This window comes from Poecilia reticulata, linkage group LG8, assembly GCF_000633615.1.
Source record: "Poecilia reticulata strain Guanapo linkage group LG8, Guppy_female_1.0+MT, whole genome shotgun sequence".
NCBI classification, from domain to species: Eukaryota; Metazoa; Chordata; class Actinopteri; order Cyprinodontiformes; family Poeciliidae; genus Poecilia; species Poecilia reticulata.
Window position 1 is genome coordinate 3,478,372 of NC_024338.1, and position 105,300 is coordinate 3,583,671.

Consider the following 105,300-nt stretch of genomic DNA (forward strand, 5'->3'; position numbering starts at 1 on the left):
CACTCACTCACTCACTCACTCACTCACTCACTCACTCACTCACTCACTCACTCACTCACTCACTCACTCACTCACTCACTCACTCACTCACTCACATTATGTATGCTTTTAATCTTATTCAGGGGTGTTAGGGGGTCGAGGACTTAAGTTCCCATTCCAGAATTCAATTGTACACAATGGACATTATGCCAATTCATTGCACGGTCAATCAGAAACTTTAAATAGGTCCATTCAAATCTGTGAGAGAAGGTACTTATGTTGCTTTATCCTGAATTTATATATGGGCTTCAAATGGGTCTCAAACTTAGATTGGGCCTCAAATTGGATTGTACAACAGGGCAAAACGTTAACTGMTGTTACGGTTTTGATGCAGGAAAACTCGGTGTAAAAGTTGAACCCATATGTATCCAATATGTGTTRTTCAATTTCCTTAATATTCATTTCTGATCAAGTCACAAAATGTCGTACGCTGGTTTTATTGGGGAACACTGAAATTAGTTAACTTCAGTGAGTCCCACACAAGACCCAGTAGTCAACCTGCACAAAATCCATAARTGGTCCATACGGATAGAAAATGGACTGAGAATTGTGCCTGGGATTGGATTGTGTGTGTGGGTCATAACATGGCTCCATGTTAATTAATGTTTAGATTCGGCCATTAGGAACCTTTGGTAAAAAGTGAAGCCCATATATAAACAATTTAAACAGATTTTCTTTTGTTGCAACACTAAAACGTGACCCAGCTCAGATCTACAAGGTGCCCAAGGTGGTTTTGTCATGTRCATTAATCAATTCAGATGGGTCCCATACAAGAGGCAGCGACCTGGGCGAATTTCAAATGGGTCTTCGCATRCAGATACTGGCTGGGCTTGTTTTAAAGAGAAAACAATGACTTCCAAAATCGTTTCTTTGCTACATATTGCTTCTTTATTACATGTATTTATCTGTAACCATATTTTAAAAAATCTGGAGACATATTTGCTCATGAAAAGCATTGAAAGTGTTGAAGCTCTCCAGGAATTGGCCAGCTAATGGTTTTCGGTGTCCAAACATAATAGAGTAAAATTACTTACTCTATTATGTAAGTAAGACTCGGGTCCTGAGTCTACAATCATAGAGTTCACTATGATTGTAGATTAAATCGTAATTTTTCTAAAATAATGGCCCAAGTTATTTTTTGCCAGAAGTGATTTTCGCAAAAAAAACCAATCACCACCAAAGGAGGATTTAGACCAAAAAAATTMACTTTTGGCAAAAAATGTCTTAGGCCATTATTTTAGAAAGGTGACTTCTAGTACTTAAAACAATCTAAATTTCTCTTGTACTTATTTATTTTTTGTCACATGAAAGTAACTATATTATATGACGCAATTTCGTTTTACTATCTTTATTAAGTATTAATTTGTATTTGTTTTTAAATAAGTTCAAGCCCATACAATGTTATACGTTTTCAATGTATTGAATCTTCACATAGTTCATCAACACAATCATTTGATAACGATTTTATTGCCCCATTTAAACTTTAAGTTCCAGTGTCAAGCATGTTGGATGTAAGAATAGCGAGCTTTAAGCTCAGGCTACGAATATTCTTTTATTTTGTTTCTGTGTGTTTGGAAGACTTTGTTAAAATGCCACATACAGATTTGGAATAATTACTATAATGTATCTGTAAAGACAAAGTTATTTTTATGAAACTTTGGAAAAAGGGCAAATAAAAGATCACTCCAGAAAAACTCTTTTTGTGCTCCTAACAATCAATTTATGCAAATTTAAGAGAAACCTGTGTGAGTGGTGCATCAAAACTGACTGCTTACAACATTCAACTATTTTCCATAAAAATGCACATCATAAACAATTATTTTAATACCTGAAATACATGACCTATAGTTTATATTAACCATGGTTTGAAATACTTATAGCATAGGTAAAAGACTAACTTCGTGCACTTTAAATTGAAAGTTCCAATGGATTAGCAGCTTGTCTCCAAATAGTTTTTTGTACTTAGCAGCCTTTAAATCAACAGAAATTTATTTATTTATAAATTTTAGACATGTTCCTAATTGTTTTAGCTCACTTTTTAACAAAAATGTCAAACACATGCTGGTTCAGGTTACCCTGATGTCTTAAATCATACTTTTCTTCTACATTCAATGAAACAAATATCTTTCTGGAACGGACTCTTGGTAAAGTGAGTCAAATGAATCATCTCAACACAATACATCACCACGGGTTGTTAGGAATCATGATATGATTAATTGAGATCTTTGGTTACAGAGCTGGATAACTTAGAGCAGAGGGGTTAACAAGCCAAGACAGTCACATGCAGACAAATAGAGTATGAGTGGCTTTCTGTAAAGAGCAAAAGGAAAAGTCTGGTTTTCACCACAGGGCCAATAACAATTCTGCCAGTGCTTCCCAAATATTTATACTACTGCACTTCCCCTAAATCAAAACCTAGGTGACTCTGTCTGCATTTCACTGCCAGCAGAGATGACTCCTTTGCTAGGGTACAGGTTCATGTAAACAAATAGGTCTTTCAGCCTTGTGTCCTAAACATCGCCGCTTGAACTGTGCCTGAAGAAACCTCCACATGGCTCCGATGTTGCTGTCAAAAAGCAGTGACTAACACTCTAACTGGCTCTCTGACAGATGCCTACCTCAACACATTCCCCAAGTCTCTTTCCAATTAGTAAATGGTCTTTTATTAGTCCAGAAATTAGCCCTGGAGAGAATTCCCAGACTATAAAGGGGAGTTTGTTTTTCATAGTAGCAATGGTAAAGTGTTAATGTGCCTGGAACCAGCCTGCTGTGCAAACCACGAGGCAGAAATGTTACCTCACTGCAATGTCTCTTGTGATGTGGGTCTCTGTGTAGTAGCGTTGTTTTGATTTTCAAAATGGTAATTAAAATAACCTCTTTGCGAAGGCTATGCTTCTGGTTATTATATTAAAAAGAGAAAACATGATACAAAGGACAACGCAAATGAATATTAAACGATGATCATAATTCATGGTTTTATCTCTGGTCCAATAATCTAACAATCATATTATTGTTCAGCTGCCACCTGCTCTGCATTCCCCTCCAATGGGTTCACCCGATCCTTTCTGCCTCTGCTCACCTGCATCTACTTGAGTAATTATTCCCTGCTTTGCTGTCTTCCCACTCAGCGTTTAACAGGCTGTTCTTTGTGCTTTCCTGGAAACTTCAAAGAAACTTTAAATCTGAGTGATTTGCATCCTGAGCAGTAACATGATATACACAACATATCAAATAATCAGAATGGTATTTAAGATGTAAACTGTGGTGATGTTGTTGACCAAGGCTCAGAACAATAATTACAATAAATAATTGTACAGGGAATGCAAACTGGAAACGCAATTTTCCCTGGCTCTGTCTCTTGGGTAGTAACTAGCTCCATTTATTCAGTTACATTTACTTGAGTAATGTTTTGAAAAAAAAAAAAAATAAATAAATAAAACCTTTTAGAAGCATTTTAATTATGCTGTACGTTTTGCTTTTACTTTAGTAATTTCCAATTGAAGTATCGCTACTCTTATTTGTAAAATGTCTGGATAATCCACTCACTGATTGAAGAACAAGCTCCAAACATTCACAAGACACATGCACACAAATGCAGTTTTTGTTAGTTTTTTTATTGAAATAAACTTGTTTTTCTTTTGCCTGATTTTTCTATTTTCTAATTATGCAATTTATATGAATTACTCTCATTTTGGTCCTTAAAATACCAAAATTTCCACAGAATTTTATATTTTGGTCTGTCTGATGATGCACTTTTTAAATATTAAACGATTGATGTTTGATCAGTTACTCAGTACTTGAGTAGACTTTTTAGATTTTTACTCCTACTTGAGTAATTTCTTGGACAGTTACTTTTTACTTTTATTTGGATAAAAATATGTTGAAGTTATTGCTACACTTATTAGATTACAATTTTTGAGTACTTTACCCACCTCTGCTCATGCCTCACTCTAAAGGGTCAGCTTATCCCAAGCTACCTTTGTAGTTATGCTGCTCTAGAATTAGGCTGCTACTTTTTTCTCCTACTACTCTCCAGTTTACACTATCTGCTGTTATTTCAAGAGTTAACAACATGTTTTCTCTCAGTCTCTCCATCGCAGTTACGTCTGGTCTGATGTTCTATTTAACTGTGATAACTTCTTAGAGGGGAGCTGAGATATTGCTGCCATTAACTAAATGTTCTCCCTCTCCATACTTTTAACTGGTCCTCTCATCTCCCTTGTGTTTACTTCTGTTTTATCAATTTTCACTCAGCTCCCTCAGTTTATGTTCCCTCAAAGCTGTTCCACATTCAGTTAATCAGTCTCACCCGTTGTCACTCTAGAAATTACTTCTCCCCTGACACGGTATATGTTCTCTGTTTATTTACTACCGCAGGTCCATTGTGCTAAAGGTTTCACCTTGTGTGTTATTTTTCCTTGCGTGTGTTCCAAAGTGTTGTAAGTTTTGACTTGTTTTTGCATTTTTGTTAAACTACACCATTTCATGTGATTCTGCCTGACTCCTGTGTTTGTGTGGGTCCACTGCCAACACACATCATGACAGTATCTTTATAGGCTCATAGAGTACAAAATGCTAGGTTGGTAGTATGCAAGAAATGCAAGGAGAAAAACTGTTACTAGACAGATGAAAAGTTTCAGATATGCACAGGTGTTGCATATAAACTGAAAGGACAGTAAATTAATTTTACAGCATTTGTCAAGATGTTTTAGATAATTATGGAAAAACATGCTTTTAGAAATCGTTTTATAATCTAAGGTCATGTGCTTGATGCTTTAAGACCAGAGTCGGAGACAGTGTAGAGATCTAAGCAGAATTTGATGTGTAGGCCTCCTAGAATACATCAAACACCACACTCAACTAATATCACATTTTATAGCTATGTTGAAATATGTGAGCATCATTAACACAGAGAGAGATTCTCTTGAGAGAGATTTGGGGGAAAACTGCTGTTTGGTTTGCTGATGTACCAAGAACTGCTAAAAGTTACTTAAATCTGAATGATCACTTATCACTACTGTTATCAGAAACATCTAAATCATAAATCAGGACAATTTCTACCTGATGAAAACTTTTTTGTAAATTTTTTTTCGGTATGAGAAGCTTGATTTACCGGTGGCTTGAGGTGGAAGTAGGCAATCAGATGAAGTTATTTGGGTTAGAAAGGATAAGGTGCAATCAAAGATGATAGCCAAACTCTTAACCTGAGTGATGGAGAGACAGATGAGTTGCTGATGTTTGGGGTGAAATTGGATGCATGGATTTGATCCAAATGAGGACATTTTCTGTTTATTACTGTTGGGTTTGAGAAAGCTACAGGAAAACCAGGCTTTGACTTCTTGTAAACAGTTTCAGAGGCCCGGAGGTTTCAGTGAAAAAGTAGGGTATCATTAGCATAGAAGTGGAAATTAATTATTTGAATAGCTGTTATCAGAAACAATAACCACAGTGGAACTTAAATAGTTTTCTAATCTTAAAAATGACATCATTGTGTCTTTCCGGTCTCTACACTGCACAAAACATTTACATAACAACGAGATTGAACATTTACTAACAAATTGAGTTCAAGTACCTCTATTTATCACTTGTATGTCTGTCCTACTTAATATGTCAGTATAGTGGCTACAACCTTAATTGCTTTTTTGTGTTTTTGCAGTCTATACCAGGACTGATTGACATTTTTGGATCATAATTAAAGGGAAATTAAAGCATTTAGGCACAAACCTGGACCTTGAGCTCCAAGGTCCAGGAGCTCAGCTGTAGCTTTATGTTGACACAGGACGACATATTTCCCCAGCTGTTAATGCAGCTTCTGCAATTACTAGTGATAGTGAGGCGTTCACTGTCACTAGTGACCTCCAAGGATGGAGAAGAAAATACGTCAAATTCCTGATGAGGGAACAAGAAAGAAATATTATAAAAAGGTGATGTAAAAAGGGCAGCATGTTTGCATAGTAACTGAAGAGAGTAGAGTCTTAAGCCACAATGATGATGGTAATCAGGATAATAGGGACTGAGAACGTTAGAGATCCGCGTGGCGGTGGTGGGAGTGTCCGCGAGCTGGGTAGAGCCGCTCCACTCCCTGCTCGCGCTCAGATGCTCGCATTCTTAACTCACATGAGAACACACACTGGCACGAGAGGGAGACGACCGTCGTTTCATCATTTATATATACATTTGTTTTGGTTGTATTTTCTCACGCTGTGATGTCAGTTCCTCGAGCCGTGCTGGTGTTGCTCTGCGTGGTGCTGACTGTGGCACGTGCCCGCAGGAGTTCTCCGGAGCCGGATGATGTTCAGGAGAAAGTCAACAGGGCCAGATGTACGTCCAGGTGTCTGAGTCTGCACATGACGCAGCTAACGGCAGCCTTCAGACATATTCAGGTAAATACTTCCGTTGTGTCTAATGCCCTTTGAGCCAATCGCCTGGAGTAAATTGCTGAGAATTGTTCTAAAATGAGAACAAGCTGTTATGTTTATGGGAAGTTTATTATTACATACTAAAATTATGGGACCAAAGTGCGCAAACAGGCTATTCTTTTATGGTTTATGTCAAATTACATGCAGTGCTTTGCAAAAAAAAGTTCTTACTGTTTACATTTTGCCACGTTTGAATGAGAAGCATCAATATATGTTTCTTTTTTGTGCTCTACTTTTTCACAAAGTAGAGCATAGCTATGAAGTGGAACAATAAGTACACATTATTGTATTTAATTCACATTAATCTGAAAAGGCTTAAGTGTGTATTCAACCCCCTAAAATCTAGTGCTCCCAAATAAATTGGTTGTGTGAAATCTAGAGAGATGTGTTTGAAAACATTACCAAACAAACAGCATTATGATAAGAAAGCAACATACCACTAAAGTTAAAGATAAACTTGTGGAGATATATAATCCAGATTCCATTACAGATATAATAAAGGTACAGTATTATATTGTATCTGGAGCTTTGGGCATCAATAAATCCAATATTATAACATTATAGCATGGTAGCTCTGGAGGTGCTGCGGACATCAACAACCCAGCTGGGAGATTCTGTTTGCTGGGTTTTGTTTGTCGGGTGCTTCAAAATCTTTTTTTTTTGATAGCCATTGTTGAAACAGAGCCATGGGAAATTCCACTTGCAGCTTCACATAAACCATGTTGGGAACAAAGGGAAAAGTGGAGGAAAATTACCTCTGCGTATCACCCTGAACACTACAAGTGAAGCATGGCGGTAGTAGCGTCATACTATTAGTCAGTAGGTGCCTGGAACTTTTTGGGAAGATGGGAGTAGGAGAAATAACAGGCTACCCAGGAAGAAACCCTTTGTAGGTTGTAAAAAGCTAGCTGGAAAGCAATTTAGCAACTTATTTCAAAGTATATTCATGTGTTAGAATGGTCTAGTCCAAGACCAGATTTAAATGCAGTTGAGAATCTGTGTGAAGACTCAAAAACTGATGCTTTCCATCCAACTTGACTGAACTTAATCTTTTTGGCAGAGATAAATACGATTTTTTGTGAATATCCGGAACAGACTACTGAGTCAGGGGGCAAGTTTACATAATTCAAACTGCACATTTTAGATTAATTTGTTAAAAAATGTAATACAACTTCTGAAAACTATGTAACATTGTCCTTCCTCTTCACAATTGTGCACAATTTTATGTTGAGCTGTAGAATCTAGTCTCCATAAAATACAATGTTTGCTCTCAGATTTTGCAATTCCAAAAGAGATAAATAATTTTGTTATATCCTTAACTAACAGCATATAGATGCTGGATTTCTTGCCTAAATTAATGTAATACACTGAAAATAGCAAGAGTCTTGTTCTTGATGTATTAAAGTCGTTTAATATCAGCTTTGTTTACCTGAATAGTGTTGTAATATATATATATATATTTTTTTAAATGCATTTTATTTTTGTTTTACTTGCATTAGACCGGAGAGAATATATTTCAATAGCCTCCTTCACCTGTATTCTGGACATGCTGTGAAGTACAGGTGCCTTTGTCTTTTCAAAGGCCAAATTCAACAGCAGAGAACTGGTTTGTAAAAGTGGAGACAGAAAAACCCAAACTGGTTCAAGAGTGTATTTAACTAAATGTATACTATAACTAAATATATAACTTAATATAAAAAAAACAGCAGAGATGTGCCAGTCAACTGGCCAGCGAATGCAATCTGCCAATTATTTTAATTGATTAGTTTTAATCAATGAGTAGCTGGTCAGAGAAATCAGATTTATTTTTTTCAGTCTGTTGATTACATGTGGTGTTTTCATTTAATAAACACACCAATCGACACAGATGATGCACTTTAATTTTATTTTAAATAAAAATTTTAAGGTTTGAGCAATATGCTTCAAAGAGGGAGATATTATGCAAATGCGACTTTTTTTAGCTTTATATCAAGTTATAATTTCATTCCCTCATCAAAAATATAACCATGGTTATGTGAGTGTTGCTTTTACTCATTCATGTGTAAAAACGCACATGAATGTTTGATAAATTCATGAATTTCCAGTGGCTTAACACCTGTTCCATTTAGCCATACCCATTTTTTAATTTTATTGAACAAAACATATCCATAGGGGCTGAATTTTGAGTTTTTGAGTAAGTTTAGGCATCTAAAACGCCAATTTATTTAATGAAATAATTTATCAAGAAGAAATTCTACAAAAACAACAGACCTTCACATGTCTTTTCCTGTTTAGGCCTAAAAATGTGAATAATTTAGAATCAATTATGACTGGTCAAGTCTGAAAGATAACTGGAAATTGGTGTTGCTGAACAAAAGTGTAATTGGTGCATCTCAAAAACACAGTGATCATAAAGTGATAGAGTAGAATATTTGTCAAATATCGTATTTCCTTGTTTAACTAAATTATTAGCATTGTTTATGTGCCTCAGTGAGCCACAATCCTCAGCAAGTTTCATCTTCTTTTGTAGGATTTTTACTGGGTTAGTGTACACACATTATGTTGTTCAATGTTTTTTTTGATACAGCATCAGTAAATTAGGATTTTTTTAAATGGTAAGTCCAGCACTTGACCTAAATAATTCATCAGACAAACATTGCAGTGTTGTTTTAAACACTGTTTACACCTGGAAATGTGGGCCAAACCTTTCAGTGTTGCACAGATCAATGGCTGGACTTAGTGGGGCAAAGAAACACCTGAAATATGTTTGCTTGTTACTTGTTAATTGTTCACAAAATTGCTCATCTGTCAGAAAATTGTTGGCCCGTGTTCTGTGGCCCTTTGAAGTGAGGAATGTTAGATTAACAGGGACATTAGGACGTTACCAAGTTTGAAAAGCCACTTATCGTTAACGGCTTCAACATGTGCATAGTGTGTAGTGGGTGGGAAAGTCATTAACCACAGAGTTCAGTCCCAGTGGCTCTGAGGTGTATAGAAGAGACTGTGTGCATGCGTGTGTGAGTGTGTGTGTGTTGGTTTGCATATGTTCATGTGTAAAAACCGAGGTTGGGTCTGGTCCTCATCCTCCCAGAGTAGACTCCAACACCTGCGTACTGGGTAGTGGGGGTGGCCCCTGGATGCCTTTGTACCATTGAGATCAGTGTGTGTGTGTGTGTGTGTGTGTGTGCATTGCTGTATATGTGTGGTTGGGTTTCTGGGACAGAGGTGTGAGAAAGGGAGTATTTGGTCTGAAGATTATGGAGTGCAGTTGTCAAATAGGCAACATTACACTCCAGCGATGAGAACAAAACATGCAGAGGTTGTGGCAAACAGATAAATCACCCTCTGGGGTTTTGTTGTACAATATTTTTTTTGTGCAAAGTTTTGGACTTTGGTCTGAACTTATGAGGTCCTTTCTTCTTAGTCATTTTCTAACTTTGTAAAAATGCATGCTCTTTGGACAGAAAAAGTATTTTTGTACAGAGAAAAATATTGCACATATAAGGGTTTCTTTTTACTCATCACTTTGCGTTCATATAAGGCTTTAAAAACAGCTGTTTTAATGGCAAATAAAGATTAGGATAAAATGATAAAATAGTTTTAGTCATTTAACTGATCAACATGCCTACATAATGTTTCACTTATCGTTGTTATAAACAAGATGCATGCCAATTTTTAATAAATTTGACAAGTTTGTTCTAAAATAAAATTCAAAAAGCTAAACTCAGTTGCACCAAAAGGTATTGAACTTGACCTACAAATGAACAAATAGTTGAACCCAAAAATAACAATATGTTAAAATTAAACCCAAATACTTCTTGTAATAACGACTACAGTCACAAAATGAAAACCCTTTAACTGTACATCTTTGATATAGTAAAGAACCTTATCTAAAGTTTTGAGGATCTTAGAATCAACTTTTCTATGTTTTTGGATCAGTAGTGAAAAATGTGTTTGAGCTGAGGCCGAGAGCCCTTCAGCCTTTAGTACATAAATTCCTGTGGAAAATGAAATACCAGAGACTGCTTTCATCAGCTCTTGCTACAGGTGTTTTGCACCTGTCAATTTGATCACCTCCCTCTGGCTACATATAACTGAAATCCGAAAATACTTGAGACTCCCTCTAAAACTGTGCATAAGTGCCTATTTTAATCTTTTAAACAGCTAATATACCTTTATATGCACAGTGTCTTCTTGGCACTACCACAGAAGTCAACATCCACTGTCTTCCATATCTTTGCTCTTGGCCTGTGCAGCCAATAAATGACAGGGAAATTGAATGGTGCTCTTCGATTGGCTGCGTTGTAAATGGTAGCCCGTATTGTCATGTCTTGGGATTTCATCGTTCCACACTGCATTTTCTTTTTAATATTTTAATATTTACATGCTCAATGAAAAATCGTTCATTTTTCACTGAATTTTCCATTGACTTTTAAATTGTATTTTGCATGTATTCATGTAATTTTTTGCTTTTGTCTGTGTCAGTCTTTTTCTTGATTAATTTAATTAATTTATTATGCTGCCATTGAGAAGTGCCAAACTGTTTCTTTCATTGTTTATTTAGACAGGGACAAAAAAGGCGATTCAGTATCATTTTCCGGGCTGCACAGTGGCACAGTTGGTAGAGCTGTTGCCTTGCAGCAAGAATGTTCTGGGTTTGATTCCCGGCCCCGGTCTTTCTGCATGGAGTTTGCATGTTCTCCCTGTGCATGCGTGGGTTTTCTCCGGGTACTCCGGTTTTCTCCCACAGTTCAAAAACATGACTATCAGGTTAATTGGCCTCTCCAAATTGTCCCTAGGTGTGACTGTGTGTGTGCATGGTTGTTTGTGTGTCTCTGTGTTGCCCTGCGACAGACTGGTGACCTGTCCAGGGTGAACCCCGTCTCTCGCCCGGAACGTCAGCTCGGCACCAGCAACCCTCCCGACCCCACTAAGGGACAAGGGTGTAAAGAAAATGGATGGATGGAAGATGAAACCCCAGAGCCAACAATACAGAAAAGGGTACAAGCTTGGGTTGCCATAAAATAAAAAGTACAGCCAACCACCAGTTACAATCCATTAAGAAAACAGAAAATAAAATTATTTTATCAAAAGACAGACCACCTAAAGGGAATCGGAGTGGCTGTCTCTGAGTCATCTTGGGGTGGGGAGAGGCAATCAAATACTTGTGTAGATCTGTAACCAGACGAAAATCTCCTCAGCCACATCACGAAGAACATCATCATTCTTTGCTGCATTTATAGGGCAATTTGGATTGCACACACTGTGATGGATGTGTAAGAGTGATTCTGTGTTAAAAGAGGAAAAAAACAACTTCTCTTTTGATTACAACTCCAGCAGTTGTACCATCAGTAAGGGCAACCATCTGTACTCCTCCTCTGTCATCACACTGTGATACAAACACATACACACATCGCTTCCTCTAGCTTCATGTGGGTGAACTGTGTTTTTGGCTCATTCTCCCCGTCAGTTTGTGTGTGGCAAGCGTGGAGCCACTAGAATGTGAATCACCAGTTTTCTATTTACACCTCTTTCTGCTGCGTCTTTGGGTTTTCCACTAGTTTCCCTCGTATGGAGTAATAGCGTAATTATAGCTCTTTCGTGTGCGACAGAGTGCACATGCGTGCATGTTAGGATGCTGTCATATTCCCAAATTCTTCCTTGATGTAAACTACTAAGAATAAGAAAAAAAACATCCTGCTTTAGTTGTACAGCTGGGATTTTTTGTGCACACATGGGGTCAGATTTATGGTTTTGGAAAAAGTCTGGATGGAGTTTGATTTAAGTGTTTTCTTAGTCTCAAACATCTATCTGCCTGTCTGTCCATCCACTCATCCATCGTTTCTGCTGGCTCTGTAAATGAATTCATTGTAAACTTTTTTGTCTCTGCTTTAAAAATGACTGAAAAACTTGGGGTACAAACTGAAAATAAATCTGACATAAACAAAATGTTTAAACCCTGGTCTTTAAGAGTCATGGGTAAATATACACAAGTACAGCATGATTTCTCATTGGTGAAAAAAGTGTTAAAACTGACAGTGTACAGTGGACCCCTGCCTACTTGCTGTTCAGTATTTGTGAATTTACCTTCTCATGTTTTTTTTGTGGTATGTAACTCAAAAGTATTCACAGAAAATTTGCTTGTTTGTGGAGTTTTTGACCGAGCATATTTAAAACATTCGAAAGAAAATGCAGCTTTGGAAGCTGCGATACCCAGATCCAATTCTACCTTACACCCTACTGGTCGGAGTTTGCAAGTAGCCAATCCAGATGCACACTTAACTTTTCTTGCTACTGATTGGCTCTACCCTCAAGACGGGAAATAAGGAAGACCCTGGATGCTGGTTTCTGCCGTAGTGTTTCCACTGTGTGTTTATATGCATATAAAGGTATATTTGAACTATAACAATAGGCATTTCTTTAAGGTTTTACTGGCTCTAGTGGCCTTTATTTGATAGTTAATTGGCAGGAAAGTGGGTAATGAGAGAGGGGGAAGACATGCGGCAAAGGTTGCCAGGCCGGGAATCGAACCTGTGATGGCCACGTCGAGGACTAAAGCCTCCAAATGTGAGTTGTGCTTAACCCTTGCGCCACCACGGCACACCCCAACAATATGCATTTCTAAGAGTTTTCAAAGCGAGTCTCAAGTATTTGCAGATTTTAGCTGTTTGCTGTTGATCTCTAATTTCCTGTGAATACCAGGGTCCACTGCAGTTGAGATTTTGTTATAATTGCAATAAATGCCACAAAATATTGAGTTCAGTTATAAGCCCATAATATCACTCATCCCTATTCATGTGGCTGTGGTGTTGATGGCCCAATGGTTTGAGGTTCAAGTCATCGAAGTAGTTCATGTTTTTGTGCATTCATGTGGGTGCATTCATATCCTTAGTACTCTGCGGTAGGTAACACTAATCAGTCCAGAAGCTAGGCATGCTGGGAAAACGGCTAAAGACAACCTCTAGGTCAGGTTGCAAGGGGGCAGATAAGGAGACAGAAGCAGGTAGACAAACTTGGTCAAGCGTGAAGATGTCCAAAAGAAAGTAAAGACGGTGGGGCAGGCAGGTGTTTCAGACATACTTGAGGACAGACATCCTGACAAATAGACTCACAGACCAGAGAGGTTGACTGATATGTGTGCAGGCAGCAAGCACAGAGACAGGCATAGGGGTGAGTGATAGCAGACAGCAAAGGTCTGTGTGATTCATTTTAAAGATAAAGTCCATGCAGCTTTGTGATTGCCCTGTCATTTGATCAGTAGAGCAGGACCAGGAATAGATTAGTAGATTTTGCTCTTATTAGAAACCAAGGCAAGAAACTGCAAGGCAGGGATGGGAAAACACACAGCTTAGTTTGTGACTGGCAGACAATAACACTCATTTGTTTAGATTAATGTGTCCTCCAGTTTTTTGACTAATCCAAAATATCTTCCAGAAAAAAAACTGTTTTGACATTTCATTTTATAAAGCTCGACCAATGTAGAATAATTTACCATAAATTCATCATGAAGTTTTTTGTTCACACCTGGCTTGTTTGATAGTAATCCATTGCTGCATCTGCCATTGTTTTGAAATGGCTGCAAACAGTCATCACAAAGGCTAGAGCTAAACTCACTGACTCAAAGGCACACACGCACACACACGTACCTCCCTTCCCCCCCACACACAGACTGCAGTGAGGGCACCCTCTGTACACACAGCACAAATTGCTATAAGTTTTGCTTAAAATTTAAGAAAAAATAAAGGATGAAACCATCAAAAATTGTGTTTCTGCAGGCCTAATGAAAAGACGTTCTTATTTTCTCAAAACAGGGATGCCTCCTTATATGGGAGACTACGTTTGTCATTGATTTTTTGTGACTGCTTCCTGGTACAAAATTAAGTTTAGGTTACCACTAAAACATTGTAGTGTCATGTTAGCAAGTAGCATTGTCAATTACATTTTTTGCTTTGTGGAAGTGTCCAAATTTGAAGATTTATGTTGAACATTTACTAGAAAGGGCTTTGCTTATACTATACATTCAAGATTTCAAATCAACTTTAACCTTTGGTATTAAATCAACAAGTACACTGGAACACAGCCTATTGTAGTTCAGTCAAGGATTTTTCTGCAATATATAACTAAAAATTTTAACTTAGCAAACCTAAGTTAAGCTATTTTGGTGGATTGCTGTTTGATATCTTTTGCGACTGTACTTAGTTTTATACCTTAATATATTCTCATATACCAGAAGAATTGTTTCTGGTTTATTTGTTTTGATTTTCGTTTCATGATCAGCCTTAAAATACTACCTTTTATGACCTTCTGACATGGGAACACTGACCAAATAAACTACATGTGGTGCCTCAAGACAACAATAAAAACTGCTGAATTAACTTTTGTCTCTGCGTCACAGAAGATTTAAAGTTGCTGTTGTTGTCTCTTCTATTTAGTAATTTTCTTTGGTAACCGTGTTTGTGGTAATGGAATTTCAGGATGCAGAGTGAAGCTGTGTTTTGGACAATTGGTCCCTTTTACTGTGATTCTTTCCTGCAAATGTTTCCACAATGTTACACAACCTCATTATACTGGTGCTAATTGTAACCCACAGACAGAGTAAAAAATGGAAAGATGAACAAACCACTTTGCAGTAATATGTGCTACTCATGGGATGTGGAGCACCACAGCGCTATCTTTGACACATAGCACTAAAACACTTGCATAAACTAATTAACTGGTCTCCTAACCGGAATGCTGACTTATAAATGTGATATTTTTGGGAACAACAATGTATATTTTGCTGGGTGGAAGTTAGTCATAAACCGTCACACAAACAAATAAGACACACCGTAGCTGTGTGCTTCTGGTCATCTGGGTGTGATTAGCAGGAGTAATGCACCATGTTAAATAGGCTTTCTACTGCACCTCACCACAATCACACACACAAATAGACACACACACTTTCTTTTTGTCGCTGCATCTGGAAGAAGTGTAATTTATGTTTGACTCCGTCTTTCAAACAGCGATGGGGGTTTGCAGCTGTGCGCGTGTACGGTTCTCTCTGTGTGGTGTTTGTGTCATTGGATAAAATCAAGTTGTTTTTCCTCTAGAATGATTGCTGTGGACTGGGCAGCCTGAGATCCATGTGGAAGTCCTTTAGTGTAAATGCTTCTGACTCAGTTGGCCATCTTGGATTCTGATGACTCTCTTGTGACAGATTTCTCTAGTGGATCTCAGACCTAAAAGTGTGTTTTTAAGAATAAACTCCAAACCATCATCAAAATGAAAAGGCTGTTTTGCCAGGTTTTGTTCTGTCACACCCTTTATTCTTAGATAAATGACTTAGAAAAGTGAAAGCTATTACATATATGGAAATTGTTTTCCCTCGGTACCAACCTCTGTATCGGCTAATGTTACAATTTTTTTTTTACATATTGGTATGAAAAGTAACATTTTATATATTAAAAATGTGTAGGGCTAAAACATCACATTGTCATGGTCAATACAGTGAGGTATCAGTCAAATTAATAAGTTAAAAACAAAGATTTTCTTAAAATTGTTCCTAAAATGCACAAACAGTCAGCGATCTCAAAAAGCAACCCAATAATTAAGTGTGAGAACATGGACGCTCTTTTGTGCAGAAGAAATATACTAATCAGTCATGCCCATGTAACTTGGATTTAGTCCCACTGCTGGACCTCAGTATTATTACAGTTGGTGGAAGATGTCATTAAAAACAGTTAACAAAAACAGGAGTCGAGCCTTGAGTTGTTATTGCTAGGTTACATAATGAGGGAGATGCAGCTGTGCCTGGCAGTATGTGAGGAAAGTGATCATTCCAGACATCTATGTAACCATAACAAGTGCTACTGCTTCATTTTTATTCTTTATTACACATCTTTCTATTCTGTTCCTGCTTTTTGTAGTCCTTTCTTCTTGGCTAATGATAGCTTAAAGGAACCTGCTGTAATAGTCAAATTGTTTGTGTTCATGCTTCAATTAGCCTGGTAAAAATCAGCCCCTTGTCCTACCCTTTGCTTTGGACAGATGGTCTGGACTTTCAGCTATTAAGAAACAATTCCGTCCTGGAGACGTGGGACTCTGCCAAGGTTTTAAATTTTACCCTATCGCTAGTGTTTGCTATTGCCTGTGCTGTAAACAACCGTGCTCCACTGCGGAGAGAAAAGTGTCAAATCGAATTAATGTTAACTCATTATTTGGAAGGTGACCTATAATTCCAAAACATTGCAGAAAATCAATGTCATTAAAATGTCTTCTTCTACTTACTAATTGGCCTGGTTGAAATTCTACGAGAGGGATCCAAGTCAATGGGAGAAAGCCCAGACTGAGCTGTGAAGTGAGATTTGAATCCAGGAGGATAACATAAGAAGGCAATGGCCAGGTTAGCTTACTATGGACTGCAGGTGGCTAGCATATGTTCTCCTGACCGAGTTCTGTTTGGTTTATCCAAGCAAAAGCAGAATAATGCATTCTTTTTTTGTATTTATCAAAAGATATACTCCTGCCTCCATATATACAATGCTTTCTGTCCTTGTGTAGCTTCTTTTTCAGCTTTACTTGACACGGACTCTTGTAAGTTGTATTTTCAATAAGTATTTGTGGCATAATAATAACAACTGAAAAAGTGAGTGGAGATGTATATGGTGCTCAAGTGTCAATATAATTATTAAGCTAAAGCAGGTAGCTTTCAAAGTCCTATCATCAAACTTTATTAGAAAATAAACAAATCATGTGCATAGCACTGAAATGCAATGGTTTTTAACAGATAAACTCAAATGAATCATATTTCGCAACAAAAAGAACAGGTCCAAGAATGGGATACCTCCAGAGAAGGAAGCTCACATATAGCTTAACCATTGACTTATTATTGTAATATAACAGAATAACAAAAATATTTATTGTATTCTTTTTCACTACCATTAGCCTTTATTTATTGCTGCCATAACTAATATTTATTGTCTTTTTTTTCTTAGCCACCCTCTTCCCAATCTTCCTTTTCTTTTGCTCCCAGACTTCTTCCAACATGTGCAGCTGTTTTGCCACAGACAGATGAGATGGCTGAAAATGTTGCTTTGACCACTGTCTAATAGCAAAAAGGCAGACAGATCTATCTAAACTACTCTAATTGTTTCTGACAGCAAATATGTACCATGAAATTGACTTGTGATGAATGCATATAACTGCACATCCATTTGTTCAGGCTGAGGCTTGGTTATTGATACTGAATTTGTGAATGGCAAGAAAACAAGGAAATGAAAGAGAGCGTGAAAAGAATAGGAAAGATGGAGATTTCAGTCCAGCAGCTTTAGGCCTGTTCTGTGAAAATCTGGAGATGTTTAGTAACCTTTTACAATGTCCTTAGTTTTTTTTAACTGCACCCCTCCCAGCTGATCATTGCAATCACCATCAAGTCCTTCCCTGTCATTTTTGATAGATTTGACAGAAATGTGGGAAGTTAGACAGTCCAAATAAAAGACAGGAGTGACAGAGTGACCAAAAGAGAATATTCTGGATGAGAAGCAATAGGAGAAAGTTTAGGGAATGTGTTCCCTGCGTTTGTGTAACTCAGATTTTGTTACTGCTATTTCTCCATCCATCTCCTAGTTGATGAATGTTCATCCCACCCTGATCAGGGACCTCAGACCGAGACGGAACAGAACGATACAGCAAAGATAACAGTAGTTTTGGAGAAATATTAGACTCTCTTTTCATGATAGGAAATAGCTTTATGACAAACATGTTTTACAGTCCGTCAGAGAAGTCCACCCTCCATCCACTTAAGAAATTAGGATTGAAATGAAATAGGATTATAGTTCTCTGCCATTAAATCGCTTTCCAGAGATAATCAAGAGTTATTGGAGGACTGTTAGTTTACACACACCAGAGTTCAAGTGATATCTTAATTTTGGTTTACATTAGATTATTTTCTCTACCAGTTAACTTTGAAGATTAAATATGCTGATTGCAAATTTCATCGGTTGTGCCTCTGTACTTATTTTAGCACCTGTCAATAACGTGTGCCTAGTCTATTTGCCAGGTAGAAGGATAATGGGAAAAAATAGTTTCTGAAATATTTCTTAGACAGATGAGTCAACGGCCAGGTTTTTTCAGAATGTAGATATTTACAGCAAAATTAATGTATGAATCTGGACTGACTGTACATAATTTAACTAAGCATAAAAATACCTCAAGATCAGGACCAGCATGTAAGAGTAATTGGAGTCAGAGAGTCTCTTGTGGAAATGGCAACAAAGTTTTTCCTGTATTTTTAATGCACAAGGATTAATAGCGATTAAGATGAATATATCTTCCGAGGCATGTCAGCATGGAGTTATGCAAAAGTTTAGGACTGTATTTAAAGAAATGAAACCCGGCACTACAAAGCCATAGCAGGCAGAGACAGAGGTTAGTTTCAAGGCATCGGATGTAAAATCAAATTTCTTTTAAGTTATTTTTAATATGTACACAGCATTTTTATAACAACTGAGCATAGTTACTTTATGGCACCATAAAATGAGACTATGTGCATGGAAAATAATATTCCTCTGCATGCTCAAAAAAGTTAGTGACATCATTTAGCCCTATGCAGCTCTGCATAATATTTCACTGGACAGTTGGGTTTGAATTGGTGCTCTGCAGCATGAAGAGCTGATGATGTTTGTAAATGGTTTAATAATCCTTTGTTGTTACACTACCACTTTGAAGTCAGAGAGAAACTGTTGTTTTTGCCACTTTTAAATTAAAGCCAAAGGTTGGCTTAGCATGGGTAACATCCCCTGTAATTTTCTCTATAGCATAGCAAATACTTATAAAACCCATTAATCATCCATGCCTATTTATCCTGGTGCTTATGTCCAGCGGTCATTGAGCGAGAGGTGGAGTACACCCTGGACAGGTTTCCAGTCCATCTGAGGGCTAAATAGAACAAATAACTTTGCACGCACATACTCATATATCTAAGGACAATTTTTAGAGATACCTGTAAACCTGACAGTCATGTTTTTGGACTGACGGAGGAAGCCAGCGTACACTTCATGGAAGAGCATGCAACTCCTTCCAGAAAGGCCTCAGGACCTTCTAGCAAAGCAAAAGTGCTACCAACTGCATCACTGTGTCACCATAATTATAATTATAAAGCCAGTAATCTTAATTTTAAATACATCTTGGAAACCTTTTGAGTCATTCTGTAATTCTCTAAATATCTGAAAACCTTGACCAAGTCAGTCACTTTAACTGTATTAAGTATTTTTAAAAACTATGTATGTGTTGAATACTGATGGTTAAAGTCTTAATTCACCATGTTATGAAAACCCTTAACCCCTAGTGGGTTTCTTCTCACCTTAGTGCTGATCCCCTGGCAATTACCCCCTAATCACACTAATCATATAGTGAGCACAAAGGCCAATTAAAGAGGAAAACACTGAGTCGGATCTAGGTGGGTGTATCTCTGTGTGCGGTAAAAGATTGGTTTAGTCTAAATACAGCTCACTCGGGAGAGGGTTTAAGAGTTGTTAAAGCAGCTTATCCTACACACACGCATAGACACAATTACTGGGGACTCACAAATCTCAAGGTGCACAGACGTGACAACAGGCAGGCAGGCACACACACACACACACACACACACACACACACACACACACACACACCTATTCTAATAGCTGTTTTGTTGTTACATAGCAGCAAAGTAATTTCGTTGAGAAAGACAGAGCAATTCAAAGATAACATTAGCGCTTTCAACACCGATGAGTGTTTCAACTAAGGAAGTTTTCTTAAAACTTTGTTAGAAAGACCTAACGCTAAAGAATACGGTTTACTGACGTCTAATTAAATCAAAGATTATGGGTACTTTAAATTAAAATTGCGATTAATACAGTCTGTTTTGTGGGATAAACCGTGATAGTCAACTATTGGGCTCTTTAGTGCATTCAAGTATCTTTAGCGCATTCATTCTTTATGTCACTCAGTTATCAGAAATATTGAATTTTTTGACAATTGCTTGTCTAGAGTTATCAAAGTAAGGAAAATTCAGGAATTTACATTGGTCTGATGTGATGTGTGATCTTTATTTCTTTCCATGTGGCTTTTATTTTACGTCTCAGTCACAGTGGTTAAAGTGTTCATGTTTACTGGTGCTTTTGAGTCACTTCCCACTTGACTTTCTGCACATGTACCTCATGTCTCACCATGTGACGTGGTCCAGCCACCTCAGCAGCCACAACCATAATGTGTTAGATCTTTTTCTTCCACATAGAGGATAATTAGATAAATAACTGAAAGGTGACTATGTTGCAGGTTTTTGTCTGCTTGTGTAATTCTTTTCAACAATCTTTCAACAATTTTGCTTTTGGTCTACTTGCATATGAAATGGAAGTCTCTTATGAATAGGTTACATGTAGGGAGTGTAAATCAAAGGATTTGTCTGTCTAAATGTTTTCTTTTAAGCCTTTTTTCCCCTCTCTGTCTCTTCCAGAATATCCAAGTTCTGGATTGGTGTGAAAACCACAGACGCTGCGCTCAGGTAAATAAACTTAAGTTGCTATTTACTTTACTTACTTAGACACCTTAAAAAAATACATAGGGTGTCCAAAACGCTGGAGAAAAGCACCTGGAAAAGCTGCAGTGAAACATAATAAAGCCCCTTAAAAATACACAATAATATATTTCAAACATTAAGCATTTTAGACTTCTAAAAACACATAAAACTAACTTTCCATATCACTAAAAGATGATCTCTTAAAATCTCAGAATTATTACATTCTTACAAATTCACAAATAAATCTTATAAATCACAGTTTTTTTTTCTTTTGCCAAACTCAGAAAAATTTTGTTGAATATTTGCAAATCATCGTTTGGATTTCAAATCTTTAAGTGTGCAGCTAAAGTCTGTAAAGTCTTAAAGTCTTAATCTCACTGAATATTGATTCTACTTTAAAATCTATGTCTTGGTATTTTACAAATGTAGTTCACACAATTAATCTTCATAAATCAAGAGTTCAAGTCAAATATGGTAATTAAAAACAGTCCAACATGTTAAGAAAATAACATTTTTAATAACTGAAATTTGGGATTGCGTTTTAGCTGAAACTGACTGCTCAAAACCCTTTGCATACAAATATGTTATGAATTACATTTTTATGTAGAACATCTAGCTTTCTACAAAGTGGCCTTTTGAACTTCCTGCTGAGGTTCAGACATAATCTAAAACCTTTACCCCACATGGAAACACCTGAATTGTATTTTACTTCTGAAAATATTTTGACGCTTTGGTACAAATTCAGATGACAGGTCAGTGAAGAAAAATGTACAGGCATGCACAGTGAAACCTGCTCTGCATGTATTTCAGTAGTCCGTGTACGTATTTATATTTGGGTCAGCGTGGGTTAATGTCAACATCAGCCAACCTCCACCAACAAACCGTCAGGGGATACTGCACTGAGCAAAACATCAGACTTCTACTTTTAACTACACCTACCCCCTGCTGCCTCAAACAAAAAGACAAATCAGTCAGCTCCTTTGAGCTTAAACATCTGGTTGCTCCCTAGTTTTCTTATTCTTTAAGACTCAAATCTAGCTGTTTGGACTTAAGCACAAATAAAGGCACTGTCCAACAACACTTTCTCAAACCTTTTCTGTCAGAGATCATGACACCGCTCGGACATGTGCACTTTCTTACGTCTCAATTGCAAGATTGTTAATTTTTACTGTCTAACAGTCTGTTGAAAGTGGATACAGCCCAATTTGTAAAAGTCATCCTGGTAGGCCAACCAAAATAAATTATAACAGGAAAGCACACATCCAAGTCCTCAACCATAATTGCTTAGATTAATCAAAAGAATGAAATGTACAACAGAGGGTGTCCAACTGTGTTAAATGCTCTCAGAGTGTATTTGCTTAACTGGGAATGTTGAAGAAGTCTGGAGAATGCTGTTTATTTTTATTAATTATGTTCCTGGAGATGATTGTTTGAAAGGAAAAAAAAAAGCTTTATTGTGTTTACCACTTGTTCAGCTAAATGTGCAAAAGAAAAAGGACAGTCATGTTGAAAAGAAAGCACACCCACTGTCAGTTCTAGAATTTTAACCAATGCGTTAAAATTCTAGAATTTTAACAAAACAAGTTTATACCTCATAACTTGTTTAGGAACTTGTTAAACTTGTTTAGATTTTGCATTATAACAACCAAATAATACAGTGTCCTTATTACTTGTTTTCTTAGATGGAAGAACACAAAATCATGCATAACTGTCCAATGGGAAGAAAAGAATACTGGCAGGACAACTGTTAGTTGTCCAGTCCACAAATGTAACTTTTATGAAAGAGTGTCAAGAAGAGCAACAATGCTCAAAGAATACTTGAAGAAGCTTGCCACACAATCTAGGGTAACAATTGCAGGTGCAAGTCTCTACCTGTTTGCACATCTAGAGATTGAAATGTTTTAGCAATTTGTGCACAAAACTTAAAGTTCAGCCAGACTGGATAGTGAAAAATTAGACCTGGGCTTTGATTGAACAACTCTAACACTTGAATAGCCTTTTACCCAAACCATTTGATTCTAGCTCTAGCTGTATGTTTAAGGTTTTCATCCTGCTGGACAGTGACCCTCTGCCTCAGTCTCAAGCTTTGTTTTTGGATCCTCCAAGATGTTTTCTTCCACAATTTTCTGAATTTAGCTCCATCTCAAATTCTTCACATGCTTTTCTCAGCATGATCCATTGATTACATGCATTCAAAGAGAGACTTTCTAATGTCTTATGTGCGTTTATCATGAGTTTCTGTATTTTGTTTTTGATTTAAGGTTTCTAACTTAAAGTAAATAACATTCAGTTTTATGTGTGCTCCTGAACTGCATCAGTCCAACCCAATGAAAGAGATAACAGTGTAAAATGTTATTGTGTCTTTATAAAGCAACTTTGTAGCTATAAGCAATCCAGACTGACAAAAGGCAACTTTATTTGAAACCGAGTCCTCTTGCATCGTCTCATAAACTCCTTTGGCCATATACGGTGCTTAAAAGAGTTTGACATTCGAAACTTTTAACAGAACAATGCTGGGAGTCGTAAAGATAGTTTTCCCTCAGCTCCTTTTGGGTCTGTATGAAAACTTGGGGCAGTTTTTTCTCACAAAGTTTGAGAACATGTAAAATATGCTGAGTTTACTCTGAAGTATTTTTAGACTTAATTTAATCTGAATTAGATTTTGTAAGTTCTATCTATTTTTGTGGGAAGCCTAAATCCTGCAGTCTTATGCTGCTGTACAGCGAAATAAAAAACATGTTGAAAAGTATTAAACACCTTTTTGTATATGTTTTAACTGTTACAGTAATCTCAATCTCTACTGGCATGTTGGATAGAGTTACAAATCGATTAACTGTATCTATTTTCTTCTTTTATAGTTAAAAACTTTACCTAAGTTTTGTTTATTTTCTGAAAATCACCATCTCAGTGCAGGGTAAACAGCAAACAGATAGAAAAAGAAGAAGAAGGAGGAATGAAGTAAATGACATGACAGATAAACATGAGTGTGAAGCTTTATATTCATGTGTTCCTTTGTTTCATCGGTTTCTCTGTATTGTAGACGCGCAAACTGAGCAGATGTTGCGCTAACACATCTGGTTTGTGTCACATCATCAGTGTACTGCTTCTCTCACTCTCTCTCTCTCTGCTTCTCTCCTGGGAAAACACATGTGAGCTCACAAAAATGAAACTGCAGCTCTGTTTCAATTCTCCATCCATCCATCTCCTCTGTCTTTTATCTCTTTCTCCTTTTCACTTTACAGATCACACGCACGCCCAGAGTGGATTTAGTAATCTTTACCAGGTGTGTAAGACAGCAGGATGTACAACAGCAAACAGAGCAGAAGTATTAAGTCACTGAGCATCTCTCTCATGTCGTCCTCTCTTTAGCATTTCATCCTCAAAGCCTATCTAGAAATTTGCTTCAGTTTTAATCAGCATAGGTACTTCTTTGTTTTTAGTTTGTACAACTAAAACTGACTAAAGCTAATGTGCATCATATGGCAGCAAAACTTTGATAGAGGATCGTTTTAATATCCAACTTTATTTTGTTTTTTCCCATTGTTCTATCCAATCATTACGAAAATCCTTTCCAATTGCACATTATCTTCCTCAGTACATAGTCATTTGCATATTTATTTACAACTATGCAAAAAAATTTAACATAGATTTTTGAAGGATTTTTTTTACATGTTTCTAATGCCTGAACCGTACGTTACTGTGTGCATTATGTGAGTAAATATCATTTTAGTTTTAGAACTCAAAACTTTTAGACAAGAAGCTCCCAGTGTTGGAGTTTAAACCCTCTATTGAGGTTGTGAATATTAAGATGCTGTTCAGAAAATTAAACCACACAACAAAAATGATATGCCATCCGTATATGTATTTTTAAAATGTTTTTTTTTAAATCTGAGAGGCAGTTCATTGCATAATTATGCTGCTAACTGAACATAGCATTTTTCTTACATGTCAGTAATTTTTCTCCATACAGTGTGAAAAGTCCCAATATGGACTTTTCAAACTTAAGTCCATATTTGGGACATGGTATGTGTATTGGACTATACAAAATCTTTATGTCAGCATCTTTTAACAGCAGTACATTTTGTAGTTGGTTTTACATTTAATGTGTGGTGATCTGTGTTTTCTGTGTATTTATTTTGAGGTTTTTCTGTGTTTATTAGTCTGTTCCCCTGAGTCTCTGTCTTCCCTGTTGATTGTTCCCAGCTGTGTCTCATTTCTTTGATCCCAGTGTATTTAGTCCCACCTGTTGTCTTTGTCTCTTGTCAAATCCTCATTGTGTGTTCGTCATATGTCGTCTGCCAGTTCCTTGTGTTCCCTGTGCTGCCATTGTCGGATTTATCATTAAAACCACCATTCATCACTTCAACCTGGGTCTGCCTGCGTCTTCCCTCACCTCACCAAACACACCATAAATCATGACATAATGTAATTACTCATCTGGATGGCCATTAAGCCAAGGGTAAAAATCAATTTTATGGCAACAAATCATATGATAACACCTGTAGGCTCTCGGAGGAGTCTCTCTGACAAGAGGGGGTATTATGATGTACAATGGATTATCTATTTCTAAACAACTCCAAAGTAATTTAAAATTTGTTCATGTTGACATTAGCCTATTGAAAAAAATAATAGAACAACAAAACATTGAGCATTTTCAAATGGTTATGTTGTTCTACCCTTTAATAATTGAAACAAATCTAACCAAATCTCCAGTCAGTTAATACTCGTTGCATCTTTTGATAGGTATTTTATTTCTGCAGTTGTTTTTGGGATAGTGCTGCCACATGCTAGGCTTTCATGGAGCTTTAACTTTCTCAAAATATGGTTGTGCTTAAACACATAAATAAACAGAACAACCTTTGAGGTAAAGTTCAAGAAATTTTCACCAGATGAAGAAAATATAAACTCTATTTGAAGATAACCTAAAAACACAGACAGAAGCTTTTTCAGGTTGTATTCACTACATAAGTGAATACAACCTGATAAGTTGTATTCGGGTTGTATTCACTAAATAAGTGAATACAACCTTTTAGGGATTGAACACATCTGGCGGCTGTCTTTCTTTTACCCTCTCTCCCTCCTCCCATTTTCCATGGACCTGTTTCACTGTTTGTCTTTCATCTCCCTCTCCTTTTCAACTGACACTCACTTTTCCATCCACTCCAAACCCACCATCTTGCTCCCCCTACTCCCGTTTCCTTTCCTCCCTGTTTCAGATTGTGGCTGTCATCCCTCTATTGTGGCAGGTGAAGCCATAAAATAGCAGGAGACATGAGAGGAGGGCCCAGTGCCATGGTGTGATTAATTATAACAGAGATATGCAAGGAGCTCCTGTGCAAATTGTACACACATAGTGGCTCAGATAGTCATTAATCTAGGTCCTGTTGTTTTATGTCTTGCTGTGTTAAATAGTAACATTGTCAACCTTTGACCTTAACCGTGTCTACTGAACTCGCTTTCACACACATAACTCATCGTGTCGCATTCAGGTTCAACACTGACTGCTTGTCTCTCAGCGCCTCTTCCACAATTGCAGTGTGTTTGATTTTTATTGATTTATTACATACAAGTGATATTTGAGTGTATAAGGTTTGCACCTCCTTGAAACCACAAATATTTTCAGGTCACATCACCTTCAACTTCTCACCTCTTCTGTTTTACAAGTTTTCTTTAGTTTCATCACTGTTTTTTATTTTATTTTAAAAGAAAAATCAAACCAGATATTTTTTCTGGGATATTTTAGAATCGGAAACTGTGGCATAACTCTTACGCTGCATTCAAACCAAACATGATTTGGATGTCTGGGGTGTCTGGTTTACATAAAATTTTTATGTGGACGCGCGTCTAGAGTGCGTAATAAAAACACGAGGCATATTTTGTGTGTCTAGAGCTGCACGTTGGAAGTGTTTTGAGTGTTCGACTCTCATCAAGTGCATTCAACACTGCCAACACATCTGAATTTTTCCAGTTGGATGCAGAGCGTCAATCAATCAGAGAGACTCCGCTACATGACATAGATGGCTGTAGTTGGTGTCCTGCCAAGAAATGTAGGAACCAATGCGGGTTAACGGGTCCTCAAATTTGGCTCTGGCTGAAAACGACCCTCGTGAGCACGCAGCTAGGTTGTGAACGTCAGTAAATAACTGAAAGCAAGTTATATTCTCGCAATATTTCATCTGGCATTGTACGAAGAGAACAGGAAAGGCAAAATAAATCAAAAGTCAAGAAGCTCCTCCCACCGGGCGTCATTTCATGTGTCTGTAGAGAAAAATGTCAAGCGTCTGACTTGAGGCCTTGGACGCGGTTTTGATGCAGAGAATGCGTTTGGTCTGATTGCAGCATTAGCATCATAAACTCATTTGGTCTGTACATGCATATTCTACAACCACGGAAGCAGGTGTCCATTTCTAGAGGTGTTGAGCTTTGGTTTTCTTTTGGATATACTCTTTAGGCCTGTCAAATTCTTTTCAGTTCTCTGTAAATGGACTGAACTTATATAGCACTTTTTTCCCCAATCATTTTGACCACTCAAAGTGCTTTACTCTAGACACTTTACAAATGCTCACACATTCATACACTGATATGCAGGATTAAATGCTTTGCCTAAGGGCACATTGACATGAGGCAGGAGGAAGCTGGAGTTGAGCCTACAACCTTCCAATCACGAGACGACTACACTTCCCACAGAGCCCAGGTCACCCCCCAGAGTGTGGGTGTTAATTAGTGCCAACAAGGGGTTTGTTCATGTAGTTTCTTAGTTTATTCTTTGTACACTTTGATTTATTTTCTTAGATTCCTGTCAGGCTTTCTCAGTTACTTTGAAGATCCTTTGAGATTTTGTTCAGCTTCTCTTGTGCAAATTAGTCTCCTTCTCTCAGCTTCCCTGCCTGCATTCGGCCTTGGCTGTTACTCATCTGCCTCTAATTAGTTCACCTGCATCTTTGTCTTTCTCCACCCTGCTTCTGGATTTAAGCACCTGGAATTTATTATTGTTACTGGATCCTTCTGTTACTTTGCTGCTTTGCCTGATATCCTATCAGTTTGCTTCCACATTCCATTCCCAGCCGTACCTGCATTTGCTCCTGCAAATGATTTATTTTTATTACATTTCTCAGTTTTTTTGTTTTTTTTTCACCAAATTTTTGCCCTGCATTTGAATCGTTTAACTCACGCAACATAACAGGTGCCGGTTTATGATCCTCTGGTAATATTTGTTTTGGGTTAATTACCAAAAAAGACATTGATTATTGACATAAGAGAAACATGCAAGTTGATCTTAAATGCACCAACAAAATAAATTTTTTAAATTATTGTCCATCTATCATAAAATTGGAAGGAAAATGTTAACATACGAGTTCTGAAAAATGCATCTCTCACCTTAAGGTTAATTTTGTACAACTTTTGACCCAACATTTCTTAAACTGTCCTTGACTTTTGGGATCTGCCAGATCCCATCTCTGCAGAATTGTGCTTCGTGTTGCAGGGTCACATGCCAACAACTAAATCCAAAAAATATTTTACTTTATTAAATCTGTGAAAAGATTTGTTTAGGGATACATTATAATCTACCTTAAACGTTACATTTAAATTGATGTGACTGAACTTGGAAAAGACAAAACATGACTGAACTGTCTCTTTGCATTGTCTTAAAAATTAAGCAAATGTCTTTTTAACCTGAATTGTTTGTGCTGTATCTCTGACTGCAGCAAGGGTCGAAAAATAGCATCGATGCCTTTTCTCTTTCTGGGAATATGAGAATTGTGCAATGTATGATACTGGTGGATTATGTTTCTGTTGTGAAATACTGTTTTGATCTTCTGTGAAGTCAACCAAGTCTAAAGCGTCTTTTCCCCAGGGAGTCATGAAATGTATCATATTGCTTGGCTTAGACAGCTGAGGGAGAAAAAAGAGCACATGATGGATACTGAGTCAGTTTATTGTTACTGCACTATTGATTATTTCCTGATCAGATCTTTTTGTTCTGTATTGTGTTGAGTTTTTTTGTGCTTGGCTCTGACAGAAAAGCATCTCCATGACCAAAGCTGAGGTCAGACGGGAGAAGAAAAGGATAAAAAAGCAAAAGAAATAAATGGATAGAAATTCATACCACACACATTCATGTATAAAAATACAACAAGTCAGTTGTGCTAAATACAAATGCTGGTGTGTAGATTCTAAATAAAAGTTGCAATTTAAATTAAAAAAGTCATAAAAACACAATGAGTTAATGTTCTGCCTGCTACTCAAATTTCTTATGTAATTTGCTTAATGATTGATAGCAGTAAGCTTTGACATCCATTACACTCCAAAAATCAATTTCTTGTTCCTGTATATATTTTTTGCCTTCATTAGTTTGGATCAATAATTCTCAAGACTCTCTACATGTCTTTTTAACGTGTCATAAACTGAAGAGACAAACCAGTGTTTTAACATTTAACATATAACTTTACAAAGAGCAACCTTTTAAAACTGTTAACATTATAGAATTAGAACGTTTTGTTTCCAATTTGCTTTTAACAAATATGTAGAAAAAAATTGTTTGAGCAGCAGAAAAAATATTGTAGCACTACCAAAGTATTATCTTTCTTTTTAGCTATAGAGTGATCCATCTATCAGGACTTTGCTGGATTGTTAACTATGTATGTGCTTTAGATAGTTTTTTTCTTAATTAAATTTTTAGCTGCTATCCAGGACTGCCTCCTATCGGGTGACTTCACCTGTGGCACAGAGGTGAATTGTGGAGTAAAATTGATTGATTTCCTCCACTGCCCAGGGTGACAGTCTCTGTAGAGTGTCATAGAGGTTATGAGATAGTCAGCAACCCAGGAGTCAGCAGACCTGCTGACAAAACTCCTGAATAACGTCTCATACAGCAGGCAAGGTTGGGTGGTGTAGAAAAATGAAAGGACATGGTCCTCACGTTACCACATCTGTTATCCAGGTGAGACTGGAAACAATGCAGCAGAATCCATGTGAGAAACATCTACCCCCACAGGGGGATGGCAACCAAACTTTAGAGGTCAGGAGCAGCCATCACCTGCAATCTTAGGTAGGCCAGAACCAGTCAGCACAAAACTGACTTATATTATACAGTAATATGAGTTGAATGCAAAGTTTGTGAGCCTTGATTGATTTATTCAAAGTATCCTAAGTTTATTTAATTTAGTGAAGTTAGACTTAAGATCTTAATAGAATCAGAATGTAATTTCTGTATATCCAGACTCCATATTTTCTAATAGCTTTAGAGAAAGATTAATTGAGTTAGATATGTAATAATATATTTTACTCTTCATCTTTTGTGTAAAATGTCTTCCAACATGTTTATGCCCCCTGAACTTCTTCAAATATGTTACAGCCAAATCATAGAACATATTTTACTATCAAAAGTTTTTTGGGGAACATTTCTACGACAGTGGCCATTGTAAACAGAAAATAAGTAAATAAATCACCCTAAGTAAATTTCTGCCAAAAAAACTACTCTGAAATTTCCCAGAAAAAAATATTGGAAATTTCTTTCTGAGATTAATCTAAAAAATGTCTGAGTTTTTTGACAGAAAAATTGAAAGAGTCTACAGCTGCATAAATACCAAGACAACAGAAAGGTAATCGTGAGATCAATGCATATAGGTGAAACATAACTATAAACTAGGAAGTACTTATTTCTGCGGCATTCATGCTGAACCTCTTGTTGGTATTTCCTACAAATACAGTAGATGCTGCATTTGTTAAACCCCCTGACCATCAGACTCTATGGTGAGGTGTTGAAGGGGTACCCTAATTTTTCAAAATGGTAAAAACCCAGCACATATGTCTTCAATGACTTTGCTTAGAAGATCATGTGAGAACCTTTGATCCTCATGATTTCATTCTGAATATCTACCACCGCAAGAGTCTGGATGAGACCTTTTTAAGCAGCCCTGCCTCGATGAGTTTGTTAAACACTTCTATTAAAGAGTTTACCCACATAGATGGACAAAGAGGAAGTTTTTCTATCATTTGTTAAATCATGTTTCTTCTTCTGGAGTCGGTGGGAGGGAATGGACTGGAAAGATGATTGAAGCCAGGCGCAGCAGGAAGCTGAGGGAGACAGACAGGCATGGAGAGAAAGGAGGCGGGGGAGAAAAGGTTCAGGGTGAAACCGCAGTTTTTATATGCTGTCTGGTTTTAATTTGGTGAGAGACATCACTCACCAGTTCACTGAGGTGGCAAACCAGATGAGTATGCTTTGGGAGTAGTGTTCTGCTGGCTTATACTATAAGATCTGCTGCTGGAAATCTTCTAACTGCATGACATTTTATTCATCCTCATCATTAGACCCTTTCTTCTCTTTATTTCTTGATTCTTTTGCTGTTTTGGATAAATTGTTCTGGGAAATGCTTGAGTTCGTTTTCCGGAACAGAACTGAACAGTTGTTAATTTATACATTTTGTTATTTTTGCCAATTTGATCAGTCAGCTGGAATCAATCTTGATTGTGCTTTGCAAAAGTGTTCATAGTCTTTGAACATTTTCAGATTTTCTTTCATAACAACCACATACTTAAACGGTTTTTCTGGGATTTTAGACAATTAAAATATCTGGAATGCTTGGAACGGATGCTTGTTCCGCCTCCTTTAATCCATACCTAAACAGAATCAAGTGCAACCAATAGGCTCCTAAAGCCACATAATTACTGAATAGACTTCACTTGTTTTTGCCACAAGGATAAAACACTTAACTTTCTGCATTTGGACATTTTCTCTACATAAACATAGTGCAAATTAAACAATGGAGCCAATAATTTAAAATCAAAGGGAAAAACTTTGATTCATCGACCTTTTGCCTAAATTTTTAAACTATATGTATTACCTCTTTAGATTTTTTTTCAATATATAATTGTAAAGTGATTATATGTAATAAATACACATATTTTGAGGTTCATAAAGTAAAGACAATAGAATATTTAAAACATTTGTTTTGTAGTAATGCGTTTAAACATTTATAGATTAATGAGTAGAAAAAGAAATATGCATGTCATTAATTTGGATTCACTTATCTGCTTATATTACTTTATTCTGTAAGATAATCCAACAAAATCTCCATTGGATCTATAACTTTCCACTTTTATAAGTTTCAGAACATAATACAATCTAATTAATTTCAGAAATAAAAAATAGTCTTCCAATTTTCTCCTTTAAAGTGTGCTAAAAACAAAAGATAAGTCATGTTATTAGGATTTCACTACCTATTAAGATATCAATGGTTTATTTAACATGATATAGTATAAGAAATCAGTTTATACTACATTAAAATGGTTTACTCTTTAATCCTAATGAATCCAATATGACTGCAGCTGATTTAAAATGCATCGCCCCAAGGTCGCAGTGGAGCTGCCTTCATCACTCGTCTCATGACCAATATGCTTGCTCTGACTGAGTGGATCATAGTTTAATCAAACTCACAGACCAGTGTGTGAGACTCAATATGTGTTTGTTCAATTTACTCGTGTACAGGAGAACCAGCGCTACAATACTTTTATTTTGACGAAAGCTTTGGTGCTGCATTCTCCACTTCTCCCAACACACTTCAGGCATAACAAACATGTGAAAGAAGATGCTCTGATTAGATCTGACTAAAATCTTACTTTTTGGACCAAAGCAGTAAGCTAGGCAGAAACCTAACACTGTAAACACACAATGATGGCTATGGATAAGGTGGTGGCAGCATCATGCTGTACGGATGATTTTTTTCTAAAGGATAGCTGGTCAGAGTTGATGAGAGGATGGAGCTAAATTCAGAACAATTTTGAAAGACTGTCTATTAAAGGTGGTAAGCAGCTTCAAGACAACAAACCTAAATATACAGCCAGACCTTTAATGGATTTGTTTACATTGAAACATATGCTTAGATTTAAAAAAATCGACACGTGCCACACTTTACAGATTTTCAGTTATAAAAATCTGAAAGTTCTGTTTCTCATTCTTCCACTTCACAATTATACACTTCTTTTGTTAGTTTGTTACAAAAGTATCAAAGTAAGTAAAATATTAATGTATGGGGTTACTATTTGACAAAATGTGAAAAGTTCAAGTTGTGTAAAACTTTATTATCCCATACTGTTTTTTGTTTTTATTTACAGTGCCTTCAGCCATGCAAAGAATTATGGGAATCCAGGAAGGTGACCTCTCCAAAGTCATGTGAGGTAAGTCTCTGCAACTTCAGTGGCATTGTCTCTCTTGCAAAAAAAAAAAGAAAGAAAAAGAAACATGCATCTCTTGGCAAACTGAGGATGGTTTTATAGTGGGAACCTGGACGTATAAACTTCCTTGTGTGTTTGTGTCGCAAATCTAAAGAGCTTCTCCAAACATACAGAAGAGTGTGTAACTGCTTCCCCAGTATTTTGCATGTGTGTGTGTGGCCCTAAATGATTATTTGTAGAGCCAGTTGCTGCGGTTTTCTGATAGATTAGTTTTTCATCACAATAGCTGAAGCGTGTTACTGACTGGCTGGCTGGTTAGGACCACAGGGTAATTCAGAGCCATTAGGTAAAGCTTGTGTTTACATCTGGCTAAACTGCAGCCATGTGAGCAGACACGGAGATACACACACAAATATACATACACTCACACTTTTGCTTTTAAAGGGGAAATGTGAGCGATAAATTTCGGAATCATAGCATGAAAAACATTTACCTTGCCTGTGTAATATTTTGTGTATGTATTCTGAGATACTGCATATTCTAACCACAGTGTGTGTGAACTTTGGTCATAATAATAACCATAATACCTCCTGGGCTGCATCTTTCTTTCAGAAACAGACGGAGTGTGTGACAAGCAGAGAGTTTCTGGCATCTTTGAGGTCGTCCCGGCAGGGAGACTGCCCCCCGCCTCAGCGAGCCACAGGATTCGCTGCAGCTTGTGTCGAGAGCTGCTCATTAGACCACGACTGTCCGTCCTCCAGAAAGTGCTGCTTTAATGGCTGCGGACACACTTGTCAAGCTCCAGCCAATTTATACAAAGGTAAATACAAATCCTCCCAGTTCCCTGAAGAACTTTGGGGTGTTTATTTTAGGATTTACAGCTACTTCTCCATCTTTTTAAATTTATTCTTATCTCTGTTATTTTTCTTATTTTTCTCTTTTTTTATTTAATCAATCTTTATCTGACTGGGAAGAAAAAGCCTGTTCAAAGTACGGCTGATTTCCATCCAAATACCCAAATATTTTTAGGATGAGACTAAGATGATCCCACAGAGGCAGAGCTGCCTGAGGTGTGGTTAGAGTTTGACTGTTGCAACAATAGAAAAAAACCCTACTTGAATAACATCTCTATTTCTAAATTTACAGCTATAAAAAAGTGTTGGTTGTGGAGTGTTTCTGAAATAATGTTTATGTAGTTGAATTGCATAATACATTATAATTGCATATTACGTGTCTCAACAATTGTCCACATTCAACAGAACATTACAAAATCCTTTTGTTTTTGTCATATTTAAAGACATAGCTTCACAAAAACCAAAACTACTTTTTTCCCCCCATGGTGTTTTAATTGTTTTGACCAAAATAAAATAAGGATTGGCAAACTCTTTAAATATTTTCTTTATCTTATCTTTTTGTTGCAGGTGTTCCCTTGAAACCTCGCAGGGAGATGAGCTTTGTGGAAGATCCGGAGGGTCATGTGAAGGTGACGTGGGTCTCAAAGTTCAATGTGAGCATGGAGCCTGTTATTTACATGCTTCAGTCCCGCTGGAACATCGGCATTCACCCCAGTGAGGACCACGCCTCTCCATGGGCGACTGTAGTCATGGTGAGTAACGAACAAAGCAGCTTAGTACTACATCTCTATTAAAGCCGTGATTTGTTGAAATGATGCTACAGAGAGAAGAAGAAATAGGGAAGTGATGAATGGTGCATAATTTGTGCTTTAGAGACATAAATATTTGTAATGTAACAAAACTGTCTCTAATAAATGAGTGTCATTGGTGGGGAGTTTAATAATATAAGTGAGCTGACTGCCGCAAAAATGTGTCTACCAGCACTCATTCTCAACATAAAAAATGGTTCCTGTGCCTTTAACTATGAAGCAACACACCACAGCATTTCTAACATATCTTTACCTCATAACTCTCAATTTGCCTTAAATGATGAAACATCCCAGCTATGGAGATGGATGCTAGACTCTGTTTCCACCTCATCAGTCTGCTGCCTTGCTGTCTAAACCTCTTTGCCCCAGCCAGTCTCTCCCACTCTGCCAGGGTAAACCCGTGTGTGTGTGTGTGTGTGTGTGTGTGTGCGTGTGTGTGTGTGTGTGTGTGTGTGTGTGTGCGTGCGTGCGTGTGTGTGTGTATATTTGTGTCAATGGCTGTGTGTGTGTGAACTGCACATTCGTGTGAGGTTAGGTAAATAAGCAGAACTTAAAAGGGAACCACAGGCAGCCACAGTCTTTCCACCGGCTGATTCTGAATGACTGAATGCTCATTATGGACTTAAATAGATGACAGCGCGTGTCAGTGTGTGTGTGCGATGGAGTGTGGATGAGCAGCTTTTAACTGTCATTACATTCAAACTGTCAGAAAGACAGAACATGTGAGTTTTTACCATACTTTGACCAGATGGTTTAATTTATATTTTAAGACATTCTGGCTGCGTTTATCTGAATTTTTGCCCTAGTTTATTATATTTCTGCCAGTGCAGGACAACTTAATTCAATCTGTACACGAGCCATAGAGTAAAACTTGCAGTAATGAATTTTATGTTTCATTGCAAGGAAACTGTATTTAGAGATGTGTTGACCTGGGCAGCACAATTACTGAATTTTACTTAAGGTCTTTTTTTTTATCTGAAATAAAATTATTAGGGGAAAATAGCTTTCCTTTGGTTTGAAGTAATTTTAATGGGTTGGTAGTGAAAGTGCTGGAGTGGTTCACTTCAAAGGTTTACAGTTTTGTTGGTGCCCTGCCCTCAGTTATTGCTACACACTGTTGGTCAGCTGGCTGAAAAAAAAWTGCTCATGTACCTATATGCTTACAAGATTGACCAACTCGGGTCAGAAGACCATTTTAAGTAAACCTGTCTACATTAAAAATAAATATGATCAGTTTTCCAAATAATGTGTTATTAATATTTAACTATCTAAGTTAATATGTATTGGCTATTCATTTGTGCTCTATTACCTGGCTGTCATAAAAAGGTCCAACCGGCAGAGGGACAGTAATGCATGCTTTTTACTTTATAATGATTCTGTGAGGTCAAAATTGCTCTCCTAATCAGTTCTAGGCATGCATAGTCCTAACTTCCATATTTTATGTTACAGATGCAAAATAATTAAAGAGGAAATAATGAAAAATATTCAGAGTCAAATTGTCTCCTGTTAAAACCTTAGCACACCTTTATACAGCAACTAGCCCATGCCTACTACTATGTAATAACAATAACAGATGTGATAAATAATCTGAAAAGTTAAATTGTTGCTCTAAACTGCATTTTCTGAGCAGTTTTCTTCATGTGATGTGATTTCAGACCCTGTCTGAGGATGTAATTTTATCCGATCTGAGGCCTCAGCGTTGGTATCAGTTCAGGGTTGCAGCCATCAACAGCCACGGCAGCAGAGGCTTCACCACACCCAGCAAGCACTACATCTCCAGTAAAGGTAATAAAACAAACTCAAAACATAGTTGTTCCCTTTTGAGAGCTATTGTATGTGTCCCACTCACAGTGATGAATCCTGAAGGTTTTCCTTCTCCTGCCAGTAAATTTTGATATCCTGTCACGAGATGCAGAATGCGGACACTTGTGTTCAATTTGTGTCACTTTATGAGAGAGATTAAATCTCCCTTTGGAGCTGTAGGAAACTCAGTAACACTTCCACTCCCCTCCTTTTCTGCTCTTTTCTCATTTTCACTCACAGTTAATGCGTAAGGTATTCGCTGTAGAATACCATCAAACAGTCCATAAAACACGGGCAGAAAGCTGAACATGCATACATCTTCATGTGTGGCTTTTTGCACATGTTAAAAAAGTCACACACTGATGTCCTCCTTCAGTTGGTTCATTTCCAGAGAGAAATCTCTGGTTTGGGTCAGAGAGATGAGCTGAACACACACACATTGTAGGAGGTCATTCATCTAATGCTCAGCTGTCTTAAATCATACTGGTGTCAGGCCAGGATTGGCTCATGGTTTGAATCCCCTGCCAGCACTAAATAGAGCATATTTAAAACAAAACACTGGATATCATGTTGGAAATAGCTCAGCAAACCGGTTCCTTATCAGTTAAGCTATAATCAGAAATTATGCAGAGGTGTTTGCGAGCACTGAGGAGAAATTTTCCATGCTCCATTCAACTTGAGGCTAATCTTTGTTCCTCAAAAAAAGAGAAACTTCCCAATAGCATACCAGTCAGCTTGCTTTACTTAAAGGGCTGTAATGCGCATTGCTTAGATGTGTGAGGTCATCTCCTCTGTGAGTCGTAACACTTTTACATAGGTGTTCTCAATGTATAATATCATTTAACGCCAATGGCAAACTCACTGGAGTTCGCATTTGTTTTTAATAGAATTTTATGCATGAGACCTTTGGTATGGAAAATTTTCAGAGGCTGACTTACCTTTGCAGGAGATGAGTCTTTCAACCTGAACAGAGGAGCATTTCAGCCTCATGTATTATAAAGGCACTATGCAGTAGTATGCTTTTTCAGTAGTAAATATACATTAACCACAAAAAGACCGTAATGAGGTATGGATTTCACTGCAGGACTTTCCAAAATAGAAAGTTAAGAAAAACAGCCCAGTCAGAATAAAAGCTGATTGTCATTTGTGTGTAGTTGGTTGATGACATCACAACAGGCAAAAGATTTGAACTGATGAATTTAATTCAGTTAAGTTTATTTATATAGTTCTGATTCACACAAAATTATTCAAGACAGTTAATTAAATCCAATTATATCGACAGTTCCGTTTATTGTATTATAATGTAAAATGTTTACTATCTAAGAAAATCCAGCCGATTACATTGAGTTACTGATTTTTGCAGCAATCACTCCTTCTAAACGAGTGTTTAACGACACTGGACGGTTAATAGGTGCTGGTTTGCAGCAATCCCTCAAAGTGAAAATGAAAACTCCCTTTGCACTTCATTTCAGCCAGCCTGCACACTTATATATTTAGTTTTTTTGTTTCACTGGTGTTTCTTACATTGTTGACTTATAGCATAATACCTGGGAACATGCTCTGTACTTATAATTATTGGCCCAAGTACTCGGAAAAGGAAAATAAATTTCTGCAGCTTTCCAAAGTGATAAAGATCTACCAATAAATTAGCCAGAGATCAGAAATTGGCAAGGTTCTCTTTATTGATGATCAATGATCAGCAGATCAGGTGCTGAAAAGTCGAGATTTATTTTTTCCTTTTCATTAAATGCATCACAGCTAATAATTTCCACAGTGTCTAAAAACTCTGACAATGGTTTGAGACATATGCTTGATATTACTGGACTCGATGAGGTTATAATGTAATTTATCCAATTTTTGTTCTGTTTGTAGTTTCCAAACTAATGAAGCCATAAGCTTGACACTCTCCATATTTCCCCTTGCTATGCACTTGATGACAAAAAAAATCAAGACTGCATCCTCTTGATAAGGTTCAACTTTTTACTTCAAAAATAGAAACCATGCAGACATAAATTATCCACAAAAACAATACAGAGTAAAAGAATAATGAGAATGAGGTCAAAATACTGTGTGGCTCCTCTCCAACTGCACGACTCACTCCTGTATCACCACACCCCAAACCTCAATAGCTGTCTAATAAGCAATTGCATAATTACCAGAGAGTATAATTACTTAGTATAATGTCTTATATTACAAATCATCATTCATAAGTTTTTAACTTAATTGCAATTCTGTATATATTCTAACCTGTACATTTTTATCCTAATAAACTTAAACCGCCATAGGAAGCATAAACTTAATTTTCCTGATGGCCTAAGAAACTTTAAATTCAGGCTTCTACAATCTCTATGCATGTTTTTACATGCATGCACACACAGAGCACATGAATCTTAGCAACAAAAACATACTAGCAAAAAAAGCTAACAAGAACCCCGGGTTGGGTTAAGTTACTAAATCATAATGCACATACCCGGATCCGATTTATGCACTTTGTGAATTTATTTTAATGAGCATGTGGAATTTGAGCATCTAATTATACAAATACAAGATAGCTTGTAGACACTTTTTTTTCGGTCACCAACTGTATGTAAGATCTAATATTTAATTTCACAAGAAGAATTTGTACCAGGGTCTGATTTGCTACAAAGTCTGACCTTCATTTCTTGGCTCGTTTATATAAAGTAAACTAATTATTGCAGTTTTGAATACAATATGCTTTCTTAAAATCTCTAGCTAGTACTTTATTGTGATCAAATATTTTCAGTAGAGTAACTTTAATTCATGATTTACATAGTCAGATGTTTCCTTTAACCTTTGAACTTGCTAGAAAAATTTATTTGAGTTTATCCTTTTATGATGCCCCACATGTAAGAAGAATTTTTGAGGTGCTGCTTTGGTCTGCACAGGTCTGCCTCAGTTTATCAAAAATGACCTCAAACAACGTACCCAGAATCTTACAAAGCCATGACATCATCATGTGGGCTTTCACTAATTGTGGTAAATAACCCCTCGCCCCCAATTACTTGTTTTGAATTAATTTGTTTAATTTTGTCAAATGTAACAAATAAAAATAAATTTGACAGGAAAGGTTTAGTCTGGTTTATTGTCAGACAGCGATATAAAATAATTTATTTTCAAATAATGTGCAGAAATGTGGTTTCAACTGTACTAATCTTTGCATTTGTGTTTTTTTTTTGTTTTTTTTTCAAATGTTTCTTTTTCCATTCAATTAATAAAAAACTCAACCTGCTAAAATCTTTGCAAATTACATTAAAAGTAAAAGGTGTTACTATAATCTGCATCAATTCACAAACATAATGTCAGTTATTTTGTAGGACTACTGGGCAGACATAATTTTGTAAAGTAAGATTTTGTGGTACCATTACTTCATTTACAGTAATCAAACAGGAAAGGAGGCAGAGAGAGAAGAAAGTGGTATAAGAACAGCTCTGATGTTTGTGTTGGACTGTAGTTGGTAGCGTCCAGGACGGATAACCTCTGGACACAAGGTGTCCACTTCACTGCATTGACATAATCTGCTCCAGGCTATCACATTTTAATAGCTCCATTCCACTCCATTGTCTGATCTATTTTTACAAAACTTCTGATAAAACTTGTGCATTTGGTTTCCATTTAAATGACTTGGTTTTAAACAAACCTTCAGGCTAAAATATTAAGTTTCATAACTTTCTCTAAAATTACTGGTACATATTTCTGAGTCATGAATGCCACGTAAGAGAGAAGCATGTACTAAGCTTGTTTTTTTTTTTTTTAGGGTTAGGCACTCATCAGACTTTTGCCATCCAAATTCTGTCGTCCAGTTTTTGTAGTCTATACCCCCTTGTCAGATTTTAGCTGATTCTCATGTCTATTTCAGAAATATAGTATAAAAGCAACATATTTTTTCAATTCTTCTTGCTGCATGTGATCATTGATTAGTTGTATCACATGCAGAAACATTTATTTCATAAGTGGCACAAATAAAGGAGTTGACATTTTCTTTTTTGCAGCATCTTTCTTTAAAGCTTAATGTAGTTAGTGGAGCCTGAATTACTGAAATAGCAGCCTGTGTCTGTATTCGCCAGGGAGTCTGAGGAAATCTTATTTAGAATGTAGATTTCCACATCCAGCAAGTTTTATGACTATGAGGTCATAAAAGATCTTAAAATTTTCGTCCTCTGTCTCTCTTGCCCTTTCAACTTGAATAAGCGACAGACGTGTCCATGACAACTCTTACAAATCTCAGCTTTCTCTGAGTTTATTTTAAACACCTTACTTTGACTTCTTTTCACTCAGTAACAGTGTCCAGCTAGAAGAGTGTTATAAGCAAAACCTGATGACCCGTATAGCTGCTTATGTTCAGTGATTGGAAAATAATCCTCAGGTTTGTTCACAAGTCACTCTAATCAAGCTGAAAATTGACTAGATTTCTTTTTGCATCTGTATAAGAAATTGCTTGCCTACTATTCAACCTTTAATAAAAACATAAACAAATATTGTAGAGCAGAATGTGTTCAGATGTACAACAAATAAACAGCTGCAGTTATACTTACTCAAAAAAATTTATCAGTATTTCTAATGACATACGAGCTCAAATGTAGCTGCATTTTCTTATTCAAGGATACTTTGAGGGGTAGGGTTAAAGGTTAAAAACATACAAAGTATAATCTGATCGCTGTCAGACTCTTGTGTTTCTTGCTGATTTGTGTTGTTAGCCAGGGGCTGGAGATCAAGGGTCATATGTCAGGAAGCTGGCAGAAATCGGGACAATCGCAGTCCCTCCACTGCGTCCTGATGCTAACCAAGTGGGAGAGTCTGAGTTTAAAAACCTTCTCAGAGTTCATGTTGGTATATTAGATTAGCAGAATCTGTCAACTTTGATTATTACAGAATGTCTGGAACAGAAAATGTTTTCTAATATCTTCATTTCTTAAAACAACAGTAAATTATCTTCAATGAGAAATGAGGAACTCAGGCCTGTTTTTCTGTATAGTTTTGAAAGTTCTGGCACTAAGACACACACACACACACACACACACACACGCACACACACACACACACACACGCACACGCACACGCGCACACACACACAAACACAAAATATACACATACATGCACAATCAGTCCAGATCTGTCAGCTCCCACTATGTTGCTCTAACTTTGATCTGTGCATTTGGGTCAGCCGAGCCCGGCCCCAGGCCTGTGGGAGGCCTGCTGTGGGGATGTAGTCCTAATCAGATACATTTTGTAGTTTTAATCAAATACAGCATCTTGGGCTCTGGGGCCTAATGAGATACAGAGTCAGCATTGAAAGACTGTTGACCCCAGGATTTCATATTTGAGGCAAACATTGTGCAGTGGCAGTTGTTTCTGGTTTTTAAAGCTACCACAAATAGTATTAGGCTTCTCCAGGATCTCTCACCTTTGATGATATAAATTAAATTGACTTTGTTGAATCAGATAAGACTTAACCTTTTACCCTTTGAGAACATTTTAAGGAAATCTCTTGCTCACTGTGCTGCACTGATAAAACTGAGATATGAGACAAGTTGGTCAAAAGCCTGCTGTGTTTGGTTATAAAGATAAAGTATTTTAAAATTCAACGTTTGTACTCTAATACCTAACAAATTACAGGCCTTGAAATTTAGCAATAGATCACCTGAAAAAACGCTAATTTGCTTGCCTTCATGTTAGTTTACCAGCAAATACTTTGCTCCATTTTACATCTTCTGGTAAATTGGTCAATAAATGTCAATAAATGGTAGCCTTAGATTGAAATCTAAAAAAACAATTTTGATTTGAGTATATTTATTCAGAGTAGAAAAATGTACACAGATGAGCCCAAGTGTAATTATAAGATTATTAGATATAAACTTAAATCATATCAGAAATTTGTTTCTGATAGAAAATTACAGCCAGGGTGCTGTGGTGGCGCAGGAGCAAAGCACAACCCACGTAAGGAGGCCTCCGTTGTCGTGACAGTAGTCACAGGTTCAATTCCTGGCCTGGTGACATTTGCCGCATGTCTTCCCCCTCCCCCAACAAAACCTTTTTTTAAAAAGAAAATGACAGCCATCTTACAAAAGACAAGTATACACATGTCTTTTTTTTTTTGAAAGAAACAAAATTATTCCAAGAAAAAAAATGTTTTTCTTGAATCTTTCTATATCCTTCTCCATAATGAGTGGTGTTACAATGGTGATGTTGGTCTGTTTAAAAAATCATGGTCTTGGAAACGGCTCCAAAATTTGACACACATGCTGACATGAATTCAATCATGTTAATTTGACTGAGATTAAAATCTGGTTGGGTCTGCTTCCTTCTCACACCCTCACACAAACAGATTATTGTATCCTGCTGACTTTTCCCTCATAAGGGGTAAAATCAGGTATAAAATACTGTAGTGTCACTTCAGCTTCAACATCTTCATCTCTAGACAAGGTAGAAAGATAAACTCACAGCTGTTTTAACTTTTTAATTATTGCTCAGTTGGTAGTTAGTTATTTCAATACAGATCAATACATCTGTTTTATTTGAATGGTATTTTGTCTTGTCTTCCCCCTTTGAAGCAGTTTCATCTCACACATTTACATAAACCTACATTTAAAAACTACTTCATTCACATTTATTTTAGATCAAATATTACATGTCAGTAATTGTGGATTATTGATAATTTTGCTAAGTATTTCTTAAATTATGTTTTTTTAGGATGACCAATAAAAAATCTTGTTCACTGATGCCAATGAGGATGCTGACATGTTTCTCAAGTTTTCTGTCTTTCTCTTTCTCTCTTTATTTGTAGACCCATCCCCTCCTGAGCCTCCAACAAACATCAGAGTTAGCAATCAGACTCTAGAGTGGGCAGATTCACAGCCAACACCTGAGTTCACAGAAAGGTATGTGAAAATATCAAAAGATCCTAGATTACTGGATAGATTGAAATAGCGCTTTTTAAGTAGTGCAGATTGGTCAATTGCTCATAAACTGTGGTCAGGAGGATTAATAGTGCTTGTGCCTGCAAGTAAATTATAGTTCATCTTCGTTCAATTACACACTCTGGTGTCATTTTCATTTTAATGTTATGAAATAAAGGTCACATCGAGTTTAGGCCACATCTTGAATCAGCATTTAATAACAGAGGTGATGACTTAAATTGTAGCTTTTACTCAACATGATGTAATGTGTGGTGCCTTTAGCATACATGCTGAAAGTAAATTGGGTTGGTAAACACAACCCTGAAACTGTGTTACTCCCACTTCTACATCCGACTCCCAGGAAATTCCTGCTGCTTTATTTATAATGAGTTGGTTTCTCTCATGATGTTGCCTGACTTGCAGCTTTCCTTCTGCAGGTTAACAGGAAGTAGGCCCTCAGTGGCGGTGCTATTACGCTGGGAGCCCCCCAGAGAGGGAGACCTGCCTGTTCACAACTACAGAATTACCTGGATGTCCCGACACGCAGGCGCAGCTCATAAACACACAGTACAAGCACAACCGCACCCAGAGCACATCAGCAAGCACATGCAATCGATGCACTTACAAGAACAGAGTAAAAAGGAGAGCAGCAGCACCCTGACCCGTGGGGTAAGAACATTTACTTAATTACATTATGCTAAAAAAATATATATATTGATTTTTCTACTGATATTCCCGTTAGTATGTTTGGAATATTATGATACACTGAAATAAGAGAATGGAGCTGCAGCTTAAAGCAATTTTATTTTGTTACATGTGGTCAAATTAAGTTTGTTCAAATTTACTATGTTTACATTTGTTTAACACAGTGGTTCTTAACCTTTTTTGAGGTACCGAACCCCCAAGTTTCATATGCGCATTCACCGAACCCTTCTTATCCCTCCCCCACGCCTCCTGCCGACACACAAAATACTTTGCGGTATTCTGATTTAGTAATGTAATTATATTAGCTGTGTTACCACCCCCACGCCACTGGAGGCAGTAGCAACCCTGAAAAGATGCGAATAAGGAGCAGATTTAGACTATAGAATTTGGTAAAAACGGTGAGTTTTGCTGAAGACACAAGCTCAAGTCCATGCTGAGAGTGGAGCTCCTTCAATCAGCACTGATTAGCTAAGCAATGTAACGTGATCCGACTCATCGATCCCCTAGTTTAACCACTGGTTTAACATGACAACTTAATAAACATAATATATTTACTTGGATACTCTTAATTTGATTACTCGTAACAAGCTAACGCAATATATTTAAGTTGCATCACCTGTTTTCTTTTTTCAGTGTATGTTGTTATTTTAACACAGGTAGTTTCTTCCAAATTAACCCACATAAGAAAGCCAGTCTTTATGCAGGAAATACTCCTGTTTTGCTATGTAGGAAAGTGTCGATTATTTTCTTTTTTTCCGATTGGGTGCTGAATTGCCGAATACTTTTCCCTGATTAATAAAATTAATATAATAAAAACATTGTTGCTCTTAAAATTAATCAATTATTTTATCCCTTTTACTGTCTACAGTGCAAAACACACATACTCTACATCCACAGGATCTATAGCTGCGCATGAGGAGTTTTACTGGCTCTTTAAATCCATGCACAGAAATACCTCCTTATGCTTCAGTAGGCAGCTGCTATGCAGAGCAGTTTCTCTAAACTCTTCACATGCACCACAGTTCTGTGCAGGTACATCTTTCAAAGTAACAATATTCTGACAGCAATGTCAGGATTATAACGGCGTCAATGTCCTCATTGAGCAGCTGCCCTGTGGGTGTTGGATAGATGGATGATCTTCACACAGGATCTAGATTTAAATAAAAAGTAGTGATGAGGCATCTGGGACAAAACCTGCTCCTGTAATACATATAGTTAATGTTGATTTAAAATTATATTTATTGATATTTTAGCCTTTGCATGTTTTGCTTGTTTTTTTTTTTTTTGTGAGAAGTCCAAAATGCATAAATTAATTATATATTTTTACCCTAAAAGTTGTTTTATATATACTGAAGCTTTGATGGACTTTATGTTTCAGTTATTTGTTGATTCCATGAAGGTCATAATGAACTTCAGGGACTCTGTTAAAGTTGCTCTGATAACGTGCACATCTGTCAGGACTGGCCTTTAATCAGGCCTGACTGCTTTTGGCTACAGAGACAAATGAACTTCTTGCACTTGGATTACAAATTTAATTCAGAGCATCTAGAAATGCACTGGCTGTGTGCCATTCAGTCAGGATGAGGCCATTAGTGTTGGCTGTATAATTTACTGCGGTCTTTCATTACTATTACAGTTTTAAATTTTAAGATTTGATCTGTGGAAGTGAGAGATGTTTTGACGTTGATTGACATACTCTTGCTTTTATAGCATTTCCTGTTATGACAGGGATGAGACCAAGACGCTGATGTAGTTGTTTTGTTGTTTTGCAATAAACAAAGCAAAATAAATAAATTCAGTATTTCCAAGAGTAAATACAAAGCAGCTCTATTTCAGATACACTTATCACACCCTGACTGTACTGTAGGTGTGATTGTGATGCAATATGTTTGCAATGCAGTTAAGCCCAGCACCAAAATGCCTTTAATCATCATCAACACACAGCTTTGAGGCAGCTTTAGTATTGCCTGCATGCCACTGCAGTTAAAACCCCACGCCCACAAATAATGCTCTTGATGCATATAAAAACGTAAATATAAAATAACTAATCCATCATTGAATGATAGAATAATAAAACAATTAATCATATTTTTCAAGAAATTGATGTTTATTGCTATTCTCATGGAAACAACAGTGGGGAATCATTAAAAGTAACAAAAAAATGGAAGAGAGTCCACTGCATCATGAGTCCGAATAGCTGAATGAGAGGGTGAATATAACATTTCCTCTAAATTTACCCCTAAAATATAGAGGTTGCCTGCAGACATGTTCATATGGACCCAGCTACTCTAAGTAGAAATGGGGATCCCAGACTCTGCCTGGCGGAGCCATTTATCTGCAGTCTGGTCTTCTGTTCTGCATGGCTGGGAAGTCTGGAATTTAAATGGGACCCCCTAACTAGTGTTTCCTTCCATGTAGACACACACAAACAGCATCACAACAGGTAGGAAACTAAAAAACCACCACTTCCTTGTATAAGATGTGTTGCAATCTTGAAAACATATTTGATAGATATTTTTTTTTGCTTTAATTTTTTTAATTTTTGCAGAATTTGAGGGAAATTTGGTTTTAAATGTAATGTTTAAACGGGGGACTTCACATGCAATGATTACATGTGGCAACGAAAAAAACCCCGTCTGTCTAAGCTTTTAACATATTTCTTGTATAATGTCCATTGAGATTATGGGCTGAAACAGAAATCTTGGCTTTTGCTGCTTAATTTTACAATTCATGCGCATTCACATTTGCAGCTGGACAAGCCATATGTTTTGTCTATCTTGAGTGTAGTGAAATGTTTCTGCGTTTGACTTATTTTCATGCTTCTCTCTCCCATGTTAACACACATGTAAAAACTCCCAAACTTGTCCTCAAGCATGTCTTTGTTGTGACTCGATCAGATACGCACAGAAAAATTACGATTAATGACTAAAAGCCTGTTAATTAGCTGTCAGTCAAACAGCAAGCTAATACAGAACAGATTTGGCCTGTTGCTCACAAATAAGACAGACAATTCTCAGAATGATAATAACAGTGTTGTTATTGGCAAGGAGGTGCTTGAGGTCTGGTCTGGACAACAGATCCAAAAAAAAAAAGAACCTGCTTCTTTAAGCTGTGTTTCCTTGTTTCAATATGTTACAGGCGCAAACCGAGCTGTGGCTGCAGGGACTACTGCCTGCCTCTCCCTATGTCCTGTCTGTCCAGACGGTGGCCTACTGGGGACAAAAGAGGCTGAAGAGTCACAGAGCTCAGCTTTTTTTCACAACTATCATTCATGAAGGTAAAGGAAAGTTATTAACTTTCCCTCAAACTGGGGCTTAGCAGTCAAGTAGATCATTTTTATTCAGATTTCTTGAACTTTTCCACAATATGTCCTATGACCTGCAAACATCACTGCATCTTATTGGGGCTTTACTGATGGAACAACACAAATTTGTACATTGTTGTGAGATATAAGAAAAAAAAGGTACAAATTTCACAGTTTTTTGAACAAATCGAAACCTAAATGGTTTGACTTGCATTTGTAATGGACATCCATTACTTTAATACTTTTAAATAAAAGGCAGTTCAGACAATTGTCTTCAGCAGCTGTATAATTGGAGTCCACCTGTGTGTAATTTAATTGTTTGTATCCAACTGTCTTTTGAAGGCCTGGTGTGTTTATGTCAGAACAAATAGCATCCTAAAGGAACACAGACGAGACAGAAAATGTTAGCGATATTTAAAGGGTTAGGTTCTAAAAAAATAATTCAAGTTTTTAACGCCTCACAAAACAATCATCTGAAATGACAGGAATATGGCTCAACTGAAAACTGAGAAAGTTACGGCTACTTAAATTAACAGCTCAGACAAGGAGAGCTCTACAAAGAGACGCAACCAAGAGTTCCATGGCTACTCTAGAGGGGCTGCAGAGGTGTGCAGCTCAGGTGGGAGAATCTGTTGACAGGACAGCTATTGGTCATGCATTCTATAAATAATTGGGCCTTTATTGAAAGGTGCTAATAAAATAAGTATTAGCATACCTTCAGCTTAACATAGCATTATCTCTGGTCAGATGATAGAACATTTTCTATAAAGGTTTTATATATATATATATATATATATTTTTTTTTTCATTTAAAAAATAGTAACAATAGCTTTTAAGTTGTAGGAGTATTTTATTATTTTTTTTACAAGTTTACAAATTTGTTTATTGATCCAAAGGCTGGGTAACACTTGGAACTCTAAATAGGTTTATCTTAGCTCAATGTTGGCTTAGATCAAACCATGCGCATGTATTGAGAATACTTTTGTAAAACACAATATATACATTTCCTCCTTAAATGTAAGTGTGAACGGTAACTAATGAAAAGGTTTTGTTTTGTTTTTTTCTCACATACCTTCACCTATAAGCATCACCATCATGTAACCCAAATTATAATTATCACATACTTAATTTGAACACATGTTTAACCTGTCATGACATCAGCATACTCGTGATTTAAGGCAGTCCCCTGAACTCACTAGTTTGCCAAGGTATACATTATTGAATTAATGATTTTCCTGTTGGTTCAGAGCTGCTGCGTTTTGCTGACTGTCAGCATGTTCTTTGTTCAGGCAGCTGCAGTGTTGAAATGCACAGAAACACGGAGTGCAGGGAAAATAAGCCAAACTTTATGATGGTCCAAGCAACAGCAGTGTTTATTGTTGACCTGTTGGGCAGCCCAGCTGAGAGTTAAAGCCAGCTGCAACTTAAGTATCAAACCACGTACCAGCATTTTTACATGGAACCTACTGCTATTTATAATCCAGTTGTGTTTGCAACAGATACACTCCATGTACCTGCCTAGTACGCCGTGCTAATGAGGGTCGCTTAAAGCCAATCAGTATCGCTAGATTAACAGAAGGTGTAATGAAACCGCTCTCCTTTTACAGTTTTGTTCTGTTTCTCGAATAAATCTCTTATGAATTCCATGTGCTGTTTAGCAGGTTTCATACTTTGAAAGCCAACATTTTATTTCTTTATGGTGTTCTGTATTTTTCTCATACATACTTTCTCCAATTGTTTTTGAAGAAAGTAATAAACATTTTTTCTCTCTCTCATTATTCTGACATTTTGCTAATAAAAATAATTTAGTAACCATAACTGACCTCCAAACCGGAAAACTTTGGACTGATTTAATTTGAAACAACAATAAAATAAAGGTTATGCGTCTGTTATAAAGTAAATGTGTCTCTGTTCAGTTCAGCAAACTGAAACTTTAAAAACTATTTCTACTATTTCAAAGGTGAAGATTTCTCCAACGAGCTCCCCTTGTCCTCGTCATCCTTGTCCCTGCCCTCCTCTCCCTCTCAAGCATCCTCCTCACCTTCCTCTCATAAACCTCCTGAGTCTTCCCGTCTGGCTCACGTGGATATGCTTCCAAACCCCTCTGAAAATTTGCGACTGGAGGTCGCTGCCCCTCATTTTCACCACAGTCAGCTGCAGGTGAAGGTGTTCTGGAAGTGGTCTCATCATGGTGAGTCGGCGTGAAGCAGTGAACTGAAAAAATTTACCTTGGTTTGAACTGAGAACCCATTTCTTTATGTACTTTTTTCTATGTTGCAGCAAGGCAGAGACACAGAGGTCCTTACATTCTCAGGTGGCATCCACATACCTGCACTACAAATGTCACAAGCCCAGACAGAACAACAACAGTGGAGGTATACATTGTTTCTGCATAAAGTGGTGTATAGATTTTTCTTATTTTTGCTTTAAAATCCTGTCTGTACCATATGCTTTGACTTCTTGTTGCAGGGGTAAAGCAACGTGATTTTAAAGTAGCAAACAAAAAGCTTTGTGCTGAAATAAAACAGAAAAATGTGTGCAGAATTATTGAAGTTGCTGGCATTACATTGAGGTTTGTTACACCAACAAACCCCAATGAATTTTATTACAATTCCAGATTATAGACAAACACTAAGTATCACATAATGATGAAGTAGAAGGAGAATAATAGAAGGCTTTTGATAACCATCAGTGTTTATGTGTGCCACAGATTCTCAATTGAATTTATACATTTTAACACATGTAATTGAATTATAGCTCTAACTGTATGTCTAGTACCCTGCTGCATGCCACCACTGCCACTGTGGGAATCATGTGTTTAGAGGGATGTGTTATGTTAGTTTTCCACCACACAGTGTTTTGCATGTTGGCCAAAAAATCTAGTTTTGGTCCAATCAGACCAGACCACCTTCTTTCATATGTTTGCCATGACACTTACTATGGCTTTCCTTCAACAATGGCTTTCTTCTTTTCACTCTTTCAAAAGAATAAAGTTTGTGATGAATAGCTGTCCAGAGTTATAATATGCCATGTTATGCTGTACTTTCAGAAAGTTAATTGAAAAGTTCTCTGTGAGATATTCAAAGCTATTGTTACTTCATGAAGATTTTTATTCACTTATGTTCTCTAACGTTTCATTCCACCTTACAATGTTGTGCTACCTTATGTTGCTTTACTATGCAGAATTCCAATAAAATACAATGGGGTTTCGTGTAACAGTTCAGTATGTATGCCTTTGCAAGGCAGTCTAAGGGTTAAACTTCACAAGTCTTATAAGCTGTTATAAAGTATGTTGGTTGTTCATTTTTGCTCAAAACTAGACTCCCTCCATTGAGCCAACGTTGAGCCAGAGGCGTAACATTTCATCCAAGACATGTCATATAAAACTGCTGTGTGCAATTTGCTGAGTTTACAGAACAAAATTCCAGGATTTCTTAAACAGTTACAACATTTGTTGCCATGTGAATTTGCCAGAGTGTGTCGAAAGTGTTTATTTTATATTGGAGTGAACATGTGCTTTGCAGTAGACAGGTGCTGAGACAGTAAGTAGCGAAGATATGAAGGATTTCAAGCATCTTTGGGAAATGAGTTTTAATAAAAGTTGTTGATGCATGCTAAACAATGATGATTTTTTTAATGACATTCGTCCCCACTTTTTTTGCAGGGTACTCATCACACTATCAAAGGTCTGCAATTTTCATGCAAGTACAGGCTCTCAGTGGCAATGGTGGCAGATCCAGGAGCAGAGGCTGTTGCTTGGGTTACAACCCCAACTTGCCCATCCGTTAGGGTCAGAGGAGACAAAGCCTTGCCTTGCAACAAACAGGGTAAGAAAAGCTGAGTACAGATGCACAGATGTACCACTGACCTTTTATTTTATGGTTAAACTAAGTAATCAAGAGTTGAATGTAGAGATGATATTAAATATTTGTGATAATAATTCTTCAATTGCTGAGAACTAATTTAAACCAGTGTAATGAAGACAAACTGAAGAAATGTTACCTTCTTTTTTTGTATCAGAGCGCCCTCTGGCAGGGAGAAAGGTGGTACTGCGTCCAGAACGGCTGACTGCAGACTTTCAACAAGTTAATGGCAGCTTGCTCACAACGTTTCAGTGGAGGATGTCACATCATGCAATGGACTCAGCAGCTGTTGAGGGCTTCCAGTTTACATGGAGTCTACAATCTGAGCTCAGTCCCACAACAGGAAGGCATGAAGATGCTCCTATCTCCCAGACACAAACAATTGCATCGGTAAGGCAAGGAAAGACAAGCTTATTTATGTGAAACAATTCATAATGTAAGGTGTTTTACAAGACAGCAAAGGGAAAACATAAGCACAAAATTATAAGCACAAAATCATTACATAAAAAGATTAAAGAACATGCTAAAGTGGAAATATTAAAGTGTCGAGAAACAAATGTTTCAAATAGTTCATTTGTCAGAAGCTGAAGTGAACAAATAATGTTTCCAGCCCTGATTTAAAATAACCAACCAGTGGTTCTATTCCAAAGAAACAATAAATACAAGTTGGGACATTTACATTAACACAAGGTTAAGTAAGGTCTTAGCATTAATCATTTCTCTATATCCAAGATTTACCTTTAACATTTTATGTTGTTTTTTTATGCATTAAACTTCAGCATCTATTGAGTATTTTTTTGTTTTACTCCATACAGTCTGAACGTTTCATCACCATTGATAGACTCCAGGCTGACAGCATGTACCGGGTGCAGCTCCAGGTGCTAACTGCAGGTGGCAGGACTGGAGCTGCTGTCTCAAAGACTATACACACTCCAACAATTAACGCCACACTTTGATAGGTAGTAGCATTTCTTCTTTGAGCAACATGTATCTCTGCATGTATTTTAGATTCATGTGTATTTTTTTATTATTATGCACACTGTGGGTGACATTGGGTCTGCTGCAGATGCAATTTTTGTCTGTTTTCCAATTTTATTTTGATAGTGTTGCTTTCGGTAGTGAAAGTGCTTTAGAAATTGATGATACCTAATGTTTATGTCAAGGATGTGTTGCTTTTTTTAACATGTTATCTATTTTCTCTAGGTGACAACCACAAATCGGCTACTGTCTGCTACACCATAGTCATCTTTTCCAACATCCACTTTTCTACTTTCTTACTCATACCACGGGATCTTGATTGCAGAAAGCATGTCCAAAACATGTTTCATTAGTAAAATAAATAATTCACATAAAACGTACTTCCTGCTTTCAACTGCCTTTCACTATAAACTAATGCCAAACATAATAAAGATTAAGAGTTTGAACTAAATTGAAACACGGAAATTACCTTAATCTTTTGGTGGGTTTTTCAGTTTTTGGGAAGAAAAATAAACTCACTGTACCTGTATGTGGAGCCAATTTTTACAGTACGGGTTCTCTTTTCCAGCTTAAAATGTTTTTTGTGTGTGTTTTTTTTAATTGATACAGCTTTTTAAAATGCTTCCTCGCAATGTAACAAATATCTGCTTTTGTCTGGTGTTTATATTAGACTGATAACTATGACAACCTTACATCATTCAAGCCACAAGAACTTGTAAATAAACTTTGTTTCCTGATAGTTTTTTTTATCCTGTTAGTAGAGAAAAATATAGCACTGACTTTATGTAAAAATAGCAATGTATAGCAACAGCATCATCTTTTTTTTGGAAATATCTCAATGCAAGCTCAAATATATTATTTTATTTTTTACTTTATTACTTTTATACATTTTGCCGCAAAAGTTATATTTTTTGAAAAGGCAGGGAACAGCCAGCGTCATTCAACCTGTAATTACCATGTCAATATTTTTCCCTTGTTAACGTTCAAATATTCAGAATTTGCTTGTTATTCCTTTACTTTTTGACTGAGTCTTATTTATTGTTTTCTTGTCCAGTTTGTTTTGTAATTAAAATTTATCAACACTCAATATCTGTTGTGGTGACTACTTGTTGATATATTTCGTATAGACAAGGCAAAATATAGACCACTGTAGGTCACAATATATTATTAATATATTTATATATTTTTAATACAATTTAAGTATTAGGTGTTTTTAATGGTAAAATTAAAATATGACTCAATTTTTATTGCGTTATTGAAATGTAATAGTTAAAGCTAAAACATTTGTTTATATAATGCATCACATTCAAACAACAATCAGTGTTTCCTATGTGGCTCAAAGCCGCTGCCATCTACTGGGCAGTCAGTAAAGCGTTAACCTTCGTTAGAGCCCAACGTCTGAACAGCGCCCCCTGGAGTCAAAATATTCCTGGAATATTTTGGCATTACTTTTTCTACAGTATGAGATTCTTAGAGAGTTAGTTTTGAATACATTCATTGAATAGTATAATTATTAAAATGTTAATTATTAATTTGATGAACAAAACATCAATCAATTAACAAAACAGCGGACAGAATACTGAGGTAAATTGTGAAATTATCAATAAAGTACCTTAAAACTGCTGCCAAAACTTGAAAAGTTTTGTAACATACAGAGAAGATGCCGAGTTAAAAACATTTTCATAGGTAAAAAAGAAAGAAAAAGAAATAGGGTGTTGTGCCAAAAAATGAATCCTTTCTGTTAGAGCCACCCAGTCACAACTAACATTTAAAGACAGTTTTCCTTTTTTTCATTAAGCTGTTATTTACATAATTAAAACAAGATTTGAATCTACATTTTACTGCGAATATATACAACTCCACAGCTCCACCAGATTTCCTAAAAGCTGGTTGTTATTCAGTTAGGAGGGGGGCGTTTTTCGACACAACACCGGACGTCGGTAAAGTTGAGGAGACGAGGCCGACGTCATGACGCAATGAAGGGGCGACGAAAGCTCGGATTGTTTCTCCAAATCGTGGCCAGACGGAACCCAGGTTGATATTTTTACAGGCAAGGTGGTGTTTAACGACGTCTATTTTGAATTTATGCTTTGGTTTTGACTTGTGCAAACGTTTACTTCCCTGAATCTGGAGGCGTAGCTTCTTCACGTTCATACGCATTCGCACTTCCCTCTGAAAATGGAGGAAATTGCCGCTTTGTGTTTTGTCTGCAGCTAGCCGAGTCAGCTAGCTTCAGGGAAATGGGAAAACTTATGCAAAACTTTGTGAAACGTTACACTTCAGTTCAATAATTAACTTGTTGATAGTTGGTGCAGTTTAATAAACGTGAATTTGCTCCATTAGTCTGGTGCAACATGTTGGATAATCTTAATTAAGGCGGTAGTGTTAATTATCTTCTTTATAGGAATTGTTAGTTTCTGCCGTCATTCATAGAGATGCTAAAGACTAGTGAGCTCAAGAATCAAACATGCCAAATACTGAAACTGTTGCTATTTTGCTCATATTTTTTTCTAACTGCAGCTGTCATTTCAAACATTATTCGTATGTTATAATTTTGTTTTTGTACATCAAAACGTGAAGTTTAGCATTGAAATAACCATAGCACCAGGATGTTATTGAATGTGCATTTATTGAAATGGCATAAAGTGATGTATTTTTTAATTCTGCCATTATGACTCACTTCTAATAGAAAATTATTTTACACATGACCAATGAAAATAAAATTCAAAATGATTTATTCCAGAAAAAAAAAAAATGTTGCTGTTGCTATTTTAATCCAACTATCCAAAGTGTGGTGGATAGTGATGCTGTGGACAGGAAGGATCTGCAGTAGCAGGCACTCTTACAACAAATCTAAAGAACCCTCTGACTGAAAACTGTTGCTGTTTGTCTGTCATGATATGTTAACAGCTCAAATTTCAGGCAGCATAGATGATATTTCACAACATGTCCTGAATTGCATCATCAGCTGTTGGCAAGCACTGCTTATCCACCTTATTTGCTTTTGATGTGCATTTTGCTGCGCTTCCTTAAATCTCTGTCCAGTTCTATGGTTGGGAAGATGAGCAGAGAGACATCAGATTTGTGAATATGATTATTTCCCATTGTTATTGATGGAAGAGATGGTTTGAACATGGCTCCTCCTCGCCACACTTCGGTTTTGCTCTTCAGCCTTGAAGCCTCTTTTTCAACTCCTCTGGGATTTAGGGGTCATAGTTCAGGTGTTATTTGAGCTCCTGAGATGCTAACTGATCAACTCCATGTTGTCGTGATTAACAGCTGCCCAAAAGTAAAAAAAAAGATCAACAACTTTTCTTTCTGCCCATCCAAAACCAGAATGAATAATCACCCCAAAAAAGCAACTCCTTAACCAAAAAAGTTATTTTCAGAAACCTACAAAAGAACAAATTAGAACTAACATAACAGAGCTGCCACATGCAATTCTAGAGGGAAAAACCCCCAAAATTAACACAGAAAGTCGACGTTGTGTTCTTTCTGGGGAATACACTATGTAGAAAAAGAATAAAGGGTTTTCTAACATTCAAAATAAAGAATGTGTTGCTATGAGGCTTTGCAACAAAAGTAACGGTTAGTAATTCACAGAGGAGCTAAATTATCCAAGTTGGAGATCAATAGCATGTCATATGCCTTTACCTAACAGGTAAAATGTACTTTACAAGTGGAAGTAATATCTTGTATATTTTGACATCACTAAAATATCAGGAATAAATTAGTGTTTATAAAAATCTGTGAACTGATCTGAGCACAATGGTGTCATTTTGTACAAGTGCTGTTTATGTTTGTGTATCTGTCATAAAAACTGAGTTTAACTGCTAACTGGGTAATTTTTTTTGTCTAATTATTTTCTTATTTCATTTCACTCCTTTTAGGAGGCAGTGCTGCTGTGACCCCGGAGAGCCGTCTCATCTTGATTCCTGTTGTCGAAATTATTTTGTCCACTAATGTATGGAGGAAAGTGTGAGATGTAAACGTTGGAGCTATCCACTTTATTTGTAAGCAAGCAAGCTGAAAGGGAGGAGACGGTAGCAGTGCATAGAGAGAGCATTGGGGATGGGGTTAAAGAGCCAAAGGCGGACGTCATGGTTCACAGCAGCTCTACTTCCCCAATGACAACACCATCTGCCTCGCTTCACCTGACTGTTTGTTCTAAAGCACCTCTTTCGGTGTCGTGTCCCAGAGGTGCTACAGAACAGGACCTAAGCCAAACCTCCACAGACCCAACTTCCCATTCAGAACTACCACAGCCTCTTACTCAGACTCCTGCTGAGCCTCATCACCATGTTGCTACCGCAACAAGAGCGTTGAGCACCAAGTCAAGTTCGGCATCCAGCAGCCCCAACACACCCGCAGCAATCTCTGCTCAGGACCAACTCAATGGCCGTAGATCAGGCAGGAAAAGGACTCCTAAGGCCTGTGATTGTTGTGGCCCCAACAGTAGGGGACACAATGTGGAAACTCCAGGCAGAGGCAGGGGACATGGAAGGGGAAGAGGTAGAGGTAGAGGGAGGGGAGCAAGCAGAGACTTTGGTGACACCCCTGCAAGAAAGCCACTGCAGTTGACAGGAGTGAGGAACATTAATTTAAGTGGAGAAAATATACAGGAATCAGAAGATGAAGACGATAGACTGGGGAATTTTCAGAGCTTTGATACACAGTCACAAAGCCCTGCCACCAAGGCGGTTCCACCAATAACACAAGATGGACCAAAAAATAACTGTGCTGCTCAAACAAATGGAGCTGCGCTGAAAATGGAAGACATCTTGATGGCACCGTCAGGTTTTGCTGTTGCAGTACACGAGGAAAGTGTTGATAAAAAGGATGTGGACCCAACGGTTTTAGGACCAGTACATGAGGAACCGGTAGTGGCCAGAGGTCGAGGTAGGGGAGCAGGAATGGGAAGAGGTCGAGGTAGGGGAGCAGTGACGGCGAGAGGTCGAGGCAGAGGAAGAGGCGTTGACAAAGGTCAAGACAGTGAACAAGAGAAAATGGAAGGTATTCAAATAAGCAGCAAAGTTAAAGATTATGTCACATGTTTGAGAACAGGTGCCTTAGCTGAGTCAGTGCTGGTGGAAGAACCAGAGAAGATGCATGATGTACAGACAGACCACGAACACCAAAAAAACTCTACTTCAGGTAAATTCCCTATTGAAAACGGAGAATTGGTACACTTGTCTGACTCGGAGGACGAGATGGAGGAGGATGCCATTATTGTGGCAGAACTTGGCGATGGGGTGCTGACCATCCCACGGAAATCTGCTACAAGGTCTGAGATTTCTGGAGACCTGGACTCTGAGATGCAGGTGGACCAAACGCATGATGGGATAGAGCAGGTTTCTGTACCAGTACCTTTGCCTAATGGAAACGTTGCCTCACAAAGAAACCATGACCTAACGTCCTCACCAGTGGAGGTGAAAATGTCTAGCTCCACTGGGCTTGCCTCGTTATACCCGATAAGTGTTAGTCTGGAGCACTCCTGGGCATTAAGAGACCACAGACTGTACTGTCATCCTTGTTCATGGGTGAAAGACGAAATGGATGACATGTTGCCGAACGACCAGGCAGAAGATAAAATGATGGACACAGATATTCAGAATCAAGAGAGCCTGGAGCAGCTTAAAGACGCTATTCACGGTAAAACACACTTTGTAGTACTCAGTTGGTTATATAAGCTTAATCTTAAGTCGTCAGAATTGGAAGGAACTTCCACCTTGAACTTCAAGTTCAACGAGCGGCACCTTCAGTTTTTGTAAAATCAACAGCTCCTTGCATTTTTTGCAGTAGTCCGCAATTTAATTGATTGCGGACTACTGCAATCAATGCAATACTGCAGGTGGTACTTCGCACCTGCAGTATTGCAGGTGGGACTCAGACTTACTTGTTCATTTAATCAGCTTTTTTTTCCATCATCTTTTTTCTTATATCAATAGATTTTGAAAGGGGTTAAATAAGGAAGAAAATGATTCTACTAAATTCCTTACAAATATTTCTAAAGTAGAGCCACGAAATCCTGGATCCTGGAGGGACTGTCTGATATCGTAAATTGTTTTGATTCCAACAAAAACTGAAGATTGTCCAGATTGTTGTGCCAAAGCATATTTCTACCAACCGTTTAACCTTTACTAACAAACAAAAAAGTCCATTAAATTATGTGCGTTTGGTTTATGCAATTTTAAAGTGAAAGTAGTTCAAAGTCTATTTTTCAGGATTTGACCAAAGTTTGTGGAAAAGACTAATATTATACTCTGGTCTTCAGCCAATGGATTGGCCCATCTCTAGCAATAACACAGTGGAAGGGAAATTCAAACAAGGGAATGTTTATGAACTAAATATAGGGATGTTAGTGGAGTCAGTCTCTCCCTCTTAGAGGACGTCATGGCCTCTATACACACACCAATATTCCATTTTAAACAAAAGTAAAACCTATTTTGGAGAAAATACTATTAATCTTCTTTAAATAAGTTGTACGACTTTGCCCAACTACTTGATGAACACAATCTGAAGGCGGCAATAATTCCAAAATTCAGGTTCACTCTTTTATAACATACTATGTTTTTTATCTGGCTCCAGCTCTCATAACTCCTGCATTTTTGCACTCTTATCTATATCACCTGTTGTGCTGCATCTATTTTGTTTATTTCTGTATTAGTGTCAGAGAATATTTGTGTAACCTGGAAATGTAAAATGTCTGTCGAAGCAAAACGTAGACAGTTTGCTGCAGATTAGCAACTTCGGAAGTAAAAATCGCAACACTTTCATATCAATGGATCCTCACAGACTGCTCCACCAGAAGCAGGCGCTCAGATCCTTTTACAGAAGTGCTGTAACAGATCTTTCTCATTTTTACAATATGTCTGCAAAGACAAGCCGCTTTTGAAGCTTAAGAGTTCCTGTTTCTTATGTTCTGCTTCTTTAGCCTAAGTGCTAAATTGGGCCATTTTAATACATTATGTGTGTCCACAGTCCTGAGCTGAAATCCAGTCTTTGCTCTTCGTGTGGCCTTATCTAGCTCCATCATGTAATGCAAAGTATTCTGTTTCATGACATTCCTAAAATATTTATGACCTGACTTGTGTAGCTCTTATAAATACAGGCTTGATATAAACAGCAGATTATATGTAGTTAAGAAATCTGTTTCCATATTCCCTTAATTTCTGATACACAGCTGTTTGTTTTACATAGCTGGAGTGATGAAATTTTGTGAAGTTTTGTAGCCTAACCTGTTACATTTTTATTGCTGCTTTATGGTGGAAACATGCAGCTATTGCAAGAGAAATACACCAGGCTTGTGTTGGATTTCCAGCAACAAAGTTGTTACATATAAAAATCCTAATTAGACTCATTATTCCGACACCTATTTTAAATCTCATCTGTATTTTACTGTTATTAGTAATTATTAGTTTGCTTTCATCTGAATTTTATTTGGCTTTCATCTTTAATTTTTCTTCCTTTCCTATTTTATGTTCAGAAATATGTATTATCTCATGTCTGGTGCTACCAGAATAAACTTACCTCATCTTGCTTGTTAAATCTCAGCATTTATTTTGTTTACTTGTACTGTGGACAGATATGAACAAGCTTCTTATGACTCCTTTTTTTCTAGAGTTTCTGGAGAGCTTCTACATAAAATATGGCAGCTTCATTCCTCTTTCTGAATCTGATGTCCTAGAACACCTGAAAAAGACAAGCAACTCTGATCTCAGCAGCAGGTTAGTAAAAACCACTTAGAGGCATATACACTAGAGGCTAATTTAATCGTTATTGAAAAGAAATTTTGAATTTATCACTGATTTTTATTCCTCTTGATCACATTTTTCTGTAGTTTAGAAAACTCAGGAGTTTATATGTTTAGGAATATGCACACAGTTAAATCCATCTAAAAGTAAGTTGGCCTTTGATAAGTTAGTAACAGGTCTTAAAATCTATCTTGGCAGTACTATTAAATCTCATATATTGTTTGAATTTTTTGTTTCTTGCTGGACTTTTCTGTCAGGCAAAAGTTTGAGTCACACTCAGACATCTTCATCCATGTGACTCCAGGCAGATCAGGCTATGGGTAACTTGCTGCTAATATGCCCTTTCCAGCTCGCTATGTAGCTAGCTAGCTGTCTTTTTTGTGTCTGTCATGGGTAAGGGCAAATTTAACACCAGTTGCCTGGGTGTAGTTTGTAAATTTCTGTTGGGAAACGGGTCTTAAATTCTGTTCATAATGGTCTTAAAAGATCTCTTAAAGTCCTAAATTTGAGTTGGTGAAACCTGCAGAAACTCTTGAGGCCTCAGAGTTTCAAAATAAATTCGATATAATCCATAAGAAAAATCAGCTGGAAATCTTCCATTCAAAATCCAATGGGGCTGCCACACATGTAAGGTTGTTTTTTTCCAAATAGAGAACATGTTGGTGGTCTTAATTATTTTTATGGACTTTTGTCAGAAAAAATAATGCCAGGGGAAAAATATCCAAACCTGCCCTTTTTTACACCCCTGTATGGAAAACATAATTGCMCCTWAACCTACTCACTGCTTGGGCCACCCTCAGCCACATAACTGCAGTCTGTCTGCCATTTGTCATGATTGGCTTGAGTCTTTTGTTGGCCTCTAACACTTCAAAGTCTTCCATTTTCATTTTCAAGGCAGGCAGTCACTTTTTCACACAGCACCATGTAGGTCTGGATTTCCCCCTTTGTAATTTGCACCTTCTTTTAAACACTGTATATTGTTTACTTGTGTCATCTTTGGCTAATATGAACAGAAACACTTCTTCTCACCACACTATAAAAGTTATATATAAAACTATAACCCAATAAATTTTGTTTTGGAGAAAAAAACATGGTGTTCCTTCACAAAAAGGTTATGTTTGTTTGTGCTGCAGCACAGTTAATGTCCTACAGTATAATTGACGTTCAGGCAGCTTCTGTATTATTTGTTTTATTTATATTGCGTGGTTTGGCCTTTATCACGACTGTAAAACTCTTAAATAAATATGTGCAGAGGACTAAGAGTGCTATCATTTTGCCTCTGGATGTAGACGAATCATTTTTGTTGTAAAATATTTTTTTTTCTGTTTAATTTCCAAGGTTGTTTCTTGTATATCAGGAACTGATGTAATGCTTTAAGTGCCATTAACAGAAAAAAATACAAAATAAAAATCTCTTTCTTTGCGTGTCTGCTTCTCATTTGTTTTAGTGAAGTGGACATTAAAGCAGAGATGAGCCGATACAGGGCTGGCCTGGCGTCTGCTCCCGTTGCAGGCTTCATGGTCACGTATAATAAACACAATCTGAGGCTGGAGGACCTCGGCACCCTGGAGGATCAGAACTGGCTCAATGATCAGGTAAAGAAAGACTGGACACTCGTGTCTTATATTCTCTGCAGTATTGTACATGATTATTTATAAATCTTCTGGATTTAAAAATGCTTGATGGAGTATTTTAAAGATATCTTTATCCTGTTCTTTTATTTCTCAAATTCAGATTATTAACATGTATGGAGAACTCATTATGGATGTAGCAGAGCAGAAGGTATGTGTGTATAAAGACCTGCCAGCACATTTCCAAATAAAATATGCTGGTTAATGTGCAGTTACTGTCAGAAATGTACATGATTGTTTTGGGGGATTTAAATGGCGTATTAAGACATAACTGTTGAAGATGCAACATCTAGTTTGTCAGATTCTTTTTTTGGGGGGGGGGGGGGTGCAGGTGAAGTTGTGGGCACATCAGAACATTTCCAAAAAAATCTAAATTTTGAATCCACTTCTTGTTGGAGTTGTATCATCACTAGGATCATTAGAAGTCCAGCAGTTACTTCAAACCTGAACTGAGCCAAGAATTTTCAAATGTTCATTACCCATTTCTTTTTCCTTTTTGACCTTTTAGGTTCACTTTTTCAACAGCTTTTTCTACAAGCAGCTGGTTGCCAAAGGTTATGAGGGTGTGAAGAGATGGACCAAAAAAGTAAGGAAGAAATTACATTCCCAATGGTTGGAGCTTGATGTGTGTCTCCCAGTAAGAGTTTCATCTCTTGTTGCTCCAGGAAAAAAGGTTTTGATTGATGTCGACTTTTTTTTCATTCTGGTTGCACAAGGTCCATAGTCTAAAGTGTGCAAAAAAATTAATATAGCAATAAATCTTCAAACTTTAATTTCTAAATTACATATTAACCATAATCTCTGCAAACTTTCTCTACAGTCAAACTAAAGAGCATTACCCCATGTTTTCTGTTTTCCCTTTTACTTTTACTTTAGTAATGCATCTGTAATAACCTCAACTGTTTTGTTTTTGTTTTTTGTTCTTCAGGTTGACTTGTTCTCCAAATGGTTGTTGTTGATTCCCATCCATTTAGAAATCCACTGGTCTCTCATCGCAATCACAATGGCAACCAAAACCATCAACTACTACGACAGCCAAGGCATTGTCTTCAGACACACCACAAATGTGAGGATATTCTGATTGCAGAATATAATCTGAAATGTTTGCTCTCTGGGAAGAAAAAATAACTTTATCTTTGCTTTTAAGTTTCATACATTATCTTCAATGAGACATTGAAAGTTTATTGAAAATTATCTTTTAAAAATGCATGTAGTGTGAAGCCTATTGACAAAGAATTACTTGATTAAAAAAAAAAACAATCCTCACACTATTATGCCCATATACTTCATGAAAACAGTTAGGAAAAAAAACTCTAAGACTAGCCTTTTTAAATGACCTTTTTCAATTTTTTAGCAATTTTGTCCAAAGTCCCAAGTTTCTCCTGCTGTGCCGTATAAATGTATTTTCCAGACCCAATTTCTAACCTGGTAATTAGATTTGACCCCTGTTCCTGCAGAGGAAACAACAAGGGTAGCAAAAGCCCTTCACCTATCTCTTGAAAAAAGGTTCCTGCAGTGGATAATTTGGTAAAACCCTGCATATTAGCTGCTCTTCACATGATGCCTTGGTGTTTCTGTAAAGATATGAATTCACTCACTTACCTTAACTTGTAGTATTGAAAGTCTGTCTCTGAGCTGTGGAAGAATCTCATTGTCCTATAACTACGTGTGTTTGTGCTGTCCTCAGAACATTATGAAGTATCTTCAGTCTGAAGCCAGAGAGAAAAAGCAGGCAGCTTTCCAGAAGGGCTGGAAGATCGCCATCATCAAGGTAACTTTGACCTCTGACTAAATTTATTGTTCCATCTGTTCAATCTGCTAAAATATTTACATTGCACATGGTAAATGTAAGCAGATTTCTTGTATTTACTCAAAACTTAGTGTCTGCTTAGCACACCAAAGATGGAACATGCATGTAAATAGTTATTTATAGAGACAAACAAAGGCTAGTTCAGGAAAAATTAACAGTCTTTGCATCGCTGACTTGTCCTAACAGGGTATCCCACAGCAAAAAAATGACAGCGACTGTGGCGTTTTTGTCCTTGAGGTAAGATTTTACTCTTGTTTCTGTTTCGCCACCTTTACTTTGTTGAGTAGACGAATCATCTGAGTTCCCTCTTTAATATTTACGGGTCATTTTCCCCCGCACTATTTGTCTTTTCTTTCTGCCAGTACTGCCGCCGTCTCTCTGTGAAGCAGCCGCTGCTGTTCAGCCAGAACAACATGCCTCAAATCCGAAAGAGAATCTACAAGGAGCTCTGCGACCGTCGTCTCAACGACTGAACGGCTGCCTTCACCCGCTGTGTGCTTGGCTGGTCGCACGAGGCTGCCTGTCCTGTTCTTTCACGTGACGTTTTGACTGACTGTCGGGCTACATAAGCTAACACAGCTTGGCCATCTGTATTTTCAGGGAGTCCTTACTGCCATCTGCTTCTGTAATTGACAAGCAGAGCGGTTTTTGCTGACTTCTGGTGACTTTTGGGAGGTGAAAAGTCGGTCTGTATTTAAGCTGATTATTTTCTTCCTTTTTTTTTTTTTTTTTTTTGCAAACTTGCAAAGAGCTACTGAAGTGGCCCCCTACTGACCCTTGGAAAAAGCCTGAAGTGTCAATATGAGGTGCTGTTTCAGGAATTTACACAGTAAGTTCATTCTGCTTCTTACACTTACCACTCTGAGAGGATTTTATGGCCTAAAAGATCAGAACAAAGTACTGACTTTGACTGAAGTAACTGTTACGCCGACCTGTACCATGTGGATGGACATTTCATCCTAAAACGGAGTGGCCTTGCCTCCCAGAAGTCCATTTTAAACGGAGTTTAACAGTTCATTTTGTGCTGGACTTCACAGCTCTAGTATGTGTTCAGTTAATATGCATATTTTATAACATATTTTAAAATCTAGCATTAGCGATACAGTGGAACAGCTGTTCGCCTAAAACTTGAAGGGTTTAGAGTCGATGTTGTTATTGTGGACTTTAAATTGCACAGATTAATTGAAGTCTGGAATATAAACTGAATGTTCCAATCATATTCTCTTTTTTTCCATCTTACAGGATGATAATGGCTTCAAAACTGGGATCACATTTTTGTTTGGTTTTACTGCAATATATTTCCAAATAAAATTCCAGTTTTTTGAGCACATTACTTTTTTTTTCCTTTTGCTGTTGCCACGTATTTATATAATGTTTTAAATATTTTCCAGCATTTAAGTTAAGCACATTTTACAAGTTCAAGATTCTTTTAGGCAGGTTTGCAAATCATTTTAAGATGTACATCTAACGTTTTTACTGAGCTCCTTAAGGGCTCCTGGTCACACACAGATATGGAAAGCATTTACTCCACCAATAAAGTTCACCTCAGCGACATTGATTAATTTCTACTAACAAAGCTGAATTTTGCAGTTATGTTTACCAGCAGTTCTGCTCAGAAAGATCCATCCATTTCTCATGGGCATGAGTGGATGGAAATGATTAAGTTTTGGTTTTTAATTATATTTTTGAACCATTCTTTGCCTTTTGTGGAATGACCAAAACAATTCCCAATGATTCTTATTAAAAAAAGGAGATTTTGGTGTGCAAGTTTGAATTTTTTCACATATTTGTATGAATGAATTTGGGGCAAAATCATACATACATACCCTGACATAAACACTTAAATGTGGTTAAATGTTTGCACCCATCACCAGGCTTCTGGAATAATTCTGTCTGGATATTTGTACATTTCTTATTCCGTTATTTTTATGGGAGCGACCCGGGTTTAAAGCATAGTCCATGCATTTCCAAAGAGCTGAGATCTGGGCTGTGGCAACGACGTCTGCTTTATCCTGCATTTTTGGCTCCACCTGTTGGGCATTACCTGTTTGTGTTTTTTACCGCCATTGGTTTAATCTTAGGTTTAACTCCTCAACTTGACTGTTTCAAACATTAGTAACTTTGTTGTCTGTCAAAATAAAGTGTTGCTCGTCACTGTTTGCAAACTCTTTTTCTTGGTCAACAATTTCTCAGTCTGGTCAAATAAAAGTCAGTGGAGATTGGGCTGAGGTGGTTCTGATCCAGGAGCTTCCAGTTAATGACTGGCTTGATAGTTGGGTTGGTCATGAACATCCTAATCAATTCCCTCTCATCTGTGTGGGAAAGTTTGTGTCATATAGTTGAAACCTGGTGTTCCTACAGGTCAATGACTTCCAGCTTCCATCAAGATGCACCAAAACTAGTTGTGGTATGAGTTAAGCTTTCTAACACCAAGACTCTGAAAAGCTCAGCTTTACTAACAATTTGTGGCTTATGGCTGGCTGCCAGGTCTGTGCAAAGAAACAAATCCCTTTAAATAAACTCTTCCAATCCATTCAGATTTATCCCAGAAGCTACGAAAAGCCTGTGGCTAAGGTGCAAGGTGCTATGGCTGTTTCAGCCAAATAGTTTCTGTGTATACTTGAGCCCGTTTGTCTCATTTTCACATGTAAGTTAGAGAAGATTTGTGATAAATGTAAACTTGTCCAGCCAAATCTACTTTTAAAAAGTTATTGAAGTTGCTTTCCGGTTGTTAAAGCATGAATGAACAATGGTTTAAATTTATCTTTCAAAGACCAAAATTGGTTTGAAATTCATGCCGAGAATGAGCGCATTTTAAGCTTCTCTCCAGAACTGTGTGTATATTTACGAGCTGTACCTTGATTGACCTCCTGCAATGTTTGCTTGCTTTGGCTAAAACCCCCAATGTTGTATTTTTTCCCAGTTGTTTTTATAGTTGTCATTAAAAGTCCAATTATGCTGGACCATTTGTTGCATCTTTTCTTGTCGTTATGTACAGGTGTTGGTCAAGTGGAAGTCCTCAAATTAAAAGGCATTAGCAGTGGTATAAAATAAGAAGGTGGAAGAATGGACTACTTTTTTTTTTTCAAGAATTCATGCGATTTGTGGGCTTATTTTTAATTTTCCAATGACGCCGCACAAGGAAGTAGTTTTTCACTTTCAGTGTTTGTAATTATTTGTATATAAAAGAAGTACATCTTATCGTTGCTGCATTTAGAAAACATATTTTGTGATTCCTAAACAGGCAAGGTTCAGTCAGAATAAATGTGTCCTGTTTCATCTTTAGCGGGAATAACTACAGGGAGATTCATCTACCCGTCTCTGACATCAGTTAGGATGAGTTGTCTCTTTTCTCAGTTTCAGCTTTGAGCTGTTTGAGGATTTTCTTGCATCCGTAGGATTGAAATGAGATCAACATCTGGGCATCGACTCAGCACAGGACTTTCAATTTAGTCATTTTCAGCCATTACTTGGTGGATTTACTTGCTGCTGTTTGCTGGAAGTTTTCCCCATTCACCCTGACAGAGCTGAGCCAGAGCATTTTATACAGGATTGAGGCCAAAACACTGAGTTTTATGTCCTTTAGTCACTTTTTTTTAACACATTTCGAGCTTCAACACCCCTTGAAGCTCGAAGAAATCAGCAATATCTGATTTCTTCAGCTGTTGCTCTCCACGTTCTTTTCTCATCATAGCATCTATTTTGAGACATTTCTAAAATTGGAGCAGTACAAATGCAATGCATATTTTCTCAGTGTATGTAAATACCTGTGCAGACAGAAATCTCTTTACACTAACAGTAAGTTTTTAAATGGAAAAAGTACAACTGCAATACCTAAAAACTAACAGAAGAGGGAGAACTAAACCAATAATTATTTATTTTCCAGCTTTGCTCTGAATGTTATAAAGACATGGCTGTGGTTAAGGAGCTGGATGAAGATGAAGTGATTTACTGTAGGACACTTCACGGAGGTCTCCTACTAATGTATTAGTGCTTGATTTGTGCCCAGAAGGCTTTCATTTGTCATTGTCAAGAGAAATATTACTTCAGTGCTGCATCCTTCTGTGTCATTGTCAAAATCACCCAGACTACTGAATGTGCTTTGCTGTTAAGAAGAAATATCTCCTCCAATATATGACTCTAGTTTAATGTTTCTCCATTAAAACTTTCTTAGGATTCTTTTCAAAAAAGTGTTACAGCAATGTAAATTCAGGTTCATTTTGCAACTTGAACTAAAAACAATAGTTACCGTTAGGATGTTGCTATTGTCTTTCTAATGATAATCTTATAAAGCATAACTTTATAAAATCTTGCAATGTTATTAATGGGCTCAGTAAAAACTGTTGTTTTTAAAAGAAAAACTCAAAGAATTGACTGGGCTTTTAGCGTTTGGCATGAAGTGAACTTAAACTGTGAAGTGCATTTTGTTATTTTATGTTTAGAAGTTACAGCTTCTACAGAGGATGTTGTGTTACCTTTACCAATGTGAAAAATATGACTCTTCATTTATCTCAATGAGTTCTGTTTACCAGCAGCTTTTAAATCCAACAGATGCTTTTTATAGTGGTACCTTTAGTTAGAGAATTTATCTAAATTAAAGGCGAACACCGAATCTCCCTGAATAGTGAATATGTCTCTGGCCAGCAATTCAGTGTATGGTGAAGAATAACAGCCAGATATTCAAGGAAGCCTTTTTTTTTTTTTTTTTTTTTGTAAATTTGTAGTTCAGGCAGCATTGTGGAATCTCCTGAGCAAAAATAAATGTCCATCCCAGGTTTTATTTCACTCTGTTTGCAATTTACTGACAGGTTTTAAAGGAGACCGTGGAGTAGAAAAGTAGTTTGATGACTAAAATGACTGAGTTGAAGGTAATCTATGTGGCAGCTTTGGAGATACTTTGCTCTGACAAAGATAAAAATCAAACAGTATGCATCTCCAGACAGGCAGATAGTCAGGACATGCACCATTACATGAGGTTGTCTCCATTTTCCGCTCACAATAAATCACATTCTGCTCTGCTCGGGAGGTTAAGTGCTCCTGAAGGCTGCTTTAGCTCTGTAATGTGGGGAAACTGTAGCTAATAGGATAAGCTTATAAAAGGCTGGAAAACACCCCTTTTAGTCGGAGTCAGGTAGAGCTGCCTGGGATAAACCTTTCTTCATCTCATTGTTGAGCCCTACTCGTACTTATCCACGTGCCTTTGCCAGCTTTATAGATCCATACATGTCTCTTTGATGCCTGTATGTCTGGAGGCTGAACTTACACTGTATACATCTATATGCAGTATAAATAGATGGATAGATTTTTTTTAAAAAAAGTACTTAAATACTGAGAAAGTTGTCTTAACATCTGATTTAATACTTTAACACCATCAGAAAGACGAAGCTGTAACACATGTCAAATCTGGTAATTTAAAGACTTAAATGACAAAATAATTGAACAAATACTGTAAGTTTTCAATGGAAAACTTGTGAAACTAATACTTACAGAAGCTAATGCAAATGAATGTTGGGACAGGATAAAGTACCTGCAGTGACAATAATGTAACAATAATGAAACAAAAGCATCTTAGAAGCTCGCTCTTCAAAACCTGCAGCAAACACAGGCGTCTTGGGTTCATCGAGTCTCCACAACAATTTATTTTTAGGCTTTTGTTCACTTATTCATCAGGAGTGCTTATAATTGTGAAGCACATCAAACATTTGACAAATTTGTTTATGCCACTACAATTCACATTCAACTCTGTACCATACAGTAGAAACCAATTAATCTAGTTATAATTGAATTTCAGACTTTCTGATTCAGTTCAGTGTTGAGTTGTTTGCAGTTTGATTAGGTTTATAAATAACTTTAAAAATTCTATAAATGCTACAGATTATGATTCAGGAATACAACAGACCGCTGTAGCATTTATAAACTGTTCACACATCAAAAAGAAGGCAAAATATTTTGAAATAAGGCAAGTCAAATTGGAGAAGGTGCTTTGCACAAAATGAAAGGAAAAAACATTAAAGCAGGAAAAGACCTTGTGTTATTAAACACAAGGTTTAATAAAAGGTATTGCATTGAGAAAACAAGAGTTTCAGCATACCTCAGGTTTTATGCAGTTTGTTCCAGAGCCGAGAAACATATGAGCTGAACCTCTGAGCTCTGGTCCTTGGAACGTTGAGTAAACATGTTTCTGACGGCCTCAGGGGTCTGTAGTACTTCTCTATAAATCAACTGCGACATTTTAAAAATCTATTTTTTGCAGACAGAATTTGAATAACAATGATTTTAATGTGTCTGTTTGTGATTTCTCGCTGCACACAGCCCCATTGCCATGAAAGGATAAATGAATATAATAGAGGTAATAACTTCCAGATTAGTGTTGAGCTCTGATAGCTGACATCTGACAGCTGCCTCGAATTAAAACCCTCCGGTGAGATCGTGTTATTACCTCTGTGATGTAAGCCCGTCGATCTTTTCACTGCATTGGAGACTAAACAGCTACAATTATAGATAATCTTTTTACTGTTTTGAAAGATTTTCTTGTCCTATCTTTTAATGTCTACTGCAGTCATATTCTTTTCCCTAAAGACAAAGTGAAGTATTGAAGAGAAATAAGATCTACAAAAGATGAAGGAAATCACGGCTGCTCTGAAAGACATCATGGGCAGATTTCTGAAATGTTTCCATCTCAAATCCTGTTGTTGTCGATCACCCTGGAGGTAATCAAGTCATCTGTTTTGGAAAAAAAAAACTACTTTTAGTTATTTCAGCATTTATTTTCAAAAGAAGTTTTTCTCACACAATAGTAAAACATTCCACAGCTATATAAATAGGAATATAGCAAAAGAGAAAATGGAATGAATAACACAATACTGTGGCTGAGAAGAAGGTGAGAAAGAATGATCAAACACAGAGTAAGACTGAAAATGAAATGTTGTCACAGAGACGAATATTTTCGATTGATCTGAAGGAGCTGGATTAAAAGATGAAGGACAGAAATGGGGCACTGGAAGACCTGAGAAAGTCACTGCTGCTGGAAGGATGTTTTATATTCACAGATATTTTTCAAAATCCAAGTATATGTGAAACTTTACTGATAAAAGGTTTTGATGGGAAAACAAAATCAAGTTTACCTGATTAAATTTTGAATGGATTCTGTTCAGAATATCCCCAAAACAAACAGATAAATGCAACATTTAGCCATAAATAGCATGTGGCTGAGGTGGAATCCCATTTCACTATTTGGTCCTGATTTTTGGCACTTTACTTCCAATTAGTAGGATTATCCCAACTGTCTCCCAGCTGAGTACAGTGAGTTGGAAGGGGGGTGGCTTTTTAGCCTTTGGATTTTGAGATTTTTCACAAACATGCTTGGGAATGTGAAGGTAGCAGAGACACTGGGAAATGTAAAACTTTAAGTTAAAAAGGACTGGATGAGTTTTGGTCATCCTGAGAAATGGGATTTAACTATAAATAGTGAATTTTAAAAAACATATTATAGAAGTACCGGTGTATATGTAAGGCAACTTATATAAGAAAAGGTGAAACAACTTAAAAAAAAAACTGGGGAGTAAAAATGTGTAAAACTCAGGAGTTCAGAAAGGACAAATGACATCTAATCTCACTTCTTTTAAACCAGGCAGAAAAGAACGATTTTCAGAAACGTCCATGTCTTTGTGCCATATGAGCCAGTTTTTACCTTTTTGTCAGAACTGACCAGAGCTGCAAATAACCTTTAACCTTACATCCATTTCTGTATGTTTTTCTTACTTTTGATTTGGTCTCATTTTTGATACAATTTTTTTTTTCTTAGGCCGTCTGGAGCTTTTGAATCTATTTATGTTTCCAAGCCATCATAAGGATGACAAAAACGTGACTAAAAATAAAACAATATAGCACATTTTAGACTGAAGATATAATCTGGTCATGAGTGGCAGTTGCACTCCAAAGTAACATCTCTGCCGTAACAGGAACAAATGTGTCCTGAAGGTTGTTCAGAGAACAGCATGCAAAACAGAGGCAGCTCCTCGGCAGGACTCCCAGTAAATCCTAGATGCCCTGGAGGGGCAGCTGTCTCACAGACCAAAAATCAAAGCTTCTGCTAGGAACTGATATGAACCATATGATCAAACAGATATAGTCAAGGTTATCCACTTTACTTTCTACATTTAAATACACATAAATCTGTATGTGTCCATAAATGAAATATTTGAGCTTACCTTTGAGTCCCAAAAATTCTAAATAATATAAATTGAAATATCTTTTGAAAAGGCAAAGACCTGGAGCTTGACATGCTTCCGCACTGATTCATGCAGTGAGTCAGTGTTTCAGTTCAGTCAGGATAAAGGCATCTTTCTGCTGTGTCACTCTGCTGGCTCACTCCATTTGCAACCTTCTGCTGTATGCAGTATAATCTATTTTGAAGTCAGTTTGCATTTTTTTCTTTTCCAGGAGAATTTACCTCAGATTTTGAGTTTATTTCAATGAACGCATCATAAACAAAGAGCCCATCTGAGCTGAGTGTTATGCAACAGATGGGCGTCTTAATCTTCCTCGTGATCCCTGCCTCCAACAGCACTCCTGTCATATCATTATGGCGTCTGAGCGGCTTACCAGAAGCAGCAGATTGATGAAGACATGCACTTCCGACAGCAACAAGGGCAAAAAAAATGAGCTAATTAGGCAGAAAAATGTGTTTACAGCAAAGATAGATTTTAGTGCACTGAAGTCACAGGTGATAAACAAATCGATCCTCTTTTTACTGTTCCCACTGAGTTTGTAATTTTTACTGCTCGCTATAATGCTGCTCTCATTATTCCTTCCTACTTCTCCGAATTTATGCAGCTACTAATAATAAAACTTTTTATTTGTTCAAATCATATCCCATTAGTCATAAAGTTGCCTTGATGTCAATGATGACAGATTTAATCAAGTGTTATTGTTAGTGTTATTGTTCAATTGTCATTGAACAACACGTTTCTTGATCAACCTTTAGTTCATACATGTGTTGGTGCTTTTTACATACTGTAATTTCCCATAAACATAGAACAAAATAAAAGGAAGAAGTATTTGCAAGTTTCAGTATCAGTTTTGCAGGAAGATTTACCATCACTACTCATGATGTCATTTTATAAGCAGCATTAGTGGAGGCGGGTAAAAGAGTTTTCTGCATAGACATTTTGCTTAAACTTCAACACACTCTGCAAACCATAGCATGCCATTTCATTCAATAGTTATGCACAACAAATACAGTTGTTGTCAAGGAAATATCATCATGTGCAACATCATAGTTGCGAAGGACTGCATGGAATGATGCATCTACATGCTGATAAAGTGTTTGGTCGATTGGAGAAACTTTCTCTGCCCTTGATGCTTGATGTTCACTTTTCTGTGGTCAGCCACACCACGATGGTAAAATTGACTGCATGTGGAGAAGATCAATTTCAATAAATGGTCAGTAATCTCATTGGAAATGCAATTTCTGAGAAAAATATGGGTTTGTTCAAAACTTATTTTCCCTGCTGTGTGTCATTATCTTCACATTTATACTCATTCTGGTTCTCACAGAAATATAGCAAGCTTCCTAGTAGTGTGGGTAAACTAATCTTTCTCCCAAAAGAGCTCCTCGGCTGAAATAACAACACTGTTTATAATGGTGCTGGCACACCTGTCACAAACCGCACAGTGTGTGGGCTTTGTGTTCAGTGAAAATATTCCACACAGCATTTTCACCGTAACTTTAAATAAGGTAACATTTTTCTTGTCTTGTCTCACAATTGGCTTGAAGACAACGGCTTTTTAAAAAAATCTTTATTCAGTGTGACCAATCAGACCTTGTCTTTTTTTCCCGAAAGCTCGTCTTGCAAGATGTTTATGTCTGAAAAAAGAAAGAAGCAGCATTTCACATATCTGTTGTGTTTGTTTGGGCTCTAAGAAGAATGTGTCTGATTAGGAGATTCCCTGAAGGATGAGAGGACTTTATGTTTTTGAGATTCAAACCATTTAACCTTTAAAGCAATACTAGTGATACTAAATACCTGTTAAAGAAAAACTCTGACCTGTGTGCATAGGCCTTCATATAGTTTCTAGATCAGAACACTTCAGAAAGCTAGCATGTCTGAATATCTCAGGAACATCATCTGTGGGTAAAAGATAGTTGGAGCTCCTTTTTACATCCTTCTTTAGTTGGTCAGAGTAGTGGTGTGTGTGTGTGTGTGTGTGTGTGTGCGTGTGTGTGTGTGTGTGTGTTTGCATGTGTGTGTGTTTGCATGTGTGTGTGTGTGTGTGTTGAAGTGTATGCAAAATGTCAAATTTGAAGATCGTGATCAGTACATCTTTACCACGTCCTTGCACAGAATCTGACAAATGCCAAAAACAACTCTGGCTTGTTGCAGCCTGATCTCAAGGCAACACTAAACAACTGCATGAGCAGTAAATAATCCGAAATCTACAATTTATACTTTCGAGATTGTCTGGTGAGTTCCCATGTTGCAGTTCGGTGCATCAGATATGTAATCAGCAGAAGATCATTTTAATGTTATGACTAAGAGTCAGGCAGCCGCAATAATTTCATCACTTCATGTCTCGAGTTAACATCATTCTACACACAAAATCTGCTGCTGATGGCTGGCATGTCTACCTGGTACTGTGTGCAACTATGTGTAATACCCTATTTAGCTTTTATGCATTATGTCACCCAGGACAGTGCAGCAAAAATCTCCCATCAGAATAAAAATGGAAGAGTTTGAATATTTCATCCACTGCAACATTCAAATATTGAGTTGATGACGTTTGATATGAACTGATCGACTTTTTCTTTTCATCTTTTTGCTGATTTAAATTGTGAGTTAATGTCCTTGTCCTCAGTCTCACAGCACCATAACAGAGTCAGAGGTTTTTCCGAACAATGAGGCAGCATTCCTGTCAGTGAATGTAGAAGCAGGCAAGAAGTGAGATTGCTTTGATTACAGAATAACAATAAAAGGGTTTATTTTGTTTGTCAAGGGAAATATATTCAATAGGACAAGATAAACGCAACAACTTTGAGTGAGGAGGTCATAATTGCCGTTTCTGAGCACTGCTTAACTGTAATTTGTGAAATTGTTGACCTTCACTCTGGATCACGGTGCTTTTAAAGAACAAAGGAGGAGCTGTGAATATAAAACTACTCCAAACACTTTAGCTTCCTACATTCACTTCACCACAACTTCATTGAGGTCAGACTTGAAATTATTTTGATTGAGGAAATAATGTTGTTTTTGTGCTTAAAACAACAGAAAGCCTACAGAAAGGGTTTTAAAACCTGCATTGTTTAAGGGAAAACCTCTCATAGGACCCCATATAAACTATAAAGCCTCTCTGTTCTTGTTAAGAAAGCAGGTCATAAGATTTCCTACCCCTGAAAAAACTGCACCTGCTTTTTACAGGTGCTGTCTTGAAAGTATAAGCTCTGATATGCTGGAGCGCGTTTGGAGCTACACAATAGCTAACGACTCCCTCCCCACAGAGAGCATAAAAGTCAGTGGAACTCAGGTGAATTCACTGCAGGACATTTATGGGATACGGTGACTTCAGTGTGCTGCACCCTGAGAGACTTGTCACCATGGTCACCAGATCACCATCTCTTCACTTTGCAACTCTCTGAAAATCATCTGAAGTGATTAAAAACTCATGTCTTTGTGTTGTTGGTGAATTCTAAGAACCAACCTTGGATCATAGAAATATCCTTGGATGTGCAATATGAATACATACCTTATTTATTATCTTTTCATCTTGCCATCTATCTACAGTGCTTTTCATAGCTACTAATACACCTTCAATTTTTTTCATATTTTGCCAGATGAAAATTACAAACTACAAAATATGCTACTGGGACTCTATGTGATGGCCAACCCTAAAGAGTGGATCATTGTGGATAGAAGAGACATTTATTCATGATATTGAAATGTCCCAACAACACTTTCCAATAACAATCTGAAAGTGTGGCTTGCCACTTTTACTCTAATGCCTCCAAATAAAGTTGAATACAACCAACTGAGTACAAAAATGAGCTGGACGTTTAGAAGAGTCCAGCTGGATGCTGGATAAAAATGGATGGTTTCAGATTCTTATTTACAAAAGCAGAATAAAACCAATCCACATCTCAATCATGAACTACTTTTTTATCAGATACAAAATCCCCAGAATTTATTTATTTTTGTTCAGTCCTGTTTGTCTTGGCTTAGATTGGTTTTGCTTTTATTTTCTTCTCATTTTATTTTCCAAACACATTCAAAAAGGAACAAAGCACCACAACACATTTATGGAAAACCAAGTGTGTTAGGTTTTAACATATAAATAAGGTGTGGGAGCATTGTTTACCTGATTGAGTGAGTGTGTGCAGCAAAAGAAAAGGTTGATCTTGGTTTTTTGTCCTCACTTCAGTTATTCATCATATGCTGATATTTCTGTTGATGTGTGTGCGTGTGTGTGTGTGTTGGCACCTGTAATACTTCTGTTTATGTGAGTCAGCACCCCGTCAAACTACCAGATGGCAATCGCTCCTAATCACGGTTGTGTTATTAAAGTAGTAAATCCCCCAGCTTCATAAGAAAAAAAATCATACGCAGAGTGGCAGTCTTCCAGTTTGTTAACATTTCAGATTCGCAGACAAACAGCGACACAAACACACTAAATTAATGTCCCAATCACACTGCAATTAGCTCGGTGAACGAAAAACCAACAATCATGGTGGGACTCGCGGGCAGAACAAAAAGGTGTCAAGTGGGAATCAACAAAAACGTCTAATTACAGCATCCAATTAGAAGCACAATCACGCCCCGTGTCATTGCTTCAATATATACAATTGCCTTTCAGTCTCATCATTATACAGAAGTCTAATTCTCATCAGTCTTTGTGGCCCCCTGCCAATGCTTCACTCAGTGGGGAGAGTTATTACAGCACTAAAACAAGAATTTCTTCGAGGCATCATGAAGAAACTCTTGTGTCACAGTAGCAGTTGTACTTTGTTCTGTGCAGCAAAGGCTTTGGGTTCTTTTTCAGATTCATGATTTCAGTGGAAGTTATCGTTTATACTGAGCTCAGAGGTTTTTAAACATGATATTCAGTCAGTCCTCTTGAGATATCCTGGCAGCAAGTGAAGAGATTCACAAACACTTCTGCTTTGTTCCATTTTCAGCGCCGCATAATCCTTTTTTTTCTCCCCTGTTTGGTTGAAATTAAAATGCTGCTGAGCTTCAGAATATAAATAGTCAAAGAGAAGAGCTTCTTCTCAGCCCTGTCACATTAAAAAAATCCCAGCAAAAAGTTGCTGATCTTGTGTAAACATTGCTGCTCCCGCGCCTTCGTTGGCTTTTTTTGCAGTTTAACAAATGAGAATGTTGAATGTTCAGGTAAGGATGAATATCCTATCTTAGCAAATGTGTCTGTTTAAAAACAGCAGATGCAACAGAGAAAGTAATCAGACTTTCACACTCGCCCGGCTTTTCTTCCATTACTGTGAACTGAATGGGCCAGACTCAAACTGCCTGTACAATGACCATAAAACCTGAGCCAGCAGCAGGCAAGTGGTTCAAATAGCTTTGTATTGTGTGGTGTGTGAGGAAAAGGCACTGAAGAGGGAAGGTGTGAGTTGTGTTTACAACAACTCCCAGAGGTTTAGGTAGAAGAGGAACGATAGCAGCTCCTCAGGGATTCTGCTCACTGGAAAGACAGAACAAACACAACTCAGGTTTCTGGCCTTAATTGACTGTTTTAGGAGGTTCAGTACCCATGCAAATGTATCACAAACTGTACAGAAGGAAGACATAACATAAAATTGTTAAAATTTAGGATTGTAAGAATAAAAAGCTGATGCTTCAAAGTAAGAGTAAATTTATACTTTGGGAATAATACTTTGTTTATTCCCAAAGTATAGGTCAATTTGTCCCTTTGTTAATTCATCCCCACGTTTACATCTGGGTAATTCTTGTTTCTATTTTGTACCTTTAAACAAACTTTTTTGTACCTATGACCTTAGACCATTAGAGTGTCTTCCTTTGTAAAGGAGAAATCATCATAAACGTGAGAGAAAATAGAAGTGCCAAAATTTCACATTAATAAGATATCATTTTCGTTAAACATTATATTACAGTTTTCCAATCATTGTTGTTCTGATCTCTGTGGGTCCCAAATGACTCTACTTAAAAATAATAGATTATGACTCATGATTAAACTGTATTCACTCCCCACCCTTCAACACACCTTTGACCTTCCATGGCTAGTGCTGAGCTGTACAACAAGAGCTTTTGTTTGTGACATCAAATATGATTTCATAGATATTAAAGATCGTGGGTTGAATGTCAAGCATCACATTACCTAATTAAACATACACGGTTTCTGTTGTTTGTGCTCTATTTGTGCTGCAACAGCTGCGCCACAGTCTTTCACGTTTCCTGGTTTTGAAACCAGTGTGAAACGTTCTGCAGTGGGTGGCCCCATTTCATACAAAAAGTTAGACACAAAATGATGAAAATTGCATAGGTATGAAATGATGAAGGTGCTGAATGACTAACATTGCCATGACCAATGAGTCAGTTTGACAAGTTTGGCCATTTTCCACTTCTTTAAGATTTGACCTGATTGGTGAGTGAGCCCTAAAGAGATGGTGATGCATAGACGGTGGGTCTAGACACTGTTTTTCAAAAATGGTAGTTGTTCTCTAGACAGCTTTCAAGGGTGATTTCTCAGATTGCTCTGTCAAAGATGAGTCATCTAATCCTCCACATATAGGCTGAATATATGACCCGTATCGGTAAAGGGCTCTGATAGATCTGCTGAGTTGTGGAACTATTTGGTGTAGATCTATTTTTTTTATTCCAAGCAGGATGGATGCTTGATGGATGATGGATGCATCCATCAAGCATCCATCTTTATTAGTTTGATGAAATGTTAATTTTTTGTGATCTGCTGAAATTTGGCTTGGTTGTTACCTGGGTTTTGCAATTTTGGGTTCTTGTGATTCCTTTTGCTGTTATTCTATTGCCTACTGTTTATCTAGTTCATTTATTTCCCTTGTGTTTCTTTGTACTGTTTTCTTCTTTTTGGTGTCAACTTCGGCCTTTTCCCTTCAGTCCCTTAGTTCATCCTGCCCAACAACTACAGAACACTCAGTAGATAGAAATCACTTTACATTGTTCCAGTAATCAACCTCCTGGTATTTATACACCCAGTTTCTTCTCACTTTTTGCTAGATCTATTCTCTTTTGCTCAGACCAAGTTTTTCCATAGTGAACCTTTCTGCATATTAAACTGCACAAAACATGACAATGTTAATGCAGAAATCTTGACTCATGCCTTGCTCCTCTTTTTCTAACACTTTCTTGAAATTTTTTTAACTGATTCTGAGAAATATTTCTCTGGACCCTTTAAACAGATTTTAGATGTAATTTTTTATTTTTATTTTTTGATAATATTTTCCTCTATATTTTGTCCCAGCCCCAGAGGATTTTAGAAGAACGTCTTTAGCTTACAAGACATTTACCAACTAATTTAGGTATTAAATAGCTAAGCAAAGGATGAACCAGTGTCTACACATAGCATTACGTTTTTAAATAATAAAATCTAGTCTAATGGAAACAAATAATCTTTTTTCAGATTTTCCGTTTTACTTATAGTCTACTCTTCACTTACACTAGCTCTAATTCTTGATAAAACTACGGCTACCAAAGAAGAAACAGAGCTTCATTTAATAAATTTCACCCCTGTTTGCATCATAAAAGATTTTTGTGGGAGATGAGAAGGTTCCCACAATAAATAATTGACAATAATGCAAAAAAAAAAAAAAAAAATAATTAAAATAACTGTGAATTCCTGTTAAAAAAAATATGCTCAGGATCATTTTAACATTTATTAAGAATGGTTTTGTCAACCCTCTACTTTCATGTCAAATTTGTTAATGTTGGAAAAAAGCAAAGAGCAATAATGACAACAGCGCATCATTACGAGAAGAGACAATATGATCTAATTACTCCTGAAACAACAGAGAAGTTATTACTAAATAGCTTTGTCATTCTTATAACATCAAATTTGTCTCTGCTAAGCCAGAGGAATTTCATTTGCATAACCAAGCCTCAATGTTAAACACGCCCACATGAGCCATTATCTCATGTCCTACGTGAAATATGAAATTGGAAAGATCAGCAGTGTGAGCTGTGGTTCCCAGAAATCAGTGAAGAACTTTTAAAGTCATTAGACTGCTGTCTTTTTCCAGAGCTCTGTTTCAGCATTTCCTGGAGGAGATTAGACATGCTTTGTGCTGCCACTGAAAGAGGATTTACAGAAAAAAAGAGACAAAAAACCTCCAGTCTCTCTTTATGGGAAGAACAAATTGAGGCACGTGTCACAATGAGCAGTAATATTTCAAAAATAATGTCACCGCAGTTTATACAGTTTCTTTTAACACTTATAAGAGAAATAGAAACATGAAAAAAAGCCAAAAACTACATATTTTATATTTCAGCCCAATACAAACTTCTCTTCACCTTCCCATAAGAATGATATGTTTAAATTAGATGCAGGAAATTTAGTTTAGTTCAATTTAGTTATCTAAATAAAACCAATCAAATCTTCTAACATATGAAATAGAACACCCCATGATAACTTTGTGATATTAAAGGACATGTGGATATTTGTCATTAGTTGTAGCAATGCTAAAAAAAAATTCAAGTAATAAATAAGCAAATGAAATCCAACTGTGAATCACAGAGCTGGAAGGGTCACAGTCTGGGGACGCTCTGCAGCTGCAGAATCTGCTCAGCTCAGCATCATACAATCCAGCATGAATACTACAGTGTATCAGAGGGTGCCTGAGGAATATATGAGATCATCTGAAAAAAACAAAACAGACAAGCAAACAAAAAAACAGAGCCTCAGCAGAACTGGGCCCTGCAACATGACAATGACTCAAAAAATCTACCAAGAAGGACTGGCTGAGATTTAATGTCAGTGTCAAATTTATTTATACAGCACTTTAAAACAGGTATAAAACTGCACCAAAGTGCTGTACAAGAACGACAACACAAATAACAAAATAGAGCACAAATCAATACATCAATTAAATGCCAAAGAGTAAAAATGAGTTTTAAGAAGCGATTTAAAATGATCCAGGCTGTGGGCAGATCTAATCTGGAAAGGTAAGTTRTTCCATAAAACAGGAGCAGYAACAGAAAAAGCTCGATCTYCTTTCCTCTTAAGTCGAGTCCGAGGAACTGTCAGTAATAACTGATTATTAGATCTTAAAGTTCTGGACACAGACCGGAAATTTAAAAGGTCCCGAAGATAAGGGGGGGCTAACCCATTTAAAACTTTATAAGTTAACAAAAGAATCTTAAAATCTATTCGATAAAAAACAGGCAGCCAGTGTAAAGATGCCAGAGTTGGTGTAATATGGTCATGCTTCCTGGTTCCTGTGAGAAGCTGTGCTGCTGCGTTCTGGATCATTTGAAGTCAGTGTCCATGAAATCAGAGCAGCAGTGTAATCATGTGCAACGTAACCCCCACACCTCCCCCCCCACACACACTGTATGCAGATGCAATATGGAGTCACTGATATATTATTGTAGACTTCCAGAGGTCGTCAGCAGTGATTCAGAGGATAAAATAAAACCACACAAAATGGCCTCCTTTACAACATCATTTATCCTCCAGTTAGATGTTATAGCTCTGTTTATTTTATGCAACATGAAAATTTGCAAATCATTTTCTTGCAAATTATTTTGTAAAGGTGCAAAATTCCTGTTGGCCAACTGAAAATAAATGGTATTTATTTATTTGTTTATTTTTTTTTTTGCAGAAATAGCACACCAGAACATGGCCCAGTTATTTTTCAGCTCATTCTCTGAATAGATGTGAGCCTGAACTAAAACAGAAATCATAGAGCCACATGATCAATGTGAAGATGGGAATCAGTCATGCAAACCCTCCACAGACAACACAAATTCTTATGTGTTTCATGAACTTATGAGAAATATAAAACTTAATGGCTTTTACTAATTCTTGTTTTTTGAGTTGGGACATTTTTTATGCGTCAAGCTGTGAACTCTTGCTGATATGCCACACGATCAATCAGTTATAAATAAAGATATGAAATATAATATTACATGCATGATGCATAGCATTATTTTGCAAAAAAAAAAAACATTTTTGTTACAGTTTCTTTATATTTCACTTCTTTGCAACCATTTTGATTGTATTTTAAGATATCTTAATTTGTAGCTCTCCCTGCTCTCCAAACGTCTTGTACCAAATGAAATGTGGAGCCATGACACACTCCTCTGTGTGTGTTGACTCCAGCTGCAGTCCACACCTGGTGAATTTCTCTCATGCTCTTCTTTTAGCTGTGATTCACAATTCTTTTTAACTCTGGACTTTTCCCTATTGCTTGAAAAACCTTTTTTCTGCCAAATTTTTCCTTCAACTAAACTTCCCATTAAAATGCTTGTATGCAGTTCTCTGTTAACAACCAGCTTTATCTTAGCATGAACTTTGAGAAAGGCTGGTAAGCCACAAGAATTGCATTTCTTTATTAAAAATCCATTCATCCTTCCACTCAACTTGTCATTAAAATGTTTGCATATAGTGGGACTCTACTTGTGGACGGTGTCAATCAATGTTTGCTGGACAGCTAGCAGAACAATCAGTCACTTTTTGCCTCCATGAAAGTGTGAGTAATAAAATAGCATATCTATGTTTTTTTTAATAATAATTTTTTGTCTTAATTAAAAAAGCAAAAACAAAAAACAACATGGAAACTTGGGTCTCAAATTAAGATAAATTAATACCAAATATGCCATTTTTTTTGTTTGAAACTTGAAATATTAAAACAAAGAAAACTGTTTTCTTTCTTTCTTTCTTTCTTTCTTTCTTTCTTTCTTTCTTTCTTTCTTTCTTTCTTTCTTTCTTTCTTTCTTTCATCAAAAGCTCTCTTTCGATATTTCTGCATCTCAATTGGTCCACACTCCTCCTCTGCTGAGGCTGAGGGAGGGTGCAGGAGGAGAAGGAGGAACCGGAGGAGGGAAGATCCGACTTTCAGATGAATTTGAGTCGCGAAAGCAGCGAAGCTCCCGTGAAATCATAAAGCACCTCGATTAGGAAGGATGGCTTGTGGATGTTGAAGAGATATACAGCTGGGACAAAAGATAATTTCCTGGATTTTTCGCACCACTTTCGTCACAGTTTTTTTTTTTTCAGTTTCGGTGAAAAAAGTGGACAAGCCTGAAATCTTTTGAGGATGTGAATGATTTCAACAATAGCATTTAAATGTAGAAAAAAAAGGAGGAAAAAAGAGAAGGAAACAAACAGTGGCAGAGAGTGGACTTCCTGCAAGGAGAGCTGTGGTGTGGACCCATCCGAGTTCAGGACGGCGATAAACAACCGCTGGACCGGAATGAATTAAATGTCTTGACTCGGTGACAGCTGCACTCTCATCCGGAAACAGGGCGCGAGAGGCGTCGGGATTCCCTTTGTCCCCACGTGCGGATGAGCTGCGAACAAGACACGAGGTATTGATTTAATGTGATGATTTCCCGCTATTAGAAACAGTTGCAGCCTGGAAACTGTTTCTGTTATTCAGTCTCATTTAAATATTATTTCTGTTTTTACTTAAACGGGCACCTATAATGCAACTATTGTCTCACTTTTGATTTCTGTTTTTACATGTCATTAATCCTGGTCACTGACATGACATGACATGGTGAAGTAAATCACACTGATTGTCTCTTCATGTTTTATAAGCAGCAAGTGGACAGTTTGTCCCCAATGTTGATGTATTATAAGCAGGAAAAATGGGTGAGATTAAGGATTTGAGTTTGTGCAGGTCCAGTTTTTGATATCTGGGTCAGAGCATTTGCAAATCTGCCTCTCTTCAAGAGTGTTGTCAAGAGGTCAGTACCTATTGAAAGTGCTTCCTGGAAGGCGCAGTTGTGAAAAGGCTCTTGAGCAGCCCATCAGATACTGTATTTGAAACACTGAAGAAGTTAATCCTAGTTCTGATTGAAATGGTAAGTGTGCACAGTGCAGCAGTGTTTTAAACTCATGAGGGAGGGTGCCCATTCTTACTAAAAATGAGCATTTCAACATCAAAACTGGACTATCGACCGATTCAGGAAGGTGGCCTTGCCTCATTTATCACACAGGTGTGTTTAACTCACCTGGGTAATACACCAGAGTGCACCATGTACAGCTTTCATTGGAAGGGCATTCCCCAGTGGTTGTTGCTTCTTTTCATCAGGACAATGTGACGTACCAAAAATCATAAAAGACTCAGGAATGGTTTGAGGAGCACATTTCAAGCCTCTATTCAACCAGAAATCACTCTGGTTGACAAGCAGGTCAGATTTATGGAGACTCCACCCCAGCAACAGAGAGGCCATATCGGTTACTAAGATCTTGTTGGCCGATGTCACGATTACCTTTGACTTCATCCCTTAATTTGTTGTTTTAATAACAAAAAAGGAGGCAGCACATTATTAGACATGTGGTCATAATGTTATGCTGGATCTCTGTACATTACCTGTACTGTTAGAGTCTGAACATTGCTGCTTAGCCACAGGAGTGCACACAGATCCTTGCATACTGTTGAAACAAATATCCCAGATTTACCTCTTAAAAGCTCCTAGTAGCTGAATGGTCCACTTCTGCATGAGGATTATCATCTTATTGCAAATTTCCAAAACATCTGTCTGTTCTCAACAATCACTTAATTTTCTGTATTATACTGGTGATTATCTTGTCTAACAGACCTCAGGCACTTAAAGATTAATTTAAGTATATATGGTCTTATTGTTAAACAAATTGCAAAAAGCAATGTTGGCCTGAATTTATTTTAAGCTGAAAATAACATCAAATGCAGAGCTTGTTTGCATGCAGACCACAAACACAAATGGAGAACCTTGTGGAATAGGAACTCCTCTTGTCAGAGACGAGCTTGGGGAGTCCCACAAGGGAAGGATCCAAAGCAGCAGGCTGTTCTGCTTTGTGAATAAAAGTGTAAAACAGTAGAAAATCAATTGGCTGAAGGGCGTAATGCCAGGTGCACTTCCTGTCTCTGCTGACTTCTTTTTCTTTCTATCCTCGCTTCCTCACATGACCTCTTATACCACTGTGCAGCTCTGATGCTTCGCTCTGTAGATGCCCTGAAACTTTCCTTTCTTCATGGTCTCCTCTTATCACAAGATGTTTCATCTTTCAGCTTCCCCTTTTTTATCTTACACTAAGTCACTCATGGAAAAATAACTGTGTGGCGCTGTTAGTTTGTATGATTTGCTACAGTTGAAGTTCAGAATATATTGATCTGTTGGCTGCACTCAATGTTTAAATGCGGAAACGCATCGATCCATGTTGTTACTGAACAGGTACCAACCCACTCAAACCCAGAGCACTTCAGCAAATCCACCCATCTGGGTTCAGATTGACTTGCACCAATTACAGACGTTAAATTGGCATCGCTTTACTGCTGAAATTAGTCACACTGAACCACGGTCAGACTGTAATTAAACTGTCTATTGTGTCCATTGCGTCTGCACAGAAACCTCTCAGATGTTAAATAATTGTTCATTTTGCTATTTCTCACACTATGTTCTTGCTAGCCAGTTAGCATGCTCATTCAAAAAGAGTAATTACGAGACTCAAAAAATTGACTAATGCTCAGTTTCAGTTTTTATTTTCATTTTTACATATTTTGGAGGTATATTTTATGGGATTTCTTGAAAACTGTGTAGCTTTTAAATCATATTCAAACTTCTCGTCAACATGGTTGAAACAGCATATCTGTTTTGTTAACATTTCCAGGCTGTGTGGGACTGCTTCAGTCCCGTACCACTCCGTACCTCGATGTGAATCACTGCCAGAACAACAACTTCTTAGTTTAAGATTAGGTAATTGGAAGAAGATCCAAAATGTTGTAAAAATGAAAATATTTTTCTTATATAATGTGATTCAGGCTAAGATTATGAAGGAGAGGCTCTGATGGAGTCACAGGATTTCAAGCAAACGAGCAACACGTTTAGGATTCTGCCGCATCACCTACAGCTTGTGGTGAAAGCATTAATACCTCTGGGACTATTTTAAATTTTGTCTCATTATACCTACAAACTTTCTGTGATGAAGATCAACATGAAGTAGTGTATATTTGTGAGGAGAATGATACATGGTTTCAAAACATTGTTACAAGCAAAACTATGAAAATGGTGGCATGTATATTTATCTTCACCCCTACACCTACCCTTCCTCTGACACCTMTGAGTAAAACCTCACCTTCATCTGGAGTCACAGGTGAGGGCTTTTCTGCATTTGTCCCTCCAAACTTTACCCATCTAGATGGAAACCTTCATTTTACCTAAGTTCACGTGGGGTCAGTCTAACCAGTGCACAGTTTAATTACACGCTAGTTTGTTTTTGTCTAACTTTAAATCCATTGATTTTTTTGCGCTGAAAGACAGAGGTTATTGGTGTTGCAAACTTTTCCATGCTTTGGAAATGTCTTGAATCTTGCTTCTGTGGAGTGGCATGTTTTCCTTTCTCTGCTATAACAGAAAATATCTGGACCACCGCCACGCAGCACCATCCCCCATCTCAGCATGTTGTATTCGCCCTCTACAGCTTAAATAACTTATTGAAGAAAACAGTTTTTCTTTCTGTGCTGCAGCCTCTCCCAATTTGTTGTTCATCACACATCTTGTCATCCTTCCGTTTTTTTTGTTTGTTTTTTATGATTGGATTGACTTTATTTTTTTTGTGTAAAATGCCTCGAGGTGACAGTTGTTGATGTGAATTGATGTCGTATGAACAAACTGAACTGAATGCAATGTGGATTAAATTAATGAAGCAGCTCTTTTGTGGAATTGTAAGAAATATGATTCTTAAGTGCTTCTGTGTGCGTATGTTACATTCACCGTTGGCTGTACGTGAGTCTCAGTGGTAAATCATTTCTTTATATTCATCTTTCTGATGAATATTGTGCTTCAACAAATCCATTAAAGGAAAAAAAACATCACTGCTTGTATAATAGTCCATTCAAGACTATTCATATCTAGATTTATATCCTTGATATTGTGTTACTTTTGCTTATGTGCTCGTTGTTTGCCTATAGGTGCTTGTCAAGCCTGATAAACTGTTCTTTCAACCTTGTGTTGAAATTATTTAATACCAGGTGAGTGCGCATTTGACAGCCTATTTCTTCTGTATTATTACTTTGGGAGAAGTTATTTAATTCTGTGCCATACTTTGTTTCACACCAACTCAATTGAAACAAGCATTCTTTTAAAATTTGTTATTAGTTAATTGAATTATGAGTGAGAATTGAACAGAAGTGGTGAGAATACAGCGCTCAGCTGTGCTGTGTTGCATCTCAGAAACATAACTTTTTTTATTTTTTTCTGCCGCTGTGGAGTTTATCTTTCAGGTATTAAGTTAGCCTGGCTGTTGTGGAGACATCCAGCTGTAATTTTGGAAGCTGCTCACGTAGAAGTGCTGGCTGAACTGCACTAAATTCATAAGAGAAATCAAAGAACGCAATCTCCACACAGCTGCCGGCTTTGTTCAGATCAGAACGCGCTCACTGAAGCAGGAAGATGGTTGTGTCATATACCCCTAACTCAGGATGGTAAGCACGCTGAAGTGGTGCTTGAAGGGCCTCTGGAAATCCTGTTTTTTTAATGTTGTTTGAAAGGTAGTGCAACTGGTTTGCTGTTAAAAGTTTGATAACCTGGAACAGTTAATCAAGAAGAGGTTGTATGAAATCCGAGAAAAACTGTTTACTGCCAGCATTCAGGACCCTTGGCGGATCATATCTGCAGCTTTGTTCAATATCTTGCTTTCCATGTTGTCTCTTCACCTCACTGACAGGCGAAGGTGAAGTGGGAGGCAGAGAGGCTGTCAGTTGGTCTTAAAATAAGGATCGACTTGGTCTTGTTGTGTTGAAGTCTTGGCAGGTGAGAGACTTGGAGCTGGACATTATAGTGAAAAAAACAAAAAACAGTTCAGAATATTTTTTATTTTTTAGCTTATGATCCATCCTTTATAGTGATCAACCCTTTGAGCTTTTATTAGTCAGTTCCTATATTCAGTTTTCCATGATATTTCTTGGTCATAAACTGTCTGTTTTGATGCATCCAGTAAAAAGCCCATATAGTCTCGCATTATTTAAAAAACTCATCTCTACTTTTCCCTTACCTTTTTTTGTTGACTGACATTTTAATATTTGTGCTTGTAATTTACTGTGCACACATCCAACATACTTGGATCCTTCATCTCCTAGAGACTGAATACATTTCTCTGAGCTTGAGATGTAGCCGGTTGACTTAATAACATAAGTGAGATAACTGAGAATAATTAACATACCGATCAGCCTGCATGTGTCCCTGCTAAGCAGAAATGATTGGAGATAAGCTTTGGATTGGTCTAAATTAAGCAACTGCCTTCTAATTCAAATACTAGTTTCCCGTCACACTTTTTAAAAGAAATTAAAACGTGATTTTAATTTGTATTAATCAGAGACATGAAGATTACTAGCTATAAAAATCTAAATTGAGGCTTCCTCCATATTAAATACAGAATAAACCGAGGCTGTTTTTTTTAAAGTCAATCAAAATACTTTGATATGAAGCTATAGATAAATTAGCTGTTCTACACCTAAAATATCTGTGACTGTGGAAGTTTTTTTTTTCTATTTTATTAAAATGTATTTGTATTTTGTAATCGTTTCTACTCTAAAAATGACTTTTGTACTGAAAAGCTACAGCAATGAAAAGTAATGCGGTCTGGTTGCGTTTAAGAATTAACAACACAAGTTCAGTGCGACATGTTTGTGTGTTTCAGTCCTGCTTCCACTCTTTGCCAGCTTGTTGAATGCCAACTTTCTAATGCATGTTTGCTTCGTGTCAAAACTAGACATTACTCATTTTAGGCATCGCCACAGACCCATCAGTAATCTGACTTTTCACACACATGCACACTTTTCACTAATCCAATCAAGACTTGACCATTGTCAAATTCTGATCATGCCCTTGAAAGGGAATTATAATATTCTGCTTCTCTGAAACTTTGCAAGCCTTTAAGATTTTGTTGAACTAATTCATAATTACCTTACAATTGGGGAATGCATAGTTTGAACACTTGTCTTTCTATTCTTAACAAGTTGAAAACCTTCAATCAGACAGACATTTTTGAACATTTTTAGTAAAATTTGATGTTGATGAGTGCATTTTTATTTCAATAATCTTGGGCTTAGACTAATCCCCATGCTCCTGTGTATTGTTTTGAAAGAGGAATGGCATGAACTTTGCTTAAAGGTCTTTGTTGACTTTCCCTCTTCTTAAATGCAGCAGGAGGTCTGTGTTATGTGCTGGCTCATTAAAAGAAGCCAAATAAATGCTGATCAAAAACTGCTGTCGTAAATGATTGTGTTTTGTGTGAACTTTGGCGTGTTATACATATATTTTAGATAAAGCAAAACATTCTAATTTGCAGCTGGAAAGATTATTAAAAGTACATATGCTGGGATTGAATTGTCAAATGGTGAGCAACCATTTCGGCTGCAGATGAAAACCCCCTTCAGGACTGTGGGTGTCCTTTTATACACCCACTTGGCACCAATGTGTGAAATGATTTTTTTTTCTTTTCCAAGGGATGAGCATGTTTCTGGAGGAAATTGAATGTCATTATAAATGCAGTGGTGTAGGATGTAAAGAGTGTTTTTTAATGATGTAACATACCCTGAGCTCATCTTGGATGACAGGCAACGAGAAACGGTGACACATGCAGAAATATTGGGAAAAGTACATTTCAAAAGCAGCTGCTGTGGGAAGATGGAGTGGATTTTAGAGGATATGTGTAATATGAATCATACAATTATTTGGCAAACCACCTGGTTTTGTCAGTGAAGAGCACATACTTTTCATGTCTAGTTGGGTAAGAAATATCAGTAATATATGAAAGCTGCAGCAACCCATACAGTCTCTCTCTCTTGCTGTTCTTTCACTATGAATGTCAGTATTAGAAACATTTTGCAAAATTAATTACATGAGTGTGTTTTGGGGAAAAAGTTAACATTGAATGATAAATGGCCTGTACTGCACAGTTCCTGGCAACAGATACAATTTTAAAGGCACACAGTATGTTGTTGTGGTAATTAGAAATGACCCCCAAATGGACTGAGATGTAGACTCTGTTCTCTGGCTGTTTTTGACTCCCAGTGACCGACGGTCTATAAGACAAGCATGCTGAGGGTTTTCCTTGTTATCTTTGCTCTATTAGGCATGATGCACAGCTTGCTTTTCCCTCAGTCACAGTGGTGTACTCCTGCCAGAGCGTAAAAGGATCGAAATCAGATGTGACAGAATGCCCTGTCACATTTTGCCATGAAGGCTAACTTTGTTTCTCTTGGTGACAAATGAAAATAAATACATGAAGCAGAGGCAGTAGGTTCAGTTTTTCTATGTTGTTCTATGTGAATCAGTTATTCTATGTTCAAGAGTTTATTTGACCTCTGACATTGCAAACAAAAAAAACGTTATAAAATACATTTCTAGTAAACCCAGTACTTAACCCTTCGTAAATATTCATCTCCATAAAAATGTTAAAAATGTAATTGACATCGTGTTTCTGACAAGCTGCATGTATTCAAAAGCTGACTATTTTGAAGGTTTAAAGTGTTTTTAAGCCGTTCTTCTCTTTACACCTGTCTTCCCTAATGTTGCTAATTAGGCTGGAGGAAAACTATTTGGAATGCCCCAAGAAACGCACTCAAACATCCTCCTAGTTGTTAGCAGGTTTCATCCTCTGATGCTACAGTTCTAGTCTGTGTTCATAAACATGCCATAAACATAATATTCAGATCTGCTCATGAACACTCATTTCTTGTTTCTGTTACTTTAATTGTCTATTACTCTGATTTGTGCTACTTAGGACTTGGTTCTCATTTCCATAAAGAAGCCTCGAAAACTGACGATTCCCTCATTAAACGCATTTTGAAATATCGTCATATAAATTCCTTAATGACTATTTTCACCCACATGGCTTTATGAGATTTGCCGTTGACAATATAATGCCGAGAAGATTTCCCTCGTAAAATATCTGTGGAGTCAATTGAGAAAACACAAAACAGAATTTATTACTATGATAAAGTTAGCAGCCAAAAACTGTTGCAAGCAGTAAAATAATCCATCTAAAAAAGGGGGAAATTGAGTTGAAATGCTTTTTAGCAAGTTGGCAGGAATTGGAAAACTGGATCTGAAAATATGGAAGCTGGGTGTTTCACCTTAAAGCTCAGCTAGAAGGAATGTTTGACCAAACATTTTTGGAGTTGTACGTTGCATGTTGTTCGTCATTACTTGCGTCTTAAGATACAATACATTATTTGTTTATTTATTTTTAATAAGCATACCATAATTCTGCTTCTCTCCTGTGTTTCACTCAGTGTCTTTTGTCACTCTAGGACCATGTTTGAGGAACAAACCTTTTGTTCCAAACCTTTTTGTTTCTCAAAAGGTTTGTGACAAACTTGGAAGTATGTCTTTGGTCACTACCTTGTTGCTGGACAGTAGGGGCCTAACAGGAGACAGCAGATTTCTTTAAATTGTCTTTTTTTTAATGTAAAGTCTCATCAGACCAAAGGACAGACATTCAGAACACATCAATATGTTTCAAATGCTCACGGGCAAACTTTAATTGGATTTTGATGGGGTTTTTTTTCTTGGTCGAAGAAGAAAAAACAACACATCTGTCTTGACGCATCCAGTCCAGAAGAGGCCAGCCTAGCAACAATCTTATTGACAGACATTATAAGCACTTCCAGGTTGCACCAACAACTCCTTTCTTTGGCGCTGAAGACTCTGAGACACTTCATGAGAAACACTCAGACTGACAGATATACTGCTCAGTAATAAATCTAAGGAAGAAGCTTCTATAGAAAGAGCATAAGGTTTGTTGAAAGTGTTAATTTTTAATCCAACAGAAAATGAAGAGACCACAAAGTTTAAAAATATTTTGATCAGTTGAACTGATCCAAGCTGATCAAGAAAAACATGTTAGATAATTTAATGCTGACTTCTTTCATAACTTTACCAGACAGCATTTTTACTAGTTTTAGTAGCAAACTCTTCTTATCCTTGGTTCTTCTAGCACTCACCAGTTTAAAACCTCTTTCTTAAATCTTTCCATTTAGCCCCCAACCTCATCTGTGTTTCATTTAATCCTCTTTTGTACTCATTATAACACTCTGCCTCTCCGCTACCAAACCCCTCCTCCTCCAATTATCCATGTGCTTACAAAATCACCCTTGTCATAATTTCCGTTTATCTGTCCCGTTCTACGTGTTTCGAGCACTGCTGGGCTGTAACACGCTTCTCTTCATATACTGGAAACAAAAGACAAAAATAGACCATCCTGGATCACAGGAGGAAGCATCTAACATCTTTTTAACCACTTTCTGAATTATCTTAACTGAGAGACTCGGCTACGAAGGAGTCAATCTTATCTGCTGCTTTGAATTATTAACCTGCTCTAACTTAAACTGTGCTGAACAATTAGGGAGACTCAGGATTGCCAATTTTTATATTGGCTGTAAAAAAGATGAAAAAATGTGCTGTCATTTCTTTTTAATTTGAGAAAAGCCTTATACTAGAATTATATTTGAAAGGCTGTAAAATGTTACTGTCATTTATTAGAACTGCTATTTTTTTGGATGAGCCTTTATAATTATCAAAAAATAAATGATCATGTATTTATCTGAATAGCATTATTAAATAAGTTGTAATAATAGGAAAACATAAACTATGAATTTACACATCAAACTTCCTTCTGCATACATACTTTTATGTTACAGAATGTGCTGTACTCTGTATTTGTAATACAGCTTTTTTATTTTCTAGGTTTTCATGTGAAGCTTCTGCGGTTGGACTGCAGGGGGCGTTACTCGAGGAAAGATGAGGAAAAGCAGGAGTGTTCTTACAGTGTCTCCCAACAATGTAAGTCATCATGCTCCCAAAATATCTCCATTACATAACCAAATGTTTGGAAGATTTACTACTTCCAAATGATTGAAAGTGATATGTTTTTGCAACATAAAGAAAAATAATTGTCATTACAGTGCCATTAAGAATGGCAGGATACAGACTCAGGCTCATGAATGCTTTTGATCTCACTGTTTTCTGTGTTTCTGCTGTTTGTCAGTCAAAATATGTTTGGACAGTTCTTTTTCTTTGAATATTTTTTTTCTCTGTACATCAGAGATCTCATCTAGAAAGATGGCGTTACACTTCCTTCCTGCCTTTAAACCGTGATGGACAGGGGTCAGACAAGATCTGGAAGAGGTTTTTATTTTATGTCTGATTTTTGTTTAAAGTGAAGGCTTCTGCACACATCCACTCATAAATTCACATAAGAAAATAGAAATGTGTAAACTGGGTCATTGTGCATTAGTAAGAATTTAAATTGAAAAGAGTTGGATAAAAAAAGACAGGTTTATCATACTAAATAACATTATCAAAAAGGTCATTTATTTCAGTATTTCATTTAAAAACTGAAATGCATATAGATTCAATATATACAAAGTGATTTCTGTCAATTTTAATGACCAGGGCTTACAGCCAGTAAAAACCCAAAATTATTTTTAAATTAAATTGACATATTTATTAGGACATGTAAAGGTATTGGCTCTAAACCAATTTTTTAAAGCTGGGCAAAGGGCAAAAAAAGTTATTTTTATTTTTTATTTATTTTGATAATTAGGGTTGCAGACCCTTAACCACTGTCTTGGTTATGCTCTCATTTACTAATCTATGCAGAGCTCAATAGAAGCAATAAGTTGTACATTATTGCCTTTAGCCATATAGCTTTTCTTGACTTTCCTTATTTCTGTTTGAGCAAACAAGCATGGTGTTCTACTGCAGGAGATGCTCAAGTGCAACTACAGGCAGTGTTTTGAAATCAAAACTTTTTAAGATTTTAGAATACACAATCGTTGTTCTAAAATGTTGAAATGATTGAAAGTGATATGTTTTTGCAACATAAAGAAAAATAATTGTTTTTTTTCTGAAACACTTGTTCTGTGCTTCAGTCTTGTGTATGTCAGTCATCTTTTACTCTGATTGCTGTTAAAGACACTATGTGGACTACTTCATTTTTGCAGTTTGGAATGACTCATTTTGTACCAAAACAAAAATGTCATAAAGTTTCAGAAACTAAGTATTCAGGTTACTGCAAGTTATTGTTTATCACACAACAATTTGAACTCATTATAAAATGGATAGGGCACAGTGCAACTAATCTATAACCAGTTTATTCCCATCCACTCTGCCATGAGTGGGAGTTGGTTTTTTGGCTTTAGACATGTCTAAAGGTGTGGGAGTGTGTTACTCATCCTTTCTATTTTTCCAAACTTCCAGTGTGTCTTGGTCAGCTGTCTTAGTCCTGTTGCCTCTCGGTGTCATCATGCCCACCAATCCCATTTTTCATCTTTATGTTCTGTTGTTGAGGGTGTGTTATTGATTTGACATTACTAAAAATACATTCGAGGCTATGACTTAATTAAAGGTTTGAACCACTTGGCAAAAAGTAAAGGTATAAAATGAGGTGTAACTCTTTTTTTTAGTCTTAGATCCATGCAATTATTACCATAGCCCTTAGTCTAAATATGTAGATTTTTATAATTTTCCATTCATCTATTTTAAAAGTAAATCCAGGTTTATTTTGGGAAGAATGGATTATAGTTTCCCCATTTGCTTAGCAATTTACTGACCTTAATAGCAGATTTATTCAGTGATGGACTGTCCTGACCTTGTTGTAGAAACCCCTGGAAGAAGTCTGTTTAAAAAGAACAAACAAAAACGTGTCACTGTATTTAGATTTAGTTATATTCAATCACGTCTCCATGTCTAAAGTCTGCTTTTTCACTTTGATAAATACAGTTAGCTGTTTTCTGAGTCATTAAAGTTAAGCATGTTGTAGTAGGAGATCCTTAATGGATATAAGATGCATTGTCAGGGATTTATTTTAGCTTGTGGTGCTAAACGAGGATTAGCTGTAAGTGGTGTAACTATGAGCTAAGAAGCCAGGGAGGGTTTGTTTTAATGATTTGTCCCATCATGAAGCTGGTCTGTGTAAATGATTATAAGAAGTAATAAGGATTTGGCATGCAGAGTGAAAGAGTTTGAGTGCAGCGTCGTAATATGTCTGTGCTATTGAAGTGTGTTATGCTGAGGAATGGATGTATTATATCAGAGCTAATGGCCTTTTCCCCATGCAAGGCACAGCTGAGCACCTCTGATCTAATTGCTCTGGCTGTGTATGTGTGCATGGATGTGCTCCAGGGTTTCCTGAGTGAAAACACTTCAGCTCAGACCAACATTTGTGACTTTGCATATTTATCTTGTAGTGTTTCCAACAAAGTTCAACAGCACACACCTCCAAGTCCTCTAATCTTTATATCAAGCATTGGCTTCTTAAAATATGTTCCTTGTTGCTTTATAAGTTCTGAACATATGCATTTGCCGTGTCCTTCAAAAACTATTCATATCTTCTATCAGAGGAGTGGTGTTATTTAGTTACAGTATATTGTTCTGTCCAATGAAGCTCCTTTCAGATTGTATGGGAGATCTGGAAAACGCATTGTGTGGCGAAGAAAAGGTCAGCAGTACGAGTCTTGAGTCACACTGAGAGTGAAGCAATTTGAAACCATTCATGCCCCTAGCCCAAAAAGAGTGGGGCTGTTCACAGTTGTCCCTAAAAACACACACGCACAACCATGTGACAAGGTTGAAGTGATAAAGTGGCTTATGGATTTAAACACTACACTACGCTACAGGTCATGCTCCCTTTGAGAGCCCACAGAGGCTTTGCACAAATATTTCACAATAAAAGCCTTTTAATTTTATAAAATGTTTATTTACAAACTTCTGTATGCCATAAAAATGCACAGAAGCAATATCATCATTAATAAATAACACTTTTTGTCTGTCTTAAAATTTTTTGTTCAGAACTGTATTTTGTATTTAACTGTCTGTCACATAATTCGTGGAAATTACAAAGACTACTATTTCATGTGAATCGCTGCATAATCCAATACTTGGATTAGCTTTACTGAGCATCAGTCAGAACTAGCTTTAAACGTTTTTTTTAAACGGTTACATCTCAAGTCATACATATATTCATTACTTTTTTTACTCGCTCTAACAGAATGGAAAATTTCCATCAGTTTCCAAAGATTCTTTGGAAAGTAGGACCTGTGCATAAATCCAACCACCGTTTTACTGCGTTTTAAGAAGTGTATGCTTAAAACATTTATTAAAACACTATATTTCTGAAATACATGTTATGTAACAGTAATATAATGATACATTTCATAATGTACAGGATTTAAAAAAATATATTAAAACAGGCAAAACGATCGTTGTATTAAAACAAGGGAGAACTGATTCTGATTGATTAGTGCATCCCCTCCTTTTTCATAATATTTTTTTCATTTAAATTATGAACTTAAACCTCTTTAAAAGTTGATTTTAAATTGACCATCAACCAAAAAAAAAAAAAGAAGAAAACTTTGTATTATATAAACTCATGTACAACCTTTTATTTGTATGCCATGTCCCAAATATTTCTATCTGGCTTCCTGGAAACTTTAATGCGAGTCTCTGGGAAACTAACAATTTTTTCTGTGTAAATTTATGCATAATCTCTTTCTAAAATGTTTTTTCATAAATATGGGACTGCTTTTTATTGTTTCCCTACTGGACTCTTTCAAACTAATGTCTTGTAACACCCCCCCTCAATACACAGTTTGTTTTAGCTTGTTTCCTCATTTCATAGCTTTCTTTCTCTCTCCTGGCCTTGCTGTTGAGCTTGTATGCAGAGGTAACGTGGGTCAAACTGAACAGCTGTTCATTCTCCAATTAAAGTTCTCGAAAACTTATATTTTGTCTGCAGCAGCAGCAGCACTTCACCTCTTTCTCTGTTTGTTCTCGCTGCCTTCGCTGCTGTGACCTGTTCTCGCACCACTCAGTCTTTATAATTGCTTCCATCTCCACTGTTTCAATGGTGCCCTGATTATACACAGATATTCATTCTCCTTTTCTCTTTTTTGTCTGGTGAGGAGGAAGGATGCTTGTTACCACAGCAACAGTAACTCCTGGGATTACACAAACCGTGACCACTTGCACTTTGTCTGTCTGTCTATCGCCTGGCATTAGGAACTCACACCTTGTCACTTCTAATGTCCTTCTGTGGTATAGATTGTTGAAAGTGTACATACCATACTTTAGCTCTAAAGTTTCACTCATCAGGGAAAAACGGACCTTGTATAAGAGACAAATGCAGAGTGAAATAAGCAACACCTGATGAATCACAGATTCAGAGCTCGGGTCAAGAGGTGAACTGTTAGTCGTGGACTCGGGCCAGGAAACCGCTGAAAACAAACCTGTGTGTGTGTGAGAGAGAATCAACCTTGAACACATCATCTGCCCTCAGAAACATGGCAGAAGCACTATCATGGTGAGGGAATGCCCTTTCTTTTCTTTAATAAGTAAGATAATCTATGGAAGATGATTAGAACCATTGGGAAAAAATAATCTGTCTATAACCTCAGAATTTGTGCTTTTGATCTCAGTTGATTATCTGACTTTAATCAATGGCCCCAATTCTCTTCCGTACTACTCAGAGAGGGTGCAAGATGGATGGAGCTAAAAGTAATAGAGGAAAATACCTGAGACTGAGGTGGAGACTGATGATATGAAAATATCTGAAAGAGTTTAATGGGTTGTTAGGTGTTAAGACAGCATCTTTGGTAATTCTTAAAAACTAGATCTCGATGCGGTTCCCTACATGTTCCTTCTTATCTCTCCAATGAGCTGCAGCTTAATTAACATGCATACAATCAGTTTAAATTTACCTTCAGCAAATTCTAACCCAATATGCTTTTGTCTTCACTCCTGCCACAATAGAAATTTATCTCACATCGTGCATTTTGCTGTTCAGAGCGAGGATTAGAAATGTATTCTGTCTCCTTCTAAAGACTGAGATCAGTCTATTTTACAGCAATAAAGAAAAGATGATGATGAAAGAAAGAAAAGAGGGCGTCATAATTCACCAAAGAGCTTTTTTAATATCCTGCTCCTCTGTCACAGAATATTTCATCACTATGAGCAGCTTATAAATTTAGGCAAATAGAGTTAATACTCCTGAAATGATGTTTAATTCAAAGATAGCAACACAGTCGCTGTCCAAAAACACAGAAAGCATTTATTAAACATGGAGTGATTTCAAATGTAAATGGCTCGTTTTACTCTTTGACAAATTAAAACACAAGTCATGTCAAAAAGGGCAACGCTGCAAACTGCAGTGCATCAAGCAGAATATATTCACACTGCGAGTCAAGCTACTGAAAACCCTGAAGTCAAATATAAACCATGTGTTCATGTTTGTGTTTTCTGCACAGGTGGGCGTTTGTTCTCACACGCGCAGGCAGGAAACGCACAGAAGTGTGTGCATATTGCTGGGAAATATTCTTTAAATTAATTCTATTTCATCCACTCTGTTTCACCTGGTCTCCATCTTCACACACTCTCTCCTTTATTCAACCTTTCTCCACAATCTTTCCTCTCATGCCCTCTTCCCTGCTGTTGCCTCCCTTCTGTCTTTCACTCTGCTCAGTTTTACCTTTTCACTTTTAATCAGTTATCACCTGTCTTCTGTTTCTGCTTTCATCCTTACACTTCCTCCCATGTAAATAAAGGGAAAAGGTTGTTTTTGCAGATCATATCCCTATGGTAATCTATCCTTTGCTGCTTTATTTCCTGAGTCAAAATGGCAGCAGTGCAAAGTGTTTAAGTTGGGTGAAAAATCAGAAGAAAGTGAGATTTTTTTCTTTTGTTGTGATGCACTCTTGAGCTTGAGATAAAATAATCAGCATTTCATAAGTGTTTGAAATTTTGCTTGAAAGTGAATTTGTTTGAAAGTGAACTGAAATTTTGCTTTGGAATAAGAAGTGGTGCCCTCAGAAATTATGGGGGTGGCCAGGACAGGCTAGTAAAAATATTTCTTTTTCTTTTTTTATACATTTTTGGACTAGAATGTTACTTCGGGGGGAAATAGGACTTTGATGGCTTTCTTTCAACAATTGCTTTCCTCTTGACTTTTTTTTTTTTTTACAATTAAGGCCATATTAGAGTGCTAAAAAAAGAATCCGATTAAGTGATTTTCTTACCTGAGCTGAAGCTCTTCAGCCCTTCTTGCAGTGCCATGGGTGAAGAGTTGTAATTTCTATTTCAATAAAAATTGAAATAGAAATTAGTGGGTGATCTTACCATGGAGTACTAGTTTACTCTTTTGTTAAAGTGCATTTTTGGATAAAAAAAAAACCAGGCAACTCCCAAGTTTAACTCCCACAACAAGCTGACAGCCTGGTAAACCACAACCCTCTAAAAAACCTGTAGACTTGCTTGCAGGTTTATGCTAAGCAGCTGCATTACTATAATTTTCATTCATATAAAGTACAATGTGGACTTGTAAGATAACATCATGCCTTTTGCTGCACTGCTTCCTGAATGCAACATAGATGATTTTCACCTGTGCTATCTGTTTGTTTTTCTTCTGTAGCATATAGTCATAAATCAAATGACAGGTAAAATGTCACGAAAGGTTAGTGAACAAACGACTGGCTCTTCTGTTTTTGACATTTGCAAACAAATGTGAGAAATATGTTTTCTAGAACTTTACAAATGTCTCGTGTTGGAAGTGCTGTGAAGTTTTATCTTTGTCTCCAGCTTAAAGGCGTAAAGCATCAAATGGCATGAGTCCAGGTTGCAGAAGCAGGGAAATGTTTACATGTTCATATAGTAGAGAGTGGACATTGATTTTGCCTCTACAAATGAGACTGAGCAGGTCTGTGTCGGCTAATCCTTTTTGTGTTGCTGCCAATGGATTTTTTTATTTTTTTTGCCTATTCTGATTCTGCTTAAGTATTAACATGACACTTCCCAAATTTGGGGTCAAGAGTCTCGTGTGTGCTTGACCCAATTCCCCGAACTGCAAAAGAAAAAACAAAATTACTAATGTTATTCACATTGTTATTCACTGTGAACTATTTTTCAAAAGGTTCTTTAAAAAGTAACCTTTTGATTGTAATACTTGCTTAATTGTCTCATACTGTGAAGATTACATTGAGAACCTTAAATCATTAAAAAGCTGGTCATACCTTTTAATTCTGACTCACCAGACCACTTGAATTGCTTCACACTCTCATTTCACACATCCGTCTGTCTTGTGCGTCATTCACTCAATCAAATCACCTGCTTCCTCCCAGTTTGTGAAGGATGGAAAAATAAAATACAAATTCTGCACTTCTTACAAAGAGAAAAGGATATGAGTCATTCATTTATTCAACTTTGTCTGCAGCCAGTGTTATTAAACATTTCTGTTTCCTTTGGGAGATCATGATTCAGGTTTAAAGAAAATATGAGATTCAATGTGACTTTTAAAATAAAGCCAGTGAAGTATTGACATGGAGCCAGCAGGTCTATTCAGCATCACTGTTTGAGGCCAGTAGCAGGGCTGTGATCTGGTTATGTACTGTGCTCAGAGTGTTTTATATGAATTTGTCCTTCACTTTGCTCGTTGTAGCTTCCAGCCTACACATCTCTCTCCTTTCTGCCCTACAGTGCTATTCCCATGTTCTCTATCTTTTCATGTTCAATATATTGATCGTCATATTCTCGTCTTTAGTAATAACTTATGAGCTCTATAGGCTAATATTTTTCTTTAGCACCCGAAGGCACCTACTTTGTTCCGTTTCCTCTCAATCTTGGCTTTGTTTCCCGTATTAAAGATGGCACCGCAGTGTAGCCTGTTCAAGGGTCGTAAATCAGTTTTACTGCTTTGAATTTCATTACATAATGCTGCTGCCTTTTGATGGCTGCCATTTATGGGTTGCCATGCTGATTTGTGTTCCTGCCATATGTGCCTTCTAGGAACAAAGTCAAAATGTTTTTTTTGGTTTTAATTATTACATTACTTGGCTGAAAATCAAATGTACACAGTTTTTGGAAATCGATTTTTGAGGAAACGCATTAAAAAGGTGATCTAGTTTATGTGTTAGCAGAAGTGAGGTTCCTAAATAGAACACTTAGTGCACATATAAAAGTGCATAAAAAACTGAAGGGATCAGTCATCAAATTAATTTATCAGTGATGCATAGGGTCAGCAGACAGTCAGTGACACCAAATGTTACTGTATAAGAAATTTGGTGTCCAAAGTGCTGTATTTAAGTGTATTGATGGAAAGTTGAGTGGAAGGAAAAAGTGTAATTTAAAAAGTGTAGGTTAAGCTTAAAAGGATTATGTAGATTACGTAGTAAGTTATAACACAGATACATATGCTGGATATTCTGTTTTCAGCCACTCCTGAACTAGAGAACTGTCTCTCTTAGGCTAAAGAAAAAATGGACTAGACTATTATTTAGTGTTCCAATGTCCTATTTTAAATAAAAAGTAAATGTTGCATCTAATTAGGAAATTTAGGTACAGGTTACAGGAACAAGAGTGGACAGACGCAAAACCCAAGCTGGTCTAGGGTGAAGTTTCCACAGTCAGTGATGGTTTAAAGAGACATGCCAGTGCTGCTGTTGGTCCACTGCATGTTATATAATCCAGTCAGTAGAGCCTTCTACCAGGATATTTTAGAACAGATCCCTATGCTGATTTAATTTTTCAGCAGAATTTGGCATTTCCAATACTGACAAAAGTACAAATATCTTATTTTAACTATAGTGACAGTGTGTTTAAAGACCTAAACTCCATGGTGTATTGCTAGGAGGAATTTGAGACACCAGATCCAACAAAGCAGGTGAGCAGAAAATTGCTTTGAAACCAACTTGGGCTTTCTCAATACATCAGCAGAGAATCCATGCCATGCTGCACTGATGCAGTAATTTTTCCTCAAGGAGTCCCAATCCAGCAGCGTGTGCATATACAATACAACACATGGAAATACCATTTGGAAGGCCCACATTTATGTATATTATTATTTTTTTTTAAATTGACCCTATGTAAAAATCTATTGTTTGAGAAACTAAACTTTTGATTCTCTCTAAGCCACAATAATGATTGCTTATAGAAATAAATGCTTGTCTTTAGCAAATATAATATGAGTAAGTTTTTAAATATTTAATTGCTCTCTTCTTTTAGTTTTACTACTGCAGAAAAGGCTTAACGCTTAAATTTGTTCCCTTACCTTACTGGTATCAAATGATAACCCACAAGATGAATAGTTTTTAGTGAAAATGTCAGCTTTGAGGAAGCCCTACAGGGGAAAAAATAGCCAACACCCACATACCTAAATGTAGTCTCTATGACAGCAGGCAGTGTGTTGTTGCTTAGCTTTAAAATGGAAACAAGCCACAAGTAGTAAGAAGAAGGCAGTCCTCCAAGCAGATCAGTCGTAGGTGTATTTACTAGAAAGGATACTTACTATTTTCAACCCAGTAAATCTTATGCAAAATTAAGGCACAATGTTTTAGTAGTTAATGTTTTCCTGGCACCACCAGGACAGGCCAGAGTGAGTCTGGCAGAGGACTGCAAGCAGATAAATATGAATGTTATTTCTGTATTTACTGTTTGACAGACAAATGTTGTTAATAAGTGATGGACTAAATGAAAATGGCGACAAGAGATGAAGGTTTTCTCAGTCCTCTGAATGTTTCCTTGACTAGATATTTTAAATATCTGAGGTTTTAAGATGAGAGGCAGGAGATGTTGGCTTTTATTTATTTTTATAAGGAGAATGAAGGTTTTTTAAAATCTACTGAAGGATACAACTGTGTGAAAGAAGTTCACAGCCTGTACTATTTTGAAATAATGAGATTAATAATGATATTATTTATTTATTTATTTATTTATTTTTACCAGAGTGGCGGAAATGGGCTTCCATACAAACCAGAACTCTTGGACATTTTAAACATATTTTTTAGGGCTTCTATTCAGTTCCCTTTTGAGATTTAGTTGAATTGTTTTTCATCATGCGTCTTCTGACTTTGTTAATTAAAAACTTTGGAGACTACCAGCCAGAGACAGGGAGGTCATCCAATCACAAAGAACTCATCACAAATAATATGCCAAAAAAAGCTCGTCAGCAACTATAAGCTGGACTCCTGTCAACAATATTTTTTTTATTGATTATTGTGAACAGTTTGAATATTTTAGAAAACGTAAAATATATATTCAAACTTCAGCTTAAAAAAACAAAAACAAAAAACTGCATTTATTTCTTCAATACATATTACATAAGTGTTATTTTCAACATATTGTTGATTTTTTCTTGATCTGCAGCTCAGTAAACAACGTGGTAGAAGATACCAATAACCTGGTCAATAAAGAGCACAAAAATACATGAGATGAATAAAAGGCCTCAAGTTATCAAATAAATATTAGAAAAATATAAAACAATGGAAATATGTGTACCTTTAATGGTACACATATGTGGCTGTAGGGATTAATATAAATTTGCTTTTATGATGCTCCTGGCAGAAATCAGAAGCAATAGAAGAAAGTACTGCTTGTTTTGTTGTTTTAACTCTTTGATATTTCACCTTTGTCCTTTGTATAAAGACTGTTTTTGGTTTTTGAGTGGGTTTAAGACAAGGCCTTGTCTTAGGACAAGGGTTAGTTAGTGCATTTACATAAACGTATGCAATGTTTCATGATAACGAACCGAACTGGCCCAAACAAAGGTCAAAATGAGAAATAATCGAAACTGGGCATAATATCAAATATTCAGTCAGCAAATTATCTGACGTTTGGGAGAGTTTATGATTGCTTATGATTGCTTATCTCTAATTTATCAAAACACTTTACTCCCAGAATAAAAATAAAATAAGTGTGTAAGCATTGATGAAAGGTTGACTTGCCCCAGAGTCAAGTCAACCATTGTGCTGTACAGATAGTACAACTCTGAAAGTAACTATGTGTTCTTTCTTTGAAAAATATGGAATGAAAGGAGGGCACCACCATTAGATGAAAACCAACTTTTTTCTAGGTTTTCTAGTCAAACAGAAAAACACTTCATTCTATTTCTGGGGGTGGAAGTTTGCACTTTTTGTGCTGCAGAATACAGAAAAAGAGAAGTTCTTCTTGGAAACTAGATCGGTGGAAATGACAGGAAGGTGACAGGATGATATGGTTAAAAAAAATCTACATTCTAAACTTAAAATGGTTTCCCAGATAAATTTTGCTTTTCTGAACCTTTAATTTGTAATGATAATGTTTCAGACAGCACTCATTAATTTACCTTTGTGTCCAAACAGCCAATACATTAAGCATTAGAATGTCAAAGTTTAAGGTTTTATTAGCATTTTTCCCAGAACTGCTTTTTAAAGACACCTTTTGAACTGCAGCTCTACATTAAACCTGAGTAAATCTGTTTAGATGACAGCATTGTGTCAGTCCAAATTAAACTCTATATAGAGTGAGCATAACTTTTTATTTTAGGTCTAAAATGTGAAGTTTGATACTAAATTTTAGAGAAACTTCCTAAAGGTTCTGATTTACATAACCATACACATTTATTTTTTAACCGGAACCTGTTCCTCATTTTTACTTTCTAACATTCATTGTGACCTTTCAAACTAAATATAAATCTGTGTGCAGAGTTGAGTGAAAAAAAACACGGTTATTTATAGTCTGCGATCAGTGTCCTACAGAGCACATACGCAAACAAAGTGAATTAAATTGTTGGAAAAAAGGAAAGAGTTGAAGCTTTATATGTTGCGTGGTTCAGAAGTCTATCTTTAAAAAAATTATCTAAATAGAGTAATGATTTCATTTAACTAATATAGTTTTTAAATAACTTAAAACATGTAATTATATTATTTAAATTATATTAAATTGGTATCTTTACACAAATTTGAAGTAATATGACAAACCACTGTTCTGGCTTTTCTTTAATCTATGATTGCAAAGAGTAGGTGTTTTTATAGATGAAGCTTTAACTTGTGTTAGTCAGCAGCAAGCCTACATCGCCACCTAGTGGGTAAATGGGTAGCATTTAATTTCTGTTATACAGACTTTGAGAACACAAACATTTTGCCTACATTACTGTGTTATAAGCCTCCTTCTCCATTCACTTCCTGCATTTTATTTCTGTTTTCTTTTTTCTTCACAGGACTGCAGAGAGCCTCGGGACTGCTGCCTCAGTGAGTCTTTCACTTCTCCCTCCTGTACGCTCGGCGTTGACCTGCGTCGGGGCGGACGTCGATTCTCTGGCAACCTGCAGCTGCCCCCCTTGTCCTGGCGTCAGGGGGAGAGATCGAGAACACCAGACGAAGAGATCATGACGAGGCCGACGTCTCTGCCGTTTGGGGTTCCTCCCAGAATAGACATCACACCTGTGGACCCAGAATGGTTAGTAAACTGATGTTGCACAGAAACAAGCCGTTCCCCGCTGTTTTCAAATTCACTGCTAACTCAATCTGCTGCTGCTTTTCTGTCAGAAATGCCAGTAACCTTCTTGGTTGTTAAAATATTGGAGTTTCACAGTTACTATCAGCATCCAGGAAAATACAATATACTTTTTCAGTATAGAAGGGGGAAGAAATAGTAAAACTCTTTATATATTTACAGACATATTGTCCAACTAAGTAGCAATGCATGAGGTTGCAGCTGAATATGTTAGTATTAATTATCAATAGACAGACAACCCTCTGTAAGGTTTATATATA

The 105,300-nt window shown here is 36.9% G+C and overlaps 3 protein-coding genes across 5 annotated transcripts in view; all 3 read left to right on the plus strand.

Moving 5' to 3' along the window:
- The first annotated feature begins 6,103 nt into the window (after positions 1-6,103).
- anos1b (anosmin 1b) lies at positions 6,104-53,467 on the plus strand. The gene is made up of 15 exons (XM_008415171.2): positions 6,104-6,422; positions 20,911-20,958; positions 33,091-33,153; positions 33,763-33,970; positions 34,572-34,756; positions 36,469-36,598; positions 43,419-43,512; positions 43,968-44,199; positions 47,374-47,512; positions 49,500-49,730; positions 49,820-49,914; positions 51,204-51,366; positions 51,560-51,792; positions 52,218-52,361; positions 52,606-53,467. Exons 1-14 carry the CDS (start codon positions 6,246-6,248, stop codon positions 52,356-52,358), a joined length of 2,139 nt encoding a protein of 712 aa, XP_008413393.1. The 5' UTR covers positions 6,104-6,245; the 3' UTR covers positions 52,359-52,361; positions 52,606-53,467.
- Positions 53,468-54,332: 865 nt separating this feature from the next.
- Positions 54,333-66,538, plus strand: LOC103468251 (uncharacterized). 3 transcript variants are annotated; one of them, XR_534189.2, is made up of 11 exons: positions 54,333-54,435; positions 56,271-58,032; positions 60,002-60,107; positions 61,582-61,729; positions 61,869-61,916; positions 62,274-62,351; positions 62,694-62,831; positions 63,453-63,536; positions 63,762-63,812; positions 63,938-64,404; positions 64,818-66,538. XR_534189.2 is itself a non-coding variant. In XM_008415172.2 (10 exons), the coding sequence occupies exons 2-10, from the start codon at positions 56,481-56,483 to the stop codon at positions 64,046-64,048; spliced, it is 2,316 nt and encodes a 771-aa protein (XP_008413394.1). In that variant the 5' UTR covers positions 54,333-54,435; positions 56,271-56,480; the 3' UTR covers positions 64,049-66,538. The 3 variants fall into 3 exon arrangements, 2 of the variants coding, with proteins under 2 accessions (XP_008413394.1, XP_008413397.1); XM_008415172.2 differs by having other exon boundaries at positions 63,938-66,538; XM_008415175.2 differs by having other exon boundaries at positions 54,365-54,414; positions 63,938-66,538.
- A 16,123-nt stretch (positions 66,539-82,661) lies between these two features.
- Positions 82,662-105,300, plus strand: part of pde4ba (phosphodiesterase 4B, cAMP-specific a) — a 158,562-nt gene continuing 135,923 nt past the window's right edge. Inside the window, exons 1-3 of the mRNA XM_008415176.2 lie at positions 82,662-83,104; positions 92,471-92,566; positions 104,745-104,983. Of these exons, the coding sequence (XP_008413398.1) occupies positions 92,525-92,566; positions 104,745-104,983 (281 nt within the window). The 5' untranslated portion in view covers positions 82,662-83,104; positions 92,471-92,524. The remainder of the gene's footprint in view (positions 83,105-92,470; positions 92,567-104,744; positions 104,984-105,300) is intronic.

Coding starts and splice junctions, on each gene's coding strand:
- anos1b (XM_008415171.2), top strand. CDS start 6,246: ATGTCAGTTCCTCGAGCCGTGCTGGTGTTGCTCTGCGTGGTGCTGACT. Junction 33,971..34,571: donor TCCAGCCAATTTATACAAAG/GTAAATACAAAT, acceptor TTTTTGTTGCAG/GTGTTCCCTTGAAACCTCGC. Junction 49,915..51,203: donor ACAGAACAACAACAGTGGAG/GTATACATTGTT, acceptor CTTTTTTTGCAG/GGTACTCATCACACTATCAA.
- LOC103468251 (XM_008415172.2), top strand. CDS start 56,481: ATGGTTCACAGCAGCTCTACTTCCCCAATGACAACACCATCTGCCTCG. Junction 62,832..63,452: donor TCTTCAGACACACCACAAAT/GTGAGGATATTC, acceptor TGCTGTCCTCAG/AACATTATGAAGTATCTTCA. Junction 63,813..63,937: donor GTGGCGTTTTTGTCCTTGAG/GTAAGATTTTAC, acceptor TCTTTCTGCCAG/TACTGCCGCCGTCTCTCTGT.